General features: G+C 42.8%; 2 protein-coding genes across 2 annotated transcripts; one reads left to right on the top strand and one right to left on the bottom strand.

Annotated features, from left to right (window-relative positions):
• Positions 1-34,427: 34,427 nt before the first annotated feature.
• Positions 34,428-55,222, bottom strand: LOC114641372 (tripartite motif-containing protein 16-like). Its single transcript, XM_051925910.1, has 5 exons — positions 55,127-55,222; positions 52,243-52,476; positions 49,972-50,131; positions 49,544-49,609; positions 34,428-35,047 (listed from the first exon to the last, which is right to left on the bottom strand). Exons 1-5 carry the CDS (start codon positions 55,151-55,153, stop codon positions 34,512-34,514), a joined length of 1,023 nt encoding a protein of 340 aa, XP_051781870.1. The 5' UTR covers positions 55,154-55,222; the 3' UTR covers positions 34,428-34,511.
• Positions 55,223-62,316: 7,094 nt separating this feature from the next.
• LOC127527614 (tripartite motif-containing protein 16-like protein) lies at positions 62,317-105,719 on the top strand. The gene is made up of 6 exons (XM_051926733.1): positions 62,317-62,455; positions 64,348-64,439; positions 66,157-66,390; positions 69,354-69,516; positions 70,631-70,696; positions 105,120-105,719. The coding sequence occupies exons 1-6, from the start codon at positions 62,317-62,319 to the stop codon at positions 105,662-105,664; spliced, it is 1,239 nt and encodes a 412-aa protein (XP_051782693.1). The 3' UTR covers positions 105,665-105,719.
• Positions 105,720-133,294: the final 27,575 nt, after the last annotated feature.

Genomic DNA, 133,294 nt, shown 5'->3' with positions numbered 1-133,294 from the left:
GTCCTGTCAAGGAGCACGTTTAAAACCTTTTAAAAGAGACAAATGTTTGATTGCAGTGTTTGAATAAAATTTCTGTCTCTTCTATCTCCTCTGTTTCTGTGCAATTCTGTGATTCAAGCGTGACTATATATATATATATATTATATATTGTGGTGCCCGGCGGGCATTCATGCCTGGCCGGGACACCCAGGAGGACCGGAGGAGGGCTTGTGGATCCTCCGGAACACGAGGGGACGTCCTCCCTGGTTGCTGTGGGGACCACGGGTACAGAGCTTGGAAGCTCATCCCTGTAGGGGTCCGTGGTCACCGCCAGGGGGCGCCCCAATGCCTTGAGAGTGTTGGACCTCAGTACTTCCTCCACACCGGGAAGTGCTGGGGGGAAGAGAATTGGAGACACCCGGTGGACTTCCGGTTTCACTGCTGGAGCTTCCGCCGCACAGGGGTGTGGCTACGAGCCCTCAGGATGCAGCTGGAGCCCTTCCAGGGTGAAAAAAAGGGGTCGCCTCCCTCCAGTCGGGGGCAAGAGTCAGGAGGAAGAAGGACGAAGCTTGGCGGAGAGGAGTGGAGGTGGACCAGAGACTAAAAGGCATTGTGAGTGTGCCCAAGGACTTGAGGGGTGATTGGTGCTGAGACACTGGGTTTGTGCACTTCCACTGTAAATATTATGATGAATAAATGTGTGTGTGGTGAAACCATCGTGTCTACCTGTCTGTGTCCGGGCTGTTCCCCACAATATATATACTGTATATATAATAAATATATTTATAAAATCCAACATCTGCCTGTCTGTATGTCTGTCGGCTTTTCACGAGAGAACTACTTAATGGATTTAAATCGTTTTTTTTTCTATAATTTGCTTGAACATTCTAGTCGATTTTGCGACTTCTAACATCACACTAAGTATCAGAGTTCACTTGTGGTACCGATTTATTTGCACAAATTCGAGAGACTTGTAATGCCCCAGGGCCCTCCTCACTCCCGCGCCAACCTCCATTCGAGTCGCTCTGCCTCTTGCCACGTGTTGGTGTTCTCTCTAAGCTAACATTGAAGTTCATTTATCACGTTTCATTATGCTGGTGAATTACCTTCAAATGAAGAGAAACACCGAATTGCAAGATGGGTTCACATTTGAGGAGTTTCTAAACGAAGGAAAGTTTGAATTTAATTAAGAGCTAATGTTTCTTCAGATGTGAAAAATACCATTTATTGACATTTATATTCAAATATCTCTTATTTTAGTGAAAATAATGTGGGCGTACAGCAAACGAGGCCCTTCAAATCTTTGATGAGACAGATAATAATGTGGAGGAAGATATTTTTCAAGAATTGTGTGGGTGTGTTTGTGTGTGTGTCCTGCGGTGGGTTGGCACCCTGCCCGGGATTGGTTCCTGCCTTGTGCCCTGTGTTGGCTGGGATTGACTCCAGCAGACCCCCGCGACCCTGTGTTCGGATTCAGCGGGTTGGAAAATGGATGGATGGATGATTCAGAGCAACCCACAGATGAGCTTCACAGTAAAATGTCCTTTTTGCTGACCTGGGTGTTTCTGATGACGTATAATTCCTTTCAGAAATGCTCACATGACTTGATGAAATATTTGAAAATGAATCATTTTTGATCTTACCTCTTTAAATGAAGAATTTTCAGGCACAGCTACCTACCTCAACACCAAGTCCATGTGCTGATGTGCTTTCAAACCCCAGTGATGTAGAAGGGTTGGAGAAACCACAGCCAAACTCAGAGTCTGGAAATGGCAGGTGCAGTGAAGGCAAAGCAGGTACATGTCGATAAATCTGCCTTCATGGGCAACATGTGTGCGTGATGTCATCATACAGTTCCTTCATATATTTTTTATGTTTAATAACTTCAGCATTAGCATTTTTAGATCTTTGTGTCAGATGTTTCTGTGGTATACGGAAGTAGAATTACAAGCATTTCAGAAGTTTCAAAGGCTTTTATTGACAATTACAATATTTGCAGTGTTAGCCCTTCTGTCATTTTCAATTCGCCCTGGCATGCTGTCAATCAACTTCTGGGCCAAATCCTGACTAATGGCAGCTTTCCCTTCTTCCATAATCAGAATTGGTGGTGTGGAATAATAAATAATAGTTGAACAAAGAATCTTGGACTGAGGACCAATTTTTGTACTTAGATAAACAAATCTAAAACGCCTTGATGATTACTATCTGTGTGCATCTGGGTGGATGGAAAATAGATTATTATTATTATGCAGCTGATGCTAAGAAAATGTATATATATATATATATATATATACTGTATATATTTAAGTATAAGAGTTCTTTGTGAATGCATTAAGATTGTTACAAGAGGGAAACCATTACCTGTTTTATCTATAAGTATATTATTAGATTGTATTTATAGGCTATGGATTAATTGATTATTAATATGACTTACTTAAACTAATAAGTGTGTGCGCAAAACAGCAAACTTGCAACAATTTTGTCAAACTGCTGACTTATAGTCTGTACTCGGGAAAACTGCTAATCTTTTTTAAAGTTCCAACGTCTGTGATTTTAGTTTAATAGGTTCTTTCACTTCTTCTTAAGTTGTTTTGATCAAATGCGTTGTAATATTACTAAATTCCCCCAAAGAATTGTGTAACCTTATCTCATGATGAAGCTGTCACCGTAACTCTTTATAAAAGGAAACTCAATCCCCCAAGAGGGGGGCGATTGTTGGTAACTGCCAGTGACACAAAGCTGACAGGGGCTGCAATAGTTTCCTCTGCCACCAAGAATAAAGAAATTGCTTTTTTACTTTACATCTGCTGTCTGCCTGCTGTTTACCTCGAACCTTCGACCACAGTGGCTTTTTGTTTGTCTACCCGCCTCTTGAGGAGTGACCACAAGTTCTCAATGGGATTAAAGGTCTGGGGAGTTTCCTAGCCGTGGACCCCAAATTTTGATATTTTCTTTCCTAAGCCACTTAGTTGTTCCTTTTGCCTTATGGCCCGGTACTTCATCATGCTGGAAAAGGCATTGTTGGTCACCAAACTGTTCTTGGATGGTTGAGAGAAGTTGCTCTCAGGGGATGTTTTGGTCCCATTTTTTATTCATGGCTGTGTTCTTAGGCCAAATTGTGAGTGAGCCCTGCACTACCTTGGCTGAGAAGCAACCCCATGTGACATGAATGGTCTCAGGATGCTTTACTGTTGGCACAGTGACACAGGACTGATGGTAGTGCTGCTCACCTTTTCTTTTTTCCGGATGCCCCAAAACAATCGGAAAGGGGATTCATCAGAGTAAATGACTAGACCCAGCAGTCCTCTGCAGGCCAATCCCAGAATATCAGTCTGTCCCTGATGTTTTTCTTGGTGGCTTCTTTGCTGCCCTTCTTGACACCCACCAGGCCATCCTCCAAAAGTCTTCATGTCACTCACACCTGCCTGCTTGTGGGGGTCCCAATTCACTAGTGTACATCTTAAAAACTGATACATTCAGAGTTCCCTGTTGAGAAGCCCAGGTGGGAGAAGCAAGGGCGGCCGTCAGTAGTAGAAGGATGCACCGGATTTTGAAAAGGACAGCTTTCTGCATGGCTTTAACCTCGTTGTTTTAAAGATGTTTTCCTAATGGATTTTAACCTCCACGTTTGTTCGTTTGGTTTTTCACTTGCTTTTTATGGATTATTTATTTAAAGTAGACATTGAACTGCACAGCACTTTATTATGAACACTGTTTTGTTTGAACATTTGATTGTCTTTTAATAAAAGTACTTTTGCACTTTCATACATCATCCCCTTGCTCATTGTTATTGCCCCACTGTCTAGCTCATCGGTGACATTACCGACGGTGTTGGGTTCAAGGGCTCCCTAACAGCCGATGGGAGCATGGAGCAGAACCCGCATCGTCACACTGCTGCCCTGCCATTCCTGAGCAAGCTCTGCACTGCTGGTGCCCCAATCCCAGGCCATGAATAAAGAATGGGACCAAAGCATCCTCCGAGAGCAACTTCTCCCCACCATCCAAGAACAGTTTGGTGAACAACATGATGGGGCACTGGGCCATAAGGCCAAAGTGACAACTAAGGGACAAAACATCAACATTTGGGGTCCATGGCCAGGCAACTCCCCAGACCTTAATCCCATTGAGGAATTGTGGTCAATCCTCAAGATGTGGGCGGACAAACAAAAACACACCAATTCTGATTATGCAAGGATGGGTTGCCATCAGTCAGGATTGGGCCCAGAAGTTGATTGCCAGCCTGCCAGGGTGAATTGCAGAGGTCTTGAAAAAGAAAAAAGGGGCCAACACTGCAAATATGGACTCTGTGCATAACCTTCATGTCATTGTTAATAAAAGCCTTTGAAACTTCTGAACTGCTTGTAATTGTACTTCAGTAGACCAGAGAAACATCTGACACAAAGATCTAAAAACTCGGAAGCAGCAGACTTTGTGAAAACCAACACTCCAGGCTACAAAAAGGACATAGCAGCGCTAGAAAAGGTCCAGAGAAGAGCGACTAGGCAGATTCAGGGCTACAGGGGATGAGTTATGAGGAAAGATTAAAAGAGCTGAGCCTTTACAGTTTAAGGAAAAGAAGAAGAAGAGGTGACCTGACTGAAGGGTTTAAAATTATGAAGGGAATTAGTGCAGTGGATCGAGATGGTGACTTTAAAATGAGTTCATCAAGAACACGGGGACACAGTTGGAAACTTCTTATGGGTAAATTTCGCAAGAACATTAGGAAGTTTTTCTTTACACAAAGAACGGTAGACACTTGGAATAAGCGACCAAGTAGTGTGGTAGACAGTAAGACGTTAGGGTCTTTCAAAACTCGACTTGACTGGCGAGCTTTGTTGGGCTGAATGGCCTGTTCTTGTCTAGAGGGTTCTAATGTTCTAAAGTAAAATGAGGTGCATTTATTTAGGTTTAGCTCAGCGTTTCTCAACCTTTAAGTTTTAATCGTGCCCCCCTAAGGTTTTTTTGAAAGGAGCCCACTAATACCAATTTGTTCTTATTTAATTAATGATATATCATAGATGCATATTTTATTATACCTACTTAACTTTTATTGACATTTATCTAACTCTATATTTATTTGTCTAGTATCAGAATGTAGTTTAAGTTAATTTACTTTGGTTTCAATAGATGGATTTTTCATATTTTCGATTCTTGTTTTCTTTTTTTCACATCTTTGCGCCCCCCTTTTTGTTACTTCGCGCCCCCCTAGGGGGCCCCGCCCCACAGATTGACACTCACTGAGTCATTGACACTATACCCTTGTCAGGTGTTGAAACCAACACTGTAAAGTTATTTCTTGACGACCAGCAGAGTGTTTTGGGAATTTAGTTGACACCAAGTGTATGATCAAAACGCTGCTATTGTTAAAAAAATGAACTCTTACAGTTTAACACCCGAAAAGTGTGAAAAATGTAACACTTCACAAAGTGTTGACCTATGTAAACTCTGAAGAAGTGCTAACGTGGAGCTACCCGGGTTTAGCACAGTTAGAGCGGACAAAGATGCAAGTACCTGTGGTAAGCACAAAGGAGGAGGACTCGCTCTCTATGTTAATACACGGTGGTGTAACTCTGGACATGTTAACGTCAAAGTCTCCACTTGCTGCAGGGACATCGAACTGTTGGCCGTAAGTTTACGTCCCTACTACTTGCCCAGAGAGTTTTGACATGTCATTGTTGTTATCGTTTACATCCCTCCTCGGGCGGACGTGGAGATAGCGAGTGACATCATCCATTCTGCTGTTGCTATGTTACAAACGCAGCACCCAGAGGCGCTTGTGCTAATCGCTGGAGACTTTAACCATGTGACGCTGGACAAAACATTACCTGCATTCTCCCAGTATGTGGACTGTAACACCCGGGGAAATAAGACTATTGATTTACTGTATGCAAACTTTAAAGACGCATACAGCTCCACCTTGCTGCCTGCGCTTGGGAAAGCAGATCATAACCTGGTTCTGCTTCAGCCTCACTATAAACCAAAAGTTAGAGTCCTACCTGTAACCACATGATCATTCAGGAAGTGGACTCCGGAGGCTGAGAATACTCTGAGAGACTGGAACTACAGACTGGGATATCCTGCAGGGGTCACATAACGAGAACATTGAGGAAGTTGTTGACTGCACTACTGACTACATCAACTTCTGTATGGACATTGTAGTTCCAGTAAGAACAGTACGCTGCTATGCTAACAACAAACCATGGATTACAAGTGACATCAAGGGCCTTTTGAATCAGAAGAAAAGGGCTTTTAAAGACGGTGATCAGCATGAGCTCAAGCGCGTGCAGAAGGAACTCCAAGTCCAGCTCAGGGCGGCGAAGGAGCAGTACAGGAGAAAGCTGGAGCAGAAGTTGCAGAATAACAGCATGAAGAAAGTGTGGGATGGGATGAAGATCATCACTGGCTGCAGCTTGATGCGGGGTGCCACCATCAAGAGAGACGTGGAGAGAGCAAACCAAATGAACAACTTCTTTAACAGGTTTGACCACCCTAACCCACTCTCAGTCTCACCTTGGAGTATTGCACCCTCCACATATCCTTCTGAAGATACCAGCAAAGGAGAGACATCCCCACCCATAATTACAGCAGCGCAGGTGAGCAGAGAGCTGAGGAGACTTCATACCAGCAAAGCAGCGGGTCCAGATGGAGTATCGCCACGACTGCTGAAGGTCTGTGCATTGGAGCTGTGGGTCCTCTACAGCGCATCTTCAACCTGAGCCTGGAACAGGGGAGAGTCCCGAGCCTTTGGAAAACATCTTGTATCACCCCAGTCCCAAAGGTATCACATCCTGGTGAGCTGAATGACTTCAGGTCTGTCGCTCTGACGTCACATGTGATGAAGACCATGGAGCGGCTGCTGCTTCACCACCTGAGGCCACAGGTTCAACACGCCCTCGACCCTCTGCAGTTTGCATATCAGGAAAAGGTGGGAGCGGAGGATGCCATCATCTATATGCTACGTCGATCCCTCTCTCACTTGGACAGAGACAGTGGCGCTGTAAGAATTATGTTTCTAGACTTCTCTAGCGCCTTCAACACCATCCAACCTCTGCTCCTTAGGGACAAGCTGACAGAGATGGGAGTAAATTCATACCTGGTGGCATGGATCATGGACTATCTTACAGACAGACCTCAGTATGTGCATCTCGGGAACTGCAGGTCTGACATTGTGGTCAGCAGCACAGGAGCGCCACAAGGGACTGTACTTTCTCTGGTCCTGTTCAGCCTATATACATCGGACTTCCAATACAACTTGGAGTCCTGCCACGTGCAAAAGTTCACTGACGACACTGCTATCGTGGGCTGCATCAGGAGTGGGCAGGAGGAGGAGTATAGGGACCTAATCAAGGACTTTGTTAAATGGTGCGACTCAAACCACCTACACCTGAACACCAGCAAAACCAAGGAGCTGGTGGTGGATTTTAGTAGGACCAGGCCCCTCATGAACCCCGTGATCATCAGAGGTGACTGTGTGCAGATGGTGCAGACCTATAAATACCTGGGAGTGCAGCTGGATGATAAATTAGACTGGACTGCCAATACTGATGCTCTGTGTAAGAAAGGACAGAGCCGGCTATACTTCCTTAGAAGGCTGGCGTCCTTCAACATCTGCAATAAGATGCTACAGATGTTCTATCAGACAGTTGTGGCGAGCGTCCTCTTCTACGCAATGGTGTGCTGGGGAGGCAGCATAAAGAAGAAAGACACCTCATGCCTGGACAAACTGGTGAGGAAAGCAGGCTCTATTGTTGGCATGGAGCTGGACAGTATAACATCTGTGGCAGAGCAAAGGGCGCTGAGCAGACTCCTATCAATCATGGAGAATCCACTGCATCCACTGAACAGGATCATCTCCAGACAGAGGAGCAGCTTCAGCGACAGACTGCTGCCACCGTCCTGCTCCACTGACAGACTGAGATGACTCTTCAGTTCCACCTGGGGGGGGGTAAATGTTAACATTATATAAAGTTATTGTCTGTCTGTATACCTGCATTGTTATCACTCTTTAATTTAATATTGTTCTTATCAGTATGCTGCTGCTGGAGTATGGGAATTATTAATAAAGTATCTATCTATCTATCTATCTATCTATCTATCTATCTATCTATCTATCTATCTATCTATCTATCTATCTATCTATCTATCTATCTATCTATCTATCTATCTATCTATCTATCTATCTATCTATCTATCTATCTATCTATCTATCTATCTATCTTCAGAGAATCCTTGGGTACTGCTGGTTTGACTTTGTGTTGCTCATGGAGACCCGAATGAGGCACATGACCTGCATTGTGAGGGAGCATCAGTTACAGCACTACGGCCATGTGGCGTGTTTCCCCGAAGGTGATCCAGCTCATAAGATCCTCATTGTTGGGGACCCAAGTGGCTGGACCAGGCCAAGTGGTCGCCCACGTAACACCTGGCTGCGGCAGAGAGTTGGTCATTTCTGAAGGGTGGAACTGGACCGCGTGTTTTCCTAAAACCCTGAGCTGTTTTGTCGTGTGGTGATGCGCTATACCAGTGCATGCTCCCCAACCTGACCTGATCTGAGAGGGACTTGGACAGAATAGAGGCTTGGGCAGATTTGTGACACACAAAAAATCAAAAGTCCACTTTATGAGAAGGATTTAGGAGTTGTAGTTGACTAGACACTGCCAGACACAAGCCATTAAGAAGGCAAAGGGAATGTCAGGTTATATAGCGCCTTGATGTGTGGAGTACAAGTCACAGGAGGTTCTGCTCAAGCTTTATAACACACTGGTGAGGCCTCATCTGGAGTTCTCTGTGCAGTTTTGGTCTCCAGGCTACAAAACGGACATAGCAGCAGTAGAAAAGGTCCATAGAAGAGCGACTAGGCTGATTCAGGGCTACAGGGGATGAGTTATGAGGGAAGATTAAAAGAGCTGAGCCTTTACAGTTTAAGCAAAAGAAGATTAAGAGGTGACCTGAGTGAAGTGTTTAAAATTATAAAGGAAATTAGTGCAGTGGATCAAGACGGTGACTTTAAAATGAGTTCATCAAGAGCACGGGGACACAGTTGCAAACTTGTAAATGTCACACAAACATTAGGAAGTTTTTCTTCCCAAAGAGGACCAAAGACACGTGGAATAAGTGACCAGTTAGCATGGTGGACAGTAAGACTTTAGGGACCCTCAAAGCTCGACTTGATTTCATTTTTGAAGAATTAAGCAGACAGGACTGGTGAGCTTTGATGGGCTGAGTGGCCTGCTCTCGTCCACATTGTTTCAATGCAAAACCTTCAAAGGGGGTTTCATTCCCCCCTGAAATGGCTTACTGCTTGCCCACTCTGCTTCTGGCTTCACCGCTAGATCACTGCACATCTTGATAATGCTTTTAAAGTTTAAATGATCCTTTTAGTGCTGAAATGAATCAAAACCATTGACACACAAAAACGCGCCCTTTAATCCAACAGGAGTGAACAATAAATATACAAATCTAAAGGAACAGAATTAAAAAGTAATTAAAACAGAGCACCTGTGCACTCCCATCAGTAAAGCAGAACTTCAGCTAACATCGTTAATCAGTGATTTGCTTATGTGCAAACTTCAAAAACAAAGTAAAGTTCTCCAGAAGTGAACCTTATATAACGTCCTTTCAGAACTGTCAATAAACTCGTCATACCTGCGGCTTTGGAGCTTGCAAACAAAAAGTAAAAAGAAAGGACTAGGGATTTGCCGTCATTTCTCTATCAAATCTGTTTTTCCACTCCACGGCTAATGACTTTCCTCCTTTCAGTCCCTGAGGATGCCGCATGCCTCTTTGTGAGTGAGGAGCACATCTTGTATTTTCTTTTTTGGACGGTCCCTGTTTTATGATGTCAGAATTAGACGGCCTAATGACTGAGGACGGACAGCTCAGATGATGTTCCAGGAACAGCAGAAACCCGAGGGTGTGAGGTGGCCCTTCAGCCTGAGCAGATTTCACAGTTTGTGAGTCTTGTCACACTTGGTCTCTTCACTTTTCATACAGAAGCTCCGCGCCCAAGCTGTTCACACCTCACGTTTTAACACTTGCTTATCAGATGAAGTTACTTTTTATATCCTGTCAGTGCGGACATTTCCTGTGTCTCCATGATAGCCGTTACCTTAATATACAAATGTGCACATTTAAATGACTCGATACTGTGGTGGATTCACATGCTTTTGCGTATAAAATTACTTTCAGTGGACATCCAACAGAATTCTGTCATTCCTTGTTTGACTTGAGTTTTATGGTAATGGAGACTGGAACCCGGTGCCTGGCAGCATTCCAGCCTCCTTGTAGATCTGAAATTGGGCTCTGGTCAGAGTCGGGCCATCCTGTTTTGTATTAAGTTGTTCATTTGAGTCTGACATCAAGTGATTGCTCACTTCTCCTTTTGACACTAAAGTGTCGCTCCAAGAGGTTTAAAGCTGTGGTCCATTTACAGTCTGTCTGCTTGTGCACTTTAACTGTTCATTTATTTGTGCTTTATGAGTTTGTATTTTTGAAATTGTAAATTTCTCTGAACATTTCTAAAATTTAATCACCCTCAAAATACTCTCCCTGAGTTCTGAGACTGACCCAAGTGTTGCTTTTCACAAAGTCTGCAGCTTCAGAGTTTTAAGATCTTTGTGTCAGATGTTTCTATGGTGTACTGAAGTAGAATTACAAGCAGCTCAGAAGTATCAAAAGCTTTTATTGACAATGACATGAAGTTTACGAGCAAAGAGTCCATATTTGCAGGGTTGGCCCTTTTTTCTTCTTCAAGACCCCTGCAATTCACCCTGGCAGACTGGTAATCAACTCCTGGGCCCAATCCTGACTGATGGCAGCTGCCCATTCTTACATAATCAATGCTTGGAGTTTGTCAGAATTTGGGGGTTTTTGTTTGTCCACCCGCCTTCTCAATGGGATTAACGTCTGGGGAGTTTCCTGGCCATGGATCCCAAAGTTCCCCAAAATGTTCCCTGAGCCACTTAGTTGTCACTTTTGCCTTAAGGCCCAGTGCTCTGTCATGTTGGTCACCAAACTGTTCTTGGATGGCTGGGAGAAGTTGCTCTTGCAGGATATTGTGGTCCCATTCTTTATTCAGGGCTGCTGTGTTCTTATGGCCAAATTGTGCACTGCCTTGGCTGACATGAATGGACTCAGGATGCTTTACTGTTGGCATGACACAGGACTGATGATGGCGCTGCTCACCTTTTCCTTCTCTTTTTTCCGGATGCCCCAAACAATCGGAAAGGGGATTCATCAGAGAAAGTGACTGTCCCTTAGCACCTTAGCCCTAATTGGATCCTCTTTCCTGAAGGTGACATTTGTAAACCAGGAAGGAGAAAATTAGGCAAACAAGCAGTGTGTATACTGTATTAGAGGAATTCAAACATAATTATACTAATCTTCCCCTTTAGAATATCATACATAAAGTAAGCAACACAAATAAACAAATAACAATTTAAATGGGAATTCTATTGAATAGATAGAAGCAGCCTGGTGCAGATACAGTATAATGAATAACCCCTAATTACAGACACGGCATAAATAGAACCAGAACATATACACACACACACATATACTGTATATATATATATATATATATATATAGGGCGGCTTGGTGGCGCAGTGGGTAGCGCTGCTGCCTCGCAGTTGGGAGAGGACCTGGGTTCGCTTCCCGGGTCCTCCCTGCGTGGAGTTTGCATGTTCTCCCCGTGTCTGCGTGGGTTTCCTCCGGGCGCTCCGGTTTCCTCCCACAGTCCAAAGACATGCAGGTTAGGTGGATTGGCGATAGTGGATGGCGATAGGTGGATTGGTGATTCTAAATTGGCCCTAGTGTGTGCTTGGTGTGTTTGATTGGTTCCTGCCTTGTGCCCTGTGTTGGCTGGGATTGGCTCCAGCAGAGCCCCGTGACCCTGTGTTCGGATTCAGCGGGTTGGAAAATGGATGGATGGATGGATATATATGTATATATATACATTGTAAAAGACAAGAAAAGGCAGAAAAAGATTTGGGGGTTCATGTACTGTGACACACATGCGCATGGGAGGCAGCTAAAGGGCAGTTTCCAGTCAGACCGGGATGTGACGGAGTGCACTGACTCTTTTTCTCCCTTTCCTGCAGACCATTCACAGGAGATTCCACCTGGCCCTCTTGACGTCACTTCCGGGACCGAGCCTATGGAAGAAGACCTTTCCGGCTCCGGCCCCTGTGATGTCACGTCCGGGCTCGAACCAATGGCTGAAGACCTTCATGAGCCCGACCCCTATGATCTCACTTCCTGTCTTCCCCTTTAAAAGCCTGCACCTTTTCCCTATTCCCTCAGTTCTGTTTTGGACTCGGTTGTGTGCACATCAGTGCCGTATTCATTTGAAAATGACTTTTGCAGCCAGGAACTCAATTATACAGGTGGCTGCCCCAAACCTTTCTATGACTCTGTTTCAAGTTTGTGACAATACACAATGCCAGGCAACGAAAGTAACAGCAGCAGAGAAACGTCTGGTTCAGCGTCCAAATAGGAACAAACCAGCAAGGGAAGGTGCTGGGCTGTTATAGTAGCGGGGCAGGAAGGGGCGGGTCCGTGGGAGCTCGAGCCGGAAGTGAGGTCACTAGGAGGCGTGGCTAGAATGCGAGTGCGGGAACTTGGCTTCCATTCAGGTGGAAGAAGACAGGTTAGTGCACTTCGTCAGTCCCCATCCTTGATTTCCGCCCTCGATGAAGCCCTTAGCCTGCCTCCCAAGAGCGCGTGTGTAACAACATATAATTTCAGACAGACACCCCCACCTGTCTTTTACCCCATGATAAAGGGACCCCCAGTATTCTTATCTCTGTGGATTTTCTAAAAGTTCCAACCTGAATGGCTAACCCAGTTAATTGCAGGGTACAAGAAGAGTGAAACAAGTGGTGCGCTTTCCCTTTGCACTATACTGGAGTGTTCTCACCTGTCCTGTCCTTAAAGCCATTGAACGTCTCACCCGGGTGTTAAGGTGTAAAGCGTCCCTCTCTGTGAAGCGGAAGACGGCAGGGCCGCACAAACGGACGTCCTCCGATGGCTCGCTCACACACCAGTCAGCACGCCATCGGAATCTCGTGCTTTAATGGAGCGCCCCCTGAACTCCTTCTCCTCCATTCTAAAAGTGCTCCTCATTCTGAATCCCATTGTCCATCAGAACAGCGCATCACGCAAGGACCCGCAGGCACAGCTTGACCGCCCCCTCCCCTTAAAGTGATTTAATTCACAGGACATTTACTTTCAAGCAGAAACAGACAGCGTGAACACAATATGTAGGACCCACTACAGGCCTGTTACTTAAAGCGGCTCTGCTTTGGGGGGCTCCATCGTGCGTCAGCTTGAGTCCAATATGAGGCAGCACCTTCTGGCGATGTTTGGCTTTCTAGGTTCCTGGACTGAAGAGGTGGCCATTGAGGGAGGGATGCAGTTGCTCTCATTTGGGTGCTGTACAGGAAAGAAGTGATGATACTGTTAGTGACCTGGAGTGGCGTCTCCCACCCTAACTGAGCCCAGAAACGGATCCTCGGGTGCCCATAAGTGACACTGTGTATGACCCAAACAAGCACAGTGCATGAAACGCAAATGGGACACTTGAGGGAAACAAGGCAGCTAAGGAGCACAAGCAGCAAAAAGGAGCTGCCAGCCACAGGACCCTCTTTAACTGGGGACTAACAGCAGCTTGTGTCTCCAACTAAGGTGTCCATGAAACTCTGATGAAGCCCCCAAACATGTTAGCATGGCTCAAAACACAGACCCCCTCCAAGTGCTCAGGTTCAGCACTTTGGGCAGCATGGGGGCTTAAACTCACAAACTACAGTACATGCCTATCAGGTCACTCGGTAACCACAAAGGAGTCGTGCAGCGGTAAAAATGAAACAATGCAGCCGCACGGTGTGCAGCTCTCATAACTTACAGAGCGGCATTGTTACAAAAGACAGGGATGATATCACTAACCTCATCTGAGATGGCAGGCTTATCGGACTGGCACGAAAGTCGCTTCTGACGTCATGGAGTAGACCTCATTTGGTCTCAAGTCAGTTTTAAGAAGTACAGTAGGAAATGACCACACGCTTCCGCTTTTAAACCTGCAGAGTCCAATTAGATAAACTGCTAGGGCTACGGTTTTATGTCCAGGCTTTACTATTATTCACTATTTTCTGTCATTTATTGCATTTTGTTCACTTGCTGTTGTTCTATTCTCAAAAAACACGACTTTAAATTTCTATACTTTGTCTGCTCAGATTCAGTGGCTGCAGTAATATAGTGGTGTGGATAGGCTGACACTTTCTTTCTCGCAGGATTAGCAGGCTGAGGGGGCATCTCGACAGTGGTGCACACAGCGGCGGTTACACGTCGTTGGTCGGTAAGTGGCATTGCCAAGGTGTCTCGGCCTCCAGGTTATTCTCAGGGGTCAAGGTGTGCCAGCCGTTCATCGACTGACTGATCCACTCAGTTGTTTCCGACTTGCGGCGACTATCTGGGCCTGCTGTCTGCACTCCTTTCTGTCTTGCATGGCATCCCTTAGCTGCTGCCAACTCATGCTTGTGTCATTTGGGATGGCATTTGTTCAATGGGAAAGAGTCACGTGCGGTGTGTGAAGTGTCTTGAGGAGGGTTACTGTGGCCAAGTTAAGCAAAGGACAATAGTCCATTACGAGTGTCAGATAGATAGATAGATAGATAGATAGATAGATAGATAGATAGATAGATAGATAGATAGATAGATAGATAGATAGATAGATAGATAGATAGATAGATAGATAGATAGATAGATAGATAGATAGATAGATAGATAGATGTGAAAGCCTGCCTTCCTCACCAGTTTGTCCAGGCGTGAGGCGTCCCTCTTCTTAATGCTGCCTCCCCAGCACACCACCGCGTAGAAGAGGGCGCTCGCCACAGCCGTCTGGTAGAACAGCTGCAGCATCTTATTACAGATGTTGAAGGACACCAGTCTTCTAAGGTAGTATAGTTGGCTCTGTCCTTTCTTACACAGAGCATCAGTATTGGCAGTCCAGTCTAATTTATCATCCAGCTACACTCCCAGGTATTTATAGGTCTGCACCCTCTGCACACAGTCACCTCTGATGATCATGGGGTCCATGAGGGGCCTGGGTCTCCTAAAATCCACCACCAGCTCCTTGGTTTTGCTGGTGTTCAGGTGTAGGGTTAGTGAAGACACTAAGGTGGGCAAGATTGGGTTACAAGAAAAGGATCAATTGACACACATCACATGACCAACAATAAGCCAGTCTTTACTGCCTCTTCAACGCTCACCAGTCTCCTAATGCGGACCCTCGGGTGAGACGTCTGAGGGATTGGAATCCCGGAGTAGATCACAGCTATGGGCTCGGGCACACGCCGCATGACATTTTAGGCTACCCAGGTGGCCCTTCAGCTGTACATTTGCTTTGTTGACACCAAAAGACAATGAAATCCCCATAAAGATCCCCAAGGTTGCTGTTCCTGGAATTTTGGACTTTCCTCTCCTTCAATGCTTAGGGTGGCACCACAAAGCTGAGGTGAGCCTGGCGTGCATGCATGACACTACAATACAATTTATTCTTGTGCCGCAATGGGCTTTAACAGGCCTTGCCTCTTGACAGCCCCCCAGCCTTGACTCTCTAAGAAGACAAGGAATAGAACTTGGAAGGAAAAAAAAATGGAAGGAAACCTCTGGAAAGGCAGTTCAAAGAGAGACCCCTTTCCATGAAGGTTGGGCGTGCAGTGGGTGTCAAAGAGATGGGGTCAATACAATACAATTGTAACAAATGACCACTGTATCTGTAGAGTGTCGGTCAGGAGATGCCGAGAATTCCACACAGCAGCTCAGAATGAAACGGACTTATTTATTCAAAGATATACACACCTGTATCTGCATAGGTATATACAGCACGTGAGTGTGTGTGTGTGTGTGTGTGTGTGTGTGTGTGTGTGTGCGTGTGTGTGTGTGTGTGTGTGTGTGTGGGTGGGTGGTCTACAATAAAAAGAATCCCTAAAACTTATTGGTAAATTACACCCAAATCCACTAGATGTCAGTATTACTCAGATTAGGCACTAGCTAATCCAAATCAATAACGTTTATCAGTAAACAGTAATAGTGAACAGTTAACAGTTCTAGGTGGGTTGGCGCCCTGCCCGGGGTTTGTTTCCTGCCTTGTGCCCTATGTTGGCAGGGATTGGCTCCAGCAGACCCCTGTGACCCTGTAGTTAGGATATAACAGGTTGGATAATGGATGGATGGATAACAGTTCTAGTGAAGTAATACCATAAACTAGTATTCAGTAATATTGCTGCATGTAAATAGTACTAAGGCACATTGGCAGCTTTGCATCTTAACGTATGCAACAAATTGACTCCAGACAGTCACAAAGGTTTGGGGCAGCCACCCATATAATATGATCCTGACTGCAAAAGGTTTGAAAAGTTGAGTTGTTTACAAGACAGAACTGATCGAATGGACATTAGATGGCGGTTTTAAGGGCTAGACGAGGAAATGATGTCATCAAAGGCGCCGGGACCAGAAGTGACGTCATCAGAGGCATTTCTCGGGAATGGTCTGTAAGAGACTGAGAGAGACGGTCAGCACACTCCACCACCCCCTGGTCTGATGTAGTATTTGTTAATTTCCCATTGGGATTAATAAAGTATCTATCTATCTATCTATCTATCTATCTATCTATCTATCTATCTATCTATCTATCTATCTATCTATCTATCTATCTATCTGTCTGTCTGTCTGTCTGTCTGTCTGTCTGTCTGTCTGTCTGTCTGTCTGTCTGTCTGTCTGTCTGTCTGTCTGTCTGTCTGTCTGTCTGTCACAGTTACTCAAGCCCTTTAGCTGCCTCCTTCCTAATCGCATGTGTGTGACACGTATACCAGACATACAATACAAGTAAAACACAAACGAACCCTCTTCTGGTCATTAACGCACACTTCCTATTAATTCAGGACCCTACTAACTCTTAGTTATTACAAAGAAATGTTTCTCTACACGGAAATGACTACAGCAGGACACGTCTTTCACTTTATGAACATCCCATAATATTGTGCAGGCTGGGAGGTGCACCTTGTAATGTGAGCCGCGTATCTCAATTATCGCTGTCTCCCTCGAACAACACTACACAGAACAGAACACAAGTCATCCTCCATACAATAGAAATGTTACAAGTACAAAGGAGAACTCAAGAGCAGATGATATCCCATAATAGGAGTTGGAGGACAGATTAAGGAGGGAGAATTCCATAGTAAGAGTTTTATCAGCTGTAGCTGCCAAGTTTCCTTTTATCTTTTGGCCCAGAAATACTCCTCCTGAATGAGATGATAAAGCAGGCCAACTCCTGGTCCACCATCACAGCTGGCAGGAGGCCCTGGCGTGTGTCACCAAGATCTGCTTTTCTGCCAGCCAAGACTGTGAATTGGTGAATTGGTTTTTGTGTTTTATTTAACATTCTGTTTTTGTGTTCGTCTCCACCACCCTAGCAGTGCAGATCTGTCACACAGGACGTTCTCCTTTCTGTATGCTTGTCCTGTTTGGTGATTTCCACCACCCCCAGCCACCCACGACAAAACATATGCAGATGCTAGTCTAGAACGAATCAGTCTAAATTAAAGGTCATGTCCGATTGTGTTTCCTATTTTTTCATATGTATATTGTCACCGGAGTCGCTGCTTTCACTCTCAGGGGGTGCGTTTGCTGCCACTAAGCTCACTTTCTCACTTCACCTTCAGTCGTGCTGATGTAGAGTCACCTGAAACAGCAGGGCCGCCTCTGCACGTCTTGTTTCTCACATTAATAAAAGTCTTTCTAGTGCACCAAGTCTTTAAGCAGCTCTGATATGATGATGATGATGATGATGAATCAGTTGAATTCTTCTGGGTGTGGAGCCGGCTTGCCCAGGAAGACATTCTGAGCTTTTCTTTTCCTTTTCATTTGCTTTGTGAACTCTGCGATTCTGCTGTCAAGTGTGCTTTACACAGAGCTTCCTCTGCATGTGCTTGTCCACCGCTTGACAGTTCCAAAGTTCAGGCATACTTGACAAACCAAAGGAGCTTGCATACAGCATGAGATCAAGAAGAGCCTATCGTGCAACACCTCAGTCCGATTTAAACTGTGAATAGACGCTAAAGGTTTAAACATCAGAAAGGCCTTTACCATCCAGAGCCAGCTTGCTGAATGTCAGGGTGACCATGAGGTGAGATGAGATGCTCATCTATGACACGGTTATGCTGGCAGCTCTCGACGGAGACTGGTGGAAAAGCCTGATGTGCACGCTGTGGGGTCGGTCAATTCTGCACACGCACGTTCAGCAGTTTATCTCATCTTGGCTTTGAGACGTTGTGTACTTTCTAACTGTGCGTTTAATACGGGGCAGATCTTTATCAAACAAAAGTATTTCTGTTGCTAGCTTGAAGTCATCAGAATGAACACGGTTGGCCTGTTCTATTAAAATTATACACATCACTTTTACTCTATGCAATGAAGTTTTTATTAGAGGGATAAGAAGTTGAATATTTCTGGAAACGATATTAAATAAACCAGTTTTTACCAGATTAACAAAATGTAAAATTCAAGAAATGCTAAACAGAAAAGCGAAATGAAAGCCTACAGCAGCAGCAGAAGCATTCACCCCAATCCAAACTTTGTGCGTCAAGTCGAGTTTATTATCACGAGTGCAATGAAGTGCTTAAATAACACAAGGACAGCAAATGACAGACATGCAGAGAAGCATGCGGTATTTTGTGGAGGGTGAAGGTGATAAGTCAGGACCAGCAGAACCAAAGAAAATTTGGGGTGCCAGCCGGGCATAATAACTGCCTCCGTAGCCTCAATGGCTTTTCTAAATAATAAGCTTCCTTGAGTGGGTGCGCTTCAGAAAGCTTGTGCATGTGGGATGCCAACCTCTGTGAGCCCTCAGCTTTATACTGTCCCGACCTTACGGGGCGTGGCTGAGTTGTGAGAAAAGAGAAGATACGGTTAGCTATGCTGCTCCCTCTTGTCCTGGCGGGTTATTACATAGTTTGTCCAAGCCTGGTAAGTGATCCTTCAGTACCCATGTGTGACATTATACAGAATATCTCTCTGTTATAATAAAAAAATCTTGAGAAGAGAGGCGAGATGTGACTTTTCAGAGAGACACATTCACATCCCGTGAGACGAGACTTTCTGCCAAGAGATTTAACTACACTCGGGGCTGGAAATAAAAGACAAAGAGTAGATGAGAACGTCAAAAACATTGCCGTGATACACATGCACAGCAGGCTAGAGATAACGAAAGTAGCAAAATTCAAAAGTCTCAAGAAAATGAGAGTAAAGAAAATGGAAATTATTACTCGGTGAAATAATGGAACAGCGAACAGAGATTGAATATATTGTTCGGCTTTAAACTTTAAGTCAGAGACTTATAGATCATCTCATTTGTGATGCCATGAGGGAAGAGTAGCATTTCTTCCCAATGAAGAGGCGTATCTGCAAAAATGAAAAGATTTGTTGTTTGGTGAAAGTGAAATCCCATGAGAGAAAATTTCAAGCCCCGCAAGACAAGTCTTTATGCAAAGAGATCTGGAAAAGTCCCGCTCACATCTAAAACATTTACAGTCACGCACACGGTTCAATCGTTTCTCATTTGTGTGAATGCTATTGTCAGACGCAGTTCGTGTAGAGAGAAAGAAATGATATTCACTCACGGGCAGTTATATGTTGCATTGTCACGATGTAATTTCAAACACGGAATCAAAATGCGATATTGACGAAAAGGTAAAAGCGAAAAGAGATCAAATATATGGACATAAGTGATATGACAGAAGTATGTAGATATTGTTCGGCCTTAAACTTTAAGTCGGAGACTTGTAGATCATCTAATTTGTGTTGCCATCAGGGAAAAGTCGTGTTTCTTCCCAATGAAGAGGCCTATCCACGAGAATTAAAAGTTTTGTTGTTTGCGAGTGGTTTTAGATGCGAAGTTGCTAGTGCGTAGCGCAGGCAGGGGGATTGGCAAGTGAAGCCCCCTTGTACTATATATATATATATATATATATATGTGTGTATATGTTAACTGCATTCATAGTCTGAATCTCGACGACTTGAATTCATGATCTGCTTCTCGCAACTGAAAGAGGGCACCGTGGCGGATGTTTGCTGAATGGCAGACCAACTACAAGCCTTACCTGGTAGGTAACCACCCACACACTTCAGGTCGTCGAGACTCAGACTACGAATGCAATGAATATAATTACTCCGGACCTACAGGCTGTCAAATAAATAAACCACACGCCGTGGCGCAGCGTAAAGGGGCTTCATCACTGATGTCTGAGGTTCGATTCCCCGAGAGGGCAGCAGTAGAGTGTGTACACCTGATGAGCCCAAATGAGGGCGAAACACATGTCGCGTACTCTTTTCATTATTTGACAGTAAATTATGTAATATATATTTATATTGTGAGGCTTGTAATGGCATGGCAGCCACCCAACCCGACACAGACAGACACAAGTGGCACACTTATAGAAGCTCACGCTTTTTATTTTTCTTGTTCTTTCTCACACAGCACCTTACTCGGTGCTCCAGTCACCATCAATAACTCAGTCGTCTTATCTCTTCTCTATTTTCTTTCTCTTTGTCTCTTCTGCCTCCTCCACTCCTCCCTTTGCAAGCTCTGTCCTTCCGCCTCCCGACTCCGGCTCCCAGAATGGAGTGATGCGGTCCTTTTTATGTTGTGCCCAGAAGTTCTCCAGGTGCTCCTTGATGATCTTCCTGCAGCACTTTGTAGTGTGGCGGAAATGCTGCATGGGCACCCGAAGGCACTCCATGTGTGGCCAGATTTTCTTCCGGCAGCACTTCCTGGTGTGGCGGAAGTGTTGCCATGCAGGGCCCAGGAATCGTCCAGGTCTCTGAAACGGCTGCTTGGTCCATCACTACCATCCACACAAGATGTCTCTCTTTCCATTCAATTGTGTGACGGGTCACTCTAGACCCTTCACTTTGGTGGCTGCAAGCCTGCTCTACCTAGTGGTGCCATACTCTCATCACTGTGCCCACCTCCTCCCAACACAAATACAGATTGTCCAAAATAAAGGGTAATCTACTTTCCTAAATATCCACAGTTCTTGAGAGCTGGATGAACGGCTGGGCAAAGGGCACATAATGAGGTTCCCTTTGCGGGCTCCTCTTAGGCCCACCATGTGAAGGTCGTTTTGTAACTCACACTCCTCATTTGCATATGTGCTGTTCTTGTCACCATTTTCACACTCGACTATGAGCTACCGTACCTGTGACCCAATTCTAATGGCCTGCAGTGTCTATACTGACGTGAACAAATTTACTGGCCCCCTTGGAGCTCATTAAAAAAGTGCTGTATGTCACCTGAAAAGTGATGGAATGAAAAGCAGTTGTCCCCTGTGTCCCTGCATGCCTTTGGCATGTCACTGAGTGTGACAGGAGATCAAGTATTTCTTTGTCTACAAAGGTCTTCTAAAATGGCCTGGACCCCTAAATCATTGGATTTGTGTGATTTATCAAACTCGCTGTCTTCTTGGATGTTCATCTCATAAGTCTCCAATCTTGGCAGTGGGCTCAGTGGGAGAAGACCCAGGAAGAGCAAAACATAAAAACTCCAGAGTGGAATTTGCTCAGATGAATATTGACGAGCCACAATTGTCCTTCAGACAAATGACTCAAACCTGGAGCTTTTCAGGAAGTCCCATCAGCACACAGACAGCTTTCATAGAAAAGAACACCAGACCTACTGTACTGTGAAACATGGAAGTGGCTCAGTTATGTTTTGAAGGCTGCTTTAAAGCATCTGGCATATGGGGGGAGACCTTACATCTGCACAGAGAACTGACATCTCAAGACTACCAAGACATTCTGGAGAGAAACGTACTGCCCAGTGCCAGGAAGCTCCATCTAAGTCACAGGTCATGGACCCTCCAGCAGGACAAGGGCCCCAGCAGGGTTAAGGTTGCATGCTCCAAACCCATGGCCCCTGCTGCAAGTTGGGGGGGCTGCCCTCTAGAGTTACAGAGAAGATAGCATCCGAAATAAGCTCTCACCCCCGGTCCTTCCATGGGCCCTGGCGGTCCGCCACACTGTTCACTCTTCATTATGTCCATATGATTGGGCTTCTGACTTCTGGGTAAAAGCCATCCCTAAATCTACTGCTGTGAGCGCCAAGAGTCCTGTACTCTTTACCAGAAGGAAGGAGTGATAAAACATCTGGGCTAACAGAGACCTCTGTGGGAAGAAAAAGAAGACAAGGGGGACTTGTGATGGCCTTTCAAACTCCACACAGACCAGGAGGATGCTGGGAATTGAACTCGGGCTATTAGACTGTGACACAAACCTCTGAGTCAGCTTGCTGTTCTGGAAGAGAACAAGGTTAGCAATAAAAAAAAAAATAGAATAAAAAGAAAAAAGAAATCATCCACACAAACACAAAACTCGCTTCTGAGCCGCAGCCCCCATGTCTGCTGGGACAAGTAAATCCATTATTTTAGTGTAAGCTTCAGATGTTTAGTGCTGTTACTTTAGGCAGCCCAGCTAAACATCTGTAAATGTTTTAGATGACTAACGGCACTTTCATCAGGATGTTAGCTGACACTCATAACTCAAATGTGCGGGACCACCGCCAGGGTAAAACCTGTAGGGGCGGGCAGCAGCGTTAGGGTTTAAACTGAGCTGATGAAATGGGCGATGAGGAAACGTCACTTTCACTAAACAGTGAAGTAGCCATAAACACTCACTACGAGAACTTGGTTTTGCAAAGTCATTATTTCACATTTATTTAATGACCTCTCCTTGAACAAAATGTGAATAGGTTGTGTGTCTGATTGTTCTCCTGTTTTGATTGTATGGGATTTCAGACTGGCTTTGTTTACTTACGGTTTGCCTGTCAGATTCTTCTCTTTTAGTGTCATTTTTCTTGCTAGTATATTTGTTTAATTATATTTTGGTAATAATGTTTTAAATATTATGGAACATCCATCCATCCATCCATTATCCAACCCGCTATATCCTAACTACAGGGCCACGGGGGTCTGCTGGAGCCAATCCCAGCCAACACAGGGCACAAGGCAGGAAACAAACCCCGGGCAGGGCGCCAGCCCATATTATGGAACATTGCTTTTGTTATTGAAAGACTGGGAGAAACGAGGAGCAGACAATGGAGGAGATGGTCAAACTTGGAGATCAAAGGGAAAAAAAACCAACAAAACCAGAAATGTTAAACCAAAAAATCCAAAGCTGAGATCACGTGGTGAAGTCTTCCTATATTGGGATTTGTTGGACTTGCCGACCGCAGTCACAGATTATGTCATTTTAAACGACTGAAAATCTCTGGCTAAGTCACGTTTACCAATCATATGCTGACTTTCTAGCCCAGTCACGCACGCCCCTTTTTCTCACAGCCAATAGCGTGCTGTCTGACTGAGCCAGGGCAGTACAAAGGGTTGATAGCTGCGGCCACTTCAGCCCCCATCTCGGCCATTTATTTCTTTTTTCTGTTCTGTTATAAGCTCATCCGACAGATGAGCTTCTCTTCTATTTGCGAGGTCCAAAACACCGTGTTCCTTATTCCTTGTTGTTGTGATGTGAGATTTTACATATAACTTGATGAATATTTTGTACTGTATATCTTTATTTGTAATTTAGAGAAAGCAATGTAATTTAGTGTTTACCCCCACCAGGAATGGGTCTGTTTGAATTTTACGACAGGATTTGGGGGATGTGTGTTTTAAACCAGTTTGGCAAGTATTTCTGTGCTAAAGTCATTTCTACCCCTGCAAATGGGCTAAGGTGTACTTTATCATATGGTTTGGTGGCAGGTGTTAAGATGTTCTATTTCCCCCATTGGTCTGAAGTATGGCTGTTTGGAATTGGCTTGTCTCAGAGGCCTTTAAGTACCGTGATGTCCTATTGGCTCTAGGGGTTGGACAGAACATCTATAAATGTATGTGTTTAACCTCAGTATCTCTCTCTTACCAACCAACATATGATGAAGAAGCATCTCTCTTGCTAACCTGTGATGATGAAGACAACACAATGAAGAGCACAGCTCAGCAGCCATTTTGAACAGACATGTGGCTGAAAGCTGAGCACCAATGATGCCTTAACTAGAGACATTTAAGTAACCAGAAGTCTGTGTGCCACCTGAACTACATATCATCATTTAATCAGGCTGTATGGTTGCCAATATTCAAATATACTTTGCATTTTGTTATTATTTATGAATATTATCAATAATACTAATACATTGTTTAAACTGTAACTTAACTTCTGCTTGTCTTTTACTGCATCTAATTGCCTAAGGTTATAGATATAGAAGGGAAGGTGGGGATAAGTTATATACAATAATACCTTATAAACAGTGGTAAGGCTGTGAGATTAGGCATTCTAAGGCTACATATTAATAATACAATAGGGGAAAGTAGAGCAATATATATATTACTCTACCAAGACAAAACACTTGTCTTCACAGTCTATTCACTGGATCTCCGGATGAGCGCTCATTGGTCGTCAGCTCTTGCTTACATCGAGTCCATCCCTACGACGAAACTCGAGATCACACCTGTTTGAGGGGCGAGTCGGAGCGAGTCACTCGGCGTGTCATGCGAGGCCACTGGAATCACGTGAGCCCACCACTGACTCAAAGGAAGGCTATGACTGAAAATCACTGGAAAAGTCGACAAATGTGACATGACATTAAGCTTAGAGTGAAAGAGCGTTGTGAACTGCGATAATACAACATTTCATTAATAGACAGATGTTATTGGTTTCCATTGATCTTCTTCAGTTGCTGCTTTGCTTTCTTGATGATTTAAATAAATCTTGTGTACTAATTCTGCATTTCGTAATTTGCAAAATTTATACTTGCATTGTACCTGAGAACTTGTCACGGTACTGTGCGGCTGAACTAAGCAAAAATAAAAGAGAACTGAATCCCAAAAAAATCTTGTAGTTCATAAATCATGTGAGGCTGCATGAGGTCACATGTTATGTGGCCACGCCAATTGTGACACCACCTCGCATACCCAGCACATCGGGAGAAATATTACCATTACAATGGGTGACACGCAAACCTTAACATAGTGGGGCCTGCAAGAAAAGCAAAAAGATGGGAAAAATGATAAGATTCAAAATGAAGGCTCTAAGTCAATGATTCTCTGGCACAAAAAAAAACAACAACAGGTATTGTCAAGCCACCTCGGTCTTACTTGATTAAAGAAAGTCGAGACTCAAACGGGTTACTGAATGCAATGCACGTTTTTTATTACTCAATCCAACAACTCCCCAAATCACCCATCACTCCCGCAGTCCCCGTATGTCCTGTCTGAAAGCATCATGGGAACTGTAGCGCTTATTATCTAATTACAGATGTTGCCATGTACTGATAGTACTCCTGACTTGTTGTGATAACTCGACTTGTGTTAGAAAGAACAACAGAAAGACCGTTTGTGTTAAGAAATAACCCACTGATAGGAACAGGCAGTTGCCGGATCCTGTAATAGAAATGACGTTGTACAAAAACCCATTGACAGAGAAGATACTGTCGTTCATTTTATAACAAAGGCTTAGGAAACAACTGTCACAGTATAACAAAAATAGCAAGGTGTATGGGAGGCTGCAGGCAGCGTGGGGAAGGGTTTGGAAAAGGACATACTGTATAGGAATCAAGAAATGCCGTGTCGGCTGTGTGTGGGCAGGACCGGTTTTGAAGTGGAAACAGGACGAACCAGAAGAGAAATATATATATATATATATATAAGAGATTTATTTATATATATATATACAGTATATATAAATTCAATGTATATACAGTGCACCCGGAAAGTATTCCCAGCGCTTCATCACTTTTTGCACATTTTGTTATGTTACAGCCTTATTCCAAAATGGATTAAATTCATTTTTTTCCTCAGAATTCCACACACAACACCCCATAATGACAACGTGAAAAAAGTTTACTTGAGATTTTTGCAAATTTATTAAAAATAAACAAACTGAGAAATCCCATGTCCATAAGTATTCACAGCCTTTGCTCAATACTTTGTCGATGCCCCTTTGGCAGCAATTCCAGCCTCAAGTCTTGTTGAATATGATGCCACAAGCTTGGCACACCTATCCTTGGCCAGTTTGGCCCATTCCTCTTTGCAGCACCTCTCAAGCTCCATCAGGTTGGATGGGAAGTGTCGGTGCACAGCCATTTTAAGATCTCTCCAGAGATGTTCAATCGGATTCAAGTCTGGGCTCTGGCTGGGCCACTCAAGGACATTCACAGAGTTGTCCTGAAGCCACTCCTTTGATATCTTGGCTGTGTGCTTAGGGTCGTTGTCCTGCTGAAAGATGAACCGTCGCCCCAGTCTGAGGTCAAGAGCACTCTGGAGCAGGTTTTCTACCAGGATGTCTCTGTACATTGCTGCAGTCATCTGTCCCTTTATCCTGACTAGTTTCCCAGTCCCTGCCGCTGAAAAACATCCTCACAGCATGATGCTGCCACCACCATGCTTCACTGTAGGGATGGTGCCTGGTTTCCTCCAAATGTGACGCCTGGCATTCACACCAAAGAGTTCAATCTTTGTCTCATCAGACCAGAGACCTCCCTGACTAAGGCCCTTCTCCCCTGATTGCTCAGTTTAGATGGCCGGCCAGCTCTAGGAAGAGTCCTGGTGGTTTTGAACTTCTTCCACTTACAGATGATGGAGGCCACTATGCTCATTGGGACCTTCAAAGCACCAAAATTTTTTCTGTAACCTTCCCCAGATTTGTGCCTCGAGACAATCCTGTCTTGGAGGTCTTCAGACAATTCCTTTGACTTCATGCTTGGTTTGTGCTCTGACATGAACTGTCAACTGTGGGACCTTCTATAGACAGGTGTATGCCTTTCCAAATCATGTCCAGTCAACTGAATTTACCACAGGTGGACTCCAATGAAGCTGCAGAAACATCTCAAGGATGATCAGGGGAAACAGGATGCACCTGAGCTCAATTTTGAGCTTCATGTCAAAGGCTGTGAATACTTATGGACATGGGATTTCTCAGTTTTTTTATTTTTAATAAATTTGCAAAAACTTCAAGTAAACTTTTTTCACGTTGTCATTATGGGGTGTTGTGTGTAGAATTCTGAGGAAAAAAATGAATTTAATCCATTCTGGAATAAGGCTGTGACATAACAAAATGTGGACAAAGTGATGTGCTGTGAATACTTTCTGGATGCACTGTGTATACATTCAAGTCAGCCTGAAGAAAATTGAACATTAGCAGGAACTGAAACAGGACTATGGTGCCTCTCTGGTTATGGAAGCCTGATGGGTCTGTGCAGGACAAAAGGCTGCTACCTGAGTTTGGGGTGAGACTTGTTTTTGTTATGAGACTTGATAGGCTAAAAGCATGTTAAATGCATTATAGAGGTCATATATCCATCCATCCATTTTCCAACCCGCTGAATCCGAGCACAGGGTCACGGGGGTCTGCTGGAGCCAATCCCAGCCAACACAGGGCACAAGGCAGGGAACCAATCCCGGGCAGGGTGCCAACCCACCGCAGGACACACACAAACACACCCACACACCAAGCACACACACTAGGGCCAATTTAGAATCGCCAATCCACCTAACCTGCATGTCTTTGGACTGTGGGACGAAACCGGAGCGCCCGGAGGAAACCCACGCAGACACGGGGAGAACATGCAAACTCCACGCAGGGAGGACCCGGGAAGCGAACCCAGGTCCCCAGGTCTCCCAACTGTGAGGCAGAAGTGCTACCCACTGCGCCACCGTGCCGCCCAACCTGTAAATCTAGGAAGACCATGGAATTGAACCTGCAATCTCTTGATTACAAGTCAGTAGTTCTTACCACTGCACTACCCAAGCGGTCAAGGTCATATATTAAATAGGAAAATACTTTTTGATATTATGTTAATTTTAATTAATTAGTTGATTGATTGATTGATTGATTGATTAATTGATTTGTTTATTTTTGTACATAGATGAAAAAATAAGACCTTTTAACCATTAATTTTGCCCAGACTCCTTTCTGGCTCAGAGGTTGTCAACCTCGTGGTAAATCAGAGTTAGGGATGATAATTACAGGACGCCAAGTGTTGGAGAGGCAGCGCCAATCAGGGCACACATGTCACATTTCAGGGTGCAAGTCCCAGCATGCACGATAATATTATGGTATATTAGCTGAGACAAAGAGCTGCACATGTACTAGTCATTTCCACATAAAGCAATAGTAATCTGTAAGAGTTCATATTATACCAAATCATGAAGAAAGTGTGTGTTTAATGACCAGAAACCGCACACACATACTCTAATGCACATATACTTACCGCCCAATAAATTGTGTCGAATGCTCTGAATCCTTTCTCAGTGCTCTGACCGACACTCCGTGTCTTGAACTCCTCACAGAAGTGCAGTCCTCCTTTGTTATAACAAGTCACCAAACAGCCACAAGGCCTCCAAATCGCTCCCTGCATGCACTGCAATGAGAGACCAATAACTCCACAGACGGTAAGAGCTGAAGTGCGCAGCCAAAGTTTAAAGGAGCGTTGCATAGATTCTGGACGGCCAGCACAGACTCCACTATAGAGGACCCAGCGGTCTGTAGGTGGCCAGTATGGTCGAAGCCTCCCGGATGGTGAATTTATTTTTGACTTTCTCTTCTATGATTTTAATCTCCACCCTTGTCAACTGGCCTAAATTCATGAATTTAATTATGGGACAAATTTAGTTGGTTTCCACTTATGCTTAATCAGTTTCCACCTTGTTCTTTGTGCGTTTTCACAAATCTGCCTTTATATTTGTTCCAGTTCTGTTATTTGGTAATTAGTATCATCCATACTTGATTTTTAAGTGAGAATTGTTCACTCTGCTCTGCGCCAGCACTCAGTGAAGAACAGGAACTACGCAAAAAATGACATTGTGTTGTATGATAGATTTAGGCCCTTTGCTGTTCAGTTTTAGGGGTTGAAAAAGCAGCCTTTTGAGGGGCTAAGCCATTAAAGAGGTGGGGGTCACGTATTCTTGTCACTGCGCTGGCATAACATGAGAGGAGCGTCTGGTCTGGGACCTTAAGAACTCACCTAAATGAGCTATAAAACAGAAGTTTAATGGGCTGCGCCCTGCTGCCCCGTCCGCTGGAGTTCACAGCTGGTTGTACGCCCAGAGGACTCTGATTTGTAGTCTGGGGGTCCATTTCTCAAAACACCCCCAAAGATCCTCTGAAAGTTCTCCTTTCGCTGCCCACGTTCATGACTTCTTGATCCTCACAGCATTTTCCAAGATGTTGGCCTTGATTTCTCAAGGGGTCTGGCCAAGCAAGCTGAGAGGGGCAAACAAAAGGCGAGTCCCACAATACGTTTCTTCCAGACTGCTAAGACTTTCCTATTGTTCCCTTTTTGTAGAGGTGGGCAGTGGTAGGGATTTGGAGGTCTGCTCCAGTCATTTTGCTGCTGCACTCTTTGACTTTTCGTCAGCTTCGTTCTAACAGGGCAGCGCTGGCCTAAGCTGAGCAGTCGGACCTTCTGCACGGCGGCGCTGAAGACGCATTGGAGTGACGATTGGGATTTGCTTTCCTATGCAAAAGCCATGATGGGCAACTTAACATCTCATTTATATTAACATATATTAATATATTTGTCATTGTCTGGAGATTGATTGATTGATTGATGGGATTGATTTAGTTTTATAGCAGAGTTTTTGGAAAGTTTTTCCTTTGAGACGTAACTGAAATAAATTGTTCTTATTCAATTAAAACAGTAGATGTCTTTCATTTCAATGTACTTGTTTCCTTTAAATAGAAAGAGTCATTGTTTAATTTAAAAGTCATTTTGATTTGTATTTTTTGAACTTTATTCACTTGATGGGGGTCATCTCCTAAAACAAGGTTGCTCATTGCCAATTTTGGAAAATGCAAAGGAACATTCATGAAAGAGGCTGCACGGTGGCACAGTGGTAGCGCTGCTGCCTCGCAATTAGGAGACCTGGGTTTGCTTCCCGGGTCCTCCCTGTGTGGAGTTTGCATGTTCTCCCCGTGTCTGTGTGGGATTCCTCCCACAGTCCAAAGACATGCAGGTTAGGTGGATTGGCGATTCTAAATTGGCCGTAGTGTGTGTTTGTGTGTGTCCTGTGGTGGGTTGGCACCCTGCCCGGGATTGGTTCCTGCCTTGTGCCCTGTGTTGGCTGGGATTGGCTCCCGTGACCCTGTGTTCGGATTCAGCAGGTTGGAAAATGGATGGACATTCATGAAAGTGTGACGTCCAGAGAGCTCCTTGTCACGCACGTCCTCCGGGATGTTGTAGCTCAGACGTGGCAATAAGCAACACTTTTACTTCCTTTGTGTTTTGTGACTCAATGAGGTTCCTCAGTTGGGGTTGAATTTGGAACTGCTGGGTCAGCGGCGTTTGGAGCGGCGGCAGCACTTCTGGCAGGCCAGCTTTATTTTGGGTGACGTTTGACTGCAGTGGTGACGTTTTGTGGTACACAAATGCCCAGCACACCATTTTCAGTTGGCACCTTGGAAGGGGATATTTTAGCCAACAGATGAACAGACATTTTAGGAAATCCTTGGTTCATAGCAGGAAACACCAGCGGCAGGCAGTGAACAAGATTCCCACTGGGGACAGGAGTGACTTTTGGTTTGCTGCAGAGCTCTGTTTCCCTTTTATGTTGTTTTTGGTGCTCCTTTTGGTAGGTTTCAGAGGTGGACACATTGTACTCTAAATGTACATACTGTAAAAAATGTGTTTTTACAGATAAAACTGACATTTTACAGCATTATCCATATTACTAACCGAGAATGCTAAACCGGATGGACACAGGGACATCCGGCCATGGGCCATAGCCGCAAAAAGACGTACTGCGCAGGCGCCCCAAGAAATGAGGCGCTGCAAGAGGCGGCCAAGACCACAGAAAAAAGGAGTGAGCACAGAAAAAAAGAGTCAAACGCAGGCGACGCACACAGCGCCGCACGAGCAAACCCCATACACACACAAGCAACGGACGGGATACACACAAAGAGGACGATTCAACAAGCCCCTGGCACACAAAAAAAAAGAGCCCGCAAACCCCCCCCCCCAAACACACACACAAAAGCAACGGACGGGACAGACACAAAGAGGAGGATTTAATCCCATTGCACACGAAACTGGACGCACACAAAGAGGAGGATTCAACAAGCCAGAAGCACACAAAAAAAAAGAAGCCAAGAGCACCATACAAAGCCCATTGGACACGAAACGGGACAGACATCGGACATAGCACACGAAACGTACACAAAAACGACGATTCAGACCCACGACCACAGTAACATAAATAACAAATGACACACAAAGCCCCATTTCTAAATGAACCGTCCGTATTAAACATACGTCATCTCAACACGTTCACAATATGCAGCATAGGTGGATCTCATTACAATGAGGCACTATTAACCGTTCAACCGCAGAAAAGGCTCCATATTAACAGTGAGTGCGATCCTCCTTATTACTTATCCATATTTCTAGAAGAAAAAATGTCTCGGCTCCAAAAACGCAAAGCTCAACTAAAGCTTCTAACTAACGTACCTAAAAGTAAAAACTTTATGAACTGCATTAGATCCTACAATAGTTCATTTGCTTTTGCATCTACCAGAGTAAATATCAGGCCACCAAAAGGCAATGGCCCATACAGCTTTTGCATATGTGCACAATTACTGCATCGCATTGGAACAGTGCACCCTGAAACAAATCAACAACGCAAATATGCACAAATCTACATCCTAGATCCACATGACGCAAACTATCAATCAAAGTGCTGCATCGCAACAGGCACGGATTCAAAACGAAACACCTCCCGTCTCAGACATACGTTAATGGCAAGGAAGGCTACAACGGGCTTCTCACACAGCACAAGCAAATCGATTACAGCTCCAAAACAACACGTCCCAAATAATACACATGCAACAACGCGCCTCTCAAACGGCACAAGCTAAACATACACCAGGAAAATTCATTCGGATTAATGAATGTCATTTGCAATCATTGTCATTCAGTTCACTTCCCTGAAGAAACAACTGGCAATACAAGTTATACATTTACATGTTGTTGTCAAAAGGGTCAAATTAGACTGCCTTCTTTACATTCATATACTGAATATCTACAGAAGCTTATAACTGACGATGTACCTGAAAGTGAAATCTTTATCAACTGCATTAGATCCTACAAATCGGTATCCACTATGAACATTAACGGTGGCACTGCACGTGACATCCGTCTTGAAACAATGTTTATTGATGAATGTACAATGGCATCCAGTCACTTACTCAACACCATTCATAAACTTCTACAAACGTTTATGAATAATAATATTCCCTTTGGAGGAAAGGTACTTTTATTAGGAGGAGATTTTAGACAGTGCTTAGCTATTCTTACACATGCCATGCACTCAGCTATTGTTCAGTGCACCTTAAAATACGCAGACAATTGGCATTGCTTTCAAAAGATACAGTTAGTAAAAAAGATACGATGTCCAGAACCAGATCATAACAATTGCTTATTACAACTGAGAGATGGTACACTCACGAATACAGATGGACTTCACCCACATATTATTACAATTCCTCAAGCCTTTATCTGCGACGACTTAGTTACAGAGACATTTGGAACAGCAATCTCATTAGACCAAATGCCCCTTTTAACACAACGCACTATATTATGTCCAAAAAATATTAATGTGGAAAACATTAATACCCAAGTCATTCCATTACTTCCTGGAGAGACACAACTCTTTCTAAGCTCTGACAAACTTGACTCTGATCACAACAATAACCATCTTCATTGACCTTACAAGTTCTGAGCTGGAATTACCTTTTACACTTAAACGGCGTGTGCAAAGACATTTTCAAATAAACCTTTACACTGTGCCACACACTTTATTGTTTGCTTTCTATTTGCATCATCTACACCTTCACACTATTCTATATCTCATTCATACATCGCGCTCTTTGTCATTCCCAACACCAGGGGTTGGCGAGCGAAGCGAGCAGGGGGCGGAGCCCCCTAGTCCCAAATAACTGATACCTTCTTGTATAGGAGCAGTACTGAACATTTTCTTTCTCTCCTGATCACAGGGTAACCCAGAAATCAGAGGGACCCCAAAATTCCTCCTGCTGACTATGCCAAGGGTGTAATGGTGTCCAGGAAAGGCACTTTCACCTCTATGGTTCTCTTTGTATTGGTGGCCAACACTGGGAATGCCTAAACTGTGAGAATCGATTCACACATACAGCATGTCCTGCATTCAGCATTCACTCTGCACAGACAACACTCAAATACGAAGAGCTCCCTCAACTTCGACGCCTTGCCAGGCTGGGCTAGAAGCCACTCCGCTCACGAGTCGTCCCCCTTGGGATTCGTCTTCAGATTGCTCCCCCAGAAAGGGCTTCTTCACTTCAGAATCTGGCTACTCCCGTCAGGCGTGTGTATCCCCAAAGGGCTGTACAGTCGTCTGATCGTAGGCTACCCCTGACCGTACAATACCTAAATCAACACGGTTCATTTTATTAACAATCGTCGGTCATTGCTAAATGTCAGCAAGCAGCAGGACAACTTTAGTAAAGCAATACTCAAACCATTTCAAGGAGTACTTGCATTTATTTGAAGGAGAAACCAGGTGTAAATGTCAGGTATGAAAAGGTACAATGTGAACAATTCAGATCAGGGTCACACAGCAAGCTTCGTTAAGGGGTGGCAGTAGCTTTGGTTTCATAAATCAAGCGTGACGCTTGGGAATGAAGAGACAGTCTGTAGGTGGTGACGCCCGACCGAGTGGTCTTCTCTTTGGCAGTTGTGATGTCTCTCTGGCAGTGCCTTTTAAAACCCTTTGAATTTATGGGATCAATCAAACCCTGCCTTATGCAAGATATTGGGACAACAACAATTAGTTCCCAGTTAAGTTACTTTTGCTAGACAAGACAAATGTTCATCTTGAAGTCCCAAGCCCCCGTTTTACATTTTCTTACAAGCACACACACACACAGTGGTCACTTTATCTTAGGTTAAAACAAAGAAACTACATTCTGATAAATAATGACACTCTCTAACAATTTATACTTCTTTTCCCAGAATGCCTGTCTGTCTGTTTTGTACACACCTCAGAATTCTCTACTTCCAAAATTGGACAGTCTTGGGGAAGTGTCTCATGAATATTAATGAGCTAATGAGGTTGCCTCATGAATATTAATAAGCTAATGAGGCATTTGTTACCCGCCTGCCCTTTCAGTTACAGAACAAGAGCTCTGAACCCACAACTTGAGGCCTGTCTAAATAATTCTAAAACCAAACCCAAATGTATATTTCAAGTCTTATTCAGCCTACTGTAAAAGCTCAGTTTTCCAACAGCATTACACTATGACACACACACACACCTGATTGGCTACTCAGATACTAATTACAATGAAGACCCTGACAGTAGCCCCCCCCAAAAATTCCTGTAAAATTCAAATTGACCACAAAGCTTCAAACACAAAGAGGACGCGCACTTGAGGGGGGCATCTGGTGGAGGGTACTGGTCAGCGGTCACATGGTGTCAGATGGCAAGATTGTTATGTTGGATCCATAATGAATCCCAAACCCTGGATAGAGGGGCTCAGTGAAGGAGGTGCTGAACGTGTGCAGGAGGGTCAACGTGGGTGAGGCGCTATAAAACGACAGAATGCCAGCAGACCAATCCAGATACACACCTAATTTGAGGCTGTGTGGGGCCCTGATGTCAGTGCTCATGTTATTATGATGTGCAGAGTACTGGGAATTAGACCACCGCAGACTCCAGGACTTGTCGTTATTTCCAAGGCGGCACTCATCGCCCTTTCCTTTCCTGCCCAGTCCTTTATATGCGACTCCGATGTCCATCCAGCGTCCAGTGCACTGCAGCTCCCAGTAACAGCGAGTCTCAGTCAGAGCTTCTCTGCACAGAACTTGGGCCCAGAGGTCAAATCTGTCGGGATGTTCAGGATATTTGAGTTTTGACTTTTTGCGTGTCACCTTCTTGTTCCCTCCAGACAGACGGAGCTCTCTGTGTGCCGTGTCGATGTCCAGTGTGAGTGGAAAGAAGTCTGAAAGGAGAAAAGGAAAACCAGTGAAGAAATCTGTGAGTGTGTAATGGGACTGGGGGCGGGGCATAACACAGACAATTAACAAGAACCAATCAGGAGCTGCGCTGACAACGGTAAACAGCTCATCTGACTGGACGGAATCTGTGCAAATTAAAAATTAAATTCTGGAATTACAATAAATGCCATAAGGTCACCGTCGAGGTCAAGTCCACACTGACTGCTGGCTTTATTAAATGACACTTTTTAGTGTCACCATTCAAGTCTTTAATTTAAAATTAATCCACTGTCACACTTCATCATGTGAATTTCCCATTGGGATTAATAAAGTATCTATCTATCTATCCATCCATCCATCCATCCATCCATCCATCCATCCATCCATCCATCCATCCATCACAATCTCATTGTCCTTTCCTCACAATAAACTTCTGATCCTCGTTCTGTTCCTTCCATTCCCAGTCTTTTATTCTTCCATTTCCAGTGGTCTACTACATGCTTAGGGGTCACCCAGTAGGTCAGGGCTAGCTACACAGAATGTGAAAATTAAAAATGAAAATAAAATAAGAACCGCCTGAGAATGAAATGTTTGTAATAAATTTTTGTAAAACACGTGACTGCCATCTCAGTGATTAACACAATGGCGTTAAGTGTCGAGAGATGTGTAGTTCATGAAGTGAGCTGGTGGAGCCAGCGATCGGCGAGTAGAATGACCTTCAAAAGCAAAACACGCGAGCTCAAAATAAGAGATGGACAGAAGTGGAGCCGAACTGGCAGAAGTCGAATCAGAACAGCATGAGGGATGAGGGCTTGGAGCTGCGGCCTCACGGCTTTGAATTTGGCACCCAGTCGTCGCCTTTGGCAGGTCTCTCTATTTATCCATTGATTATATAGTGCCTTTCACGTCCGTCTTTTATAGTGCCTGTTGTATTTGTCATTTTCTCTGTTATATTGCTGTCACTTATTGTTATACGGCTCTTCTTATCTTTGTTCAGAGGTGGGTAGAGTAGCCAAAAATTACACTCAAAGAGAAGTAAAAAGTAGTCAACCAAAAATTACTCAAGTAAGAGTAAAAAAGTATTTGGTGAAAAGACTACTAAAGTCTGCGGTGGGCTGCCCAGGATTTGTTCCTGCCTTGCCCTGTGTTGGCTGGGATTGGCTCAAGCAGACCCCCGTGACCCTGTGTTCGGATTCAGCGGGTTGGAAAATGGATGGATGGGTGGACTACTCAAGTACTGAGTAACTGTTTGAACATAATAAATGATTTATTTTTTAGAAATGTTGTAATAAAACAGACAAAAATATAAAATAATGTGCAAATTCTGTTATTTCCAAATAATAAAAATAAAATAAAAAAATGAGTAAAAATAAATAACATCTTTACAAAATAAAGATGCACAAATAACATAAAGTTCCAAATCTCAGTTTATCACAACAAAGCTTTTGAAGCTGATACCTACAGTAGGTAACACGTATGTCTGGACAGTGACGAGATATCCGGTACACTGACAGTATAATACGGCATATTCACTCACCCTCCAAATAGCACAGCTGATAGTTCACGGCTGACAAGTCTCACTTTACCTTGACAACACAGACTGCTCAGCCAATCAGAGCGCAGCAGGCCTGCCGTGCCTCACAGACCCCACTTCGATTCCCCGCTGGGGAGAAAGTGGGTTTTTTTTTTTTCTTTTTAACCTCAAACGGACATAAAATTTATCAATCGGTATGCACTGTCAGTTAATGAGATCGTTATATTTTCATGTGGGATGCTCCTTTTAAAATATTTTTTAACAACTGAGACTGCAATTAACATGAACACTTATAACTTATTTTTAAGACAGACAGAGCACTGCGTAATAGACAGACAGACAGACAAGTCGCTAGATATATGTAAATGATTTATATATATTAAAAAACAGCTAAGGGGATAGATATACAGATAGATAGGAAGGAAAGGCACTATATGATAGGCAGACAGGTAAGCTGCTATATAATAATAAAATTACTGTTATTACTGTATAGATAGGCAGGGAGTTCACTGTATAAAAGACAGACAGAGAAAGCACTACTAAATGAAAAATGGTACAGCCTTTTTATTAATCAACAGATACTTTAAGAAGGCAAGCAGATAGTGGGAGTACATGTAGATGTGAGCAGCACTAGACAGGCAGATAGATATGGAAGGCACCGTATAACAGATACAAAACTGTCATAAAAAAGCAGGGTATACAGTAAATAATATACAGGCAGAGAATCCACTAGATAGGTAGATAGATAGACAGACATGAAAGGCACTATATAAGACAGATAGATAGGAAAGGCACTATATACTAGGCAGAAAGGAAAACCAAAAAGAAATAATACTATTATTACTACAAAGACAGATAGACAGGGAAGTCACTGTATAATACACAGACAGCAAAGGCACTATATAAGAAAACAGACAGAGAACGCACTAGACAGATGGATGCTGAGATCTATTATATATAAATATATATATATATATATATATATATATATTTATTTATACACACTATGTGTGTGTGTGTGTGTGTGTGTGTGTGTGTGTCTGAGATTTATGTCAATAAAATAAATGAAAAATGACTCAAAGCCTGTGTATTATTCAACACAAGCTGCAGGAAAGCAAGAAGGCCGTTAGAGATCATATAGATCTGAAAAGCTAGATAGGCAGATAAACAGGAAAGTCACTGTATAATAGATGTGGGATGCTCTTTTAAAAAATAAAATAAAATTGAGACTACAATTAACATGAACAAGTGTCCTCTTAACTGTTCTTATTTTTAAGTTCTGTAAGACATACACTGTCAGACAGATCACTGAATAATGCACAGACAGAGAAGTTACTAGATAGATAAACTAGGAAGGCACTGTATAATAGAAGATATAAAACTGTCAGGAGAAAAAAATAGATAGATAGATAGAGAGAGAGAGAGAGAGAGACAGAGACAGAGACAGATAGAGAGAGAGAGAGAGAGAGAGAGAGAGAGAGAGAGAGAGAGAGAGAGAGATAGAGTGAAAGGCACTATATAATAGATAGATAGATAGATAGATAGATAGATAGATAGATAGATAGATAGATAGATAGATAGATAGATAGATAGATAGATAGATAGAGATGACAGGCACTGCAGAAAGGCAAGCAGGCAGTGAGAGTACATTCACATGTGAAAGGCACTAGATAAACGGATAGATAGGGAAGGCACTTATATAATAGGCAGACAGAGAAGGCACTAGACCGGGGGTCCTCAATCCCAGTGACTGCGATTGAGGACTAATGCACCCTAGACAGATACATAACAGTATTAGCTATATAGTAGTTTCGTTTTATATATAATGTATATGTATTTTACAACTTGGAGAATTGTCAAAAAGAAATACAATAAATCATATCAATCGACACACGCTGCACGAGTATGAGGGGCCAAACAGGCCATAAATCATATATTTCTGTGTGTAATCTATTGGTTTACGCCACTTCCGTTTTGGGGGGCGCTGTTCTGCGCCTTTCGCCGGTCTGCCTGCCTGCCTGCAAGCGTCTGCTTTCATAGACGTGCTGGGGCGTTTTTCTTTTTTTTTTTTCTTTTCTTAAGTAAATCGTTAAGTTTAAAATGTCGATCACGGTTATTTCTGTTGATTAATTCATGCTTTCATTGATTATAGCTAATACTGTTATCAAGTGGTCGATATTTTTGCCTGTTGTACAATCTATCTAGCGTCTTTCACATCTATCTCCACTCTCACTGCCCTCGTGTATGAGGGGCCAAACAGGCCAAAAATCATATATTTTGTACGTAAAGTATTGGTTTACGCATGAACATTATTGGTTTATGGATGATTACTATCGGTTTGCGTGCATACTTAATTGGTTTGCATGCGAACAATACTGGTTTCATTCATATGAACCATATTGGTTCGTGTCCGTATATTATCGGTTTGTGCGTGAACTATATCCGTTTGTATATGCATAGCACTGGTTTGCATATGAACTATATTGAATTGAACTTTATTACTGGTTCACGTGCGTTTGCTATCTGTTTGTGAATGAATTGCATTGGTTTGCGTGCGTATGCAATCGGTTTGCATATCAACTATATTGGCTTGTGTTCGTATACTACTGGTTTGCTTACGTATAGCACTGGTTTTTCATATGCACTATACTGGTTTCACGTGGGTAATATATCGGTTTCGCATATGAACGCTATTGGTTTTGTGTATGCACTACATTGAGTCCTTGTCAGTCTTCTACCGGTTTTATGTGTGCGTACTATGCCGGCTTTGTGAAAGTAACATGCTGGATTTATGTGTGTACTATATCGGTTTTGCGTATGAAACATACTGGTTTGCGAACGCACACTATCGGAATGTTGTGTATGTACTATATCGGTTCTGCGTGCGAACTATATTGGTTGTTCACGTGATCTTCAGCGGAAATGGGCGGGGCAAGAAACAGGAACTCCGGGGCCGGTAGAGTCATGGAGCGTGTAGAGAAGCTGACTGGAGACAGATCTGGGCTTACTTTAAACAGTGCAGTATTTTTTTCCACACGATAGGTTTGGGAAAGGACTTGGTGGTAATTATTACTATTTAATAGAATCTGCCATTGAGTGTGTAATGAACACAAAGCTGAAGTTAAGTACGTATTTGGTCGTCTTTTTATTCACTTCCAGCTACATGCTCGCTTGCAACCCGCGACTGTACTTTTTCACACAGCTTTTGCAAACTAGTTACTTATTCTAAAGGCAAAATATTCTACATTTACGACTGACGCCTTTATCCAGTATAACATTTAGTTACTACTGGTTACATTTCTTATGCCCAGCGATCCCGCACCGTGCCGCCTAGACAGGTGAAGTGACATGCTCATGGTCACACAGTGTCACTATCAGGACTTTAACCGAGAAATGTAGGATTTAGAGGACAAAGCCCTAACCACAACGCCCCACTGCTTGCACATCTGCAACGTGTATATTATTTGACATGATATGATCGTGTCCATTCTTTGAAAAGCTAAATGTTCCATATTTAGGACCAGTATATGTGAGTTACATCATATTGGGCCACCTTACCTTTCACAGTTTTGTGACAAGGCATATGCGTTTTTTAAGATGCAGCCGATTTTTGCCCTGCCAGGTACGAGTACCTGCGTATTTCCACTCCAATATCTGATAAATAGGATTTACTGTGCTATCATGGGCACTGTAAAGTGTTAAGTCACGTTCAGCCACCTTAATTTTCACAGTTTTGTGACAAGACAGATTCCTTTGTTAAATTAAAGTTGTGTTTAACATTTTTGACCTGTGCAGAACCAAAATGTGGAATATTTATTTTTTCAAATAATCGATCAGTTTGTAATGATTCTGATTAATGTACATGCTGTAGAATATTTTGCCATGCTGTTAGAATAAGAAGCTGGTGTGCAAAAGCTGTATGAATAAGTAGCTGACTGCAAGCACATACTGGATGTAGCTAGGATTGAATAAAAAGCCAGCAGAATGTGCACCTCACGTCAGCCCTGTGAATATTTCAGAAATACGAGAAAATACTGTTAAAAATAATAACCACCAAGCCCTTTCAGAAACAAACAGTGACATGCAAAAGTATTCAATCACTTTAAAAGTCATCCTAATTTTCTGTATGACAAGAGATTTTTCCACATTTATTTATTCATTCTTTTTAATGTGAACTCTTGTGCTGTAACAATACATTTCTAAATAAACCATTTTCTGTAGATATTTAACTGAAGAAGAAAAACTCCAAAGTTGATGTTTGCATGAAGTGTTCAAGCCCATGTTAAAAGGGGCATTTGGTCTAATGAGATTGCTGTTCCAAGTCTGTCTGTGACTAAGTCGTCGCAGATAAAGGCTTGAGGAATTGTAATAATATGTGGCTGAAGTCCATCTGTATTGGTGAGTGTACCATCTCTCAGTTGTAATAAGCAATTGTTATGATCTGGTTCTGGACATCGTATCTTTTTTACTAACTGTATCTTTTGAAAGCAATGCCAATTGTCTGCGTATTTTAAGGTGCACTGAACAATAGCTGAGTGCATGGCATCTGGAAGAATAGCTAATCACTGTCTAAAATCTCCTCCTCATAAAAGTACCTTTCCTTCAAATCGAATATTATTATTCATAAACGTTTGTAGAAATTTATGAATGGTGTTGAGTAAGTGACTTCATGCCATTGAACATTCATCAATAAACAACATTTTTTCAAGACGGATGTCACGTGCAGTGCCACCGTTAATGTTCATAGTGGATACTGATTTGTAGGATCTAATGTAGTTGATAAAGATTTCACTTTCAGGTACATCGTCAGTTAGAAGCTTCTGTAGATATTCAGTATATGAATGTAAAGAAGGCAGTCTAATTTGACCCTTTTGACAACAACGTGTAAATGTATAACTTGTATTGCCAGTTGTTTCTTCAGGGAAGTGAACTGAATGACAATGATTGCAAATGACATTCATTAATCCGAATGAATTTTCCTGGTGTATGTTTTGCTTGTGCTGTTTGAGAGGCGCGTTGTTGCATGTGTATTATTTGGGACGTGTTGTTTTGGAGCTGTAATCGATTTGCTTGTGCTGTGTGAGAAGCCCGTTGTAGCCTTCCTTGCCGTTAACGTATGTCTGAGACGGGAGGTGTTTCGTTTTGAATCCGTGACTGTTGCGATGCAGCACTTTGATTGATAGCTTGCGTCATGTGGATCTAGGATGTAGATTTGTGCATATTTGCGTTGTTGATTTGTTTCAGGGTGCACTGTTCCAATGCGATGCAGTATCTGTGCACATATGCGAAAGCAGTATGGGCCATTGCCTTTTGGTGGCCTAATATTTACTCCGGTATATGCAAAAGCAAATGAACTATTGTAGGATCTAATGCAGTTCATAAAGTTTTCACTTTTAGGTACATCGTTAGTTAGAAGCTGTAGTTGAGCTTTGCGTTTTTGGAGTCGAGACATTTTTTCTTCTAGAATTATGGATAAGTAATAAGGAGTATTGCACTCACTGTTAATATGGAGCCTTTTCTGCGGTTGAACTGTTAATAGTGCCTCATTGTAATGAGATCCACCTATGCTGCATAGCCGTCTATTTTGTTGTTTCTTTCGTGTTCGTGTGTTTGTTCCTGTTATCCTTTTCGTTTTGTACCCGTGACCGTGTATTCATGACTTGTTTCTTTCTCAGCATGCGAAATATGGATAAGCAATAAGGAGGATCGCAGTCACTGTTAATATGTTTCCTTTTCTGCAGTTGAACGGTTAATAGTGCTTTATTGTAAGGAGATCCACCAATGCTGACACCTATGCTGTCTAGTGTGCAGGTGTTGATGTTCACTTTAGAATATGTGGCTTTGGGTGTCACTTCTTATGGATGTGTGTGTGTGTGTGTGTGTGTGTGTGTGGGGGGGGGGGGGTTGTTGAGGATTGTTGTTGCGCGAGCGTCTTCTTTCTTTTTGTGTTCCTGTGTCTTGTTGAATCCCCCTGTTTGTGTGTCCCGTCCGTTGCTTGTAGGGTCTGTGGGGTGGTTTTGTGTTCTTTTTTTGTGTTCTATGGGCTTGTTGAATCCCCCTCTTGGTGTGTGTCCCGTCCGGTGCCTGTAGGGGGGGGGGTGCCTTGCTGTTGTGTTTTTTTGGGTCTAGTTTCGTGTGCAATGTGTTTCGTGCTTTGCCTGCGTTTGACTACTTTTTTATGTGCCTTTTCCTTTTTTCGTTGCTCGTTGCACCTCATTTCTCCATTTTTCCTGTGCTCACTCCTTTTTTCTGTGGTCTTGTCCGCCTTTCGCGGCCCCACATCCGCCTCTCTCGCCCTCTTTTGTCCGCCTTTCTCGGCTCCTCAGCCGACTCTCGCGGACTCTTTTTGCGCCTGCGCAGTACGTCTTTTTGCAGCTATGGCCCATTGCCGGATGTGCCTGCGTCCATCATCCGGTTTAGCATTCTCGGTTAGTAATATGGATGTTAAGTGCATGGTAAAATATTATACAGCGTGTACATTAATCTGCAAACTGATACATTATTTGAAAGAATAAATATCCCAGATTTAGCTCTTGAACAGGTTGAAAATGTTACACTCAACTTTAACAAAGGAATCTGTCCTGGACAAGATTATATTATGTCAAATAATATACACATTGCAGATGTGCAGGCATTGGGGCATTGTGGTAAGGGCTTTGCCCTCTAAATCCTACATTTCTCGGTTAAAGTCCTGATAGTGACACTGTGTGACCATGAGCATGTCACTTCACCTGAATAGGCGGCACGGTGCGGGATCGCTGGGCATAAGAAATGTAACCAGTAGTAACTAAATGTTATACTGGATAAAGGCGTCAGTCGTAAATGTAGAATATTTTGCCTTTAGAATAAGTAACTAGCTTGCAAAAGCTGTGTGAAAAAGTACAGTCCGCGGGTTGCAAGCGAGCATGTAGCTGGAAGCGAATAAAAAGACGACCAAATACGTACTTAACTTCAGCTTTGTGTTCATTACACACTCAATGGCAGATTCTATTAAATAGTAATAATTACCACCAAGTCCTTTCCCAAACCTATTGTGTGGAAAAAAATACTGCACTGTTTAAAGTAAACCCAGATCTGTCTCCTGTCAGCTTCTCTACACGCTCCATGACTCTACCGGCCCCGGAGTTCCTGTTTCTTGCCCCGCCCATTTTCACTGAAGATCACGTGAACAACCAATATAGTTCGTACGCAGAACCGATATAGTTCATACACAGAGTTGCAATAGTGTTCGTTCGCAAACAAGTATGTTTCCTACGAGAAACCGACATGGAACACACATACAACCAATAGAGTTCAAGCGCAAAACCGATATGTTACCCACATGAAACCAGTATAAGACGTGCATGAAACCAATATAGTGCATACACAAATCCATCGTTAGACCGGCACAGAACGCAAGCCAATATAGTTCATACGCAAACCGATAACATACAACCGAAAACCAATAACAAACGTACTGGAACCACTGATATACACACGCGAATCAATATAGTTCATATGCAAACCAGTGCTATGCATATACAAACGGATATAGTTCACGCACAAACCGATAATATACGGACACGAACCAATATAGTTCATATGAATGACACCAGTATTATACGCACGCAAACCAATTAAGTATGCACGCAAACCGATAGTAAATATTCATAAACCAATAGTGTTGATACGTAAACCAATAGATTACACACAGAAATATATGATTTATGGCCTGTTTGGCCCCTCATAGTTTAGGGAGTTTCAGCTAAAGAATATGCGGCGGCCGCGCGGATTAATGGAAAAAAAGTGTAACGATTCGAGTGTTTCCCAATATAGTGGGGTAAGAGTAGCGTTTCTTCTTCACAAATGTACTCAAGTAAAAGTTAAAAGTATGGTGCGGTAAAACTAGCAAAGTGTTTGCTCTGTGGAATAAAGAATGATGGATAACGGATTTCACGTCAGATTGTGGCTCATCGTTAAACCAGTTCTTCTGGCCATGCCATGTGAAAACGTAAGCGTCCCTCTTGAGATGGGTTTTCTTTTTTAACATACAGGGCCTTCAGAAGGTCTCTCTTGGACTTTACTTTGTTACTTTATGTTACATTTTATCCCTCAACACAACACCCCCCAAGAATGACAAAGAAAGCAGGATTTTAGTTTGTTTTTGGTAAGAATGACAGAAAATTCAATGCTGCCACATCAGACCCAAGAAGACCTGATGCTGCGATGGCTACCAAAGGGGCTTCAAGTAAGTCCTGAGTAAAGGGTCTGATTACTTGGGTCAGTGGGATATTTCAGGTTTTAGTTTTAATTCATTTGCCAACATGTCTCAAATCCTGTTTTCACTTTGTCATTCTGGGTATTGAGCTTTGTTAACTTAATGTGGCAAAAAGTGAACTGAAGTGATTTTAGCACAGTGAAGCAATACAGCAAAAGGTGAAAAAATTATTAAAAGGTCTGCTTGAAGGCACAGTTGGTGGACATATCCAGATTTGACCTTCTTTTTAATGACTATCTTTAGTTAAAGATGACATCAAACATAAGACACCTTTAAAGTACATTCTGTAGTCCTTGGTGTCATTTAAATAAACATAAAAGTAAGTGCACCCCTCCAATGATCAGCACCTCAAATTAGAATCAGCTGGTGATGATGAGGAGCACATCCCGAGAGAGGATCTCGTCTGAAGCTGTCCTCTTATTGAAACCTCCCACATTAAATTTGGTTTGCTCTTTGGTGTTGAAGTGTGTGTTATCACAAATGAGCTCTCTGTGGCCTTCACAGTGAAGGGTATAGATGCCTCTGAGTTTGGGAAGGAATTTCAAGAGACAAGGACCTCCTAACCCTAACCCTACCCCTCCCTGTCTGAAATCCTCCATCTTACTCCCATAACCTGCGTGAATGACTATCGGCCGGTAGCGCTCACCCCGGTGTTGATGAAGTGTTTCGAGAGACCGGTCAGGGATCATATCATGTCCTTCATCCCTCCCACCTTTGATGCACACCAATTTACTTTCAGAGCTAACAGGTCTACCGAGGATGCTGTTGCTGATGCTCTCCATGCTACCCTGTCCCATCTGGAGCACCAGGGGAGTCTCCTCTTTATGGATTGTAGCTCTGCTTTTAACACCATCCTCCCTCACAGATTGGTGTGCAAACTGCTAGCCCTGGGACTCCCGTATTCCACCTGTCTATGGATTAAAGACTACCTGACAGACCGCACACAAAGGGTTAGGGTGGGCCCTCACATCTCCTCGGCCATCAGCATCAGCACTGGCTCTCCTCAGGGCTGTGTGCTGAGCCCCCTGCTCTTCACGCCGTACACACACGACTGCGCCCCCACCCACCACAGCAACACCATCGTCAAATTTGCAGACGTGACACCACTGTGGTGGGGATAATTTCTGAAGAGGATGAATCCACCTACAGGGACGAAGTGGAGCGGCTGACAGCGTGGCGTACTGACAACAACCTACTGCTGAACACAAGTAAGACCAAGGAGCTCGTTGTGGACTTCAGGAAAAAGAAAACGGACATCAAACCACTCTACAATTGGAGGGGACTGTGTGGAGAGGGTGTCCTGGGAGTCCACATCATGGAAGACCTGCCCTGAACACAGCTGAGCTGGCGAAGAAGGCTCAGCAGAAACTTTATTTCCCGAGAGTCCGCAGGAAAAATAACATCCCCCAAAAAACTGCTGGTGTCCTTCTATCGCTGCTCTATCGAGAGTATCCTGTGCTACTGCCTCTGCCGCAGCGCAGAGGAAAACACTTCAGTGGATCGTAAAGACTGCCCAGCAGATCATCGACTGTTCTTTGCCCTCTCTGGATGAACTGCACTGCTCTCGATGCCTCAGGAAAGCAGAAAATATCTTAAAAGGCTCCTCACACCCCACTCATGACATCAGGCAAAAGATAGAGGGGCATCAAAACAAAGACTAACAGACTGAATAACAGTTTGTACCCTGTCACCATTAGGGCACTGAGTGCCACCTCATCACCTCCAATGCAGAAGTGCAATAGATGACATCTTGTGCAATAGTGTTCATGTGCAATTAAGGTCTTATGTTAATTACACCATCTCTTATGAAGGTCTTTTTTTAATTATTTCTTATTTATATTTTGACACCATAGGGACTGCACCTAATTTCATTGTATTTGTTACAATGACAATAAAGATATTTTGATTCTGATTCTGATCTGCATGGGAGTTGTGCCAGGAGGAAACCAGAAAGAACATCCGGGCAACGCTAAAGTTTGTCCACGAACCCTTCTGGAACACTGTGCTCTGGGCAGATGAGGCAGAGATACAGATATTGGGTCAAAGTATCAGTAGACATGTGTAGTGAAAACCAAAGACAGTGTGTGATTTGAAGAACCTGATACTAACTGTATATAGCATGGTGGCAGAAATGCTCTGATTTGGGGATGATTTGCTGAATCAGGGCCTGGGCAGTCACCATCATTGAATTCATTATGAACTCTTCGTCGTACTAAAGGGGGCTTGAAGAGAATGTGAGATGATTGAAGCTCAATGTTACAAAGAAACTAAGCCTACCAGCAAATCCACCAGGTTCTAGAATGGCCAAGTCAAAGCCTGGAATGAATATCATCGAGATGCTGTGGTTGGGGGGGGGGGGGGGGGGGGGGGGGGTTTGGGGGATTTGAAATGAGCTCTGACGTTACATGTGATGAAGACCATGGAGAGGCTGCTGCTTCACCACCTGAGGCCACAGGTTCAACACACCCTCGACCCTCTGCAGTTTGCATATCAGGAGAAGGTGGGAGCGGAGGATGCCATCATCTATATGCTACACTGATCCCTCTCCCACTGGGACAGAGGCAGTGGTGCTGTAAGAATTATGTTTCTAGACTTCTCTAGCGCCTTCAACACAATCCAGTAGATTCATACCTGGTGGTATGGATCGTGGACTATCTTAAAGACAGACCTCAGTATGTGCGTCTCGGGAACTGCAGGTCTGACATTGTGGTCAGCAGCACAGGAGTGCCGCAGGGGACTGGACTTTCTCCGGTCCTGTTCAGCCTATATACATCGGACTTCCAATACAGCTCGGAGTCCTGCCACGTGCAGAAGTTCGCTAACGACACTGCTATCGTGGGCTGCATCAGGAGTGGGCAGGAGGATGAGTATAGGAACCTAATCAAGGACTTTGTTAAATGGTGCGACTCAAACCACCTACACCTGAACACCAGCAAAACCAAAGAGCTGGTGGTGGATTTTAGGAGGACCAGGCCCCTCATGGACCGCATGATCATCAGAGGTGACTTTGTGCAGATGGTGCAGACCTATAAATACCTGGGAGTGCAGCTGGATGATAAATTGGACTGGACTGCCAATACTGATGCTCTGTGCAAGAGAGGACAGAGCTGACTATACTTCCTTAGAAGGCTGGTGTCCTTCAACATCTGTAATAAGATGCTGCAGATGTTCTATCAGACGGTTGTGGCGAGCGCCCTCTTCTATGCGGTGGTGTGCTGGGGAGGCAGCATTAAGAAGAAAAACGCCTCACGCCTGGACAAACTGGTGAGGAAGGCAGGCTCTATTGTAGGCACAGAGCTGGACAGTTTAACATCCGTGGCAGAGCGACGGGTGCTGAGCAGACTCCTGTCAGTCATGGAGAATCCACTGCATCCACTGAACAGGATCATCTCTAGACAGAGGAGCAGCTTCAACGACAGACTGCTGTCACCGTCCTGCTCCACTGACAGACTGAGGAGATCGTTCCTCCATCACACTATGTGACTCTTCAATTCTACCCGAGGGGGTAAACGTTAACATTATACAAAGTTATTGTCTGTCTGTATACCTGCATTGTTATCACTCTTTAATTTAATATTTTTATCAGGCCCGGCCTTAGGCATAGGCGAAGTAGGCGACTGCCTAGGGCCCCGGCGTCCGGGGGGCCCCGGATCGACTCCTTGGTCTAATTTTTACGCATTTCACAGAGCTTCCAGGGGGGCTCCGCCCCCCTCAGGGGGCCCCTGGACCCCCCTTTCGCCTGGGGCCACATAATACCTAAGACCGGGCCTGTTGTTATTATCAGTATGCTGCTGCTGGAGTATGGGAATTATTAATAAAGAGTATCTATCTATCTATCTATCTATCTATCTATCTATCTATCTATCTATCTATCTATCTATCTATCTATGATCAGCTTGGAGGAGTAAATGAAGAAAATAAATCCCAGTTGATGTCAGTGACTGCTAGAAATTCACAGGAAATGCCAACTTGAGGGGCAACAGCAGCTATTAGAGACACGGGGGGGCTTACCCTTTTCACAGACTGAAATGCTATGTCTGTTCCCTTTTCATTGAATAAATTACTGCAAAATAAAATTCTCATTTTTTTTTTATTTCATTATCCTCACCATTATCTATAAATACTGCTTAGACGAGGACCACATGGTGAAATGTCCAAATATATTAAAAACAAGAACAGATCATGGGGTGTACTAACTTTTTCTCATACCTGTATATTGACAGTATATGTTAATGGTAGTTTATATGTTGTGTGTGTGTGAAGAACATTGAGCTTTTGTTGCGTGGAGTGTGCTGCATAAATAAATTATTTCTATCAATGTTATAAGGGAACAACTGAAATAGAAAGCAACACAAAAGACAGACTGGAAAAAAGAAAGAAAAAAGACTAGCAACTGCAAAAGAACAATGGAGGTTGGGCTTGAGTGTCAGGAGGACCTGGCGTAGTCGGCAGGATAACATTTTTATTCCCTGTGAAGTCACTTGACACACAAAAGAGTCAAATCTAACAGACTGCTTGGGTGATTCACTGCTTCAGTCTCTCTATCCCATAATGCACCACTCTCAGGACCTCCACACTTTCAACTCGGTCACCCAACACTCACACGGCTCGTTCTGCTGGGTTGCACTTTCGCATCATAACCTGGACCCAGATACTAAAAGAGAAACAGTTTCTATCGTGACGATCCAATCGGTCAAAGCACAAACTCACATTTTAAAATCTCGTCTCTGTTCCGAGGGTCAGGAGACTGGAGGATGAGAACTGGAGCTTCATGACCTGAAAATAAAAGAAAAAAAGATCTGTGAAGACGCCATTGTGTAATGTTAGTGAAATTCCTAATACATTCCTATTACAAATAGACGGCAGTTAAAGTAAAACAAAAAATTACAGGCACAAAACCTGACAGTGCAGCAACAGTACAGAAACGGCATGCAGCGTACAAACATACAAATCTATAAATAAACGAATATAATAAAACCGCCTTGAAGAAAGGCTGACAAATAAAGGTTAAATAAAGAGCAGGCCTCCTTCATGCGTCACAGCACTCAATGTCCACTTATCGTCACTCTGGTCCTTCTAAAGAGGACAATAAGAGGACATTTAGTGGCCTTTCACAACAACAAGACCAGACGCTGTACCTGATGGAGTCAATGCCACGACGTCCCACTGGCTGACCTTCTCCAGACTCTTTTTCAGACCTGACAGCTCCTTTCTCAGATCCTCAGAAAATAAATTAGCATTGTTGTCGAAGTGGAGTGAGTCTCCATCAGTAGGAGGGACACAGAGAGATTTGAAATTCTTCATCAGGGGAGAAGGGGGGATGACATTTCAGAGAGGACCAACAAAAAGAAAACATTTGTTAGAAGATCTTTAGTGGATCAGTGTATAGCACTTCAGCCGGTCCCGGATGATTCAACTATGATTCACTACGCTTTACGTGATGTATTCGATTTGTAGCGCAAGTCAACCTCAGACTGACCATGGACCGCATACTGTGAAACAGAAAGATAATTAATACAAAAATAAAGACCTAGTGAAACAGACAGAGAGGAGAACAAAATGTAATAAAAATGATACAACAAGTCAATGACAACAATTGGATCCATAACCTCACACCTACCCCAAGACATCATTCAGCATACAAATAACGCATCAGGAAAAAATGTTAGCCAAAAGACAACCACCAATGTCCACAGAGGTTTGTCACTTTTGATGTGAAGTGCTGGCCTTTCTCCCAGTCTTCAGACGCACTATGCCGGTGTAAACAGATTGTTTACAGCTCACCCAATCTCAATCCTCCAAAGTGTCCCATTCATTTCTTGATGTGCCCCATCAGCTCAGGCATAGCCATGTTGGAGAATTGTTCACGGTGGCCGCCTACCAAACAAAAGAGGACTCCACACCCGAGTGAGACAATCTTCTCTCTGGTCTTAGATGGTGCGTGTCTCTTTCATCTTTTGTTCTTTTATTTCCTTTTCATGCTCCTAATTTAACTGTAGGTTGGCATCTACCACCATGGCAACCTCTCTCAAACTGTCACAACTCACCATACTGCACCAAGGTCCTCACTATTGCAGTCGGCTCAAAATGCCTATTTAATTCCTTCCAGTTTTTTGACACGTGTCCCGGTTGGGGACAGCTCACATTTAGGATGAAGCAACAGAAGACAAACCAATAAAATACATTATGTGTCAGTGAGATAGACAGACACTGGGGACGTCACCTCTCATTCATTTATTGGGTATTAATGACAGAGTATTTCAGTGTAGTGGGACATAAGAGATCATCGACATGACTTTCAATAAGCTTTTCATGCAGGACTCCCTGACATCCGAGAGAGAGAGAGAGAGAGAGAGAGATAACTTTATTAATCCCAAGGGGAAATTCACATACTCCAGCAGCAGCAAACTGATACATAAATTAAAGATTAATAACAATGCAGGTAAAAACAGATAATAACTTTGTATAATGTTAACGTTTACCCCCCTGTTTGGAATTGAAGAGTCGCATAGTGTGGTGGAGGAACGATCTCCTCAGTCTGTCAGTGGAGCAGGACGGTGACAGCAGTCTGTCGCTGAAGCTGCTCTTCTGTCAGGAGATGACATTGTTTAGTGGATGCAGTGGATTCTCCATAATTGATAGGAGCCTGCTGAGCTAAGATAAGATATGTATCTTATGTAGATAAGGGAACTGAGGGTACAGCGGGTAGGCGGGTGAACAATTAACTTGACACAGAAAGCAAGACATTGGGCTTTTCAGAGTTCTGCAATGAAATTAATGACATTAAACGTAAACAATTGCACATGTAGCAAGAAAGCTCTTCGGTGTAATTACACAATGAAAGCGTAACTCGTGATGAAGACTCAACTAGACAGATTAGAGAAAGGTAGTAAGAAGTGGAGTTATATAGCACCTGCAATGTGTGGGGTATAAATCAAGAAGACAATCTCCATAACCTGAAGAACACACCTGTGAGTTCACATCAGAAATATTGTGCTGGTCTCCATATTATGGAAATGAGCTAACAGCACAAGAGAAGTGAGACGAGATTGGGATTTGAATCTTATGAGACATTAGGAGGTGACATGACAGACATGTTTACAATACAAAGGGAGTTATGGCATCTTTTGTCGGGTGACATCTTTTAAAATATACCTGAGCATATATTTCAAGCAAGTTTACTTCTTCACACAGACAAATGCAGATGCATGGAAAAAGTGCAAATGGAAGCAGAAACAGAATTTTGTGTTTTGTGACAATATTACGGAATACGGAAAGACATGCTGTGTTGGGGTGGAATGGCCTGTTCCTGCCATCTGCAAAAACTCCTCACTTAAATTTCTTTCTAAATGTCCTCTGGTCCCAAACACCCCATTCTGATCAGATTTCCTGTGAAGCGTTGCTCTCACCTGCAGAAAGTAGATGTCATTGTTCATCTTTGAAAGCTCCTTCAGCTCAGCATCTCTCTTCTTCAGCTCCTCCATCTCCATCTCTATCTGCTCTATGACTCCTTCAGCCTTCTCTATTTGTTGGTTCTCATGTTCTCTGATCCTCCCAACCAAATTCTTCCGAACTTCTTCAATGCAGTGGATCAGATCAGTGAAGCACTTCTCATTTTTTTGTACCTCTTGTTCCACTGATATCTGTTTGAATAAAGATAGACAATGAATTGAGTCACCTAATATGAATTACCAGACATGAGTCACATTTGTTGGCATTGGATTTGGTGATGGGTAGTTTGGATTGGCTGGCATCATGGTCAAGATATTTGGTGGTACCTCGCTCAAACGGGAGACTAGAATAATGTGGGGCAGTGAGAGACTGATTTCCAGTTCAATATGTTCATCCAGTGTTCTGTGTAGCAGGGTCCCTGTGCCAGTGCTAGCATTAGGTTGGGATATGATGACTGAACAATCAGCCCTTTGGAGGTCCTTTAGTGCTTTTTGAAGGACCTACTGGGGAGAGAGCTCCATTATTCTATTACGACTCTACTCTAACCCACATGGGCCTCTGGGGAGTTTCTCACGTTGGGTGTTTTGTTAAAAACAGTCTCTCCTGCTCAGCCAAGTGAGATGGACTTGACATTTGAGGAGGAGAGGGCAAGAAGAAGAACTATAGGGATTGTAAAGCCTGTGTGTTGGAAGGTAATTGTGGAGTCTTTGGGGACCAGAGACGACTTGTGTGTTGTGCAGTTATGTTCTACTTTTTGCTGTGTGATGCTCTATGTTGGTCATAATGTCAAACCTGTCAGTTGGAGATATTTAACATGATTGTGCTGTGGTTAGTCAGGAAATCCTGACTTCATTTAGTTTCATGTAATCTTTGATTATTTTCTGTCCCTCACCTTTTTTCCAATGTCAAACTCAGATTTGTGACTCTGCATTTCCCAGAGTGATGTATTTCTAGTTCATTTGTTGACTTCTTATTACTACTGATAACTCTGCCATTGCTACTATGGCTTATATTTGCATGGCTCACCCATGTATTGTAGGAGATGAGTGTGTCTTCCAAAGTGGATTAGGCTAACACAATGAATAGGGATTCACAGTCTGGTGTAAGTTTAAGGTAAGAGGTGCACACTTCCCAGGGTCATCAACCCCAAAGCTGGAGATGTCCATCAGTTTTCAGGACCTTCATAGCTAGATGGTGAGTCGAAAGACCCTGAGATACTAAGCAGGAATGAGACACCCTAAATGTTGACCTCAAAAACAGTCACCAGAAAGAGGGAAGTAGTGACAGCTGGGGATTGCATTATTAGGGGAGTCGAGATGAAGGTTCGCTCCTGAGACACTTTCATATGGTGTGTTATGTTCCTGACCCACAGCTGCGATTGTCAATATTATCAACTTGACATTGAACAAATGACATAACCAATTTCAAAGTGACAGACCTGCTGGAGAAATTTAAAGAGCAAAGAGCAAAACTGAGAAGTAGAACTTCTAAAGTGATCGTGTCTAAAGTGTTACTTGTGTCCCATGCTAGTCCAGGTAAGAGTGAAGAGATCAGAAGGCTTAACGCACGGGTGTCGAACTCCAGCCCTGGAGGGCCGCAGTGGCTGCCGGTTTTCATTCTAACCATGTTCGTAATTAGTGACCAGTTTTTGCTGCTAATTAACCTCTTTTGCCTTTGTTTTAATTAACGTGACTCAGGCCCCTTTGTTGTCTCTTCTTCTTTAATTAGCAGCCAAACAATAATGAGACACAAAATGAGCCACCACATGACCAGCTCACCTGTGCCCATCACACAATAGTTGAAAATAAAGAAATGTGAACGTCTCAGTGTGGCTGATCTCTCAGGTCACCAAAACATTTTGACGGTGCTGTTAGAAAAAACAGAAAAATCAGCAGTTTTGGAAATGTCTGCTGTGGAAGAATGAGAGCAGCAACAAGCCATGGAATTAAATAATGGGCTTAATTAACAGCAAGAACAATCAGCTTCTCATTAAGAAAGTAATTGGAGTGAAATTGGTTAGAGTTTGAAGACCCAGATTAGCTGGTCATCTGTTGGCTCGTTTCACGTCTCATTTCTGTTTGGCTGTCATTTAATGAAGAAAGGAATACATTCAGAGGTTACCTTAATAATAATAATTCTTTTTAATAATTCTTTGCATTTATATAGCGCTTTTCTCACTACTCCAAGCACTCAGCAATTGCAGGTTAAGGGCCTTGGCTCAAGGACCCAACAGAGCAGAGTCCCTATTGGCATTTAGGGGATTCGAACCGGCAACCTTCTGATTGCCAGTGCAGATCCCTAACCTCAGAGCTTAAAAACAGGACTACAGTATTAAAATGAAGGGAAAAGGAGTTAATTAGCAGTGCAAACTGGTCACTGATTAGGAAAAGGGTTAGAATGAAAACCTGCAGCCACTGCGGCCCTCCAGGTCCGGAGTTCGACACCCCTGGCTAAACGCATACCTGAAATCGTGGGGTGGGATAAAGTGGGCCAGGATGGGCTAAATTTGAACATGAGGAAACGTATCACAGCTACTGTAATGAAAGGAATTAGAAAAGAAAAGATTGTGCAACACAAATCAAGAAAAGAAAGGCACGTTAATTAGCAATCAGCATGGGTTTGTTAGTGTGAGCTCATATTCCACTAATTTAGGTTCACGCCATCTGTAATGAAATAAAATAAGGAATACTGTTGATTATTAAATGCCATGGATTAGAAAATAAAATGTCTTCTCTCCTTTTTCCTTTTAATGCCTCTGCCTGTCATTTCCAGTGAAGCTCTGTTGGCTCTTCTGGTCTCAATTCAATAATTCATGTGAGGTGTCTTCTTAATTCCACTCACCTTCATCTGTTCCATCGCCCTCCTCATCTCCTTCAGTGTCTTCTCTCTCTCTCTCTCCTCAAGTCTCCTCTTGAGTTCGCTCAGTGTCGCCCCCCAGCTGTTTCTGTTTGGACACACAAGAGGACACACACACTTGGTCTTACCAGAATTCACTTGCACTTTTTGAGTTCTTGCTCTCTTTGTGAGATCTGACATTTTTATAACACATTTGTTTTACATTTTGTTGCACATCTAACTTTCTGTCACGCTTTTCCGCATATATTGTCACTGTAGGTGACACACAACAAGTTTGAAGAGTGAGACAAATGAATGAAACAGGCACATTGGTCTCTGTAGAAGATAGGGGATTTCAGGAGTTCACCCACACCAAAAAATACTGGAATGTTTGAGGTAAATAAATGTCTTAAAACCCAGAAGGACTTGGGACTGTTAATGGCAACATTGCATTAAAGGTGAAAAAAGGTAAAATCTTGTATTGTTAAAAATTATAAGAACATTGCTGTAATTGGTTTAAGGCTGTAAACTGAAGTAGTCACAATGCATTTTATTAGCATAAACCAAGACTTCTTGACCACAGTATAGTGGCTGAATCCACATGCAGATATAGAGACCAGACCCAAATTTGCAAAATACGGTACATCAATATTCTCATTCAACTCTATCCAGATTTTACTTTACATCCAAAAATATCAAACTTCTGCAAAGTCATATACTGCAGGCGAAAATATATAAAATTAAAAAAATTACCAAACAGTAAATCCAGTGGCAGAGATCTACTATATGTTCCACTTTCCAGCACGGACACCAGAACTATGAGGAGATCTGCTCAGTTTATGTCTAAAGTGACTAAATTGTCAAAGGTTCACACAGATAACCTTTCACTTTCTCTTTATGTTGTTCAGACATGCTGTTAGATAATGTATCATGAGATATCCCAAACGTGATTGCTGTAATACACCATCCATCCATCTTAACCTGCTAATCCAGGTGGGACAGCTGGAGTCTATCCCAGAAATTATCAGGCAAAAGGCAAAGAAAACACTTGGATGTGGTGCCAGTCCATCACATCACGAACACACACACACAGCATAGCTAATTTAGCATCGCCAACCCATCTGACCTGCATGTCTTTGCATTACAGAAGGAAACTGAAGCACTCAAAGAAAACCCACATGAACATGGGAAGAACATCATCATCATCATCATCATCATAATACATTTCATTTCTATAGCATTGTTCCCATGCTCAAGATGCTTATACAGCTATGACTGCCATAGCGCTGCTAGTCAGGTGGGTGTGAACATTTACCATAAGGATCAATGTGCTTTGCTTTTAGATTTAGAGCTCTTACCTCCTAAAAGCTTGTGCTTATTTTAGCATAAGGGCCACCGGGCTGCTGTCTTTTCACTTGCGTTGCTTTGAATTTCTGTGAGTCAAGGACGTTGTGTTCTCTGAGCAAGCAGACTTTTGCTATGGGAACACGGCTATGACTGACAGAAGACTAAACAAGCTTTCACATTAGCATATAAACATATCATTGTGACATTTAAATGTATATATTAAGACTTATCAATACCTTGGACAATCAAGTTAAAGCAAAACATATTGTGTAAGCTAGCCTGAGCGCTGTAAGAGTTGACTCTTCTAGTGTTTTTCCTCTTTTACGCAGATGCCTGTGAGCTCAAGGCCACCATTCCCAACAGCTTGGCCTCTGAGCTGGCAACTCAGATAGTGAGCAGCTATACACACTGCCACTTACTGGCACAGTCATCCTAATTCCAACTTAATGGTGAGAACTGATGAACCCACAGGCCATCAGTCTTTATCAGCCCAGGACTAGGGATGTGAGAATGAAGAGGGAGGTAAGTGAGTGGCAGATACGTTCTTCGAGACAAAGTTATGAGAATGAGTGCACTGGGAAGGAAAAATTATTATGAGAAAGTCTGCAGGTCAAAGTAATGGTTGTGAGAAAGTCCACAGGACCAGGTGATTGTAATGAGAAAAGGTACTGAGCGAGGTCACGATCATGAGACACCCTGTGAAGCAGATGAAGAGAAACAGTGTGAAGTGGGGATATTTTGAGGTAAGAATCGTAATAAATATTTATGTCGCCTGCAATGGTTTTCTACATTGTGCGGTAAAGTCTATTCTGACTGCCTATCTGGCGACTCTGCGTGTTTTGAAGAAGTTTTCTCCACGACATGATCACTTCTCCAGTAGTAGCATGTATAGATGGATTTAACAGCAATCCAGAATGCATATTTTAAATTAGGTCAGGTCAGGTTGTGGAGCATGCACTGGTACAATGGACTGCAGCACCCACCGCACAATTAAACAGCTTGTGATCCCAGTTGCCAACCCACTCAGGCAGACAGATGTTCCAGTCCCACCCTACAGAAACGACCTTCTATCTGGCACAGCCAGGTGTTACGTGGGCATCCCCTTGGCCTGGTCCAGCCACCCTGGAACAGGCATCACGCAGGAACAGGCAATCAAAAGAAAGTTTCTTCTACTGAACCACAGAAGGATTCAGTTGCCCACGAGGCTACGAACTCACTCAGTCAAGGTAAAGTCCACTAAATAAATCCAAATTCAATACAAAAAGTAATCAACTGCATCCATGACCTAAGAAGTGAAAAAAGTGCAAGGTTACTGCAAATTGCAACATGCAAGTGCCAGCATCCCCTCCACAGTTTAAACACATTTTGCAAAGTTCCTTCAGGAACTACCTGGGAAACAAACTCCAGTCAAAAAATGTAACACGTTCATAACAGGAGGACAACAGAAGATGTACTATTATTCTTTAGATAGATAGATAGATAGATAGATAGATAGATAGATATCTCTCCTATAGAAAAAGCCCCATTAACCTGTAACTTCCATTTCTCTAATTTTCATCTAAAGAATTTCCAGGGAAACATCACTCATTCAGGAGCAGCTTTGTAAATGTTCTTGTCACAGTTCTGGACGCTCAGTAGGTTTACATGGCGCAGTTTGTAGACACTTATCAAGTCTCCAGAGCCTGCACTGTCATGGTGGTGTAGATTTGTTCACAGCTCCCCTCTACATCCGTGTGTGTGTGTGTGTGAGACCCTGCTCTCAACTGATACAAGCCCACTGTAGTTTTATACTGGAATTTTTGAAAAGACCCCTACAACAGCTAACTAAAGCCTTCTCCTTCACACACACTCCAGGAGGACAATTTGAGCTTCAGTACCTAAACATGAAAAGAGCAGAATGGGGACTGTGAAGAAGGTGTTTGGTGACATCAGTCCATTCACTGGGCAGTCATTACTACAACAGGATGGGCAGCTAAAACACAAAACGACCTGCTGAACCCCACCAAAGCACCACTCAATGCCCGCCATACCCACTGCTATGTAACACACTGGGCTCACTGGTGTTTAAAGACTTGTGGAAGACTCACCAGCTCTCACTTTATGTCTTGGCTGTTCCTCTTCACACACAGATGGTCTTCAGGTCCTGTTAGTCAGAGAAGTCAGTCGTGTCGAGTTCAGCTGGGGAGCCCACCAAGAATGAGCAGAACACTCTGTGCTGAGGGCCTTTAAAGGCTTTAGTCATCATGTGCCTGGGGATCTACATGTTTCAAACTCTCTCTGTGACTTTGTGTCCAAGCAGAACCTTTAACAGAGGTTGACTCTCCAGAACCTTACATGAAGAGATGAGCTGCAGGGTTACTGTGGCCAACATTGGGGGTCTTTTCACAGGGGTTGGCTTATAACTGTTTGGTGAGGTGGCCTGTTGGTCACTTTACATGTGTGTACATCAGGGGTGTCCAGCTCTGGTCCTGCCGGGCTACGCTGGCTGTAGATTTCATTCTAACTATTGTCTTCATCATTCACAAATTTCTGCATTCATTGACTTCTCTTCACTTTATTTTGGTCACCTTGGTTTTTAAGACTCGGCCCTCTGAATTGCTTATTTTTTCATAAATGGCAGCAGATGGCCAGCTAAGTTGTGGCCTCCAACTCAAAGCAGCATGTTAATTAAGTGTTGGTGGTCTGATGTTGCCACAGCAGACGTTTCCCAAACTGTTCATTTTCTATTATTTTTTGAGACCACCATGAAAATGTATTGTGGACCTGAGCAGATCAACATTTCTGAGCCCCTCACCTTTCTTCATGTTCAAACTAGCTGCCCCCCAATGTACTAGTGAAATAGGACAAACTTTAAAAATCAATAAACAAACCGGTAACGCTAGCTAGGCAGAGGCGAGGTGCGCTCCAACACATGGCCAAAGGTAGACGGACTTGAACAGAGGCTGGCGTGTGAGTGTGGAGGCCCCCCTGCCTGGCTCCCCGTCCTGACGTCATGCATGCCCTTCCCCTCGGCCCACTGTCTCAGATTCAGTGCCGCAACCAAACTCTGATTCTTAGTGCAATGAGAGGAGTTACAAAATCAACCAAAATGTTCAAGCAAATTATAGAACAAATCTGTGAAGTAGTTCTCTCGTGAAAAGTGGACAGACAGACAGACATTGGATTTTATATATATATATATATATCATATATATCACAGTGGGCACAGCTTAGCTGGTCATCTAGTTATTGTGTTGCCGCTAATCAGGGAAAAAAAGAAACAGTTGTGGGGTCCACATCTTTAAAAGGAAGTCGATTTAAAAGAATTGGCCCACCTGCCAAGTTGTTTTGCCTGCCTAAGGTAAAGTCATCCCTGATGGAGGATCGCAGGAATCGTGGGGTACAGGGGTCCTTTCATCGGATTGGCTGTCTCAGCTATGGAATGGCCAATTGGGGGAGGCAGCTTGATGGATGAGGTCTCCAGGACTCTAAACAAATCCAAATCATATGATGTGATATCATCTACTGTTAAATTCTGCTCCATACTTGTAGTATTTCTATTTTTATATTGTATTGAGGATTTATTCTGTTCTATGTATTGTACTGTACTGTATTGTATTGACCCCCTTTGTCTTTTTGACACCCACTGCACGCCCAACCTACTTGGACAGGGGTCTCTCTTTGAACTGCCTTTCCTGAGGTTTCTTCCATTTTTTCCCTACAAGGGTTTTTTGGGAGTTTTTCTTTGTCTTCTTAGAGAGTCAAGGCTGGGGGGCTGTCAAGAGGCAGGGTCTGTTAAAGCCCATTGTGGCACTTCTTGTGTGATTTTGGGCTATACAAAAATAAATTGTATTCTATGGTATTGTATAAAAGAGGAAGAGGGCACCATGATGATATGGTAGGGGCTAAGGAGCTTTATGACGACAGTCTTTAAGGAACAATGATTAATGTTTGCATGAGAAAATTATAATATATGCAGAAACAGTGGAAACAGTCAGAAGCACAAAAGGACCCAGTGTGAAAAAGTAATTGCCCCACAAAACGAAATATTTGGTTGTGCCACCTTCAGCAAGTCCAGTAATCACACTGCAATCAAGCAGGTCCAGCAGCACAAGATCACAGACATTGGCATCCCAGTGGAGAAATTGTGCCCCCTTCTTTTCTACAGAATTGTTTTATTTCAGTCACACTATGAATTGCCCATTTAAGGTCCCACCACAACAACTCAGTCATACCCAACACCTTAATTTTCAGATCACAGACTGATGAGCAGACATTCTCCTTGGGTACCTTCTGTCAGATGGCTGAATTCAACCTTCCCTCAATTTTGGCAGGTCACACAGGCCTTGACAAAGCACCCCCCCCCCCCCCCCCCCCCCCCCCCATCATACTACCACCACCATGATTGACTGTGGGTGTGATGTTCTTATTGTGGAAAGCTGCGACAGCTTTACTGCAGATGGAACAGGACCCGTGTCTTCCATAAAGTCCCACTTTTGACCCCTCAGCCCACAGAACATTATCCCACATGTTTGGTTGTAATCAAGGTTAGATGAGACTTTGTGTTTCTCTTGTTCAGCAGTAGTGTCTGTCTTACAATTCACCTATTTTAGTGCAGCGTCCTTCTAATGGTGGAATCAGGAACACTGACATGAACTGAGCTGAGACAGTTTTCTTGAAATCTTCTTATCCCTCACAATGCCAGGCATGTCTGAGCACTGCTGTGCTGTCTGCCCTCTAGTGCCCTGGAGGTCTCTGCCACTCTTAAAGTCTCTATTAAGGGTGCTGCTGTACTTCTGTGATTCTAAACGAGAGTCCCGGCACATGGTGTCTCTTTACCTGCCCTAGCAATTTGAGCAGCTTTTCCATCACTGTCATATATCTGGGGTGTCTAGCTCTGTTCTTGGGGGTCCATAATGGCTGCAGGTTTTCATTCCAACCATCTTCCTAATTTTGCCTTCTTTGACTTCCTTTTTAAGATGTGGACCCCTCAATTGTTTCTTTTTTCCTTAATTTGCAGTCAAACAATAATGAGATCCAACAGATGACCAGCTAACCTATGTCCACCATACAATATTTGGACATAAAAAAAGCTAAAAGGCTGAGTAATGTTGATCTGCTCAGGTCCACAAAACATTTTGATGATGGTCACAGAAAAATGAAAATCAACAGTTTGGGAAACATCTTCTGTGGCAACCTGAGACCACCAACAAGCCATGAAATTAAAGAATTTAATTAACAATAAGAATAAACTGCTAAAACAGAAACTAGTTGGAGTTTGAGGCCCCGACTTAGGTGGTCATTTGTTGGCTCACTAACGTCACATCTCATTTCTGTTCTGCAAAAATAAGCAAGTCAAAGCACAGAGTCATCTTAAAAACAAGGTAACTAAAATAAAGTGAGAAGTCAATGAACAGCAGACATTGGTGATGAAGATGATGGTTAGAAAGATAGATAGATAGATAGATAGATAGATAGATAGATAGATAGATAGATAGATAGATAGATAGATAGATAGATAGATAGATAGATAGATAGATAGATAGATAGATAGATAGATAGATAGATAGATAGATAGATAGATAGATACTGGTTAGAATGGAATCCTGCAGCCAGGGTAACCCTGAAGGACCAGAGCTGGACACCCCTGATGTACACACATGTAAAGTGACCAACAGACCACCTCACCAAACAGCTGATGGCATCTAATAAGGCATCCCCTGTGAAAAGACCCCCAATGTCAGCCATTGCAACCTTGCAGGTCTTTTCTTCATGTAGGACTGAAGGATCTAAAGAGTCAAACTCTGTGAAAGGTTGTGCTTGAACACAAAGTCATGAGAGATAGAAATATGTAGACCCCCAGGCACACGATGACGATGACTAAAGTCTTTAAAGACACTCAGCACATTGTGGTCTGCTTATTCTTGTTGGGCTCTCCAGCTGAAATCTTTATGTTCAGCTTCTCTGTCTGTGGTGAAGAGGAACAGCCAAGACATAAAGCGAGAACTGGTAAGTCTACCAAAGGTCTTTAAACACCAGTGAGCCGACAAGAGGTACCAGAGGCCATGGTGGGCATTGAGTTGTGCTTTAGTGGGGTTCAGCAGGTCACTTTGTGTTTTAGCTGCTCGTCAGTTATGTGTTATATTTGAACTGCACTGTTCTAGTAATGCCTGCCCAGTGAATGTCACCAAATGCCATCTTCACGGTCCCCATTCTGCTCTTTTCATCTGCAGGTACTCGTGCAGGTGTCTGATCCTCTGAGTGGCGAGCAGTTTTTACAGGTGAGTTTGTGTTCTTATTGATTTGGTGGTCCTGACGAGTATCTCTTGACACTTCATGTCCTCCCCTGGTGTGGCCATGTGTTTGTCACTGTCTCACACAAGTGCTGGCCCACTTTCATTCATCTCACTTGTTGTTACTTTCATCTTTCTCTGTCCTCTTGTCTTTATCCACTCTGTTTCAGATGGGTTGGTGATGCTAAATTAGCCTTCCTGTTTGCGTGTGTGTGTGTGTGTTTGTGAGGGACGGTGATGGACTGGCACCCTGTTTTTTCCCCTTCTGTTTGATGACTGCTGGGATAGACTCTTCTGCTCCACCGCCTTTCCCTGGATATGCAGGCTAAGAAAATAGATGGATGGCTGATCGTTTACTGCAGCAATCCCATTTGGGATAGTTGATGATAAACAGCACATCTGAATCACATGAAGTGTAACATGAAGGACTTCACTTTAGACATTTGTTCACGTGAGTCCCTGTCTTGCACCCCAAAACATGAGGCTGAGTCTCAATACTTTAGCAAAACCATCTTTCTTCAGCTTGAAACAGGAACAGCAGGAGCTCTCTATCACTCTCCTATACACAGGCACAGCAAACAGGCCTAGTCGGGGCCAGGTCAGTGGCCAAGTTATGATGTTCCCTGTGTCACCCATCAGTGACAGCATGGCAGCGATCAGCTTATGGTTGTTTCTGTGAGTTTGTGCGGTCACCATGGCGACGGACAAGCAGTCCTTCACAGACCTCACAAGACAAACTGAGCAGATGTCTTCCTAGGTCTGGACTCCTGGCTGGAAGGTGGAACAGAGGCTTCTGTCACTGGATTTACTGTTTGGTAGTTGTATTATTTAATATATTTTCCCCTGCAGTATCTGACTTTCCAGAAATGTTGGTATCTTTAGATGGAAAGTAAGATCTTGACAGAGTTGAATGAGAGTTGAATGATATTTGTAGTTTTTATTGTACAGATTTGGACTCTATGTCTGCAAGTGGTTCCAGCTACTATACTTTAATTGAGAAGTCTTAGCTTTTGTTAATAAAATTCATTTTGACTATTTCAGTTGACAAGGTGGAACAAGACTGGGGGTCGATTACAGCAATGTTCTTTTGGTTACATTTTTTACACTGTCACTTGTTGGGATTAATTGGCTTTATAACTGAAGTCATCACAAACACTCAACTCTTGGTGGCTTCAGTTATCTCAAATGACAACACACATCATAACATTCTCATAAATCTGAATGATGTGTGTAGGTCCTACCATTGCAGCCATTGCACATCTTGGGGTTTTAGACATTTCTTCTGAAATCCCCAATCTTCTACATCTCAAAAATTGACTTATACGCCAGTGTGTCTTCAAACTCTTCGATTTATTTGTGGCACTATTCAAAATTAAACTTCATTTTCACTCCAGCTGGAAAATTTAAACTTTCTTTTTGCTATTTATATTTGTTGAGTCAAATCTGGGTGTCACCAACAGTGTCAATACAAGTGTGACAAAAAAGTAAGTTGGATCACAAAATGTAAAACCAAATGTGTTGTAAAAGGACTCAGAAAGAGAACAAGAACTCAAAAGGTGAAAGAAAATTCTGATAAGACCAAGTGTGTCCTTCTGTGTGTCCAAACAGAAACTGACAAGAGTGAAATCAAGAAGAGACTTGAGGAAAGAAAGAAGACCCTGAAGGAGATGGAGATGACAAGGGCAGTGGAGAGGATGAAGGTGAGTGGAATTAAGATGACACATCAAATTAAAGGAATCAGAAATGAATGATGACAACCAGAAGAGCCAAAAGAGCTTCATTGGCAATGACAAGTAGAGGCCAAAAAAAGGGAGACAGAGAGAAGATGTTTTATTTTATCTTTCATTGCATTTTACAGTCAACAGTGTTTCTTGTTATTTCATGACCGATTCAGACAGGGTGACCCTAAATTAGTGAAGGATGGATTCATCCGTCTAAACCCATGCTTTTCTTGACTTGTGTTGCTCAATCTTTTTCTTCTACTAATTGTTTCCATTAATACACCAGTCATACATGCTTAAGCTTACATTAGTACCCCTCTGGTTCAAAGGTAACCCATCCCAGGACACATTTTCAGGTATGCATTGTGCCTTCTGATCTCCTCTTCAGTCGTACCTAGACTAGCACATGGCAGAGGTAAAACGTTTGACACAATCACCTCAGCTTTGCTCTTTCCTCTTTGTTTCTCCAGCAGGCCTGTCAGCCAATGACAGCAGGCCTTGTTCAATTTCAAGTAGATAACATGGACAATAACATGTGTTGGCCAGGAACATAACATCCCATCTAAGAAGGCTATCTAAGGCTATCTAAGAAGGTCAGGAGGAAACCTTCATCCCGACTCCCATAGTAATTCAATCCCATACTCTCACTACTTCCCTCTTTCTGGGGACTGGTTTTGAGGTCAACATTTAGGGTCTTTCACTCCTGCCTACTATCTCAGTCTCTTTTGACTCATCATCTACCTGTAAAAGGTCCTGAAAACAGATGGACATCTCCAGCTTTGTGGTTGATGACCCTGACCTCTTGCATTTATATTAGACTATGAACCCCTACTCAATGTCTTGGCCTAAGTGACTTTGGAGTGTGCACTAATCTCCTGCAACAGCCATACAAATTTAAGCCATAGTAGCAATGGCAGAGTTACCTGTAGTAATGAGAAGTTAACAAATGAACTAGCAATATATCAACCTGGGAAATGTAGACTCAAAATCCTGACTTTGGCATTGGAACAGAGATGAGAGACAGTAAATAATCTACAGTGGTCCATGAAATTAAATGGTCAGAATTTCCTGGCCAACCACAACACGATCATGTTTGATATCTCCAACTGATTGGTTTGACATTATGACCAGCATGGAGCCCCCAAAGCAGAACACAACTACACAGCACACAAGTCTCTGCTCCCAAAAGTCTCCACAACCAACACACAAGCTTTTCTTTATAATACCTAAACTCCGTTCCTTCTTCTAATCCCCAATCCACCTCACCTGGCTAAGCAGGAGAGACTGATCTTTAACTTCCAGCACATGCGAGAGACACCACCCCAGAAGCCCTTCTGGGTTAGGGTTCTCATAAGACAAAAGGTGTTGTCCCCTCAGTAGATCCTTCAAATAGCTCTAAAGGACCTCAAATGGGCAAATTGCTCAGACATCATATCCCATTTATTCTTGAAGGCACCCAAATGGAAGCACTTGAAAAGGGACACTGCATGAAAATATATAATGGGGAAGCTTTCTCTCACTGCCCCTCCACTAGTCTAGTCTCCTGTTGAGTGAGGCACCACCAAACATCTTGACCAGAAAAACTGCCAATCCAAAAACGTATCCTTTACACCATCAGATACCAACAGAAGTGTCTCATGACTGGTAATTCGTATCATCAGGTGACTCAATGCAATGTATTTCTTTATTCAATCAGATATCAGCAGAACGAGAGGTAGCGGAAAATGAAAAGAGATTCAAGGAACTGATCCACTGCATTAAAGTAGCTCAGAATAATTTGGCTGCGAGGATTAGACAACAAGCAAAGGAAGAAAAGGAGAGGGTTGAAAAAGCCACGAAACACTTAAAGCAGGAGACTGAGGCGCTGAAGAAGAAAGGTGATGAACTGAAGAAACTTTCAGAGACCAAGGACCATGTCCAGTTCCTGCAGGTGAGAGCAATACTTCACAGGGAATCAGATCAGATTGGGGTGTGTGGGACCTGAGAACATTTAGAAATTTAATACATCTGAGGAGTTTTTACATCATGGCAAGAAAGGGCCAACAAAGAATGCCTTTTTATATTCCCCTAATATTTCTCTTTCCACCTTTCCTTGTATCTACACATGTCTGTGTGAGGAACGAAATAGGTATGAAGTGTACGCTCAAATAACTTTATATTAAAAGATGCCACCTGATAAAAGATGACTCCCCTTATATTTTACACCCCTCTGTCAGGTCACCTTCCCAATGTCACTGTCCTAAAACTCATCAGATTCAAATCCTTCAAACTCCACATTCTAGTCTTGTCCCACTTCTCGCGACTGTCTCTTGTGCTGTTAGGTCATTTCTCTAATATGTAGTTCTACAGATTATGGAGATCCTCTTCTTGATTAATACTTCACACATCACAACTCGGTTTCTCACTGGCCTTCTTTCCTCTATTTAGTTGAGGATGGTGATGAGCACACAAAGTCTTCATCACGAGGTACACCTTCCATTGTGTCATTACACTCAACAGCTTTCTTCTACATGTGTAATTGTGTGCATTTAATTAATTTCATCTCAGAACTCTGAAAAGCCCAATGTCTTGCTCTTTGTGTCAAGTCAGTTCTTCACCCGTCTGCCCGCTGTCTGATAACTCGCCCTCATAATAATAATAATAATTCATTGCATTTATATAGCGCTTTTCTCACTACTCAAAGCGCTCAGCAAGGAGATCAGAATCTCTTTTGGCGTTTACGGGATTCCAACCGGCAACCTTCCGATTGCCAGTGCAGATCCCTAGCCTCAGAGTCACCACTCCACTGTGGAGACCTAGATGGAAAGCTTATTGAAAGTCATGTCGATGATACCTTGTTTCCCACTACACTGAAATTCTCTTGTCGTTAATAACCAATAAATGATTGAGAGGTAATCTCCCCATTTAAATCTGAGTTGACTGTCCATCACAAGTGTGGTGCGGACACCTAATATATTTTACTGGTTTGTCTGATCTGTCTCTCTGTTGTGTCGTCTTAAATGTGAACCCTATCTCTATCTGGGGCATATATAAAAAACTGGAAGAAAACAAGCAGGCATTGTGGGCAATAACGAGGACCTTTGTGCAGTATGGTCTGTTGTGACAATTTCTGGGAAGTTGCTATGTTGATTGATGTCAACCTACAGTTGAATAAGGAGCATAGAATGGAAAGAAAGAAGGAGGAAAACAAAACACAAAGTTTATGGAGGATGAAACAGTAGACGTGGACCATCTAAGACCACAGAGAAGATTGTCTCACTTGGATATTGACTCCTCTTTTGTTTTAGATGTGGCCACCTTGAAGAATTTCCCAGGTTGGCTTTTCCTGAGCTGACGTAGTATATCAAGAAAAGAACGGGACAGTTTGGAGAATCGGGGAGCTGTAGACATTCTTTTTAGTCTGGGGTAGTGCACTGGAGACTGTGAAAAAGACCAACACTTCACGCTAGAAGTGATAAAGCTTTATGAACATCATTGTTCAATGTTATCATCATTTTTCCTCACGTGTTATTTGTATACTGTATGTGTTGGGTGTGTTGGGTTATGGATCCAATTGTTGTCACTTACTTTTGTGACTTGTGTATTGTTTTTTATTGCATTTTGTTCTCCTCTCTGTCTGTTTCACAAACACCAACAAACTGGGCACTTCTGTAGACTTTGCAATTCTATAGGAGCCTCCAGCATCTGCCCATAAGAACATGATGGAAGTCCTTCACTGTACCACCATTATTAGAGTACCAAATCCAATGATGTGGCTCAGGGTCCAGCATTCTGTACCCCCTGACCTTTGGTAATATCAACAAATATGGAGCCACTTTGACTACGGTTACGAGACCCTTGGTGACCAACACAACCTCATAGCAAACTCCTATCACAGACTTGTTATTGGTACTCTGAAGATCCAGCTTAGGTCCAGTAGGCTATCTGGCACCTGCTAGGAGAATGAGGCTGGACCCTACCGGACTCCAAGACCAGGCTGTTTCTAGTGTGAGGAACCTGCAGATTTGGGTATGACTGCTGAACCTAAGGTGATGTGGAAGACCTACCATGACAAGACCCTGAAGATTGCTGAGGAACGTGTTGGTGCTGCTGGTGTTCCTAGACGGAAGTATTTCATCTTGAAAGACACCCTGGATCTCATCAAGAGGAATCACACAGCGCACAGCTTGGTGGCCACTTCTGTCTGTACCGGGAACTGAGAAAGACGTCTGCGAGGGCTCTGAGGGCAGATGAGGTGGTGAGCAATTAACACACCATCTATTGTCTAGTGACCCACATCCTGCTTACAGAAGAACCAAAGCATTGCACACATTCAAGTCTGTTCCTTGGAGTGTCGCCGTCAGGACAGGTGATGGAACAGTCCTTAAGGATAACACTGCAGTTGTGACCTGCTGGGCTGACTACTTTGAGCAGCTGTTTAAAGCTGATCTTTGGCTAGGAAGGTGGACATCGCTAAGTCCACGGTTCTTGGGGCTGATCTTCCAATTAGCTGTGAACCCCCCAATTTCATTGAGATAATCCCCTTTATCTCATAAGCATTTTCAAAGTGAACTGCCAGTGGTTCAATGGCGATTGCAAATAGCAGTGGTGACAAGAGGCATCCTTGTCTAGTACCACATTCTAGTTTGAAGTACATGTAGTCTTAACTATTTCTTTATATTCATTTCTTCATCATATTTAATCTGCCTGTATCACAGGAAGGGGTCCAAGACCAGTTTTAGGTTGACTTGCTTTCCATATCATTTCCATGTCAAATACATCACTTAAAGTATTGGTGAATTATACCGGTATCATCCTGGACAGGGTGAAGCATTATACACTAATCCATTTTAACACATGTTTGTTTTTGTTGGCCCTCTCTGAAACCTTATCTCTTCTTCTCTCCTGATGCAGAGATGGTCAAATGAGATTATTTCCCTTCCTACTGAAGGAGACTCGATCAACTTCAAAGCTATAACTGAATTCACTTCTGAGGACCTGAAAAAGGAGCTTTCACTTCTAAGGAAGAGTCTGGAGAAGATCAGTCAGTGGGACATTAAGACATTGTCTCCATCAGGTACAACATCTGTTCATGTTGTTGTGAAAGGCCACTAAATGTTGTAACCACAAGGGGGTGCCACTGAGCACCAATCCTCTAGACACAATAATGCAGACAGAGGGTATTTATTGAGCCCCAACACCTTCTTCACTAGAATAATAACAAAAGGCATTTCAAGCACAGTCCTCCTTCTCCACTGCCTCCCGACTCTTGACTCAATCCAAATGAGGTAGTGAGCTTTCTTTTGCACCCGACAAGGAATTGCTTCCGGTCTTTTGTCCCAGTCATCTGGAGCACTTGTGCAGAAACCCCAAAAGGTTTGTATTTCTGGACTCCTTTTTCCATGCAGCCCTGCAGGTGTCCTAATCGGGTTTAGCTGTGTGGGGGAATGACCTGATGATCCTGGAGAGTCCATTCTCCCAGTCCTTCCATTACAGCCTCCTGGCCGGGAATGAAACCTTCTGTTGTTCCAGCCAGGATGCCTGTGCTCCGTCATGGGCACCCACAATGTTCTCTTATTGTCGTGTTTAGAAGACTGATAAGTGGATAATGAGTGGCGTTATGCTTGAAGGAGGCCCGTTTTATTTTATATCTCACTGTCTGGAACCTGAGAGAAGATGCTGAGTTCAAAGTCTACAAGAAAGCCAACTTTATTCTAATCACAAGAGGAACACTGGGGGTATTTATTCAAATGGCATCTACCACTTCAATGCACGCAGACATGGGGTTAGACACAGTGACCAGTGGCCGGGTTAGATTGTTCCCCACATCAACCATCAGGTGACAGGTGTGTTACACTCCGAGGCTGTGATCTTTCAGTTGCCTTGGTGGCGCCACAAACCTGTAGTTGTCTCCGTGACGGGCAAGGAACCCTCGCCAGATGCATCATCTGCGTTTTGGCGTGCGCTACAGTTGGGAGGGTGTCAAGAGCTCGGAAATCTCAACATATTTAGAGACTTGTATGTTTGCACACTGCATGCTCTCTCTGCACTTGTCAAGTTTTGAGCTTTAGCTGCTTGTTATTTTGTGTTTTATTTGAACTGCAGTGCATTTGCAATACATGTTTAAGAATTTAACTAACATTACACAATGCCTTCTTCAGTTTATGTCATTTTCTTTTTTTTTTTTTCAGGCCATAAAGCTCCAATTTTTGTCCTACGGTCTCCTGAGCCTCAAAACAGAGATGAGTTTATACAATGTGAGTTTTTGCTTGGCCTCTAGGGATCATCGCCAACAGAAATGATTTCTCTTTTAATGTCTGAGGTCAGGATATGATAACAAAGTGTAACCATCAGAAAGAGCCGTGTGAGTGTCGTGTGAATGATGAGAAGGAAGTGTGGGGGTCCTGAGACGGGTGCCTTATGGGATAGAGGGACTCGAGCAGTGAATCACCAAGGCAGTCATTGGACTTGAGTCTCTTAAGCGCCAAGTCCACCTGTCACTCAAGTCCTTTTACTTTTGTCTTCATTCTTTCTGTTTTCCAGTCTCTCCTATCTACTGCCGTTCTATTTCAGTTTAATATTGATTATAATTTATTTATGCAGCACACTTCATACCATGAAAGAAGACCAATGTTCATCACACACACAACAGTATAAACAACAACTATCCATCCATCCATCCATCCATCCATCCATCCATCCATCCATCCATCCATCCATCCATCCATCCATCCATCCATCCATCCTCCCATCCATCCTCTTCCGCTTATCCGAGGTCAGGTCGCGGTGGCAGCAGCTTGAGCAGAGATGCCCAGACTTCCCTCTCCCCGGCCACTTCTTCTAGCTCTTCCGGGAGAATTCCGAGGCGTTCCCAGGCCAGCCGGGAGACATAGTCCCTCCAGCATGTCCTGGGTCTTCCCCAGGGCCTCCTCCCGGTTGGATGTGCCCGGAACACCTCACCAGGGAGGCATCCAGAAGACATCTTGATCAGATGCCCGAGCCACCTCATCTGACTCCTCTCGATGCGGAGGAGCAGCGGCTCTACTCTGAGCCCCTCCCGGATGACTGAGCTTCTCACCCTATCTTTAAGGGAGAGCCCAGACAGGGTAGGAACATAGATCGACTGGTAAATTGAGAGCTTTGCCTTGTGGCTCAGCTCCTTTTTCACCACGACAGACTGATGCAGAGCCTGCATCACTGCGGATCCGCCTGTCGATCTCACGCTCCATTCTTCCCTCACTTGTGAACAAGACCCCGAGATACTTGAACTCCTCCACTTGAGGCAGGATCTCGCTACCAACCCTGAGAGGGTACTCCACCCTTTTCCAGCTGAGGACCATAGTCTCGGATTTGGAGGTGCTGATTCCCATCCCAGCCGCTTCGCACTCGGCTGTGAACCGATCCAGAGAGAGCTGAAGATCACGGCCTGATGAAGCAAACAGGAGAACATCATCTGTAAAAAGCAGTGACCCAATCCTGAGTCCACCAAACCGGACCCCCTCAACACCCTGGCTGCGCCTAGAAATTCTGTCCATAAAAGTTATGAACAGAATCGGTGACAAAGGGCAGCCCTGGCAGAGTCCAACTCTCACTGGGAACGGGTTCGACTTACTGCCGGCAATGCGGACCAAGCTCTGACACCGGTTGTACAGGGACCGAACCGCCCTTATCAGGGGGTCCTAAAGTACAACTAACATACAAATATACAGTCATGTGAAAAAGTAAGTACACCCCTTGATTTGTGTTTCTTTTTCACATATGTGGACATATCATGGTTTGGCCTTCATTTAAACAGTATTTACAGACAATGGTAAGGTTATTGAAATAAAAAGCAAAATTAAAATTTGATTTTGCCACAATTTTTTCAATTAAAAATGAACAAAAATACCTCTTCAGTCTGTGAAAAGGTTGAGACCCCCCATGTCTCTAATAGCTGCTGTTACCTGTCAAGTTGGTGTTTTCTCTGAACATCTAGCAGTCACTAACTGGGACATTGGTGCACCTCTCCATGCAGAATTCCTTCAGCTGTGTGAGGTCTAGGGGGCTCATTTCAAATCCCCCAGAGTATCTTGATGAGATTCATTTCAGGCTTTGACTTGGTCATTCTAGAACCCTCCATTTCTTTCTTTTCCGCCTTTCCTTGGTGAATTTGCTGGGATGTTTAGGGTCTTTGTCACATTATATCTTGAAGACCCCCTGTAGTACAATGAAGAGTTCTAGGATGGATTACATCAGCGTTTCTCAACCTTTTAAGTATTTGCGACCCGAGTTTTCATAACAGTTTTAATTGTGCCCCCCTAAGGTTTTTTTGAAAAGAGCCCACTAATACCAATTTGTTCTTTTTTAATTAATGATATATCATAAATGCATATTTTATTATACCTATTTAACTTTTACCAACATTTATCTAACTCTATATTTATTTTTCTAGTATCTGAATGTAGTTTAACTTCATTTGTTTTGGTTTCAATAGATGTATTTTTTATATTTTCGATTCTTGTTTTCTTTTTTACACATCTTCACGGCCCCGTTTTTGGTACTTTGCGCCCCCTAGGGGGGCCGGCCCAACAGATTGAGAACCACTGCCATAGATTTTCGATGATACTCAAGTCAGGGGACTGTGACAGCCGTTTCCAGAACATTCTACTTCTCCCTCTGCATGAATGCCTTTGTAGATTTCCAACTGTGTTTTGGCTCATTGTCTTGTTGGAATATCCAACCCCTGCATAAGTAACTTCAACTTTGTGACTGATGCTTGAACATTATCCTGAAGAATTTGTTGATATTGGGTTGAATTCATCCGACCCTCGACTTTAACAAGGGCCCCAGTCTCTGAACAAGCCACACAGCCCCACAGCATAATGGAACCTCCACCAAATCTGACAGTAGGTAGCACATTAGAACACTCGAGACGAGAACAGGCCATTCAGCCCAACAAAGCTTGCCAGTCCTCTCCACTTATTTCTTCCAAGAAAACATCAAGTCAAGTTTTGAAAGACCCTAACGTCTTACTGTCTACCACACTACTTAGTCGCTTATTCCAAGTTTCTATCGTTCTTTGTGTAAAGAAAAACTTCCTAATGTTTGTGCGAAATTTACCCTTAACAAGTTTCCAACTGTGTCCCCGTGTTCTTGATGAACTCATTTTAAAGTAACAGTCTCGATCCACTGGACTAATTCCCTTCATAATTTTAAACACTTCAATCATGTCACCTCTTAATCTTCTTTTGCTTAAACTGTAAAGGCTCAGCTCTTTTAATCTTTCCTCATAATTCAACCCCTGTAGCCCTGGAATCAGCCTAGTCACTCTTCTCTAGCCTAGTCCTGTTTTTCTTGGAACGCGGTGTTGCTCTTCCGCCATGCAAAGCGCTTTTTGTTTTGACCAAATAACTCAATTTTTGTCTCATCAGTCCAAAGCACTTTGTTCCAAAATGAATCTGGCTTGTCTAATTGAGCATTGGCATACAACAAGCGACTCTGTTTGTGGCTGGCGGGAGTGCAGAAAGGGCTTCTTTCTCATCACCCTGCCATGCAGATGTTCTTTGTGCAGATTGCGCTGAATTGTAGAACGATGTACAGATACACCATCTGCAGCCAGATGTTCTTGCAGGTTTTTGGAGGTGATCTGTGGGTTGTCTGTAACCATTCTTCGCACCTCCCTTTTTGTTACTTTGCACCTCCCTCGGGGTTGAGAACCACTGGATTACATGATGGTGACTGTCCAGGCCCTGACTGACCAAAGCAGCCCCAGATCAGAGTGCTATACACTTGGTATCAGGTTCGACTGGTCAAATGCTGTCTTTGGTTTGCACTAAACGTGTCTCCTGATACTGGGACCAAATATCTTGATTAGGCCTGGGAAAGTTCATGCGTTAATTGTTGCGACTTACATGGCCCGTTAAACGTGTTTAAAAATATTGCCACATCTAGTGATGGCAACGAGGCCATCGCCTCAGGCACTGCTTAGGTCAGGGCAGCATTTTCATGCAGTTTTTTTTTTTTTTTACATTACAAAACAGTAATACCAAAAAGTTAAACCTAAAGAATTAGATATACAGCCAGTACCGTATTTATTTATATACCACCTTTAAAAATATGCAAAAATTACATTTTTATGTACAATTTTCAGATTACACGGTTCACGACACCTTGCCACATGTGAGTACAGTGGTATATGGGTGTTTAATTTCCTTGCTTTATACGGTACATAGCAACATAGGTGCCAAGGGGTGCGAGGAAAGGGGGTAGGAAGGGGGCTTTACGGAGCCAAATTAAAGGAAAGTAGCAAAGGTAAAGATCCCACTCTTTTCCATTTCTTAGATTTACTTATTTGGCTGCCGTCTTTATCCAAGGTAACTTGCGTCATTACTGCAGTGGGCTGCTGCCTTGCCTGGGGTTTGTTTCCTGCCTTGCACCCTGTGCTGGCTGGGATTGGCTCCAGCAGTCCCCCGTGACCCTGTAGTTAGGATATAGAGGGTTGGAGAATGACTGACTGACTAATTTGTGTCATTTATAACACCATTGGTTACATTTATTTATTTACTAGCAAGATACCCGCGCTTCACAGTGGCGAAGTACTGCCTTCAAATTGTTATTAAGAAGAAAAGTAAACCTTTTTAAACTGAGGGAAAATAAATCAATAATTATTTGTTAAGGATCTCTTTGTATACCACGTTGTCAGTTCGCCCCTCCGGTTGTAATATGACCAAGCTGTGTGCTGAGCTTACTTTTGAGCATGCAACGTACAGTTGGCCTTGTGAAAAGCAGTCCTGCCTCAAATCAATGCCAACCTTTTGTAGGGTCTGTCCCTGAGACTTATTAATTGTCATTACGAAGCAGAGCCTTACTGGAAATTGGAGGTGTTTGAATTGAAATGGGAGATCAGAGGGTATAACGGGGATGCGAGGAATAAAAACTCTCTCCCCTGAGCCACCGCCAGTAAAAATAGTTGCCTCAATTAGGTTCTTTTGCAGACACGTGACCTGAAGTCTCGTGCCATTATAAAGTTTCAGTGGCTGTACGCAAATCCACAATTGGCTTTTTTGAGCCAATCCTGTTGTTTTCATATGAGCTGCTTTTTATTATTGGGATCGTACCTAGAAACAGAAGCTCTATTAACTTGTGGATTTGCTTGCGAATATTTAGCGACAGCGTGTCTATTAGCCTGTGGATTTTTCTGCGAGTATTTAGCGGCAGCGTCTCTATGAACTTTTGGATTTGCCTGCGAGTATTTAGCGACAGCGTCTCTATGAACTTGTGGATTTGCCTGCGAGTATTTAGCGGCAGCGTCTCTATGAACTTTTGGATTTGCCTGCGAGTATTTAGCGACAGCGTCTCTATGAACTTGTGGATTTGCCTGCGAGTATTTAGCGACAGCGTCTCTATGAACTTGTGGATTTGCCTGCGAGTATTTAGCGACAGCGTCTCTATGAACTTTTGGATTTTACTGTGAGTATTTAGCGACAGCGTCTCTATGAATTTGTGGATTTGCCTGCGAGTATTTGGCAGCAGCGTCATGAAGTTGTTTCCGACTAGCTGAATCAGAAACTGTACCACGACGTCTGACGCGCCTCCTTTTTACTGTTTTATCACAGCTTGGATTGCTGCTGTCATAATCGGGTTGAGTTTCATGGTTTGTTTCAATTACGTTAGTATTTGCAAGACTTGTTGTGTTGAAGTGACATTCTGCATCTGTCAAGCGTTGTAAGCATACAACCGGTTTCATCGATAACTTCGCATCCAGCTTTTGAAAGTTGAAACATTCATAAACATCAAAGTGTCCACTACTCAAATTGTCACCTGTGATGATGTTTAAGAGGCATTGGCGGTTGTCCAAAGGTAGAAAAAGGTGGACGCAGGACGCAACCCCACCTCACACAGCGACCGAGCTGCAGGCTATGGACATATATACGTACGCAAGTAGGATTCAGTTATGGCCGTTATACGTAGAATTTCGAAATGAAACCTGCTTAACTTCTGTAAATAAGCTGTAAGGAATGAGCCTGCCAAATTTCAGCCTTCTACCTACACGGGAAGTTGGAGAATTAGTGATGAGTGAGTCAGTGAGGGCTTTGTCTTTTATTAGTATAGACTAGCAAAATACCCGCGCTTTGCAGCGGAGAAGTAGTGTGTTAAAGAGGTTATGAAAAAGTAAAGGAAACATTTTAAAAATAACGTAACATGATTGTCAATGTAATTGTGTTGTCATTGTTATGAGTGTTGCTGTCATACACACACACACACACACACACACACACACACACACACACACACACACACACACACAAACATATATATACATATACATATATACATATCTACATATACACATATCTACATATACACATATATACATATAAACATATATATATATATACATATACACATCCACATATATACACATATCAACATATATATATACACATACATATACACACATACATACACACACACATATACATATATACATATATACATACATACATATATATATATATATATATATATATATATATATATATATATATACACACAGACACATATATCAACATATACAGTAATCCCTCCTCCATCGCGGGGGTTGTGTTCCAGAGCCACCCGCGAAATAAGAAAATCCGCGAAGTAGAAACCATATGTTTATATGGTTATTTTTATATTGTCATACTTGGGTCACAGATTTGTGCAGAAACACAGGAGGTTGTAGAGAGACAGGAACGTTATTCAAACACTGCAAAAAAACATTTGTCTCTTTTTCAAAAGTTTAAACTGTGCTCCATGACAAGACAGAGATGACAGTTCTGTCTCACAATTAAAAGAATGCAAACATATCTTCCTCTTCAAAGGAGCAAACAAATCAATAGGGCTGTTTGCTTTTAAGTATGCGAAGCACCGCGGCACAAAGCTGTTGAAGGCGGCAGCTCACACCCCCTCCGTCAGGAGCAGAGAGAGAGACAGATAAAAAAATCAATACGTGCCCTTCGAGCTTTTAAGTATGCGAAGCACCGTGCAGCATACTTAAAAGCTGCACACAGAAGGTAGCAACATGAAGATAATCTTTCAGCATTTTTAGACAAGTGTCCGTATCGTCTAGGTGTGCGAACAGCCCCCCTGCTCACACCCCCTACGTCAGGATCAGAGAAAGTCAGCGCAAGAGAGAGAGAAAGTAAGCCGGGTAGCTTCTCAGCCATCTGCCAATAGCGTCCCTTGTATGAAATCAACTGGGCAAACCAACTGAGGAAGCATGTACCAGAAATTAAAAGACCCATTGTCCGCAGAAACCCGCGAAGCAGCGAAAAATCCGCGATATATATTTAAATATGCTTACATATAAAATCCGCGATGGAGTGAAGCCACGAAAGGCGAAGCGTGATATAGCGAGGGATTACTGTATATATTTTTACATATCTACATATATATATACATATCTACATATATATATTTACATGTCTACATATATATATATATATTATATATATATCTACATATATCTACATATATATATATATATATATATATATATATATATATATATATATATATATACAGTGCATCCAGAAAGTATTCACAGCGCTTCATCACTTTTTCCACATTTTGTTATGTTACAGCCTTATTCCAAAATGGATTAAATTCATTTTTTTTCCTCAGAATTCTACACACAACACCCCATAATGACAACGTGAAAAAAGTTTACTTGAGGTTTTTGCAAATTTATTAAAAACAAAAAAACTGAGAAATCCCATGTCCATAAGTATTCACAGCCTTTGCTCAATACTTTGTCGATGCCCCTTTGGCAGCAATTCCAGCCTCAAGTCTTGTTGAATATGATGCCACAAGCTTGGCACACCTATCCTTGGCCAGTTTCGCCCATTCCTATTTGCAGCACCTCTCAAGCTCCATCAGACTGGATGGGAAGCATCGGTGCACAGCCATTTTAAGATCTCTCCAGAAATGTTCAATCGGATTCAAGTCTGGGCTCTGGCTGGGCCACTCAAGGACATTTACAGAGTTGTCCTGAAGCCACTCCTTTGATATCTTAGCTGTGTGCTTAGGGTCGTTGTCCTGCTGAAAGATGAACCGTCACCCCAGTCTGAGGTCAAGAGCGCTCTGGAGCAGGTTTTCATCCAGGATGTCTCTGTACATTGCTGCAGTCATCTTTCCCTTTATCCTGACTAGTCTCTCAGTTCCTGCCGCTGAAAAACATCCCCACAGCATGATGCTGCCACCACCATGCTTCACAGTAGGGATGGTATTGGCCTGGTGATGAGCGGTGCCTGGTTTCCTCCAAACGTGACGCCTGGCATTCACACCAAAGAGTTCAATCTTTGTCTCATCAGACCAGAGAATTTTCTTTCTCATGGTCTTTGAGTCCTTCAGGTGCCTTTTGGCAAACTCCAGGTGGGCTGCCATGTGCCTTTTACTAAGGAGTGGCTTCCGTCTGGCCACTCTACCATACAGGCCTGATTGGTAGATTGCTGCAGAGATGGTTGTCCTTCTGGAAGGTTCTCCTCTCTCCACAGAGGATCTCTGGAGCTCTGACAGAGTGACCATCGGGTTCTTGGTCACCTCCCTGACTAAGGCCCTTCTCCCCCGATCGCTCAGTTTAGATGGCCGGCCAGCTCTAGGAAGAGTACTGGTGGTTTCGAACTTCTTCCACTTATGGATGATGGAGGCCACTGTGCTCATTGGGACCTTCAAAGCAGCAGAAATGTTTCTGTAACCTTCCCCAGATTTGTGCCTCGAGACAATCCTGTCTCGGAGGTCTACAGACAATTCCTTTGACTTCATGCTTGGTTTGTGCTTTGACATGAACTGTCAACTGTGGGACCTTCTATAGACAGGTGTGTGCCTTTCCAAATCATGTCCAGTCAACTGAATTTACCACAGGTGGACTCCAATGAAGCTGCAGAAACATCTCAAGGATGATCAGGGGAAACAAGGTGCACCTGAGCTCAATTTTGAGCTTCATGGCAAGGCTGTGAATACTTATGTACATGTGCTTTCTCAATTTTTTAATTTTTAATAAATTTGCAAAAATCTCAATAAACTTTTTTTCACGTTGTCATTATGGGGTGTTGTGTGTAGAATTCTGAGGAAAAAATGAATTTAAACCATTTTGGAATAAGACTGTAACATAACAAAATGTGGAAAAAGTGATGAAGCGCTGGGAATACTTTCTGGATGCACTGTATATACATACAGTAGCAAAATATCCGCGCTTCGCAGCGGAGAAGTAGTGTGTTAAAGAGGTTATGAAAAAGTAAAGGAAACATTTTAAAAATAACGTAACATGATTGTCAATGTAATTGTGTTGTCATTGTTATGAGTGTTGCTGTCATATATATATATACTAGGGGGCTCCGCCCCCTGCTCGCTTCGCTCGCCAACCCCTGGTGTTGGGAATGACAAAGAGCGTGATGTATGAATGAGATATAGAATAGTGTGACGGTGTAGATGATGCAAATAGAAAGCAAACAATAAAGTGTGTGGCACAGTGTAAAGGTTTATTTGAAAATTTCTTTGTACACGCCGTTTAAGTGTAAAAGGTAATTCCAGCTCAGAACTTGTAAGGTCATTTAAGATGGTTATTGTTGTGATCAGAGTCAAGTTTGTCAGAGCTTAGAAAGAGTTGTGTCTCTCCAGGAAGTAATGGAATGACTTGGGTATTTATGTTTTCCACATTAATAGTTTTTTGGACATAATATAGTGCGTTGTGTTAAAAGGGGCATTTGGTCTAATGAGATTGCTGTTCCAAATCTCTCTGTAACTAAGTCGTCGCAGATAAAGGCTTGAGGAATTGTAATAATATGTGGCTGAAGTCCATCTGTATTGGTGAGTGTACCATCTCTCAGTTGTAATAAGCAATTGTTATGATCTGGTTCTGGACATCGTATCTTTTTTACTAACTGTATCTTTTGAAAGCAATGCCAATTGTCTGCGTATTTTAAGGTGCACTGAACAATAGCTGAGTGCATGGCATCTGGAAGAATAGCTAATCACTGTCTAAAATCTCCTCCTCATAAAAGTACCTTTCCTCCAAATCGAATATTATTATTCATAAACGTTTGTTCATGCCATTGAACATTCATCAATAAACAACATTTTTTCAAGACGGATGTCACGTGCAGTGCCACCGTTAATGTTCATAGTGGATTCCGATTTGTAGGATCTAATGAAGTTGATAAAGATTTCACTTTCAGGTACATCGTCAGTTATAAGCTTCTGTAGATATTCAGGATATGAATGTAAAGAAGGCAGTCTAATTTGACCCTTTTGACAACAACGTGTAAATGTATAACTTGTATTGCCAGTTGTTTCTTCAGGGAAGTGAACTGAATGACAATGATTGCAAATGACATTCATTAATCCGAATGAATTTTCCTGGTGTATGTTTTGCTTGTGCCGTTTGAGAGGCGCGTTGTTGCATGTGTAGTATTTGGGACGTGTTGTTTTGGAGCTGTAATCGATTTGCCTGTGCTGTGTGAGACGCCCGTTGTAGCCTTCGCTGCCATTAATGTATGTCTGAGACGGGAGGTGTTTCGTTTTGAATCCGTGCCTGTTGCGATGCAGCACTTTGATTGATAGTTTGCGTCATGTGGATCTAGGATGTAGATTTGTGCATATTAAATGAAGTATTGTAGGATCTAATGCAGTTCATAAAGTTTTTAATTTTAGGTACATCGTTAGTTAGAAGCTTTAGTTGAGCTTTGCGTTTTTGGAGTCGAGTCATTTTTTCTTTTAGAAATATGGATAAGTAATAAGGAGTATTGCACTCACTGTTAATATGGAGCCTTTTCTGCGGTTGAACGGTTAATAATGCTTTATTGTAAGGAGATACACCAATGCTGCCTAGTGTGAAGGTGTTGATGTTCACTTTAGAATATGTGGCTTTGGGTGTCACTTCTTATGGATGTGTGTGTGTGGGGGGGGGGGGTGTTTGAGGATTGTTGTCGCGCGAGCGTCTTCTTTCTTTTTGTGTTCCTGTGTCTTGTTGAATCCCCCTGTTTGTGTGTGTCCCGTCCCTTGCTTGTAGGGTCTGTGGGGTGGTTTTGTGTTCCATGGGCTTGTTGAATCCCCCTCTTGGTGTGTGTCCCGTCCGGTGCCTGTAGGGGGGTGGGGGGGGGGGGTGCCTTGCTGTTGTGCGCGAGCCTCTTTTTTTTTTTTTTGGGTCTAGTTTCGTGTGCAATGTGTTTCGTGCTTTGCCTGCGTTTCCTCATTTCTCCATTTTTCCTGTGCTCACTCCTTTTTTCTGTGGTCTTGTCCGCCTCTCTCGCCCTCTTTTGTCCACCTTTCTCGGCTCCTCAGCCGACTCTCGCGGACTCTTTTTGCGCCTGCGCAGTACGTCTTTTTGCAGCTACGGCCCATTGCCGGATGTGCCTGCGTCCATCATCCGGTTTAGCATTCTCGGTTAGTAATATGGATATATATATATATATATATATATATATATATATATATATATATATATATATATATATATATATATATATATATATATACATACACATATACACATATATTATGTATATACATACATAAACACATATATTATATATATACATACATAAAAACATATATATATATATACATAAACACATAAATTATATATATATATATATAAACACATTATATATATATATATATATATATATATATATATAAACACATATATTATATATACATATACACATATATATATATATACTAGCAAAATACCCGCGCTTCGCAGCGGAGAAGTAGTATGTTAAAGAGGTTATGTAAACATATATATACATATCTACATATACACATATCTACATATACATATATACATATACATATACACATCCACATATATATACACATACATATACACACATACATAAACACACACATATACATATACACATACATACATAGTGCGTTGTAACACGGGCTGTGATTGTTACATGGGAGGGAGACGACAAATCACAGCTTCCCACTTTCTAATCGGGCCTGTGATTGGTGCTTTGACTGATGCCCAGATCTCACAGTATGTCCCCTTAGGAGAGGCGTTAGGCAAGTGTAATTGAATAGCGGTGCTGCAAGTTTAGCTTTACACCTGTTTTTAAGGCTTATTGACTGAAAGGGGCTTTCATGAAAAAACTTAGGGCTTTGCTACAGGATACACCCTCCACAAGTTAAGGAAGTAAAAATAAAGGTATATATTTCTGTTTTATTTAAACCTTTTAAGTTTGTATGCGGGCAGTATGGTGGTGCAGTGAAAGGTGCCAGTTAGGAGACCCAGGTTCGCTTCCCTGCGTGGAGTTTGAATGTTCTCCCCGTGTCTGTCTGGGTTTCCTCCAGGTACTCCGGTTTCCTCCCACAGTCCAAAGACATGCAGGTTAGGTGCATTGGCGATTCTAAATTGTCCCTGGTGTGTGTGTGTGTGTGGGTGTGTGCGCCCTGCGGTGGGCTGGCACCTTGCCCGGGGTTTGTTTCCTGCCTTGTGCCCTGTGTTGGCAGGGATTGGCTCATGTATTTAGGATATAGCGGGTTGGATAATGGATGGATGGACATTTGTATGCATAGCCCCATTTGCCCGTTTTTGTTTTTTTTCATTCTTCAGTAATATTTCAGCAAACCCGGAGCTTGTCAGTTCAAATCCTGGTACTGACACCACTGTGTGACCCTGAGGAAGTCACTTCAACTGCCTGTGCTGCAAAAAGCAAAAGTAATGTAACAAATTGTACCTCAGATGTTGTAAGTTGGTGGAATAAAGGCATAAGTCAAATAGATAAATATGTATTATACACATAGGAACTATTCATTTATTTTCAGTTAAGTCATCTGCAGCAATCCTTTATAAATGAGGGTTTCTCCTTTTTAGATAGTGCAAACTGTTTCTTCTTCATTGAGGTTTTCTCTTGGAGAGCTTTTTTCATTTCATTGAAAATTAAAGCAGCAGCTGCCAAAATATGTAGCTTTCTTATTAATTTTTCAACATTGTGTAAAATAACTTTATAAAGTAACATAAAAGGTTTAAATACTGGTTATCCTTTTACACTAAAATATTACTAAAGAGATACAAAAAAAGTAAAGTGCATATGTTGTTTTTCTTTAAGGAGATTAAATATTACTGAAGAAAAAAAAAAAACTAAAACAGCCAAATGGGGCTATGCATACGAACTTAAAAGGTTTAAATAAAACAGAAATATATATTTTATTTTTACTTGCTTAACTTGTGGAGGGTGTATCTTGTAGCAAAGCCCTAAGTTTTTTCATGAAAGCCCGTTTCAGTCAATAAGTCTTAAAAAGAGGTGTAAAGATATTGACAATAAGCTACGCAAACCCACCAAGACATTCAATCGTTTAAATCAAGGCGCGAGTCGAAAAACACCATCCCATAATATTAGTTAACGATTAACACATTTCAATATGTATTGTAAGCATACAATACAACTGATAATATGTTGTGCTTATTTATCTGGTGTACCGACATTTTTGCGCGTTTAACGGCTGAAATCTAACGTGGTTTGTGCCCTTCAGAATGAAAACAGTTTGCATTTAACTTTTTAATAAAAAGCGAGCTTTTAAGTCTGAGAATTCACTCCGTAAATGCACACGTTTAATTCTTGATCACTTCAAACAACTGAACTATCCAGAACATTTCAGGCATACATCCAGCATTCAAACTATGTATAAAAAGCACAACTGTTAAAGGAATTCAGCATTTCTTAATTGAAAATGTTCCTTTAATCCTCAACATGTCTCAGTGAGTCGTTCTGGTGGTTTTACTTGACATTGTGATATTCTGGTTAATTGTGTTTGCAGTTGAGATGTTCTTTCCTGATTTATACTTGTTTTCTCGTTAATATTTGTTTAGCTGGTGTTAGTGTTCTGATTAGAGGTTATTGGTCCTTTGATGTCTTGACGGTTTCTTCTTAGAACAGCTCCTATTACGCAATTCCGTCACATACTGGTCTATTGTTTCTGCGCTTTTCTGGAAACATGTAAAAAAACTTGTGCCACTCAAACGTCACATTGAGCTTTGGGTTGCAATACGTTTCGAATTTTTCAACTATTTTGTTCAATTTCATATTGTCTCCATCTTCTTCAAACTGAAAATTGTTATACACCTCTAGCGCCTTTTCGCCAATTACATGTAGAAGCATAGACGCTTTCATTTTTTCACTTTTCCTATCTGCTTCAATTGCAGCAAGATACAACTCGAATCTCTGTTTAAATCTTTTCCAGTTTTCAGCTACATTTCCCTTTAACTGGAGATTTGGTGGGGGCTGTAATCCTAACATATTTTTTTTTCTCTTTTGCTAGAACGTCTTAGCGCTTTCTGATCACGTTTTCGGGTTACTCACAGACACGCGACTCGTTCAAAAGCTGAACCTCTTCTTCAGATTCCTCTTCCAATCCGCCACTTCTGACACCATGTAGTGATCTTGTTAGGTTCGTAGTTTAATCAATACACAGGATTGAAAGATATAATAACTTTTTAATAGACAGACTTTAGAGACATTTACTGTACAAGTTAGTAATCGTTCTTTAGTTCACGCCCATTCTCCTACTTGCATCGGCATTCACAGGCATTACTAATCATTCTGTAAGTATCCCTTAATAGACCTTACTAATCAGCTATCATTACAAAATCCAATGTGGTTTGTGCCCTTCAGAATGAAAACAGTTAGCATTTACCTTTTTAATAAAAGGCGAGCTTTTAAGCCTGAGAAATCATCCCGTAAATGCTCACATTTAATTGCACGTGTTAATATGTATGCTTACACGGTATTAAAAGACACTCAAAAATTAACGTCATTTACCTTCGTTCCCGCGTTTGACTCGTGCTGTAAATCTCTTCCTTATTTTTAGTTCAAGTGATTACGTAGGGGGAGTGATAACGCGATACGTGACTCCGCCTCCTCCATTAGAGTATATGGACAAAAAACAGGTCCCAGTTATGACCAGTACACGTAGAATTTCGAAATGAAACCTGCCTAACTTTTGTAAGTAAGCTGTAAGGAATGAGCCTGCCAAATTTCAGCCTTCCACCTACACGGGAAGTTGGAGAATTAGTGATGAGTGAGTGAGTGAGTCAGTCAGTCAGTCAGTCAGTCAGTGAGGGCTTTGCCTTTTATTAGTATAGATTAATACAGCACTTCAAGGCTGATCAAAGTGCTGTACAATAAAAACCCAACATATCAGACACACAATAACCAAAGGGTACAAGAAACAGAAACACATAAGAGCTGAAGAGACTCGTAATAAAAAGTACACAGATAGTCAACATATCATACTGGGTTAAAGTCCGAGGAGTTAAAGTGTGACAGGTGTCTGTTCACACTCACAGGAAATCTAACTTAGACACCATTAAAATATCCAACTACGCCACCCAGTTTTATTAAGAGACTGGGAACTCTTGAGATTTACTGATAATAGCACACAGGGTTCTTTAAATTGGGCTGTGACTAAACACACAATGCAAAACACAACAGTAACTTCTATTACCCAAGACAATCTAGTAAATTAAAAAAGATACAACCGAACATAACAAAAAATTCTAACAATATCTGGTATGAAATTCCCTTTTTTTTTAAAAGGAAAGCAGGCAGTCTGCACTCTAAAAGTCCGTTAAAAACAAGAATTGTGGTGCAGAGTCCAGTTTGCGCACTGTGTTACCCCAACACTTCATCATTCAACTGTCCACGGACGCACTCTGTTCACCGGACACTCGTTTCCCAACAGAAGTTTTGTCAAATCGTTGAATGCCCGTCAGCGTCTCTTCATCGTTCCTTTTTTTTCCACTCTGGGCTCCTTGTGTTGCTGTGACCTCAGCACACCTCATTTCTCGTCTGCCAGCTTTGTTTGGTCCTTTCATGCGGCTTCCCTCTCTCGCTGGACCCACAACTGGCGTCTCCTTGTGGAGCTGTCTCTTCCTCTCTGGAAGTAAGTGTTGCAGTCCTTGTGCCTCAGGTCGTGCCAGCCAGGTACCCTCATCTGCCTACGAGCCCCTGTGCTCTGTCCGAGTGTCTTGGCAGCGTTCTCAGTGGGCCGTCCCTCTCTGCCTTCTCCTTCCCAGGAGTTTAAATCTCCTTCAGTCCCTGCCATTATCAGTCCTGGACAATCAGTTTAAACAGTATTGTTACCAACCATTAATGAGTACAGATCTGCTGATTAGAAACCAATATTGTCAAACATGTTAATTTCCAAGTCAGGTAAATACAGACATCCTCCAAGGAAGCAGCAGTTCTTTTATCACAACTTGGTATTGTTTGTAATCTCAACCAGCCAAAAACTTCAAAGCGGTGACTCCTTTGCAAGACAGCAAACACCTCCATCCTGCAGACAGCCTTTTAACTTCTTACCCCCAGTCCCAACAATGGGTGCCTAATGGAACCACCCAGTGTACAAAACGTCCCCCTCTGACAATAGGATGTTGGACTTTTTAGATGATGGTTTGGAAGAGCCAGTTGTCTATGAGGGCTACATTCTGCAGGAGATGTCAGCTTATCCAGCACCTCGAGTTCAGGGTCGCTGAACTGGAGGAGGAGTTGGCTGACTTGCGTTGTAATAGAGAATTGGCGGACTTGGCCCAGGTGTCCTTTATAGAGATAGTGTGCACCCCCAAGGTGGCGCGGGAGGAGATTCCAGACCAGACAGGTAGAATCAGGTGGGTCACGGTCACAAGGCATAAGGCAAAGGGTTCACACTGTCCGGGGGCATCAACCCCAGAATTAGAAGTGGCAAACTGTTATCATGTCCTTGCGGTCCTTGTCTCTGATAATTCTGAGGTGGTAGGCAGGGATGAGGAGCCCCAACGGGCCACCTCAAAACCAGTTCCCAAAAAGAGAGAGGTAGTGATAGTTGGGGACTCGATCATTACGGGGATTGAAGCGCAGGTGTGCTCCAGAGAGAGAGAGTCTCACACGGTGTGTTGCCTTCCGGGAGCACAGGTGGGGGACCTCCCTGGAAGGGTGCATAGGCTCTTGGCCAGAGCGGGGGTGGATCCAGTTGTCATTGTCCATGTTGGAACAAATGACATACATAAGGGTAGTCTGTCAGTTCTGCGATCCAAATTCAAAGAGTTAGGTGCTAAGCTGAGGAGCAGAACTGACAAGGTAGTCTTCTCTGAAGTTCTGCCTGTGCCACACGCCAGTCCAGGTAAGATTGAGGAGATTAGAAGGCTTAACGCGTGGCTCAAATCTTGGTGCAGGGTAGAAGGGTATAGGTTTATGGGGCATTGGGACTCCTTTTGGAACAGATGGACCTGTTCCGCTGTGACGGGTTACATCTGAACTGGAGGGGCACAAATGTATTGGGGAGGCGTATGTGTAGGCTAGTCGAGGATTGGGGGGGCAGGGAGTTTAGGACAGGCCAGGTTTAGATCTATACATGGAGGAACAAACAATGGTGTAGAAACAAGAATGCATAGTAATGTAAATTCTAAGCAAACATTTAAATGTAGAAGGAGTAACACATTAAAAATAGTTTGTCTTAATGCTAGATGTAAAAATAAGGTAAGTGAGTTGGAGTTGTGTGTAGCAGAGCATAATTATGATATTATAGCAATAACGGAAACCTGGCTAAATAACAAAGATGAGGAGGAGTGTAACATAGAGGGATACACATTATTAGGAAGGACAGACAGAACAGAAAAGGAGGTGGGGTTGCTGTTTATACCAAACAGGATTTAAATGTAAGTCTTCTTCAGTTGGATGATGAGCCCCATCTTAGTGAGGACATGTGGCTTCGCCTGGAAAATATTTGGGAAGAGGTCTTATTTTAGGAGTGTATCATAGACCACCCAATTCAGACAGTAACTTCAACACACATCTTTATAGTAATATCAAAAAAGGCAAGTTTACAGGGAGATATTATAGTCATGGGGGACTTTAATTATCCAAATATTAACTGGGATAACCTTACAGATGGAGGAGCACAAGAGCAGGAGTTTTTAGAAGTAATCGGTGACTGTTTTCTAACACAGCATGTTAAAGAGACAACACGGGGTGAAGCCTGTCTGGATTTAGTATTTAGTAATAATTAGGATAGAATTGAGGGTGTCGAGGTGATTGGACCAGTAGGGTCACGTGACCATAACGTAATACAATTCTCAGTATTTTGTAAGAGTGCAGATGTAAAGACTAAAATTATTAAGTTGAACTTTGGTAGGCTAATTTTGAGCAGATGCGACAAAGTCTAAGTAGATTACACTGGGATAAGCTTTTAAGTGTGGAGACAGTCGAGGAGCAGTGGAACAGGTTTAAAAATGTAATGCAGGACAGATACAGACCTAAATTTGGAATTTATAGGAAACTAAAAAAAAGTCCACGGTGGATTAATAAAGATTTAAAAAAGAAGTTGCAAAGGAAAAAACTGCTTTATAAGGAATATAAGACTAATGACTGCAAAGTGAATCGTAGAGCGTATGAGAACATGAGGGCAACCATTAAGAAGGATACCAGGAAGGCTAAAAGACAGTTGAAGATGAATATAGCAGATAAGGTGAAAGACGACCCTAAGAGATTCTTTGAGTATTTTAGTAGTAAAAGAACAGTCAAGGAGGAGGTCAAGTGCATCAGAAATAGTAAAGGGGAATTAAAAGATACAGACAATGAAGTAGTGGATGCCTTAAACTTACATTTTTCTGAGGTGTTTACAAGTCAGCAAGTGGATAACCTCAGAGCAGTAACAGGGACTACTAAGGAGGTACTGAGGGATTTGGAAATTGTAGAGGGAGAAGTGCTGATCAGATTAAATAAGCTGAAATCGAACAAATCACCAGAACCAGATAATATTTAGCCTCGAGTTCTTAAGGAGGCTAGTGAGTACAGATATAAACACTTGACACATATTTAGGATGTCACTGCCACTGGACAGATTCCGAAGGACTAGAAAATGGCAAATATCATCCCATTATATAAAAAGGGTGACAGGGCAGATCAGAGCAACTATAGGCCAGTAAGCTTAACATGAAACATCACAGGAAAATTAATGGAAGGTTTTATTAAGGATAAGATCGAGCAACACATGGCAAGGACAGGAGATATTAGGAACAGTCAGCATGGGGTCAGAAGAGGGAGGTCATGTTTGACTAACATGCTGGAATTCTATGAGGAGGCAACAAAAGGATACGATCAGTGACTGGGCTGATTCAGGGCTACAGGGGTTGAATTATGAGGAAAGATTAAAAGAGCTGAGCCTTTACAGTTTAAGCAAAAGAAGATTAAGAGGTGACATGATTGAAGTGTTTAAAATTATGAAGGGAATTGTGCAGTGGATCGAGACGGTTATTTTAAAATGAGTTCATCAAGAACATGGGGACACAGTTGGAAACTTGTGAAGGGGAAATTTCGCACAAACATTAGGAAGTTTTTCTTTACACAAAGAACGATAGACACTTGGAATAAGCGACTAAGTAGTGTGGTAGACAGTAAGACATTAGGGACTTTCAAAACTCGACTTGATGTTTTATTGGAAGAAATAAGTGGAGAGGACTGGCGAGCTTTGTTGGGCTGAATGGCCTGTTCTTGTGTAGAGTGTTCTAATGTTCTAATGTTCTAAGACAGCAAGTGAAGGAGCCTGCCTAACATGCAATGCCAAACGGCTCCAGATTTCCACCACTGATGGTTTTCCAATTGGAGTCCAGGCAGGTCAAGTGACTTCCTCAGGGTCACACTGGAGAGATTTGAACTCACAGCCTCAGGGTTTGAAGGCCAGAGCCTTAACCACTGTGCCAGTGCCCATATGCATACTGAATCTTTGAGTGGCACACTAGTACCTCTGTATTTAACTTTCCAGTCTGCCTTGTAGCTTACAGTGCTTACTGCCCTAATATAATGACAAAATTCTTGTAAAGAGAAGTGTGATGATTATCGATACCCATGAGTCCAGTTTACAGTATTGTTGTGAATTTATGCAAAGAACACGATGTAATCATCCTCACAGGTGGCACAGTGGTAGTGCTGCTGCTTTGCAGTAAGGAGATTGTGGGTTTGCTTCCCGGGTCTTCAATGTATGGAGAGCACTTTGAGTAGTGAGATAAGCGCTATATAAATGTAAAGAATTGTTATTATGCGAGACATGCACGGTGTCAGCTTTTAAGCAAGGCAGCTGCCACTGAGAACTTTTTTTAGCATGCCAGGAGCGAAGCTGCACAGCCGTGATTTCCAACCATTTTTTTCTGTAGTGGCACACTTTTTGCAACCCAAAAAAAATCCCAAGGCACAGTTTGATTCAACCCACCACAAAAACACTAAATCTCATACACAGGCTAAACTGTCTGAAGAGGCACAACTATCAGAGACGCGGGCAAAGTAAAAAAAAGCAGGCAGCTTGGAGGATGGCACTGGCAGAGCACTTCGGACACATTTGCCAGCTGCTTCGCCCCTTTGCCTGCTCATATAAATGGTCCTCTCTGTACCTCACGTGCCCACTGTCTCCGGGCTCTATGAGAGTCGGTGGCGATCACGCGTCCAGGTCGACGGAACCCCTTATTTTATGATTGTTTGTAATCGATTGGCAGCCCTAATCTGTCTGTGCCTCATCTGCCCAGAGCACAGTGTTCCAAACGTCCTGCGCTTTGCCAAGGATTCAAGGACAGACTTTAGCGTTGCCCTGATGATCTTTCTGGTTTCCTTTTGGTCTTCTTTGAGACTTCTCTCAGCACCTTTTGTCTGAAGATCTCTTGAAATTCCTTCCCAAACTCACTTCACTGTGAAGGCCTCAGAGAGCTCTCTTGTGATAACACACACTTCAAAACCAAACAGCAAACCAGCTGAAATGTGGGAGGTTTCAATAAGAGGACAGCTTCAGACGTGATCCTCTCTCAGAATGTCCTCCTCATCATCACCACCGGATTCTAAGTTTGTGGTGCTGAGCAATGGAGGGGTGCACTTACTTTTTCCTTATGTGGTATTTGCATGTCTGTTTGTTTAAATTACACAATGGACTACAGAATGTAAAAGTGGCCTGATGTTGGCTATGCTTTATCAGCTTTATCTAAAGAGACCCTTTAAAATGAAGATCAAATCAGGACATGTCCACTTACAGCTCCCTCAGTAAAGACTTCTTCACAGGTTGTTATGTTGCAGCCATGTTCTAAAATCCTTTCAATTTACTTTTAAAGCCTCATCAAGCAACACTCTACACCTGGCAATGCAAAGCGGAAAAAGGACTTGAGACATTTTTGCAAATGAAATGAAAAAAAAAAAGTGAAATATCCCACTGACAAAAGCAATCAGACCCTTTAGTCAGGACTTACGTGAAGCCCCTTTGGCAGCCTGGAGTCTTCTGGGGTCTGATGTGACACCTGCATCTGGGTGTCAGGCTGGATGGAGACCACCAGTGGTCAGCAGTTTTCAGGCTCTGATTGTGAATTCCTAGAGTCGTCCATAAGCCACTCCGAGGTTGTCCTGGCTTTGTGCTTTGGCCAACTGTCCAGTTAGAACAGGTGGTTTGGGGGGGCAAAGTTAGTCCTGGAGTTTTTGTTCCAACCCAGTTGCTTAATTAGAAACCAATCCCTGCCGATAATTTAATTTCATGACTTGTTGGTGCTTTTTGGCACTCCCTGGGTGCTTTGTCTGTTGTCTCAGTGTCTGCTCCAACCGAGGTGAGTGATGTCTCGGCGAGGGAGACATTTTATTTGCAGCTTTGCTCGGTGGTTGATGGGTGCCCACGAGGTGACACTCCTCTGGTCATGGGTGACTGCAATGCAGCTACTGGCACTGAGAGGGTTGGCTATGAGGATTGTCTTGGTCCCCATGGGTCTGGTGATCATGGTGAAAGTGGCTTCATGCTCCTTGACTTTACAAATCGCTGGATAATGGTTCCAGCACCCAGAACTGCATCGTTGGACTTGGTACTCCAATACTGGTGGTGAGGTGAAGGAGATAAATCACATCCTTGTGGGCAGACACTGGAGGCTCTTGCAAAACTACAGGGTCTACAGAAGTGCCCAGTTTGTGAATTCTGACCACAGACTTGTTGTTACTAATCTGAAGATCCAGCATGGGTCCGGTAGGTTACCACCTACTAGGAAAATGAGCCTGGACTTGGCCAGACTCCATGACCAGGCTGTTTCTGGGGAGTTTGCATGCAGTTTGTGTGAGGAACTTGCAGATTTGGGTACGACTGTCGATCCTAATGTGATGTGGGAGACCTTCCGTGACAAGACCCTGAAGGTTGCTGAGGGTTGTGTTGTTGTTACCGGTGTTACCAGAAGGAGGTGTTACATCTCGCAGGGCTCCCTGGATATCATCGAGAGGGATGGCTGCGAGGGCTCTGAGGGCAGATAAGGAGGCGTTTGTTAGAGGGATCTGTGAGCAAGTGACACACCATCTGTGGTCTAGCGACCGACGTCCTGCTTACAGAGGAATTGAAGCATTATGCACATCTGAATCTGTTCCTCAGAGAGTCTCAGTCAGGGCGGCTGATGGAACAGTCCTTATGGAGGACACTGCAATTGTGATCCGCTGGGCTGGCTACTTTGAGCAGTTGTTCAAAGCTGATCCTCCGGCTAGGACGTTGAATATCTCTGGTCCGCGATCCTTGAGGCTGATCCTCCAATTAGCTGTGAACCCCCCAGTCTCACTGAGATTGCACAGGTGGTGAACCAGCTGAGGGGGGGAAAAGGCTGCAGGGATCTGTGGTATCCTGGGGGTGAACTTCTCCAGGCTGGTGGTAAGGCTGTCCTCCTGGCATTGCAGGCAATCTTTGCTTCCATTTGGGAGACTGGCATCATCCCAACTGCCAGAAAAACTGGAAAGGGAAGGGTGATCACCTGGATTGCAGCAACTACAGGGGGGTAACACCGCTCTCGGTGCCGGGTAAGGTCCTTGCTAGGGTCGTCCTTAATAGGATCCATGATCACTTGCTCACCTACCAGCGACTGGAACAGTCTGGTTTTACGCCTAAGAAGTCTACCATTAACCTCATCCTGGCACTGAGGGTTTTCATGGAGTGAAAACACGAATATCGGCAGAGTTTCTTTACAGCCTTTGTCGATTTTCGTAAAGTATTCAACTCGGTGGATCAAGCTGCCCTGTGGCACATCCTGAGGGTTTGTGGGATCCCCTTGAGGTTGGTGGATATCATGGCTGGCCTGTACACTGGTACTGTGAGTGCTGTGCAGAGTGGAGGCAGGACCTCTGTGTTTTTCCCAGTTGATTCTGCGGTTCGTCAGCGGTGTGTTCTTGTTCCTACTGTGTTCAATGTTTGTATGGACTGGGTGTTCGGCACGGTCATGGGGTCCAGCGGCTGTGTGGCATCTGTTGGTGAAGAAAGATTCACGGATCTTGACTTTGTTGACGATGCTGTTGTCTTCTCGAAGTCAACGGAGGCTCTGATCAGGGCACTCGAGAGACTGAGTGAGGAGTCCGAGTGTCTGGGCTTGCGAGTGTCCTGATAAAAACCAACATCCAGGCCTTTAATGACCTCTTGGGCACGGCCATCAGCAGTGTGTCTGTCTGCGCAGAGAGTGTTGACCTTGTTGAGAAGTTTACTTACCTTGGCAGTGACATTCATGTCTCTGGTGACTCTTCCTATGAAGTCAGTAGACGGATTGGGAGAGCATGAGGGGTCATGAGGTCACTGGAAAGGTTTGTGTGGCGCTCCCGATATCTATGCAAAAGGACGAAGGTGCAAGTCTTTAGAATCCTGGTGCTTCCTGTCGTGCTATATGATTGTGAGACATGGACACTATCCAGTGACCTGAGACGAAGACTGGACTCCTTTGGTACTGTGTCTCTCCGGAAAATCCTTGGGTACCGTTGGTTTGACTTTGTGTTGCTCATGGAGTCCCGAATGAGGCACATTACCTGCATTGTGAGGGAGCGTCAGTTACGGCACTATGGCCATGTGGCGTGTTTCCCCCATGTTTCCCCAAGGGTCATTTCCGGAGGGTGGGACTGGACCGCGTGTCTGCCTGGGGGGGTTGCAAACCGGGATCCCGAGTTGTTTCGTTGTGTAGTGGGTGCGGTGACGCACTTTACCAGTGCATGCTCCCCAACTTGACTTGACTTGACTTGTTGATGCTTTAACTCTGCTATGTCAGCTCATTCTCATATCCGACATTTTTTTCATCTAAAACAGTGGAGTCCATTCTCTGTCCTTTACTTTTTTTCTCTTCACTTTCTTTGTAAGTATTTAATTGATAAAGATGCACAGGTGTAAATGGAAACAAGCTAAATGGAGAAATGCCGGTTTCTTTTGTCATTTGCATTTTATTGCTAACAAGGAGCCATTAAAAAATGCAAGACTGAAATAAGCAATAAGGGTTCAAAACTTGAACTAAAATGAAGCAGAAGTGTCACTTGAGCAATAAGTGCTTCTTATTAAGCAATTGGTTTGGAACAAAAACCTGCAGCTACTGCGGCCCTCCAGGAACACCTTTGCCCACCGTTGAGTTAGAAGGTAACCCTTTGGCCCAGGCTGAGGTCCAGAACTCTCTGAGTAGGTTTTCATTACGGGTGTCTCTGTTCTTTGACCTGTTCGGCTCTCCCTCAGGGTCTCGCTGCCACAACCGTGCTTCACCATTGGAATGGTGATGTGCAGGTGACGAGTGGCGCCTGGTGTCCTCCAGATGTGATGGCTAGAACTGAGGACAAACAGCACAAGAGAATCCTTTAGGTGCCTTTATGCAAACTCGTGTGTTGTCTGACCACAGATGAGTGGAGTGTTGTAGAGGTGACTGTCCTTCTGGAAGCTTCTCTGGATCTCCATCACAGTGACCACTGGGCTCTTGGGCAGCTGTCCTTTGAAGGTCCTTCTACATTGACTGCTCTAAGAAGTGTTCTAAACGTATTCCATTAAAAATTAGAGTTCACTGTCATCTTGGGAAACTGCAAAATTTCTGTCTGTCCTTCTGTAGATGTGCGCCTTGACACAGTCCTATCTTGAAGCTTGGCAGGTAATCCCTTCAGCCTCATGGCTTGGTTTCTTCTCCACTGCGGACCTCCTGCAGTCAGGTGTGTGCCTTGCTTAGTCACGTCCAGTCAATTGAACTGACCACAAGTGCACTCCAAACAAGGTGTAGAAACGTCAACGATGGGTGGGATGGGATGCACTTTAGCCAAATGTCTGGTTGGTGTCCCAGTGTCAATGGGGTATTTCAGTTTCCATGTTACAGGAACGCCTGAACAATATAAAGCCTTTAGCCGAGTGCATTACCAACAAAAACACACACAGACATAAAAAAGGAAGGGGGGTGGTGAGGTGGGCTTCGGAGGGAGTTGGTCACAAAGTCTTGTTTATTATTTGCCTGTTCTTCATTTCAAGCTTGCATTTGCTGGGCTCACGTCCAAACGTCTGTTGATGGCGTTTTCATTGGATGGCCGCCTTGTTGATGGAGTTTTCATTGGATAGCCGCCTTTCCGGCAGTTCTCTGGCACTTTTAGGATTACCTTTGAGTTGAGTCCCATCCAGATGTGTGTCCGGTTGAGGCCGGGGGTCCTTTCTTCTGACTGCATTGTATGTGTGCCGAGTGCTTTTGATGCTTGCCCCACTTGTACAGCTGGACATGAATCACATGGTACGCTCGTTCTGTGTCTCTGCTGCCGATTTCTTGCTTTTAGCCGTATAAAGGGCTGTGCGCAGCGTGCTTGTAGTAAAGTGGGGTCCACGGCTGAGAAAGGTTTAACAAATAAATGGGTCTGATTGCTGCACTCACGTTGCAGCGTGTTGAGCGCGGTTCCCATGCGTGATGCGGGAGCAGGCGGCCCTGCTGTTAGTGGGTTTAGGATCACCGGGACTGCTGATCTCCGCAACTGTGCCACGTCCCTGTTTTCATAAGGAAAGGAAGACAAAGAAATAAAAAAAGCAAATTGGACGAAAACAGACTGGCCAGCAACCGAGAGAAGGAGGTTGAATGGGAAACGCAAGAGAAGGCGAGCTTATGGAGTGAGGCAGGTGGTCGGGAATGAGCCATGGGCGCCAGACGCTGTGAACGGGGCGCACCTACTCAGCGTTTCTTGGGAGCTGGAGCGGCCCGAGTGATGGCGTCTCCACACAAGGGCCGAAGGTGAGCGGTAGGAGAGGCGTGTGGGGTTCGTCGGTTTGCCTGAAGGAAGGGCAGCCGGGAGCAGAGTCCCGATAAGAAAGTTGGCTGAAGAGACAGTCCATAGAAACTGTGAGCTCCGATGCTTCTCTTTAAATCTGGCGGCAAGACTCCTCTCCGCTTATCCACCAAGCCCCCTAGAGGAGACCACAAGAGTAAAGCTGACCCCAGACTGAAAAGAACAAGAGTTTAAATGGTGGTGGAAAAAACAATAAAAACATCAAGAAAGGCTCAGACCGACCACCAAGACAGCATCGTCAGGTCTGTGAATGAAGGTGGACCCTGTGGTAGAAGATACCAACTTCTGGATTGGAAGTTTCTAAAACAGGCATTGATAGGCCACAGTGCTGGTGAAGGTCCTTTGGACTGATGAAACTAAAAGTGAGCTTTATGGCAATTCAGAGCACCTCTGCGTCCACAGAAGAGAAAACGACGTGTTTAACGTAAAAATACGAAACACGAAGGATGTCATTAATGTTAAGGGGTTGCTGTGCTCAATCTGTGCAGGGCACAATAAAATCAAAAGATCTGGAGCCAACATTACAAACTGTGTCCTCCAAAACATACACGTAAGACCCCTCAGATATGGTGGACATTGCATAGGATGGTTCTGAAATGGTCTGCTATGAGCCCTGAACTGAATCCAAGTCAACATCCATGAAAAGAGCTGGAAGTCCTCAGACCTCAAGAAGTGTGGGCAAAGTGGCCAGTGAGAGGAGCAGAAGTCTCATCAGAGCAGCAGGAAGTGCTTGATGGCAGTTCTCACCTGAAAACAGTGTGCTACAGAATATCAGGTGAGGGTCCCAAGTGTGCTACAGAATATCAGGTGAGGGTCCCAAGTGTGCTACAGAATATTAGGTGAGGGTCCCAAGTGTGTTACAGAATATCAGGTGAGGGTCCCAAGTGTGCTACAGAATATTAGGTGAGGGTCCCAAGTGTGTTACAGAATATCAGGTGAGGGCTACAGAATATTAGGTGAGGGTCCCAAGTGTGCTACAGAATATTAGGTGAGGGTCCCAAGTGTGCTACAGAATATTAAGTGAGGGTCCCAATAGTTGTGTTTATGCCATTGTCATTTGTTTTATTGTGTACGTCTGAAATTAAAAGCAAAGAGTCTGCTCTGTGGAATAAAGAATGGCAGATGACAATCAATGTTGACAGTTTACACTTATATGACAGAAAATTGTGATTCTTGTTTAAAGAGTGGAAGGGGACCAAAACTACTGGGAGCATGTTGGTGATACTAACAATAGAGAGATGGACGTTGTGAGGAGTTCAGCCCGGACACAAACAGATGCACACCTGCTGTTCTAAAACACACACGTTTATTTACACAAAGGTCCCAAAACCCAAGTCCCGCACACACACAGTGCTTCCAGCACCAAAACACCCTGCCACGAGCCTTCAATGTCTGTGGGCCGCCTCTCTTCTGTTTGCTGGAGCGTCGTCCTAATCCAGCGCCCGACTCTTGCTCCACGACTGTAGGAAGGTAGCCCCTTTTATATTCACCCAGGTGTGCTCCAGGTGCTTGTTGATGACCTGCAGATCTCCCAGGCTCCACAATGCTCGGTGCGCACCCTGGCAGCGGCCATGGGCCCCAATGGGTTTAAGCCTCTTTGCTTCGTCCCCGTGGTCCCCTCCTTATCCAGGGCGGGTGCCCCCTCATGGCCCGGGGGACATACAAACTGCCTCCCACTCCTTCCAGGTGTCCTGGCTGGGTCTGGCCCCCAGCCTCCTGCCATAATGTGAAAGGCGCTATATAATACATAGATATTAAAGTCACTGTATACTGTAAGAGATGAGAAGGAAACAATATGAGAGATGCAGAGTGCAATGTCAAAACAGCACATACTGTAATAAATAAATAGGAAAGGCAACATAAAACAATATTAAGAAAGGCACTTTAATAATAGATGACAGGAAAGGCACTATAACAGAGAAAATGATAAATGTGACGGGCACAATAAATGAGATGTAACAAACAGACATGAAACACTAAGATAGATGTGAAAGGCACTATATAATTAAAGGATAGATAGATAGATAGATAGATAGATAGATAGATAGATAGATAGATAGATAGATAGATAGATAGATAGATAGATAGATAGATAGAGTGCATCCAGAAAGTATTCCCAGTGCTTCATCATGTTTTCCACATTTTGTTATGTTACAGCCTTATTCCAAAATGGATTAAATTCATTTTTTTCCTCAGAATTCTACACACAACACCCCATAATAACAACGTGAAAAAAGTTTACTTGAGGTTTTTGCAAATTTATTAAAAATAAAAAAACTGAGAAATCCCATGTCCATAAGTATTCACAGCCTTTGCTCAATACTTTGTCGATGCCCCTTTGGCAGTAATTACAGCCTCAAGTCTTGTTGAATATGATGCCACAAGCTTGGCACACCTATCCTTGGCCAGTTTCTCCCATTCCTCTTTGCAGCACCTCTCAAGCTCCATCAGGTTGGATGGGAAGCGTCGGTGCACAGCCATTTTAAGATCTCTCCAGAGATGTTCAATCAGTTTCAAGTCTGGGCTCTGGCTGGCCACTGAAGGACATTCACAGAGTTGTCCTGAAGCCACTCCTTTGATATCTTGGCTGTGTGCTTAGGGTTGTTGTCCTGCTGAAAGATGAACCGTCGCCCCAGTCTGAGGTCAAGAGCGCTCTGGAGCAGGTTTTCATCCAGGATGTCTCTGTACATTGCTGCAGTCATCTTTCCCTTTATCCTGACTAGTCTCCCAGTCCCACAGCATGATGCTGCCACCACCATGCTTCACTGTAGGGATGGTATTGGCCTGCTGATGAGCGGTGCCTGGTTTCCTCCAAACGTGACGCCTTTCATTCACACCAAGGAGTTCAATCTTTGTCTCATCAGACCAGAGAATTTTCTTTCTCATGGTCTGAGAGTCCTTCAGGTGCCTTTTGGCAAACTCCAGGTGGGCTGCCATGTGCCTTTTACTAAGGAGTGGCTTCCGTCTGGCCACTCTACCATACAGCTGATTGGTGGATTGCTGCAGAGATGGTTGTCCTTCTGGAAGGTTCTCCTCTCTCCACAGAAGACCTCTGGAGCTCTGACAGAGTGACCATCGGGTTCTTGGTCACCTCCCTGACTAAGGCCCTTCTCCCCCTGATCGCTCAGTTTAGATGGCCAGCCAGCTCTAGTAAGAGTCCTGGTGGTTTTGAACTTCTTCCACTTACGGATGATGGAGGCCACTGTGCTCATTGGGACCTTCAAAGCAGCAGAAATGTTTCTGTAACCTTCCCCAGATTTGTGCCTTGAGACAATCCTGTCTCGGAGGTCTACAGACAATTCCTTTGACTTCATGCTTGGTTTGTGCTCTGACATGAACTGTCAACTGTGGGACCTTATAGACAGGCGTGTGCCTTTCCAAATCATGTCCAGTCAACTGAATTTACCACAGGTGGACTCCAATGAAGCTGCAGGAACATCTCAAGGATGATCAGGGGAAACAGGAGGCACTTGAGCTCAATTTTGAGCTTCATGTCAAAGGCTGTGAATACTTATGGACATGGGATTTCTCAGTTTATTTATTTTTAATAAATTTGCAAACACCTCAAGTAAACTTTTTTCCCGTTGTCATTATGGGGTGTTGTGTGTAGAATTCTGAGGAAAAAAATGAATTTAATCCATTTTGGAATAAGGCTGTAACATAACAAAATGTGGAAAAAGTGATGAAGCGCTGTGAATACTTTCCAGATGCACTGTAGATAAATAGTCTGTGTTAAAATAGAATAGAAAACAATAAAATGTTGATTTGTAACTTACTGAAATCCCAGTCAGCCGAGTGCTCATTTCCAGAGCACACTGAGCCCGTGTCACATTTTCAGAATGTCGAATTAGGTGATCACCTTGACTCCAGTAATTTATTTGAGATCTACTAATCTGGCTTTAGGCGTTTTCATGGTGTTGAGACGGCCCTCCTGAACGTATTCAATGACATCTCTCTTATTACTGACTCAGGTGATGCGGCAGTCCTTGTCCTCCTTGACCTGTCCACTGCCTTTGACACTATTGACCATGAGACATTTCTGTTGTGGCTTGAACATCTTGTGGGGCTTAAAGGGGCTGCTCTTAACTGGTTCAGGTCATATCTAACTGGTTGACACTTTTCAGTGACTTTAAATTCCTCTTTTTCATCTACTTCTCCTCTTAAATGTGTTCCTCAGGGATCTATTTTGGGTCCTATTTTATTCTCTATATACCTTCATCCTATTGGAGATATTTTTAGGAAGTTTAACATTTCTTTTCCCTGCTATGCTGATGACACACAGGTTTATATTCCCGTCTGCAACTCTGCAATGAGTCAAGTGCACAACTGTCTTTCTGAACTAAGATCCTAGATGGCTAATAATTTTCTTGATCTGAATAAGAATAAAATGGAGGTGCTGATAGTGGGTCCATCAGCTAAAGCCCAAATTGGTCTTGGACTTCTCGGCTCTTTCTCTGACTTTTGCAAACCTCAAGTCTGCAATCTTGGTGTTATCTTTGACAGTAACCTCTCTTTTGAGAAAGAAGTAAATTCTGTAGTCAAGAGTTGCTTTTCCAGCTTCGTCTGTTAGGTAAGGTCAAGTCTTTTTTATCTTCTAGGGATCTTGAGAAAGCTACTCGTGCTTTTATCTTTTCTCGCATTGACTAGGGGGCTCCGCCCCCTGCTCGCTTCGCTCGCCAACCCCTGGTGTTGGGAATGACAAAGAGTGTGATGTATGAATGATATATAGAATAGTGTGACGGTGTAGATGATGCAAATAGAAAGCAAACAATAAAGTGTGTGGCACAGTGTAAAGGTTTATTTGAAAATTTCTTTGTACACGCCGTTTAAGTGTAAAAGGTAATTCCAGCTCAGAACTTGTAAGGTCATTTAAGATGGTTATTGTTGTGATCAGAGTCAAGTTTGTCAGAGCTTAGAAAGAGTTGTGTCTTTCCAGGAAGTAATGGAATGACTTGGGTATTAATGTTTTCCATATTAATATTTTTTGGACATAATATAGTGCGTTGTGTTAAAAGGGGCATTTGGTCTAATGAGATTGCTGTTCCAAATGTCTCTGTAACTAAGTTGTCGCAGATAAAGGCTTGAGGAATTGTAATAATATGTGGCTGAAGTCCATCTGTATTGGTGAGTGTACCATCTCTCAGTTGTAATAAGCAATTGTTATGATCTGGTTCTGGACATCGTATCTTTTTTACTAACTGTATCTTTTGAAATCAGTGCCAATTGTCTGCGTATTTTAAGGTGCACTGAACAATAGCTGAGTGCATGGCATGTGTAAGAATAGCTAATCACTGTTTAAAATCTCCTCCTCATAAAAGTACCTTTCCTCCAAATCGAATATTATTATTCATAAACGTTTGTAGAAGTTTATGAATGGTGTTGAGTAAGTGCCTTCATGCCATTGAACATTCATCAATAAACAACATTTTTTCAAGACGGATGTCACGTGCAGTGCCACCGTTAATGTTCATAGTGGATACTGATTTGTAGGATCTAATGTAGTTGACAAAGATTTCACTTTCAGGTACATCGTCAGTTATAAGCTTCTGTAGATATTCAGTATATGAATGTAAAGAAGGCAGTCTAATTTGACCCTTTTGACATCAACGTGTAAATGTATTACTTGTATTGCCAGTTGTTTCTTCAGGGAAGTGAACTGAATGACAATGATTGCAAATGACATTCATTAATCCGAATGAATTTTCCTGGTGTATGTTTTGCTTGTGCCGTTTGAGAGGTGCGTTGTTGCATGTGTAGTATTTGGGACGTGTTGTTTTGGAGCTGTAATCGATTTGCCTGTGCTGTGTGAGAAGCCCGTTGTAGCCTTCGCTGCCATCAACGTATGTCTGAGACGGGAGGTGTTTCGTTTTGAATCCGTGCCTGTTGCGATGCAGCACTTTGATTGATAGCTTGCGTCATGTGGATCTAGGATGTAGATTTGTGCATATTTGCGTTGTTGATTTGTTTCAGGGTGCACTGTTCCAATGCGATGCAGTATTTGTGCACATATGGGAAAGCAGTATGGGCCATTGCCTTTTGGTGGCCTGACATTTACTCTGTTAGATGCAAAAGCAAATGAACTATTGTAGGATCTAATGCAGTTCATAAAGTTTTCACTTTTAGGTACATCGTTAGTTAGAAGCTTTAGTTGAGCTTTGCGTTTTTGGAGTCGAGACATTTTTTCTTTTAGAAATATGGATAAGTAATAAGGAGTATTGCACTCACTGTTAATATGGAGCCTTTTCTGCGGTTGAACGGTTAATAGTGCCTTATTGTAATGAGATCCACCTATGCTGCATAGCCGTCTATTTTGTTGTTTTTTTCGTTTTCGTGTGTTTGGATAAGTAATAAGGAGGATCGCAGTCACTGTTAATATGTTTCTTTTTCTGCAGTTGAACGGTTAATAGTGCCTTATTGTAATGAGATCCACCTATGCTGCATAGCCGTCTATTTTGTTGTTTCTTTCGTGTTCGTGTGTTTGTTCCTGTTATCCTTTCCTTTTCGTTTTGTACCCGTGACCGTGTATTCATGACTTGTTTCTTTCTCAGCATGCGAAATATGGATAAGTAATAAGAAGGATTGCAGTCACTGTTAATATGTTTCCTTTTCTGCAGTTGAACGGTTAATAGTGCTTTATTGTAAGGAGATCCACCAATGCTGACACCTATGCTGTCTAGTGTGAAGGTGTTGATGTTCACTTTAGAATATGTGGCTTTGGGTGTCACTTCTTATGGATGTGTGTGTGTGTGTGGGGGGGGGGGGTGAGAATTGTTGTCGCGCGAGCGTCTTCTTTCTTTTTGTGTTCCTGTGTCTTGTTGAATCCCCCTCTTTGTGTGTGTCCCGTCCCTTGCTTGTAGGGTCTGTGGGGTGGTTTTGTGTTCTTTTTTTTGTGTTCCATGGGCTTGTTGAATCCCCCTCTTGGTGTGTGTCCCGTCCGGTGCCTGTAGGGGGGGGGGGTGCCTTGCTGTTGTGCGCGAGCCTCTTTTTTTTTTTTTTTTTTTGGGTCTAGTTTCGTGTGCAATGTGTTTCGTGCTTTGCTTGCGTTTGAATACTTTTTTATGTGCCGTTTCCTTTTTTCGGTGCTCTTTGCGCCTCATTTCTCAATTTTTCCTGTGCTCACTCCTTTTTTCTGTGGTCTTGTCCGCCTCTCGCGGCCCCTCATCCGCCTCTCTCGCCCTCTTCTATTCGCCTTTCTCGGCTCCTCAGCCGACCCTCGCGGACTCTTTTTGCGCCTGCGCAGTACGTCTTTTTGCAGCTACGGCCCATTGCCGGATGTGCCTGCGTCCATCATCCGGTTTAGCATTCTCGGTTAATAATATGGATTACTGCAACTCGCTGTATTCTGGGATTAGCAAATCCCTGATACGCAGGTTACAGTTGGTCCAGAATGCTGCCGCTCGCTATCTGGTTGGGGCAAGAAAGTCTGATTGTGTTTCTCCAATATTAGCCTCTTTACACTGGCCGCCTGTCAGTTTTCAAATTGTTTTTAAAATCTTGCTGCTAGTTTTTAAATCTTTACATGGGCTTGCTCCTGCCTATTTATCTGAACTGTGTGTTTTACACCAGCCATCTAGAGTGCTTAGATCTTCTGGTCAGTTGTCTCTTGTTGTCCCTCGTACCAAGTGTAAAACTAAGGGGGACAGACAGGACTTGTGTCACCTCGCCTGTGGAACTCTTTACCTCGTCACATAAAGGAGTCGTTGACAATTCAAAGCGAGATTAAAGACTCATTTCTATTTACTTGCATTCCGTGACCTTCAGTAATACTCATTGTGATTATGTAATCTTACTTCTCTTTACTATTTATTTTATTTATGTTCGTTTATTTTATTTCTATTTATGTTAATTGTATGTCTGTTTCTTCTTTTATTGTAAAGCACTTTGGCCACAGCATTCCTGTGTTGTGTTAAATATGCTATATAAATAAAGTGACATTGACATTGGCCGGTAAATCATTAAGCTGTCAGTCACGAGTTTTATGACAATTCATTACAAACATTTCATTGTCCGGCAGTTCTTATTGTATTTGTATTTTTTATTTTCATATTCTGTGTAGCCCTGACCTGTGGAGATGCACCTAAATGTTTAGCAGACCAAAGTATTTGGGTGTTGTACTGTGTTAGTCATTATGGATGTAATGAGAAGTCAACTAACGTGACCCCATAAAAGATTACAACATGCCTGCTGAGCACATCCTGCCTGAAGAAGGGACCTGAGGTGCCTCGAAGGATTGCATATTGTAATCTTTTTAGTCGGCCAATTAAAGGGGTCGTTTTGCTTGACTTCTCACTAGTAGACCAAAGGAAATGGAAGGACAAAAGGAAGGAGCAGAATGAGGATCAATGGGTTTATTGCGAGGAAAGGAGAATTCAGTTTGTGGTGAAGTGTGACAGTTGATTGATTGTGACAATAAAAAGTGTCATTTCATAAAACCAGTGGTCGTTGTGGACAGTCCATTACAACTGTGACCTCGACGGTGACCTTGTGGTTTTCACCGTAATTCCAGAATTATTTTTAATTCTGTCCAATCAGAAGAGCTCTTCACTGTTGATGGCACAGTCTTGTAGTCAGCTCCTGATTGGTTCTCGTTAATTGTCGGTGTGGTGCCCCGTGTCACAGATTTTCTTTTCTCTCCTTTCAGACTTCTGTCCACTCACACTGGAAATCAACACGGCACACAGAACCCTCTGTCTGTCTGAAGGGAACAAGAAGGTGACACGTAAAAGGAAAAAGTTTGAGTATCCTGATCATCCTGACAGATTTGACCGCTGTGCCCAAGTCCTGTGCAGAGAGGTTCTGACTGGGATTCACTGTTACTGGGAGGTGGAGTGCACTGGAGACAACATGGACATCGGACTCGCGTATAAAGGGCTGGACAGGAAAGGGTGGGGCTGGGAGTGTCGCCTTGGAAACAATGACAAGTCCTGGAGTCTGCGCTGCTCTCATTCCCAGTACTCTGTGTATCACAAAAACATGAAGACTGACATCAGCGCCCCCTACAGCCCCAGAATAGCTGTGTATCTGAACAGGCCTGCTGGCTCTCTGTCATTTTATAGCATCTCACACACAATGACCCTCCTGCACACGTTCAGCACCTCCTTCACTGAGCCCCTCTATGCAGCGTTTGCTTTAGAGTCTTTGTTTTGTTCTAATGCCAGCATTACAATCTGCAATCTGACGCCATGAGACCACTGACCGGCACCCTCCACCACTCACTCGATGTCCCTACAAGCACAGCTCCTCTTTGGGGTCAAAATGAATTTTAGGGGGTGGGGGGGCAGCTCTATGACAGAATTTGGGGGTGAGAGTGCAGGGCGGCTGTCAGGGTCTCCGTTATTATTGGTTTTGAGCAGCCAATCACGTGTGTGAGTGTGTGTGTCATAGTAATGGGAGGAGACAGTGCAGACCAAGCCAACCAGCAGGGGTCACTGTTGATTCACAGCCACACCTCCTACAAGCTGACACTCCCAACCTGAGCCCAACTTTGAGCTTGACTCGTGTTATTAACATTACATCTGTGTGTTACACTTTGGTGTGTTTAGATTTTAGAATTACTTAGAATTATTTAGATATTACATCTGTCTGTTAAACTTTGGACTATTTTGATTTTAGAATTATTTAAATATTACATCTGTGTGTTACACTTTGGTCTGTTTAGATTTTAGAATTATTTAAATATTACATCTGTGTGTTACACTTTGGTCTGTTTAGATTTTAGAATTATTTCGATATTACATCTGTGTGTTACACTTTGGTCTGTTTAGATTTTAGAATTATTTCAATATTACATCTGTGTGTTACACTTTGGTCTGTTTAGATTTTAGAATTATTTAGAATTATTTAGATATTACATCTGTGTGTTACATTTTGGTGTGTTTTGATTTTAGAATTATTTAGAATTATTTCGATATTATATCTGCTGTTACACTTTGGTCTGTTTTGACTTTAGAATTATTTCGATATTATATCTGTGTGTTACATGTTGGTCTGTTTTAAGTTTAGAATTATTTAGATACTGCATCTGTGTGTTAAATTTTAGTCTGTTTTGAGATTAGAATTATTTAGATATTACTTTTGTGTGTTACACATTTGTCTGTTTTGAGATTAGAATTATTTCGATATTATATCTGTGTGTTACACTTTGGTCTGTTTTGACTTTAGAATTATTTAGAATTATTTAGATATTACATCTGTGTGTTAGACTTTGGTCTGTTTTGAGATTAGAATTATTTCGATATTATATCTGTGTGTTACACTTTGGTCTGTTTTGACTTTAGAATTAAATTTCGATATTATATCTGTGTGTTACATGATGGTCTGTTTTAAGTTTAGAATTATTTAGATATTGCATCTGTGTGTTAAATTTTAGTCTGTTTTGAGATTAGAATTATTTAGATATTACTTTTGTGTGTTACACATTGGTCTGTTTTGAGATTAGAATTATTTCGATATTACATCTGTGTGTTACACTTTGGTCTGTTTTGAGATTAGAATTATTTAGATATTATCTGTGTGTTACACTTTGGTCTGTTTTGACTTTAGAATTATTTCGATATTACATCTGTATGTTACACTTTGGTCTGTTTAGATTTTAGAATTATTTAGAATTATTTAGATATTACATCTGTGTTTTAGACCTTGGTCTGTTTTGAGATAAGAATTATTTCGATATTACATCTGTGTGTTAGACTTTGGTCTATTTTGATTTTAAAATTATTTAGAATTATTTCGATATTACATCTGTGTGTTACATTTTGGTCAGTTTTGATTTTAGAATTATTTAGAGTTATTTCGATATTATATCTGCTGTTACACTTTGGTCTGTTTTGACTTTAGAATTATTTCGATATTATATCTGTGTGTTACATGTTGGTCTGTTTTAAGTTTAGAATTATTTAGATATTGCATCTGTGTGTTAAATTTTAGTCTGTTTTGAGATTAGAATTATTTAGATATTACTTTTGTGTGTTACACATTGGTCTGTTTTGAGATTAGAATTATTTTGATATTATATCTGTGTATTACACTTTGGTCTGTTTTGACTTTAGAATTATTTAGAATTATTTTGATATTACATCTGTGTGTTAGACTTTGGTCTGTTTTGAGATTAGAATTATTTCGATATTATATCTGTGTGTTACACTTTGGTCTGTTTTGACTTTAGAATTATTTAGAATTATTTAGATATTACATCTGTGTGTTACACTTTGGTCTGTTTTGACTTTAGAATTAAATTTCGATATTATATCTGTGTGTTACATGATGGTCTGTTTTAAGTTTATAATTATTTAGATATTGCATCTGTGTGTTAAATTTTAGTCTGTTTTGAGATTAGAATTATTTAGATATTACTTTTGTGTGTTACACATTGGTCTGTTTTGAGATTAGAATTATTTCGATATTACATCTGTGTGTTACACTTTGGTCTGTTTTGACTTTAGAATTATTTAGAATTATTTAGATATTACATCTGTGTGTTAGACTTTGGTCTGTTTTGAGATTAGAATTATTTAGATATTATCTGTGTGTTACACTTTGGTCTGTTTTGATTTTAGAATTATTTCGATATTACATCTGTATGTTACACTTTGGTCTGTTTAGATTTTAGAATTATTTAGAATTATTTAGATATTACATCTGTGTGTTAGACTTAGGTCTGTTTTGACTTTAGAATTATTTAGAATTATTTAGATATTACATCTGTGTGTTAGACTTTGGTCTGTTTTGAGATAAGAATTATTTCGATATTACATCTGTGTGTTACACTTTGGTCTATTTTGATTTTAAAATTATTTAGAATTATTTCGATATTATATTTGCGTGTTAAACTTTGGTCTGTTTAGATTTTAGAATTATTATTTAGAATTATTTAGATATTACATCTGTGTATTAAACTTTGCTCTGTTTTAACTTTAGAATTATTTTGATATTACGTCTTAGGTTGTGCTTTCAGAACTTATGTTCAGTAACTGAAAGGGCAGGTGGGTACAAATGTCCTCATGAATATTCATTTTGGAAGTTGATAAAATTCTGGGTTGTATGCAAAACTGACAGACAGGCATTCTGGGAAAAATCAGTATAAATTGTTAGTGAGGCTAGGGATTTTAAGATGTTTCACTTTCAAAGTAACTTAAATCAACAATCAACCAGACCATTGGAATTTATCGATTGTCCCAAACTTTACCTGATGCGCCTGACAATCTTACGTAAGGCAGGTTTGACTGACCCCATTAATTCAAAGGATTTATGAAGACACTGCACATCATAACTGCCAGGCCTAGGATGAGAGTGGAAGAGAAACAACTGCCAAAGAGAAGCCCACTCGGTCAGATTCTGCCACCTACAGACAGCCCCTTCTCTGCCAAACATCACGCCTGGGCTAACCGTAGAATCCCTGAAGCCCACGATAATATTTGTAATGCCGGGCCACCTTAATTTAACTCGTACCTCTGCGTCACTGCGCTGATGAGCGCCTTTGTACTGTAAATGTGTTTTTCAGCACTGGCAGCCCGCTCACTCATCACCCACCGAGGCAGCTGAAGATCTCTCAGCTCAAGGCTCTTCATTTGGCAGTGAGGTGTCTGGAGTTGTACAGGGTCAATAATTTATCGTTATCATGCATTTCATGAGTGTTCCGTGTTTACAATGATCAGGAAATGCGAGGCAAGAAATGTTGAACACAAAACAAGAACAGAAACTTTATTCTTGAATAAAAGACCTTTTGCAAAAGTGTTTCTTGGATATTTGGGCTTCACCATTCTACACTTCACATCAAAATGACGTCGTTATTACTCTAACACATGAAAACATGTTCTGGTGTAGCCGTGTGTTCAACATTTCTTGCCTCGCATTTTCTCTGTTGTTCTACATTCACACAGACACAGAATGAACGTGAATGTATATATTTCAAATCCCACTATTTCATGGCCTATATAATTCCTTACAAGCGCATCATCACCAGGTAAACACGTCAATGCAGACTTGAGCTGTAAGGATTGCAGGGTGGTCTGACTGAATGTAGCAGGCTGCGTTCTGCTAATCCACACATTTGTAAAACCAAAGTGGGCTAACAGGGCAGTGATTAGGAGCTTCTTGGCGTATGTCAGGAAAATTCAAGAAAGACGGGGACAACAAAAAAAATCATAAGCTTCAGGGATTCTGGTGTTAAGAAACCAATGACTGCAACAATCAAACCCAAAGCCGCCTGAAACGCAACTTGCTATGTGATCCTAATGTGAGTTGTTCATCTTGTATGTTGCCATCACTAACATTGATGCCTGCTTTCTCCTTCAAATAAACATAATTAATGGCTGAAATGCTTTAATGAGTGTTGCTTTGTTAAAGTTGTCATCTAGCAATGACTGATGATTGCTAATGTGTTCATTTCAGTGTCTACTGTGTCCCTTGGCTGCTGTCAGACTGTGTAGGCCTTTCAGTGGCAGCGATCAGAACACAAAAGCCCGACAGGAGTAGCCAGGCATTCAGAAGTACAGCCCTTTCAGGGGAAGCAATTTAAAGACGGAGCGACAAGAATCCCGGCAGGGACGCCTCATGAGCAGAATGGCTTCTGGCGCCTGCTAAGATAGTGAACTTGAGGTAGCAGCCTCTGCCACTGTTCAGAAATTTAATATTTGAGCGTTATCTGTGCTGAGTGAATTTGAACAAGTTAGCGTTGCAGGGCGGGTGTCTGAGTTATGGCATGTCATGTATTAACATGTCCACCAATACAAAGAGAACCTTAGGGGTTTAAAGTGCCTTACCTGGACACTTGCACCACAAAACAGGCTCCCAAGTGTCATCAAATGTCACCTGTTAAGTGGTCCTGCTGGAGTAGCACTACTGAAAGGTGCTATATACACTTAAGTATCAAGAGCTCTTGACTAGTGATTATATGTAGGAGCACAGAGTGTTTCCCCAGACAATTGATGGTCCTCCATTGGTCAGTCAAGGGGTCCGTCACTTCCAAATGTTTGAAGATGAGGACTCACCAGTCAGTCAGATGTTGGCCATACTGACAGAGTCAGCCAGTCAGTCATTTTCCAACCCGCTAGATCCAGGGTGCAAGGCAGGAACAAATCCTGGGCAGGGCGCCAGCCTACTGCAGGGCACACACTAGGGACAATTTAGGATCACCAATGCACCTAACCTGCATGTCTTTGGACTATGGGAGGAAACCCATGCAGACACGGGGAGAACATCTAAATTCTTAACATCAGACTCTTCAATTCCACCTTCAGGTGTAAACGTTAACATTATTCAAAGTTATTGTCTGTTATACAGTGCATCCGGAAAGTATTCCCAGAGCTTCATCACTTTTTTCACATTTTGTTATGTTACAGCCTTATTCCAAGATGGATTAAATTCATTTTTTTCCTCAGAATTCTACACACAACACCCCATAATGACAACATGAAAAAAGTTTACTTGAGATTTTTGCAAATTTATTAAAAATAAAAAAACTGAGAAATCCCATGTCCATAAGTATTCACAGCCTTTGCTCAATACTTTGTCAATGCCCCTTTGGCAGCAATTCCAGCCTAAAGTCTTGTTGAATATGATGCCACAAGCTTGGCACACCTATCCTTGGCCAGTTTGGCCCATTCCTTTTTGCAGCACCTCTCAAGCTCCATCAGGACGGATGGGAAGCGTCGGTGCACAGCCATTTTAAGATCTCTCCAGAGATGTTCAATCAGATTCAAGTCTGGGCTCTGGCTGGGCCACTCAAGGACATTCACAGAGTTGTCCTGAAGCCACTCCTTTGATATCTTGACTATGTGCTTAGGGTCGTTGTCCTGCTGAAAGATGAACCGTCGCCCCAGTCTGAGGTCAAGAGCGCCCTGGAGCAGGTTTTCATCCAGGATGTCTCTGTACATTGCTGCAGTCATCTTTCCCTTTATCCTGACTAGTCTCCCAGTTTCTGCTGCTGAAAAACATCCCCACATCATGATGCTGCCACCACCATGCTTCACTGTAGGGATGGTATTGGCCTAGTGATGGGTGGTGCCTGGTTTCCTCCAAACATGACGCCTGGCATTCCCACCAAAGAGTTCAATCTTTGTCTCATTAGACCAGAGAATTTTCTTTCTCATGGTCTGAGAGTCCTTCAGGTGCCTTTTGGCAAACTCCAGGCAGGCTGCCATGTGCCTTTTACTAAGGAGTGGCTTCCGTCTGGCCACTCTACCATACAGGCCTGATTGGTGGATTGCAGCAGAGATGATTGTCCTTCTGGAAGGTTCTCCTCTCTCCACAGAGGACCACTGGAACTCTGACAGAGTGACCATTGGGTTCTTGGTCACTTCCCTGACTAAGGCCCTTCTCCCCCGATCGCTCAGTTTAGATGGCCGGCCAGCTCTAGGAAGAGTCCTGGTGGTTTCGAACTTCTTCCACTTATGGATGATGGAGGCCACTGTGCTCATTATGCAATACAATACAATACAGTATATTTTTGTGTAGCTCAAAATCATACAGGAAGTGCCGCAATGGGGCTTTAACAGGCCCTGCCTCTTGACAGCCCCCCAGCCTTGACTCTCTAAGAAGACAAGGAAAAACTCCCAAAAAAAAACCTTGTAGGGAAAAAATGGAAGAAACCTCAGGAAAGGCAGTTCAAAGAGAGACCCCTTTCCAGGTAGGTTGGGCGTGCAGTGGGTGTCAAAAGAAGGGGGTCAATACAATACAATGCAGTACACAGAACAGAACAGAACAATTCCTCAATATAGTAAGAAATAAAAAAATAATACATTTTTGAAGTACAGAGCAGAATTTAACAGTACATGATATATCCCATAATAAGATTTGTATTTGTGTAGAGTCCTGGAGTCCTCATCCTTCAAGCTGCCTCCCCCATTTGGCCATTCCACAGCTGAAACAGTGCTGGGCCAGCCAATCCAATGAAAGGACCCCTCTTTCCCACGATTCCTGCGATCCTCCATCTGGGATGACTTTTCCTTAGGCAGGCAAACAACTTGGCAGGTGGGCCATGGCACCAAGTGTCACATTTGAGTACCGAGAAGAAAAACAGAATAAGTGAGGGTTAGTATACAATTATAACTGTCATGTTACTATGTTTTAGTGCTAATGACTAACAACAGAGATGCAGTCTGTATAGTTAATCAGCAGCTCTAGTCAGGATATGCTAAACTGAAGTAGTGAGTCTTCAGCCGGGATTTAAAAGCTGAGACCGAAGGGGCACCTCTTATAGTAGCAGGCAGACCATTCCACAGTTTAGGGGCCCTGTAACTAAAAGCTCAACCTCCCACTGTTATTTTATTCATCCTTGGAATCATAAGCAGACCGGCATCTTGAGATCTTAATGTGCGCTCTGGTTTGTAACTCATGATAAGTTCAGACAAGTAAGCCGGACCTCGACCATTTAATGCTTTATATGTTAAAAGAAGGATTTTGAAATCTGCCCTAAACTTAACCGGGAGCCAGTGTAAGGATTTAAGAACTGGAGTTATGTGTTCGTATTTTCTTGTTCTTGTAATAAGTCTTGTAGCTGCATTTTGGATTACCTGGAGGCTGTATAAAGAACAGTTTGAACATCCAGTGAACACAGCATTGCAGTAGTCAATCCTACTAGAGATAAATGCACGAATTAGTTTCTCAGAATCCTGTTTATTTAAAAAGCGCCTTAATTTCCTAATGGAAATTTTCCTAATTCATCCCATGGAAGAAACATGTTTTGGACAACTTTGTAATATGCGCCTTAAATGACATGCTAGAGTCAAAGATAACTCCGAGATTGCGGGCTGATTCAGTAAAATTGACTGGGATTCCAACTGAGTTAAATGATGACAAAATATTGTTGTGATCAGCATCATTCCCTCCAACAATTAACATCTCTGTTTTATCTGTGTTTAAATACAAGTAGTTCTCATTCATCCACTCCTTTAATTCACTAACACAACTAATTAAAGACAACATTGGAGAAACTTCATTTGATTTAAATGAAAGGTATAACTGGGTGTCATCTGCATACGAGTGAAAATTAACAATTATGTTTCCTAATGATAGATCCCAGTAGAAGCATGTACAGTGAAAACAGTAAAGGTCCGAGTACTGAGCCCTGCGGGACACCATATTGAATTTCTGTGTATAATGATGGAGTCCTGTCAGCACATTTCTGTACATATTGGAATCGATTTGATAAGTAAGAACTAAACCAATGCGAGCACGGTGCCTGTAAGCCCAACATCATTTTCTAGCCTGTGTAGTAAAATAGAATGGTCGATGGTGTCAAACGCTGCACTTAAGTCCAACAACATAATTACAGTTGAGTTTCCTTCATCAGAGGATATCAGAATGTCGTTTACAACCCGTGTTAGTGCCGTTTCTGTACTATGACCAGTGCGAAAACCAGACTGGAATTTCTCAAATAAATTGTAATGCGTGAGGTGTGTCTGAAGCTGACTGGCGACTACTTTTTCTAGTATTTTAGAGAGAAACAGTAGATTTGAAATAGGTCTATAATTATTTAGTATATGTGGGTCAAGGTCTGACTTTTTAAGTAATCGTTTAATGACTGACACTTTTAGTGTATCAGGTACTGTGCCATGCAATAATGAACTATTGATAATGTTTAGGATAGGCGCTGCAAGAACATCCATTGCACTTTTTACTAGTTTTGTTGGCACTGGATCAGGGAACAAGTAGTGGGCTTCATTTTAGAAATTAAAGTTAAGACTTCCTGCTCAGTTACAGGATTAAAATTACTAAAGTGCTGAGTGCAATGTGAGACAGTGTCTGCTAAGCTAGTATTTGGTTTGTACTGTGATGCAGAGATCTGGGATCTTATATTTTAATTTTCTCATTGAAGAAGTTAATAAAGTCTGTACTGCTAATGTCTGTTGGTATTTTGCACTGTTGGTCTGAATTCCCATTTGTTAATTTAGCCACTGTTCTAAACAGTGCCCGAGGATTTTTATTATTGCTATCTATTAATGTAGAATAGTATTCTGAGCGAGCTTTAAAGAGGGCTTTTTTATATTTATTAACACTCTCTGTCCATGCAATTTGAAAGACATGTAGCTTTGTTGTTCTCCATCTGCGCTCCAGTTTTCGACACTCTAATTTAAGAGCTCGAGTGTTTTCATTAAACCAGGGAGAGTTTCTATGTGCTTTGATCACTTTTGTTTTAAGGGGAGCCACTGTGTCCAAAGCATCTCTCAAGGTCACATTATAATGTGATGATAGCTCATCTAAATTGTTTTCTGTGTTTACATTTGATGTTAACTGATCTCAATTGTTTTCCACAGTTACACTCGACTTACTCAAAGTATCTATACATTTTGAAGCAGAATTACAATCTCGATGTCTCACTGTTTTTGTTTTAATCTGGGAGTGTGTTGGCAAGGGCAGGACTAAATCAAATGTAATTAAGTAGTGATCGGAAATAACTTCATTTAATGGAGTAATAATTAAATTTTGAATTTCAACTTTGTAAGTTATAATTAAATCTAATGTGTGGTTATGATTATGAGTTGGACCTTTGACATGCTGACAAAATCCTACTGAATTTAACAAATAAGTAAAACAATTGCTAAAAGTGTCAGTTTCCTCATCAATGTGTACATTAAAATCCCCCATCAGTACTACGTGATCATAATTTATAGCCAAGTCATATAGAAGGTTGCTAAATTCAGACATGAACAATGAATACGGCCCTGGTGGTCTGTAGACTAGCACTATAATTGTGTTGGAATCTGTTTTAATATTTAAAATGAATGCCTCAAAGCAGGGGTCCCCAACCCCCGGTCCGCGACCCACTACCGGGCCGCAGCCGTCTGACAGCCGGGCTGCGAGAGAACTGCTGGCAACGGCAACTCACTCAGACTTTTCAGAATGCTTGGTGGGTGGGGCTTTGCAGCTGCCCAGAGAGAGGAGAGAGACCGAGGTGACAGAGTATTACAACAAAGTATTTTTATGGTCCCGACAGTTTCTCCATATGACACGAGTCTATAGAAATCTCGTTACTACAAAGTACATTCAGCAGATGCTTTCATTACAACGAGGTGACCTTGAAATGCTTGAATGAATCATCCACAGAGAAGTTAGATCTGTGGCCGCAGCTCAGTTGTACACATTTAGGCTACATAACGATCCCCAAACAGAAACATTGTAAAAAAAATTCTTTCTTCGAACTTTCCTTGTACTGTTTTTTTTTTTTTTTGCTGTTTTTGTTTTCTGTGGTTTTCAGTGATACCTTTTGCTTATTGCTTGTCAACATCTTAACTCATTGTCACCCTCCTATAGAAACGGCAGACACGAAAAAAACGATAACAGTGTTAATGTTTGTGATGTGCAATCTGTAGGAATGGCAAATGCAAAGCATATGTCTTTGTTATAATGCAAAAAAGAAGAAAAATCTCGAGTTGCAAACGTATGCGAACTGCTTAATAACTTAATAATAATAGAAATGTTATGTAAATTGTGTATAAAACTGCCCCCCCCGAGACACCCCCAAACCCCCCCCCCAACCTACCGGTCCGTGGAAAAAGTTGCATCTAATAAAGTGGTCCTTGCTGTCAAAAAGGTTGGAGACCACTGCCTCAAAGGATGTAAAGCTGCCTACATTTTTAGGAGTGATTTGCATTTTGTTACAATGAATTATTCCAAGGCCTCCTCCTCGACCTGAATCTCTAGACTTATGAAGGAACGAGTAGCCATCTGGTGACGCCTCAGCTAGGGGTACAGTGTCACATTTACTAAGCAGGTTTCGGTGAGAAGACACAGGTCACATTTTGTACTTAATATAATATCATTTACCAAAACAGCTTTAGTGCCAAGAGAGCGAATGTTCAATAAGCAGCATTTAAAACTGTATGCTTCTTTCTGAATTGCTGATATATTTTTTGTTTTAATTTGTAGTAAATTTCTATTACAGATGCCCCTGGTGGAGGGTCTGGTTTTATCCCTTGGTCTAATTATACACCTTATTTTTTGGGTTATCAATTAATTTAAGGTTTGTATCAAGACTAAATTTACTGGATGACCCAAGACAAGGATTATGGGTAACAGCTTCAGGAATGTAACAGGTGGGATAAACAACACCCTGTGATTTAAGATCACATGACTGCGGCCTGGATGGTGCTCTAATCAGTCAACCAGGCAGTTTTGCTGCCATATTTTGGGATAATACATAAGATCCCCTCCAGTTAGGATGAAGACCATCTCTTCTATCTATCTATCTATCTATCTATCTATCTATCTATCTATCTATCTATCTATCTATCTATCTATCTATCTATCTATCTATCTATCTATCTATCTATCTATCTATCTATCTTCTGAAAAATCCAGGCCTTTCCTAAAAATCATCCCAATTGTTCACAAACGCTATGCCTTTGTTTGCACACCAGGTTTCTAGCCAGCAGTGAAGGGAATGCAATCTGCTATAAATCACATCCCCTCTATGTAATCTTGGTAAGGGGCCAGATACAACTAAATTCTGACATTTTCTTTTAGCTTTGGTGCATAGAGAGATGAAGTTCCTCTTTAATACCTCAGATTGCTGTGAATAAATATCATTAGTGCCGACATGCAGCAATAAGGTAGATACTTCATCATCGGCGACACAGTCCAATGCGGCCTCTATGCCAGAAATCTTGGCCCCTGCGAGGCACTTAACATGAACTGCTGGTTTAACACAGTTTGGAATTCTAACATTACGCACTATGGAATCGCCAATTATGAGCACTTTCTTATTCTCAGTTTCCACAGGCGCGCTGCGGAGTGCTGAGAATCTGTTCTGGGTCCGAATTGGTGACCTGGGTGCCGGGGGACTACATTTTGGATTCTTAGACCCCCGTCTTACTGTTACCCACTCGCCCTGTGGCTGACTTCGGCCATGCACTGACTACAGTGAGACCAGGAGAGACTGAAGCCGCAAAGCTGCAGAAATTTTTCTGTAACCTTCCCCAGATTTGTGCCTTGAGACAATCCTGTCTCGGAGGTCTACAGACAATTCCTTTGACTTCATGCTTGGTTTGTGCTCTGACATGAACTGTCAACTCTGAGACCTTCTATAGACAGGTGTGTGCCTTTCCAAATCATGTCCAGTCAACTGAATTTACCACAGGTGGACTCCAATGAAGCTGCAGAAACATCTCAAGGGTGATCAGGGGAAACAGGATGGACCTGAGCTCAATTTGGAGCTTCATGGCAAAGGCTGTGAATACTTATGTACATGTGCTTTCTCAATTTGTTTATTTTTAATAAATTTTCAAAAATCTCAAGTAAACTTTTTTTCACATTGTCATTATGGGGTGTTGTGTGCAGAATTCTGAGGAAAAAAGTGAATTTAATCCATTTTGGAATAAGGCTGTAACATAACAAAATGTGCAAAAAGTGATGAAGCGCTGTGAATACTTTCTGGATGCACTGTACCTGCATTTTTATCACTCTTTAATTAATATTGTTTTTTATCAGTATGCTGCTGCTGGATTATGGGAATTTAATAAAGTATCTATCTATCATGCTAACTCCACACAGGGATGACCCAGGAAGCGAACCCAGGTCACCTAACTGCAGGGCGGCAGTGCTACCACTGTGCCACGGTGCTGCCCTACTGACAGAGTTTGATGTCTTATTGAATCTCTTGATGTCACATTAAATTGCACCTCCTCCTCATTCTTGTCCCTGGATTTGTCACTAGTGGTCCTCTCCAAGATGAATTCTTGGTCAGCTGACACACACATGACATGGGAGCAAGCGTGTGTGGGCCTTACAGTGGCAGGGTTGGACGCTGCCTTGAAATGGAAAAGCAGATAAGAAAGAGAATGGATGGACAGAAGGGGTCAGTGATTGGTCAGCCGCCAAACTACTGCCTCTTGTGGCCACTCTAAATTTTACAGAACAATTTATACAAACAGGAAATCTTAAACATCAAAAGCTGAAAGCATTCAGCGAAATCCTGAGCAGAGAAACAATCAGACAGACAGACGAATGGCGACGTTAACAGGAGGACTGAGGCGTGGGAGTGAAGTGCAGTGGTGTCCTCCAGTGGGCACTCACCATATTACACACACACACAGGAAAGCTTAGCCCTGACGGAGGAGAAACATATACAGTGCACTATAGAAGAAATAAGAACCACAAGAATAAAATGCCTGAAACAAGGCTGTATGAATATTACAGTGGTGTGAAAAACTATTTGCCCCCTTCCTGATTTCTTATTCTTTTGCATGTTTGTCACACAAAATGTTTCTGATCATCAAACACATTTAACCATTAGTCAAATATAACACAAGTAAACACAAAATGCAGTTTTTAAATGATGGTTTTTATTATTTAGGGAGAAAAAAAATCCAAACCTACATGGCCCTGTGTGAAAAAGTAATTGCCCCCTTGTTAAAAAATAACCTAACTGTGGTGTATCACACCTGAGTTCAATTTCCGTAGCCACCCCCCAGGCCTGATTACTGCCACACCTGTTTCAATCAAGAAATCACTTAAATAGGAGCTGCCTGACACAGAGAAGTAGACCAAAAGCACCTCAAAAGCTAGACATCATGCCAAGATCCAAAGAAATTCAGGAACAAATGAGAACAGAAGTAATTGAGATCTATCAGTCTGGTAAAGGTTATAAAGCCATTTCTAAAGCTTTGGGACTCCAGTGAACCACAGTGAGAGCCATTATCCACAAATGGCAAAAACATGGAACAGTGGTGAACCTTCCCAGGAGTGGCCGGCCGACCAAAATTACCCCAAGAGCGCAGAGACGACTCATCCGAGAGGTCACAAAAGACCCCAGGACAACGTCTAAAGAACTGCAGGCCTCACTTGCCTCAATTAAGGTCAGTGTTCACGATTCCACCATAAGAAAGAGACTGGGCAAAAACGGCCTGCATGGCAGATTTCCAAGATGCAAACCACTGTTAAGCAAAAAGAACATTAGGGCTTGTCTCAATTTTGCTGAGAAACATCTCAATGATTGCCAAGACTTTTGGGAAAATACCTTGTGGACTGATGAGACAAAAGTTGAACTTTTTGGAAGGCAAATGTCCCGTTACATCTGGCGTAAAAGGAACACAGCATTTCAGAAAAAGAACATCATACCAACAGTAAAATATGGTGGTGGTAGTGTGATGGTCTGGGGTTGTTTTGCTGCTTCAGGACCTGGAAGGCTTGCTGTGATAGATGGAACCATGAATTCTACTGTCTACCAAAAAATCCTGAAGGAGAATGTCCGACCATCTGTTCGTCAACTCAAGCTGAAGCGATCTTGGGTGCTGCAACAGGACAATGACCCAAAACACACCAGCAAATCCACCTCTGAATGGCTGAAGAAAAACAAAATGAAGACTTTGGAGTGGCCTAGTCAAAGTCCTGACCTGAATCCAATTGAGATGCTATGGCATGACCTTAAAAAGGCGGTTCATGCTAGAAAACCCTCAAATAAAGCTGAATTACAACAATTTTGCAAAGATGAGTGGGCCAAAATTCCTCCAGAGCGCTGTAAAAGACTCATTGCAAGTTATCGCAAACGCTTGATTGCAGTTATTGCTGCTAAGGGTGGCCCAACCAGTTATTAGGTTCAGGGGGCAATTACTTTTTCACACAGGGCCATGTAGGTTTGGATTTTTTTTCTCCCTAAATAATAAAAACCACCATTTACAAACTGCATTTTGTGTTTACTTGTGTTATATTTGACTAATGGTTAAATGTGTTTGATGATCAGAAACATTTTGTGTGACAAACATGCAAAAGAATAAGAAATCAGGAAGGGGGCAAATAGTTTTTCACACCACTGTATATCTAAAATTAATGAAGATTTAGGGTGACACTAGGGACAATTTAGGACCACCAGTGCACCTAACCTGCATGCCTTTGGACTGTGGAAGGAAACCCACACAGGGAGGACCTGGGAAGCAAAGCCAGACGGGTCTCCTTACTGCGAGGTGGCAGCGCTACCACTGCGCCACCGTGCCAGCAGACCCCTGTGACCCTGTGTTAGGATACAGCTGGTTGGATGATGACTGACTGACAGACTGACAGTCACATGACTTCCAGGGCTGACAGCAGTATATGATAAACCTAATTGCTTCATTGGCTTCCTGCGATGCATGATTGAGATGCTGTGCTCATGGAGCCGTATAAGTACAGGCCGGCACAGAAAGAGAGAGGGAAAAAACAAAAAGGAAACGAAACGAAAGAGAGGCTGAGTGAGTGAGTGACTGAGAGAGAGAGAGGGCCCGGCACTCAAGGGACGGATCATACCCACTGATTGTGCTGAGGAGTGGTGGGTACGTGTTGTATACAATTGTTTAATAATGCTTTTGTTGATTACTTTAGGTTCAGGTATTGATTGCTATGGTCTGCGTCTTTTGGGACGTATGACATCCGGAGGGAAGGGTGTGGTTTTTAAAAGCACACTGTATGGAGAGTTGGTTAAACAGGGTTCAAAATAAACAGCAATCGAAACGTTATTCTGAGTGTGTTGCTATTTCAACCTAAAGAACATTACAATTGGCGAACGAGGATGGCTGAAAATGTTCCATTTGTTTCGCTTCCACCCCCTGAGCCTTTCTTACCTCAGCCGGGCGAATCACCCGTTCCATGGGACAGATGGAAGTCTTCATTTCAAACGTACCTGCTTGCTGTGGGTTTGGACGCAGTTGCTAGTGCTAGAAAAAGAGCCATTCTCCTGCATTGCCTCGGCTCAGAAGGACTCTCAGCGATGCTGACACATACGAAGCCGCTCTTGGGCTTCTTGACGGACACTTTCCAAAGAAGCAGAGCATCCTTTTGAAACGGCTACAGTTCCGTCAGCGGACACAATGTGCTGGTGAGTCTATGTCGCAGTACGTGGCCGAGTCTTGTAAATTCGGCCTTCTTCGTGATGAAATGATTAGAGACCAACTGATTGAAAAAACTAGTCTTCCTCTGGTGCGTGAGATGCTTCTTTTGGAGGATGATGACTTTACACTCTGTAAAGCGTTGACTATTGCGTGCCAAATAGAATCAGCTTCTCAATGTGCACATAAATTAGCTGAAACACAGATGCCTCCTGCAAATCCCTTAACTGCTGTTCAGACAGTGAATGTAACGTGCATCTGACTGTCAGTCTCAAGCATCAGTACAGCAGATGAGACCTCAAACGTCCGGATGCTCTTTGTGGATTACAGCTCAGCTTTTAATACAATCATTCCTGACATTCTCATCACCAAACTGGTCACTCTTGGCCTCCTCCCTCTCACATGTGTCTGGATAAAACACTTTCTTACCAACTGGCTCCAGACTGTGAGACTCGGACCCCACCACTCCACCATTCGCACACTGAACACCATTACCCTACAAGGCTGTGTGCTGAGCCCCCTTCTGTGCTGTCTCTACACCCACAACTGCAATCTGGTCCACAACAACAACCTCATCGTCAAGTTTGCTGATGACACCACACTGGTTGGACTCATCTCAAAGGGAGATGAGGCAGCTTACAGGAGAGGACGTCCTGAAGTTGGCAGCCTGGTGTTCAAAGAACAATCTGGCTCTGAACACCAGGAAAATCAAGGAGATCATTGTCGACTTCAGGAGGCACAGCACCAGCTTAGCCCCCCTTTACAGCTACGTGTGGAGAGGGTCCATACCTTCCGGTTTCTCGGTGTCCTTATCTCCGCTGACATCTCCTGGACAGACAACATCACAGCAGTCATCAAGAAGGCTCAGCAGAGGTTACACTTCCTGAGAGTCCTCAGAAAGCACAACTTGGTCTCCAACCTGCTACTGACCTTCTACTGCTCGTCCATTGAGAGCCTGCTGACGTACTGTATCACAGTATGGTATGGCAGACAGGGAGAGGCTTCAGAGAGTAATAAAGGCAACACAGAAGAACATCAGCTGCCCTCTCCCCTCCCTGATGGACATTTACACCTCAGCAGAACAAAAAAACATCATCAAGAACAGCTGCCACCCCGGCTCTGATCTGTTTGACCTGCTACCTTCAGGGAGGTGCTACAGGGGCATCACAACAAGGACAGACAGACTCAAGAACAGCAAGCCATAAGCATTCTAAACTCACACGTGCACTGACTACACAGTCCAACCCCCCCAACCCCTGGACTTCCTTCTATCCATCAACTGTACAATATCTAATATCTAAATGGTACTGATAATAACTGTGTGATATCTGTATACTGTACAATATCAGTACTCTCAGGGTCCAACATCCACTACTCACTGCACATGATCAGCATTATTGTGCAATTTTTAAATTATGTGCAATAACCCAATAGGGTAATAGTTATTATTCTTTCCATATGTATATAGCGCTGCGGTGGGTTGGCACCCTGCCCGGGATTGTTTCCTGCCTTGTGCCCTGTGTTGGCTGGGATTGGCTCCAGCAGACCCCCGTGACCCTGTGTTCAGATTCGGCGGGTTGGAAAATGGATGGATGGATGGATGGATGGATGGATGTATATAGCGTCGCAGAACTTTTTTTACAACTTCTTTGCAACTTTTCGCAAGTTTTTGCACCATTTGTTTATTTGTTTATTTACTTGTTGTGTTCTACATATATGTCTGCACTGAAGGAGCTGCTTTTAATCTCATTGTACATGTGTATAGTGACAATAAAAGGCATTCTCAATTCTAAATTCTAAATACAGCTCAGTCTCGCCAGCGCTGTGGCAATTGCAGTTCTACTAGACATGTGTCTCACGCCATGGACTGCCCTGCATGAGGACAAATATGTAGGCGGTGTTGAAAACCCAATCATTTCGCAAAATGGTGCAGGTCAACGCCGGACCCTGGAAATGGTAACTGTACACAGCAAAAACAACGCTCTGCTGAGTCTTCCCCTGCAGTTATTCACACAGTCTGTTCCTCTCTACCTGGGTTTTGCTCCTGTGCCGTGTACCTGGATGATGTTTGCCCCTTCGGTCTCAGCTTTTAAATCCTGGCTGAAGACTCACTACTTCAGTTTAGCATATCCTGACTATAGCTGCTGATTAACTGTACAGACTGCATCTCTGTTGTTAGTCATTAGCACTAAAACATAAGTAACATGACAGTTATAATTGGATACTAACCCTCACTTATTCTGTTTCTCTTCTCGGTACTCAAATGTGGCACTTGGTGCCATGGCCCACCTGCCAAGTTGTTTTGCTGCCTAAGGTAAAGTCATTTTTGATGGAGGATCACAGGAATCATGGGAAAGAGGGGTCCTTTCATCGGATTGGCTGGCCCAGCACTGTTTCAGCTGTGGAATGGCCAAATGGGGGAGGCAGCTTGATGGATGAGGTCTCCAGGACTCTAACAAATCCAAATCTTCTTATGTGATATCATCTACTGTTAAATTCTGCTCCATACTTCTAAAATTTTTTATTTTTATACTGTATTGATGATTTATTCTGTTCTGTCTATTACATTGTATTGTATTGACCCCCTTCTTTTTGACACCCACTGCACGCCCAACCTACCTGGAAAGGGGTCTCTTTTTGAACTGCCTTTCCCGAGGTGTCTTCCATTTTTTCCCTACAAGGGTTTTTTTCCTTGTCTTCTTAGAGAGTCAAGGCTGGGGGGCTGTCAAGAGTCAGGGCCTGTTAAAGTTCATTGCGGCACTTCTTGTGTGATTTTGGGCTACACAAAAATAAACTGTATTGTATTGTATTGTACTTGGTCACTTATTCCAAGTGTCTAAAGAAAAACTTCCTAATGTTTGTGCGAAATTTCCCCTTCACAAGTTTCCAGCTGCCTCCCCATGTTCTTGATGAACTTATTTCAAAGTCACCATCTCGATCCTCTGCACAAATTCCCTTCATAATTTTAAACACTTCAGTCAGGTCTCCTCTTAATCTTCTTTTGCTTAAACTGTAAAGGCTCAGCTCTTTGAATCTTTCCTCGGAACTCGTCCCCTGGATCCCTGGAGTGTGCCTCGGCTCTCTTCTCCAGACTTTTTCTAGCACTGCTATGTCCTTTATGCAGCCTGGAGACCATATGAGGCCTTACCTGTGTATTATTGATTGTCTGCTAAGCCCATGTCACTCAATGGAATGCCTCCAAAATACTTCCAGTGAAACTTGTGAGGCTTTTGCTGTATTTTTTAATCACAAAATTAATGATATTAGAAATAATATAGTATATTTCCCCAATATTGATCCTCTTAAGCCCCAGTACTCCGTTATAAACAAATTAAATTCTTTCACCAGGGTAGATTTACCTGATTTATATAAAATAATTTCTCAACTGAGACCCTCCTCCTGTGTCCTTGACCCAATACCAACAAATGTTTTCAAAGAAGTATCGGGCGTGCTTAGTGATAATGTTTTTGACATAGTAAATTCATCATTAGATACGGGGGTCTTCCCAGACTGTCTCAAGACTGCTGTAGTTAAACCCCTACTTAAGAAAAATAACCTCGACCCCTCTGCTCTTGAAAATTTTAGACCCATCTCTAACCTGCCTTTCTTAAGTAAAATTTTAGAGAAGACAGTCATTATACAGTTAAATGAGCACCTCAATAAACATGCTATTCTTGACAAATTTCAGTCAGGTTTTAGAACAAATCACAGCAATGTCAATGTCAATTTATTTATATAGCACATTTAAACAAACATAGTAATGCTGTGGCCAAAGTGCTTTACAAAAATAAAACAAATTAACATAGAACATAAATAGAAATAAAATATATGAACATAAAATAAAATACATAATAAAATAGAAGTAATGTTATATACATAAAAAATAGAAGTAATGTAATATAATCACAAAGAGGAAGCCATCAGTATTACTGAAGGTCACTGAATGCAAGTGAGTAGAAATGAGTCTTTAATCTTGTTTTAAACAGTTCAATTGTTGACGACTCCTTTATATGATGAGGTAAAGAGTTCCACAGGCAAGGTGACACAAGTCCTGTCTGTCCCCCTTGGTTTTACACTTGGTACGAGGGACAACCAGAGACAGCTGACCAGAAGATCTAAGCACTCTGGATGGCTGATGTAAAACACACAGTTCAGATAAATAGACAGGAGCAAGCCCATGTAAAGATTTAAAAACTAGCAGCAGGATTTTAAAATCAATTTGAAAACTGACAGGCGGCCAGTGTAAAGAAGCTAAAATAGGAGAAACAGAATCAGACTTTCTTGCCCCAATCAGAAAATGAGCGGCAGCATTTTGGACTAACTGTAACCTGTGTATCAAGGATTTGTTAATCCCAGAATACAGAGAGTTGCAGTAATCAAGGCGAGAAAAAATAAACACATGAGTAGCTTTCTCAAGATCCCTAGAAGATAAAAAAGGCTTTATCTTACCTAATAGACGGAGTTGGAAAAAGCAACTCTTGACTACAGAATTTATTTGTTTCTCAAAAGAGAGGTTACTGTCAAAGATAACACCAAGATTACGGACTTGAGGTTTGGAAAAGACAGAGAAAGAGCCGAGAAGTCCAAGACCAATTTGGGCTTTAGCTGATGGACTCACTATAAGCACCTCTGTTTTATTTTGTTTTAGATCAAGAAAATTATTAGCCATCCAGGATCTTAGTTCAGACAGACAGTTGTGGAGTTGATTTGTTGTAGAGTTGCAGACAGGAATATAAACCTGAGTATCATCAGCACAGCAGTGAAAAGAAATGTTAAATTTCCTAAAAATTGCTCCAATAGGGTGAAGGTATATGGAGAATAAAATAGGACCCAAAATGGATCCCTGAGGAACACCACATTTAAGAGGAGCAGTAGACGAAGAAGAGGAATTAAAAGTCACTGAAAAGTGTCTACCAGCACAGAAACTGCACTCGTTAAAGTAGTCAATGACTTGCGGGTAAATGCAGACAGAGGCCATTTATCTGTTCTCATCCTCTTAGATCTGAGTGCCGCATTTGACACCATTGATCACAATATTCTTAGAAAACGCCTTAGTCAATGGGTGGGCCTCTCTGGCAGCGTCTTAAATTGGTTTGAATCCTACCTGGCAGGGAGAAAATTCTTTGTTAGTTGTGGTAATTATAATTCAAATACCCCTGATATTCTATATCAGCGTTTCTCAACCTTTAGGTATTTGTGACCCGAGTTTCCATAACAGTTTTAATCGCACCACCCTAACATTTTTTTGAAAGGAGCCCACTAATACCAGTTTGTTCTTTTTTAATTAATGATATATCATAGATGCATATTTTATTATACCTAATTAACTTTTAGCGACATTTATCTAACTCTATATTTTTTTTTCTAGTATCAGAATGTAGTTTAAGTTCATTTGTTTTGGTTTCAATAGATGGATTTTTCATATTTTCGATTCTTGTTTTCTTTTTTTCACATCTTTGCACCCCCCTTTTTGTTACTTTGCGCCCCGCCCCACAGTTTGAGAACCACTGTTCTATATGGTGGACCACAAGAGTCTATCCTGGGTCCGCTGCTCTTTTCGATCTCCTTTCTTCCACGAGGACAGATTATCTCGGGGCATAATGTGAGCTACCACAGCTATGCAGACGACACACAACTGATGACCCCGACTCTCTTGATTCACTGATACAATGTCTTACTTGTGTTTCTAAATGGGTGAGTAGGAATTTTCTCAAATTAAATAAGGAGAAAACAAATTTTAGTGATTGGCAATAATGGATGTAATGAGGGTATCTTAATACATAATTCGCCAGCCTCCTCACTCACTCACTCACTCACTCACTCACTCACTCACTCACTCACTCACTCCACTCACTCACTCACTCACTCACTCACTCACTCACGTCCGTCCGAAGCCGAATGCGCAGTTGCCTTCTGCGCGGCTGCCAGAAAAACCTTACGAGACCGACATCACTGCAGGTGGCGGATTTATGGCCACGAAAATTCAAAGAGAAAGGTGACTTCGATTAAAGCTCTAGAGGCCTGGAATGCGATTTCGACTACAGCTCGAGGCCTAATTACGCATTCATTCAATACACCTATATCAGGTTTGTGGTGCTTATACTTATTACTATTCCACTCGTGCCCGTTTCATCTTACGTTGTCGAAATGGGCTCTTTGTCTAGTTAGAAATAAACTTGATTCATTAGGATTAAAAGTCAAGATAACTATTGACTCTGACCTGAATTTTAAATCACTGATTAATCAGATTACAAGAACAGCATTTTTTCACAAAAATATAGAAAAAGTTAGATCTCCTAAAAGGCTTTGTTTTCAGTTGGCTAGATTACTGTAACACACTCCTCTCAGGACCACCCAAAAAAGACATCAATCTTTGCAGGTGCTGACGCTGCTTTGCAAACGCTCGAGGCTGTTGAGAGTTTTTGGTCTGTTCTGTGGTGTGAGATTTAAATAAGCAAATTCATTTTGCTCTTAAAAACTTGGGTTTTGGTTGCTGCTAAGGAACTGAGTGGGAATTTTTAAAGTTTTTTGCTTTTTTTTTTTGCTTTTTTTTGCCTGCACAAAAGCAAAAGTAGCTGGGTGTTTGGGAGGTGCGCTTGGAAAAGTTGCTTGTACGTGTACTTGTTCTCGTTATCTGTATTTGAACTCGCATTGAGGAGGCAGGGTAGAAGGCAGCAGTAACTGATATCAGCATTTGTAAGCAAATAACTTTGTCATCATAACAGTGACTCCTTAGTTTAAAGGAAAAGAAAAGAAAAAGAAAAAGGCCGCGGCTGACTTCAAAGCAGTAAACCGGAAGGCTCAGCGGTGCGCAGGTCAGCGTCCATCGTTAAGGCCCCTGATCAGGCACAAGGGGCTGTAGGAGCAGATAAGGTAGTAATGTCTTATTTATTTGTTTATTATTGATTGATTGAACAGTCCTTAGCCGTCCAGAGGTAGAACAGTTAAGTGGGTGACGGCCTAAGGGTTCATTAATACAAACAGTGCGAGTGGAGGAGAGCTTACTGTATAAGTAAGAGGAGGGCAAAGTTAGGAGAAGAGACAGAGAAAAGTAAAGTTAACTTCCTAGAAAGACAAACAGCAGGCAGCTGAGAGGGAGAACAGCACAGGAGCTTAAGAGGAAAAGGTGTAAAATATCTGTAGCAGATCTTAGTGTTACTGTTTAAGTTAAATTATTTAATTTTAAGAAAAGAAAAAAAATTAAGACAGTTTACTAATCCCAAATCAAATTTCAATAATGAGGCCAATGCAGTGCAAGTCCTGTTGGATGTTGGACTTTTTAGATGATGGTTTGGAAGAGCCAGTTGTTTATGAGGGCCACATCTGAAGGAGATGCCAGCTGATCCAGCACCTCGAGCTCAGGGTCGCTGAACTGCCCTGCGTTGTAATAGAGAATTGACGGACTTGGCCCAGGTGTCCTATAGAGAGATAGTGTGCACCCCCAAGGTGGCGCGGGAGGAGATTCCAGACCAGACAGGTAGAAATAGGTGGGTCACGGTCACAAGGCGTAAGGTAAAGGGTGCACACTGTCCAGTTGGGCATCAAATTAAGATAAGTGGCAGTTCAGGGTGATGTTTTCAGATGGGTGCAGAATTGACTCACACACAGGAAGCAGAGGGTGATGGTGTGAGGAACCTCATCAGAACTGGCCGATGTTAAGAGTGGTGACCAGCAGGGGGCAGTGCTGAGGCCGCGGCTATTTTTAATATCTATAAATGATTTAGATAGAAATATCAGTAACTAGCTGGTTAAGTTTGCAGATGATACCAAGATAGGTAGATAAGGAGATAATTTGGAATATTTTGAACCATCACAGAAGGACTTGGATAGCATACAGGCTTGGGCAGATTTGTGGACGATGAAATTTAATGTCAGTAAATGTTAAGATGCCCTGCGGTGGGCTGGCGCCCTGCCCAGGGTTTGTTTCCTGCCTTGTGCCCTGTGTTGGCTGAGATTGGCTCCAGCAGACCCCCGTGACCCTATAATTAGGATATAGCAGGTTGGATAATGGATGGATGGATGGATAAATGTAAAGAATTACACATAGGAAGTAAAAATGTTAGGTTTGAATACACAATGGGCAGTCAGAAAATCGAGAGTCCACCTTATGAGAAGGATTTAGGAGTCATAGTGGACTCTAAGCTATCGACTTCCCGACAGTGTTCAGAAGCCATTAAGAAGGCTAACAGAATGTCTGGTTATATAGCGCCTTGATGTGTGGAGTACAAGTCACAGGAGGTCCAAGGCTCAGGCTTTATAAGACACTGGTGAGGCCTCATCTGGAGTACAGTGTGCAGTTTTGGTCTACAAAAAGGACATAGCAGCACTAGAAAAGGTCCAGAGAAGAGCGACTAGGCTGATTCAAGGGGTACAGGGGATGAGTTATGAGGACAGATTAAAAGAGCTGAGCATTTACAGTTTAAACAAAAGAAGATAAAGAGGTGACCTGATTGAAGTGTTTAAAATGATGAAGGGAATTAGTCCAGTGGATCGAGACTGTTATTTTAAAATGAGTTCATCAAGAACACGGGGACACAGTTGGAAACTTGTTAAGGGTAAATTTCACACAAACATTAGATTACATCTCGCCTGAAGAAGGGGCCTGAGTTGCCTCGAAAGCTTGCATATTGTAATCTTTTTAGTTAGCCAATAAAAGGGGTCATTTTGCTTGGCTTTTCTCTACATTCATAATGGCTAACACGGTACAACACCCTAGTACTACACACAAACATTAGGAAGTTTTTCTTTACACAAAGAATGATAGACACTTGGAATAAGCGACCAAGTAGTGTGGTAGTCAGTAAGACGTTGGGGACTTTCAAAACTCGACTTGATGGTTTTTTTTAGAATAAATAAGTGTAAAGGACTGGCGAGCTTTGTTGGGCTGAATTGCCTGTTCTCGTCTAGAGTGTTCTAATAAGAATCTAATAAGAATGATTACAATGAGTGCAGAATGCAGCTGCTAGAATCTTAACTAGGAAAAGAAAATCCAAGCACATCACCCCAGTTTTGATGTCACTACATTGGTTATCTGTGTCATTTAGAACTGACTTTAAAATATTGCTGATAATAATAAATAACAATAGTAGGTTACGTTTATTGAGCGCCTTTCACAAACCCAGGGGTTTACAAAGCCTTCAATAATCTGCTGATAATCTCCTGTTGTCACGCACGAGCGCATGGGGAGCGGCTTAAGGACCTGACGGGCACCGCAACAAGCCGTGCCGGGGTACAATGGCGGGGTACTAACCTCTCTTTTGTTGTTCCGAAGCCATAAACAGTCCCAAAGTCTTTTGGTACCACCCACTTCCGGGGTCCTTTCTAACCTCTGGTCCCTCAATGATGACATCACTTTCCCATCAACCATCACAACATTTCCTCATCATTTCATCACTTGCTGTCCTCCGTTATAAATTGTCCAGCCTGCATTATTTTTTCTGTCTGTTGGACTTTGTAGAAAACACTGACGTGCTTATATTTGCTTTACAGTATATGAGGCCTAAAAACCCCAAACCTTTATACTTGTGTGTGCTTTTTTATTACAGTGGCATAGCCGGCAGGATAAAACGTCTGAAATGTCAGAAGGGCAGGAGCTGAACACAGTCCTGACCAGTATGGCTAATGAACTGCAGGCTCTAAAAGTGGATCAAGCTGCCACCAAAGCAGAGTTGGCAGAGACCAAGAGACGGCTGGCTGCAGCAGAAGCTATGAAACCTGAGCCCGCCCAGCCTCTACCACCTCCTATCATGCCGCTCTCAGAGACGGATGACATCGAGTCTTACATGTCGGTGTTTGAGTGGACCGCCTCTCGGAATCAATGGCCGTGGGTGGAGTGGGCCTCCATTCTGGCACCATATTTGAAAGGGCCCATGCAGAGCGCCTATCACAATCTCCCTGAGGAGGAGGCCGCCCAATACGACCTCCTTAAGACCGAAATATTTAAGTGCTACGGCGTAACATCAGGCCAGCAGGCAAGGGGGTTGAGGCATTGGAAATTCAACCCCTATGGCCCAGCGAGAGCCCAGGCGTTTGAGTTCTGGGGCAAGCTCTGGCGCTGGCCAAGGCCAGATGTAAACCAGGCCCGCCAGGTAGTAGAGCAGGTAGCCTGTGAGGGGTTGGTAAACACCATGCCGGATGATCTCGCCCAGTCGGTCCGATGGCACTCCTACAAGGATATGAACGGTCTTTTAGAGGTCCTGAAAAGCCAACTGCCGGGGGGTCAGAGAAGGATGCGTCGCTACCCCCGGAGCCCACCCGTCGGTTGGCAGAGCATTAACCGAGACCGAGGGGGGGGCCTCCGCGCCGCACTGTTACAAGTGTGGCGAGGTGGGACACCTCCTTCCCAACTGTCCTCTCAATGCCGCGGATGCAGCTGGGCCAAAGGAGAAAGGTACTGAGCTCTGTCCCATCCCCTGGCGGTTCCTAATGCGGGAGTGGTGTTGATAAATGGACACTCGGTGGTGGCACTGTTTGACTCCAAGAGTAACATTACCATTGTTGCTCTCCGTTATGACAATGGAAGGCTCAGAGAATGAACGTGACATGTGTACACGTTGAGACTAGATCATACCGGTCCGTGAAATGTTACATCTCCTGGAAGGGAAGCTGAAACAACTGCTCATCACTGTTTTGCCCGAGCCCCCCTTTCAGCTTATACTCGGACAAGACTTGTCAGAGAGTAACAACGGTAGAACAAAAATCACTCCCACACCTAGTCTGGGTCTGATTGTGGAGGGTCAAGGGGCTGTCCCAGCCGCTCCCACGCCGTGCACTTCGGCGACTATTGATGATGTGGACAGCAGGGCGGAATCCTCTTCAGTGATTGACCCAGACCCAGAAGTGCAACCGGCTGGGGCTCCGGGTCGGACAGAAATTCCCTCGAACTGCCCACCTGAACCGCTCGCCGGCATGGAGCATCAGTTTCGCTTTACGTCGGCGTCATTTAAAAAAGAGCAGTGGAACGATGATTCCCTGAAGTTTGCCAGGAATGCCATCGTTTCCATAGATGATGTACCGTCCGTGGAGTCCACACCACCAGGACCCTACTTTGTGTTAGACAACGATCTGCTGCACCGAGTTGCAGAACAAGAAGGTGAGAGGCAGAAACTGCTGCTAGTACCGTGAACGTACTGCAGGAGGTTTGCGATCTGGCTCACACCCACCTCTTAGGCGCCCACCTTGGGGCCAAAAAAACATTGGAGCGAGTAAAACTCCGATTTTATTGGCCCAGAATAAATGGGGCGGTCCGACGTTTCTGTCAGTCTTGCCCGACCTGCCAGCTTCGTCAGATAACCCGCAGGGGTCATGCTCCTATAGTTCCAATACCCTTCATAGACATTCCCTTTGAAAGGATCGGTGTCGATCTAGTAGGACCCCTGGAACCTTCGGCGCGAGGCCATAAATAAATTTTGGTTATGGTCGATTACGCAACCCGGTACCCAGAAGCGGTTCGCCTGCAAGCCGCTAACATGAAAAATATCGCATGGGAATTAGTAGGGCTTTTCTCCTGAGTGGGCATACCTAAAGAAGCCCTTACAGACCAAGGTACGTCCTTCACTTTGGATACGTTCAGGGAGGTTGCCAAGTTACTCCGTATTCAGCATCTTAAGACATCCGTTTATCATCCTCAAACGGATGGGTTGGTGGAGAGATTTAATCAAACCCTTAAACAGATGCTCCGCAAGGTAGTCAGCGCGGATGGTAGGAACTGAGACCAGCTTTAACCCCTGGTACTTTTTGCCTATCGGGAGGTGCTACAAGCCTCTACGGGGTTTTCCCCCTTTGAGTTACTGTACAGACGTCAGCCCCGGGGCATTTTGGACGTCCATAAAGAAGGATGGGAAGGTGAGGCACTTCCCTCCACCAATATATTTGAGTATATCGCACAATTACGCGATAGATTGGGAAAAATCAGACCTTTATTAAAAGACCATATGTCGAATGCTCAAGCAGCGTAGGCGCAGTATTATAATCAAGAAGGCTCAGCAACGGTTACACTTCCTGAGGGTCCTCAGAAAGCACA

The sequence above is a fragment of the Erpetoichthys calabaricus genome, chromosome 4, assembly GCF_900747795.2.
Source record: "Erpetoichthys calabaricus chromosome 4, fErpCal1.3, whole genome shotgun sequence".
Taxonomy (NCBI): Eukaryota; Metazoa; Chordata; class Cladistia; order Polypteriformes; family Polypteridae; genus Erpetoichthys; species Erpetoichthys calabaricus.
Note: the sequence above shows the minus strand (reverse complement) of the source record. Positions and strands in the feature narration are given on the sequence as shown.

Coding starts and splice junctions, on each gene's coding strand:
- LOC114641372 (XM_051925910.1), bottom strand. CDS start 55,153: ATGAGGAGGGCGATGGAACAGATGAAG. Junction 50,132..52,242: donor ATGACATCTACTTTCTGCAG/GTGAGAGCAACG, acceptor CCCCTGATGAAG/AATTTCAAATCTCTCTGTGT. Junction 35,048..49,543: donor CAGAGACGAGATTTTAAAAT/GTGAGTTTGTGC, acceptor TTCTCCTTTCAG/ACTTCTTTCCACTCACACTG.
- LOC127527614 (XM_051926733.1), top strand. CDS start 62,317: ATGACGATGACTAAAGTCTTTAAAGACACTCAGCACATTGTGGTCTGC. Junction 64,440..66,156: donor GGGCAGTGGAGAGGATGAAG/GTGAGTGGAATT, acceptor TTATTCAATCAG/ATATCAGCAGAACGAGAGGT. Junction 69,517..70,630: donor TAAGACATTGTCTCCATCAG/GTACAACATCTG, acceptor TTTTTTTTTCAG/GCCATAAAGCTCCAATTTTT.